The sequence below is a fragment of the Corvus cornix genome, chromosome 1A, assembly GCF_000738735.6.
Source record: "Corvus cornix cornix isolate S_Up_H32 chromosome 1A, ASM73873v5, whole genome shotgun sequence".
NCBI lineage: Eukaryota > Metazoa > Chordata > Aves > Passeriformes > Corvidae > Corvus > Corvus cornix.
In genome coordinates this window covers 3,111,162-3,255,340 of record NC_047057.1, presented here as the reverse complement: position 1 = coordinate 3,255,340, position 144,179 = coordinate 3,111,162, and the positions used below count along the sequence as shown (strand labels likewise).

Sequence of the window (144,179 nt, the reverse complement as noted above, 5' to 3'; positions counted from 1 at the left end):
TCTGTGATCTCTATGCCCATGCTGGGAGGTGAGGATGAACTGTGAAAAGCCTTGAAAAAGACCCCACAGTTGAGGGGAGGGAAAGGGCAGGTCAGCTCCTCACACTGGCTCCATCACTTGGTCCCCAGAATGTCCCAAGAAGATAAAGTGACACTGCTTTGAGCTCAGAGAGGAACAAGGACTGCCTCAACCTCAGAAGATCTTTGCCCTGTTTTTTTGGGGGGGATTTGGTGGGGCTGGCTGACGAGGGTCCCAACAGACCCTACTGCTGCAAATATCCTTCCAGCAGAATCTGCCTGCATTGAACTCAGAATGCAACTGAGTGAAGCAAGCCTGGAATCTCCAATTTTCTCTTTTGTGCAGCAGTGCTCAAATTGAAATTCTGCTTTGAGGGAGCCTGTCCTGAAGGAAAACTGTTCTGTGGTCGATGTGCAGACTTGTACAAGGAAAGAATTAAAGTATTGCTTTTCTTCTGTCACAAAAATGTCCATGGGGAGTTTTCCATGGAAAATAGCAGTAAGTGAACTCTAGGGAGTAAAATACTGAATTCAATGGGCCAGAGTATGTCATGAAAACCAGAGTTTTCATCGAGATATTAGATGTGGTGATAGGACTCGAACCCTCTTTTCAGTTTGTTAACCAATTCAGGATAATTTTGAATCAGATTGAGGGGAGTCACATGAGGAATTTGTTAAATGGCTCAAAACTGCTGACATAGCTACACAAACAAGAAGGCTGGTTGGATTTCAGAAGGATTAAATTATCTTTATTTATCTCCTGCCTCCCCAGGAAGGAAACATTTTGGTTCTGCCGCCTTCTCTTGCTCATTCACATGGTCCACTCTTTACTGGAGGGACCTACCTGTTATTTTTGGGTGTAGTTTAGTACCCACCACCTAAAGGACCTCAATCTTTCTCTTTTAAAATGTAATTCCCCCATGACAAGGACACTCCCTGACTCTCAACATGACAGGCAGGATTTTACCACCTTGGGAGTGAAGGAGCAAGGACAGGACAGGCTCTTCCACTCAGGGAAGTAGGAGGAGATAAAAGTAGAAATACAGACCCAGGACGAGTCCTAAAGAAATGGGTGGCTTCTCTCCCTGTCCCTGGTGATGGGCACGATGCTTGTTACTGGGGGTGGCCACACTTCAGCAGTGGTCACCAGCCCAAAAGTCCTGGTTGTGCCTTCAGCAGTGACTGGTTCCTACCTGCTTCATCCTAAACAAGTCCTTTTGTTGCTTCTGGTTGTCTTTATTTCTGTTGGAGCTGGAAATACACAAATGGGACTCTATCACATCCACTGGGAACATCCTGTGGGGGTAGGGCATAGCTGAAGGCAATTCAGGTACTCAAAGGATGGTCCAGACACATGAAAATAATTCCACACATATGTTTTCTCATATGTGAGACTCCTTCCTCTTCTCTCTCTGCTCTGGTTTGAATAAGAAGAACTTGCTGCACAGGCACCCCAGGGGGTTGATGTATTCCACAACCGATGGAAAGCAATGCCAGAATCTTCCCAACAAATGCTTTTTCCTGCACATGCAGCTCTTTCTTCCAGCAACCGGTTGCAAATAGGCTTTATTGCTCAATGGCTGGCTCAAGTAGACATTTAACAGGCTTTAATTCTTCATCAGGCTTCAGATTTTCCACCCAGGAAATCTTCCTCCTTTTTAGCGCCTCTCTTTTCTTTCCCTTTGTTAAAAGTGGGACATGACAGCCTGCAGGGTGATGTCTATTGTTGTGAGTTGAAAGATCTAGCACACTCCAGAGTCTGAGAGCATGAATGAATTATTAACATCCTTCCCCACTGCTATGGGTAATGTATGCAGCACTTGAAAAGCCTTTTCTTCCCGCTTAAGGCTGCGTAGATGTTTAGCAGCTATTCAGAACAGCCTGGCAGATGCTGTGTTAATATTGCTCAACCAGGGCTTGACAGGAGTGAACTTTGGATCCTTCCAGTTGAACAGGAGAAGGACCATGGCCCAGGAGTAGAAGCAGCAGCATTCCAGCAGTAATTAAACAGCTTGTCCCAACAGCCATGCTAGCTGGTGTGAGAGGAGGAAGGGTTGCACTGTCCAGTTTTCAACCATGGCTGCTGCTGTCTAACTTCTTTCAGATGACCAGGACAGGTTAACTAAGCACAGTCACCTGTAAATCACACTGTGGTCAAGCAGGTGCTAATTCACAGAATCACAGAATCATGGAATGGTTTGGGTTGGAAAGGACCTTAAAGATCATTTTGTTCCACGGGCAGGGACACCTTCCACTATCCCAGGTTGCTCCAAGCCTCGTCCAACCTGGCCTTGAACACATCCAGGGGTGTGACATCCACAGCTTCTCTGGGCAACCTGTGCCAGGGCCTCACCACCCTCTTAATAAAGAACTTCTTCCTCCTATCTAACCTAAATCTATCCTTCTTCAGTTTAAAGCCATTCCCTCTTGTCCAGTCACCACATGCCTCTGTGAAAAGTCCCTCTCCTGCCTTCTTGTAAGCCTCCTTTAGGTACTGGAAGGCTAATTAGCTCCCAAAAATGTTTTACGTCATTCTCCAGTTTTATCTGCCCCTCTCTGCTGAGTTTATGGGGTCTCATTTTCACAGCCTGTCTCCTCCTCCTTAGTGACCTTCTTGTACTACATTCCCAGCTCCTGCTCTGCTTCGACTGTGGTTGTCCCCTGTGATTCTCCTCTGGTGAGCAGCCCTGCCTGTGGAGGTGGTGATTCCAGGGAGCCTGAGCTGGGAACTGTTCCTGGAAGCAGTGGGATGAAAGCCACCAGACTTGTGGGTTGGTTGATGCCCCTTCCATCAGGCTGCCATGCACACTTGCAAGGTTGTCACGTCTCACTTGTTGAGGATAGAGGATTCCAAACACACCTAGAGCACTTTCTAGCACAATTTTTGGAACCACAACATGGCAATTGTCTCATACATGAAGAAAGGAGAAGGTTGAAAAGTTTGTATTGCAAGGGATGAACACAAGTGTTACCCTGTTCATAGCAAAAGAAAATACCACAAGAAAAAGTGTCCCATGGGTTCCTCGTTCCTGAATTTCTAGGTAAGCATGACATATAACAAAGTAGCAATCATGATCTCTTCAGGAACAATTATTCTGAATAAAAAAGTCTAATTTCTTACAGTTTTGTGTCATTGGGCTCACCTTCTCTCTTCCACAGTCAGCCCAGTTTACTGTCCATTCCTCTATAAGCCTCATTTTGCAAAAATTTCTTGCTTACCCTCTGCTACCTTCATTTTCTTCCTGCGTCACATTTTTGTTCTGAAATGCCTCAGCTCTCCTCATGTCCATGAGCTATTTGGTCTTGGGTTGTGGAGAGTGAGTGTGATGCTCAGGGGTTGCAATCACAGCAGAAAATCCAAAGTGCTTGTGTTCTTCTCTGCCCCCAACTATGAACACCTGCAGGGCTGCTTGGTAGAACCTCTGAGGCTGCTGTCCTGGGGTTAAGCTCTGTTCCACGTTGCTGGTGGTCCCAGATGTTACCAGGGAGATCTGGCAGCAGATGTGTGCTCTGACAGGTACTCTGTGCTCTCAACCACATTTCTGTCAGAGAGAGATTAAAGGATTTGAATGCCCCCAGTTTGTCTCTCTGTGAGAGATGCTGTTAGCTGACCTGCTGGACCAGAAAGTTTTGTTCCTCAGACCTTCAACACTTCACTTAGCTGCCTGGTCAGAAACATTTCTGCTCCCTGGGCTTTCCTTGTAAATGTGGGAAACATTTAAACAGTTTGCTGAGAGAAGAGGCTGGGAATAGGAAAAGAAGGAATCACAACCCAGAAACATCTACATTTTTTTCATGCTGTTTTTCATGCTGAAAACCAAATCAGCTCTGCAGCAGCTGAGTGTTGACTTGGTCTGTGATTTCACCTTGAGTGCTGAATTTTTCAAGGCCCCATGAGGGTTTAAACCACCAGGCTGAAAACTCTTGTGGTAGTGAAGGAGGATAGCGTCAGACAGTGGCTGAGCAGGTGATATCTAGAAGGTTTCTTATGCTCATGGTGCCATGAAACAGGGTCCTGTCTGCACTGCAGTGCCCTGAACTCCCTTCCTATGGCACAACCTTAAAAATCCAGTGGTTTTGGTCACAGACACGTGGGTCAGGATGAGACTTAGTGCTGGGGACAGGAGGTGACAGAGGAGGAGACCAGCAAGGTTGACACAAGAGCTGTGACACTCTCCATGTTTCCTGCTCACAGGTGGGAGAATTACTGAGAGTCTCCCTCAACAAAACAAAATTGGTCTCTCCAGTGCTTGCTCATGGCCAAGCAGGCAACCCCAACACAGATATTCTCACACAGAGACAGAATTGTTCTTGTCCCTTCCAATGTCCATGAAGGTGCAGCTCCTTTGTGCTGCAGGAGGGTGACACCAGGTGTCACCACCTTCATTGTGTGGGACAGTCTGGAGACACAAAGAGCTGGTGAGTGGGGACCCTGATAAACCCCACTTTGGGGAGCCTCTTCACACTGTGGAGATTTGGACTCCCAGCCTCACTGTGGTGCCTTGTAGATAGCAGTGCCAAAATGTTTCCTTCTCTTTCTAAAGAGAATGTAAAGTACACAGGAAAATAGGGGTTTTGCTCTTCAAACATGCTCAGCCTTAAATCCTTGTTGGAGTCTCACAAATTCTCCTTCTCCATGCCCTGTGGACTTAAGGCTAATAACACATACGAGCACTTTGTTAATAAACATCTCACCCATACTTCAAAAAGCAGTCAAGTTTTCTGAAGAAATTTGGATTTTTTGTTCTGCTTCATGTCAAATTAAAGCATTTGGTGGACACAGCTGCTTCAAGAAGGATCTGTCAGAGTGCACAGGCTGTATGAGATGGAGCAGCATGAAGCTGTGTGAGATCAGAGTAAAGATCTGCTTAGCCAAGTTCTGCCTCCTGCAATGTCCAACAGAAAATGTATAAAGAAGACCAAGAACACCCTGACAACCTGCAGCTCTCAGCCTTCAGCAGCTACCAAGATGATTTTATAATTCCTTAATTATGTTTTCTTCCCAGAATATGTTCTATCACTTTTTGAAGCCTTCTAGGTGTTCTCATGCCCTTGTCTTTCAGCAAAGGGTTTCACAGCTGTACTTCACCCTGCTACAAGAAATATGTCTTGTTTTTCCTGAACTAATCAGACAGTTGGCAATGCTGTTTGGTGTTCCCTTGGGGTTTAGTGTTAGATACAAGCTCCTGTATTCATTTGTATCAGATGCCCTCTCAGCTACCTTTTTTCAGACAAAAAAGATCCTAGAGTTTGTAATTCTTAATCGCTGAGAAATAATTCTGTGTTTCAGCATTTTGTCACTCTGCCAGTGTTTCCAGTCCCAGGATATTGTGCTCTCAGGTGGGGAGACAGGACAGCAACAATAAATAGCAACAGCTGAAGGCCATGGAAAGATTTAAGTAGTAGTGTAATGATCATTTCTGTTATCGTTCTGTTGCCAAAGGCTGCATAACAGAACACAAATGGCATTTTCTTGATCATGAAATTTTGTCTTAGGACAATTAAAACCCCAAAATTACTCTCACATCCATCATGGACCTTACAGAAATGCCACAATTAGTGAGCAGGAGTTGTGGTTGCCCATGAATCTCACTGGTCTATTTGAGAGTCCTCAGCAACCCCAGATGGTTCATTCTCTGCCACAGCAAGAATTCTGGATGAATGGAAGTCCTCAGGCCAGTGCAGCTCTGGAGTCTGTCTTCCCTCCCTCCCAAAGCTAGTAAAAAAATCTCTTTTTAATTAAAAAAAAAAAAAAGACATTTTTAATTAAAAAGCAAACATCAGGACAGCATGCAGAAGAGAGTAGAACTAGAAATCCAGACGACACATTTCAATACCTGGACACAGAAACACACAAGACAGTAATGGCATGACTCTTTATTTCGTAAATATTGAGGGCCTCATATTTTTCAGGCAGTCCCATACTGTCTCTTTTGTCTGAAACATCTACCTTGTGTCTCATCAGCTAAAATGGCTTCATTTTCAGAGACACTGGGGGTAGAACTCATCCCACCTAACATCATCTCTGTAGGTGTTAGTCACCCTTTCCGCACTTACGATTGAAGAAAAATATGGTCATTTTTAAGACATGATTCATCTGACCTGATTTCCATATCTATGACTGCCTGAGTTGAATGTGTTCTGGAAGGGCCTGTTTCCCTCAAGGTAAAAACCCTAAACTGCAGTTTAGGGTTGGCACTTGCATTCCAAATTTGAACATCTGCATCTCTCATGGTTCCAAAAAGAGATGCATCATCTCCTTTTGCTCTCTGCATTACATCCATTTCCTATTCCAGGTGGTTTGATCTTTTTTCACCAATATTTCTATGTGAGGGAAACAGTCTTCCCTGAAGCAAAAAAACCCCCAATGCACAGTCACATTCCCTCAGTGCTAATGTATGTTTTATGTCAGGCAGTAAAACTCTCGTGTGTCACTGTTTACACATCAGCACGGCGTACAGGATTAGGCTGTAAAAGGAACGTGCTGATTTCGGTTCCTTTTGCCAAGAGGGGTAAATTGCTCCATATGTCAAGTGGCAGTGAAATCTTGGTGTAGAGCATTAGTGGGACTATCCTTTAATACCTGTGGGCCGTGGCCAGGAGAGGATAAACATTTGTTTCTTGATCGTCAGGCAACAGCTGGGAATTAACAGAATTAATAGTGCTCAGAGAAAGAAATATTAAAGGAAATCACAGGGATAAAATGGAAACAGGGATTTTAGTGGTATTTTCAGCTGATTTTTTTTTTTTTTTGGTGGTAGGATATACAATCCAGAACAAATCCAAGCAGGAGGTGACATCAATCCCTCCCTGAGCCAGCCTGGAGCCACTGGCTCTTATCCACTGTCATTTATAATTGGTCTAATTCTGAGCCAGGACTAGTTAGGAGTGACTCAGACCCTCTCAGTACAAGGGTCTTTTAATAATTGTGAGCTACTGAGAGAAAAATGGATGCATTACTCAGAGAATTGGGATAAACTACCACACATATGCTGTGGTAGAAAATAAGATAAAAGTACAACTTAAACAATCACAGGTCCAACATGTGGTTCTGGCTCCAGCATCACTGATATTCATGTTTGAAATTGTCCTTTTCCAATCTGCTGAAGCTAGATGTCCACATCTCAGACTTATTTCCACTAGCCATTGGTTATCCAACAGTTATAACATTTCTTCTTGAAATCTAGGAATAACTCTGGGAGCCCCAGCTGTTAGGAAGGCTCATCCACAAAATGATATAAATATGATATCCTAAAGGACAAAAAGCTTTGGAACAAAGTGTTCCTCTTGTCCCTCAGGAAAATCAGTCTTTTAAGTGAAAGCAAGCCACACACATTATTAGCACTCCTTTAAAGGAAAATAAACCTGGTGTGTTTTGGAGAAAATTAGGGACACCTAGGGAAGAACATGTTCTCTTTTTCTCACTCTGAAGAGGAGGCAACTTCAGGTTTTGATAGGACAATTTTTTGACCTGTGAAATGCAGCACATCAGATCTGGGGTACAGCTTTCCCTATCAAGTTCTCACTTTATCGGGTGATCACTAATATTCCATAGGTTTGTTTAGATTGTAATTAAATGTATGGCAATATAAGGGGCACAACACCTTTAAACTTATCACTGGCCTTGTCTGAAGTTCAGGGCTCTCTAGTTCATGTTATCTACTTTTGCTTTCATTTATAAAAGAAAACGTGACTGTGCACCAAGGAATTTACCTATGCCGTCTTGATACAACACCTATTCTTTTTGCTGCAACAGTGAGTGCCTGCAACAGAGTTGAATAGATGGAGAAAATGATGGAGAAAAATCAGGAAGGTTGTCTTAAGTGTTAGGTTAGGAGAAAAACTCTGCTAGTGCTCAGTTGAGCTGCACACTCCACTGTGCACTTCAAGCCTCTGTTCCTTTGGAGACATCACCCAGGGACGTTGCAAGTACCAGCTTAGGCAAGACAGAGGTGACCTGTGTGAGGGCAAAAGGAGATGATTCACTGAATCATGTTCTAAGAATGGGAATCTTGTATCCTGACAGCCAGAGATGTGGCTCAGACCACCACCCACCTCCCTGCAGACCTTCATCACCTCCTCAAGTACTTTTGGTCTGAGGCTGGATCTGCTTTCCCTGTTCACATCCTGCACCAATCAATCCACATCCCACTCCAATATCAACCCAAGTAAGCAGCCCCTGGGGCCAAAACTGCTTTAGATAAATTGATTCCTGATGCACCTTTTCTCTGCTCTTCTCTTTGTGCCTCTCTGGCATCTCTGAGAATACAAATGCTTCCATTTGCCATGATCCTTTCATCTTTCAGCAGGTGAGGCCCTGCCATTACAACCCTCTGCATGTTGTGTAATTATTGTAACATCTCCCTTCGGGCTCTATAGCTGTCATTTGATTTGGTTTTTGTCACGGGTCTTTTAAAGAATGGCTGTATCCTTCACACATAACATATGTTAATTTATTTCCGCAAACCTCCAAGTGTCTCTCCTCAGCTTGACAGAGACTTGATCAGATTCTGTGTGCTTTTGCACATATTACTCTCTTTTAACTGCTGACCAGATGGAAGAGTCGATCCCATGCTTGATCATATTTTTCTTTATAATTTAGTCTTATCAACAGATCCAACACATGTGTTTAACCTACACACATGAATCATCATGGGTTCTGCAGACATGTCTGTAATCATAAGATTAACCTTTAACAATTAGTAGTTTTCCTATAAAATTTTATTTGTAGGAAGAAGAAATTCCTCTCTCCCATCTCTAAGCTATCTCAGTGTGCTTTTACAGGATATTTAAGTTTCCACTGGCTTCAGTAAGTGTCTAACCCTTTCAGCTGTGGCTATCAGCTGTCTGATGCAGCCACACCTGGAACATCTGTAAGCAAAACACACTCAATTCCTACATTATCTTCTACCATGAATGTTCCTGAAGAGCTTCATATCTTTGAGAAATGCTCATTTCACTTACACTGCCTTGACAATGATTAACCTACTATACTCTGACCACAATACCAGTGACTTAAAAGTTGTATGATATTCCTTTATCTGTGTTTGACCCTATTTGTTACTAAGGTGACAAATCCATCACAGGATTTATGCTGTTCTGACCTGTACACTCAAGTTATTGACCTGTGGGGAGAAATTGTTCCTATGTTCTGAGCTGTTGTGGCCATTCAATTTTATATAACATTTTCTATTCAAGCAGCTGTTGCCAAAGAACAACCTGGATTAGTTCCCTGGTAGAAGAAAAATAAAAGGAACAGAACTAATACCCTCCAGCCATCACTGCTCAGCACCATGACATTGTGACAATCACAGCTCGGTAAAAAATTATACAAAGCTAAACCAGCTGGTGGTTTGGATGTCTGGTATCATTTCCACCTAAGGAAAATAGAGGAATTTGCAAAGTGACTCAGTGACTCACAGGGTCAATAACAGTCCAACCACTAAAAAGCTGATGTTCCTGCACTAATGGGCAGAATGGATTTGCTGTTTTGATGTCCTGCACTGCCAGTGACACCGCCCAGCATGACAAATACTCATAACTCAGGTGCATCTGCCTTCAGCTCCACGATGTCCAGGCACACTCCATGAGGAATGGGGAAATGCAACAGGAATTTACAAAATGATCCCTGCTGAATCTTCAGGCCCCCAAAAGGGCTGAAGCAAACTGGTTCCTTAACTTTTCTCACTGATGTGAATGGGTGAGGTGGCAGCACTGAGGGTTTTCATGATCTGTTCAGCTGCAGAACAAAAATTTTGGCGGCTTCCTGTAAAGGAACCGTCTGCTGAGACAGAACACAACAATCCGTGCCCACTTCAAACGCTGCCCGCTCCCTCCTCAGCTTTTGTTCCAGGCACCCAACAGTAAGTCAGGTGGAAATCTTTTTTGGTTTTTTTAAGTGCTAATTTTATTTTCATTGACATATTTAGGAGACAACCTTGCTGCATATTTGTGATCTCAACCAGTTATCACCATGTGCTGTCGAAAGAAAACTTGGAGGATAGGAGTTGTCCTTTCCTCTGTCTCCTGAGTCATGTAGAGTCCCAATAACGGAGCTGATTACAGGAAATAACTTTAAAAATACCCTAGAAAACCAAGACAACACAAACCCAAGGAATTATTAAGGTTGGAAAAGCCCTCTTAGGTCATCAAGTCCAACCATTAACCCAGCACTGCCAAGGCCATCACTAAGCAGTGGTGCCAAGTGACGCCCCAAGTGCCCCATGTCCTTTGAACACTTCCAGGAATGTCGATTCACAGAATCACAGAATCACAGAATCACAGAATAACGAGGTTGGAAGAGACCTCCAAGATCATCGAGTCCAGCCCATGCCCTAACACCTCAACTAGACTATGGCACCAAGTGCCATGTCCAGTCTTTTTATAACACATCCAGAGATGGTGATTCTACCACCTCCCTGGGCAGACCATTCCCGTACTTTATTATTCTTTCCATGAAAAACTTTTTCCTAATATCAAACCTATACCTTCCTTGATGCAGGTTGAGACAGTGTCTTCTTGTTCTGTCAGTTGCTGCCTGGTGGAAGAGACCAACAATTCTTCCCTGGGCAGAGTGTTCCAGTGCTTGACCACCACTTTTTGATGAAAGCTAAACCTTTTGATGAATCTAAATCTTTCCTGGCTCAACTTGAGGCCATTTCTTCTCGTCTTGTCCTTTGTTCCCTGGAAGCAGAGCCTGACCCCCACCTGGCTGTCCCCTCCTGTCAGGGACTTGTGCAGAGCCACAAGGTCCCCCCTGAGCCTCCTTTGCTTCAGGCTGAGCCCCTTTCCCAGCTCCCTCAGCTGCTCCTGGTACTCCAGACCCTTCCCTAACTCGGTTCCTTTTCTGGACTTGCTCCAGCACCTCAGTGTCTTTTTTGTAGTGGGGGGCCCAGAGCTGAACTGAACTTACAATCCTGTACCTGTAGCAGCGAGATAAATAGGTCAGGGCACCTCCTCTGCCCATTGGCATGGCCTGTCTGGTGTTTAAACTAAGCACACCCTTCATGTGCTGGGACACCATGGGGAAGGTCTGTTTGGGATGGTGAAGGAGCTCTGCACAGAGCTGGCAGTTAGGGACCACGGAGGGAAGGCTGTTCCTCTAGTCCGTGTGCTGAAATAATTACAGAAAGCTCATGCCTGTGTAATGTAAATTGATTGTGTGCCAGACCATGCTTATTTATCTCACCCTGCTTCGGTTTCACACATTAAAAAAAAGAAAAAAAAAGAAAGACCAAACACTCCTTTTTCTTAAAGGCACTGACAGAAAGTCTGATTTTTGGGGAGCTGCTTTTCTCCTGCTGTCTGTCCTGCTCCTGCTGTGGGCTGCACATCAGGGGGGAGAGACCCCTGAAACCTCCAAAGGTGGGAAAGTTTGCAAGTGTCCTTCTTCAGGAGGCAAAGAACTGCATGTGAGTGTTACATTTTTCCACCTCAAACCAGCCCTCGGTGGGCCCAGCAGATAAAGCTCCACCGCAAGCTACGGTGCAGCTCATGTGACAATTTTTTCTGCTGAAGACTTGAAGGCAAACGTTTGACACATGTCTGGTGTTCTAACCACAGAAACAATATCTCCTTCCTTTGGGCTCGTGGGGAGGCAGAAGCTGGAGAGTTTCTCACTCTTCCCTCAACTCCCCTGAATCATTCACTCTCAGAGATACCCAAGCAAGAGGAAAAGATACGCAAGAAGAAACCTCAGGAGCAGTTAGTTTGTGGTCTCCCATCCCAATCAGTCCCAGCTAAGTTTTGGGGCCTTGATCCATGGGACTCTGCAGTTTTCCCACGTGCAGAAGTCCAAAGTCCCAGTCAATCCACGGTATGGATCTATCTGCTGGTTTCCATCTTCCCCCTCATGCCTTCACCCCAGGGAACAGTAATGCAGTGCAGGAGAAGCTGTTGGGGTCTGACAGGTGAATCATCATAAACAGGGTCAAAGAAAAACAATAAAAATGTGTTCCCATACTTCTTTTCTTTTGTTTTTACTTGCCACAGGAAATAGGCATCAAAGGGCTGCTCTGAGGCAGCAGAGTGAAAGCAGAGCTGCTCTCATAACAAAGGCCCTTTGTGATTCACGATCTTCTGCTTTTCCTAGAAGGAAAGTCAAATATTATGGTTCTTGTTTATGAGGAAGTTAAAGAGGAACCACCCTAATGGAAGCCTGGTCAGAGTATTTGAACCCTGTGGAAAAATCTGTGACTCAGAGACTTCATGCCCAAATTTGCCATGGTCATGCCATGCTACCAGCTCTTGCATAGTCCCTGCACAAAGACATCAGATCACATAATCACAGAATATCCTGATTTTGAAGGGACACACAAGATATTTCACTTGGTTCTGGGAACCATACTCCCAAGGGAGTCTTGAAGAGTAAAAAATGGGAGATCATCATCTCAGGAGAGGCACTGTCCCTGGACCAGGTCCCTCCAGACCTTTGCAGCCTCCAAGCCAGGTGGTACCAGCTCAGATTCATGATGAGTGGGACAAGAAGTGGTGACTGAGACTGGTGGGGTGAGTTAGCAAAAGACATGGAGATGGGCTCTGGCTGATGTGTGGGGGTGTGTGAGGAAGGTAACAAAAGGAAAAATTGGGGTGGCCAGAAGTGCACAGCAACCTGGGCAGAATTCAACAAAGAAAAAAGAGGAGTAAAAATGTTAAGATTTTGTATTTCTGCTTCTCTAAAAATGAAGTGTTGGGGTTTTGAGCAGCCTGTTTGCCCTGAGAAGTGGAGTTAACTGTGAACAAAAACCGACAGGGGTTTAAATACAAGGGAAATAAAAGAAACCACTGAACCTGGCGAGGAACAAAACATTTCAACCTGACTTTGAGAGACCTTCTCTGGGCTGCTTTGTTGATTTCCAGAGAACTCCCCTCAACATCTTCTTTCTCTGAAATCATCTCTCACTTCCCTCCTGTATTTTTATTTTATTAATTTCATCTACTGAGCCCAGAAGTTTATGACTGCCCTGGTTCTGCCCACTTCTTTATTTGAACTCCTTTTCTTTGCTGCTGGAGGGGCAGCTGGGAGGTAAAACCCTTTCTGCACCTCTTCAAAAGACAGTTCAGTACATATTCCTTTCCCAGGTCCATATGTCCATAACGCCAACAGAAGAATGGCAAGAGCACCAACAGTCAATGCCAACAGAAGGCAGAACTTGAAAGGATGGGAAATATTCATTGGCTGTTGGGGTTTGGTTCAGCAGCTCAGTGAGGCTCTGGAGTCACTGGTCTTTCACGTCTCCTGTGCAGTAACTGCACTGTTGGTGGTGGTGATATTGGTAAGTACTTGTATTGCAGGAGGCCAATGCCTGTAGTTCTCCCCTTGGGATGTGGTAAATATTGAAAAGGTGTCTGGTATGCAAAAAGAGACCAGAAGGAAAATCCATGGAAAGGTACTGAATATAAAGCCACAGCTACAGAAGGCCTGTGAACAGCAAGTCTTGCTCTGCCTTACTGTTGGTTTGATTTGAGCTCTTGTTCTTATGCAAACTCTTAGGAGTATTTATGGGCACCTCATCCATGTTGATGGCACTGGGAGCCCCTCTCTACATCCTCAGCTGGTCATGGGGATTCATGGTGTCAAGTTCTGGCTGTGTCTCCCAGATTTTCCTTAATGTGTCGTAACCAAATTTTCAAGGGTTAATTCTCAATCTGCCAATACTTTTCTCTTTCTGATGTTTTAGTTCCTGATTACCATCACACTCTGAGCTCCTATCAAGGGATCTACCCTCCCACAAAGCAAGGATTTTTCTTCAATCTTAGATCAGTTGTAAAGTCTTCTATGTCTTCAGCTTCTTTTGATAATAGCTGGTTTAAAAGATCACTCTCACATGTCTTGGTGTGGAGTGCAATGCTCCTTCCATCCCTGATACACACTTTTGTTAACTTCCTCTGCTTGAATTAGCTGAAAAACATTAAAAGCATGAAGTGTTTCACAACCAGCTGCTTTCAGAAATGTTTTCCTTTCGTGGCGTGCTTAATTTGGTGATGCAAAATGAAGCAGTCACTCTCCTCTCTCCCTAAAGATGCAGTTAGTGTTTCTATCCAGACTCATCTTCCAGGCAGTGCATTATTCCTTTCCATTACTTTAGTTTACTCCTTACACCATTAAATGTTCACTAATCACTCCCAAGGGCTGTGCTACTTTCTCCAGGGTCTGAGTTTCAGTTATTTCTCACTGTGGAACCAGGGTGTTCGTGGGGATTACTGTTCACTATCCTGTTACCATACATCAGCTGCTTCTGATCGATTGCTTGTGTTTCTGTGTTTTCCAGCTCATGGGAGCTTGCCAAACCAGAGTTTTCCAAATGCAAGGCTCTTTGTTCCCTTTATTTAGAGCTACCTGAAGTGTCTTGCTCATACCTGGTGGTTTTCAGTAACTGTGATGTGGCTACATCTCCATGTTCATCCAGGAATATTGCTGGGAAAAACATGTAAAACTCGCTTGGTGTATTGATTGGCTCATTACTGTCTTGTGAAATGAGATTCATGACCTGACTTCTGCTGCTGTGTTCAATGCACGTGTACACGAGACTGCTGCTGGAATAATGTTTGAGCTGCCTGCCAGCCCTGTCAGACAATAAATCAAGGCCAGAAGAGATCTCAAAAGTTTGAAAAGCTGAGAAGAGTTTCATTCCTTCATTCCCAGTTCCTCAATCCCTGCAGAGTCAATCTTCACAAGGATTCTCCTCCAGCACATCTCCCAAGATCTGATAAGCTGCCAGTGTTATGGGAAGCTTCATTTTTGGGTGCTCAGTGAATAATTTTAAGAAAGCCTCATTTTCATGGGTTGGCACTCAGCCTTTTTTGAAGTTTGTCCCTATCATACACTCACAAAAATCCATCAGCAGCTTCAAAGTATCTCTGAAAGTCCTGTCCTAAGAGGACAGCTCAGGTTCCTACTTTTTGCCTTGACTTCCAGGATTGGAACTCTGGTTCTCCAGACATGTTTAGCAAGAATTAGTTTGACTCCAAGTGACATTTCATGGTCAATCTACTTCAATGTCAATCTAAGTGTGACCTCAGTGCTGGTGACCATGTCTGCTAAATGCTGCCACTTCCTCTCTAGTGCCCATCTTTCTGAAACAGAGCATCACTCGTCATAATAAGATCAAAAAGGAGAAACTCTCCCTCATTGTCAGGAGAGAAACTTTTTAAAGTTCAGAAAGCAAATGAGTCATTTACATACTGCAGCAGATTTTTCATGCAGTGCTCCTTTGTCCCATTTAACTTTAGACAAGTTAAATATTACCAGTTTTAGGATTTTGTACTCAGGATTAATTGCTCACAAGCTAACAGCAAAATTTTGTTATGTTAATTGTAATTAAAGCTTTTCTTAATTCGACATCCAGATGTACAGACAGTCTGCAAACATCTTTCATTTTCTGTGGTGTTGTTTGGTCTGTAACTCGGATACATAATTTCCATTAAATGTGACGTGGGTTGAAACCTTATGTAGCCCACTGAAACCCACTGTGGTTCCCATCTACAGTAATTGCTCATATTTGTGCTGTGCACAAATATTTACAGAAAAATATAAATCCAAACTCAGAGGTGGTGTGAGTGTGTTCAGAGAAATCGCAGAATCACGGTAAATTAGGATCTGAAGAGATCATCTTTTCCATCACCTGTCCCAGAGTGGGATCAACCCTACCTGTTACAGTTCTCTATAGCACAGAATCACAGAATGGGTTGGGCTGGGAGGAACCTTAAAGACCCTCCAGTCCCACTTCCTGCCATGGGCAGGGACACCTTCCACTATCCCAGGCTGCTCCAAGCCCTGTCCAACCTGGCCTTGGACACTTCCAGGTATGGGACATCCACAGCTTCTCTGGGCAACCTGTGCCAGGGCCTCACCACCCTCTTAATAAAGAACTTCTTCCTCCTATCTAATCTAAATCTATCCTTCTTCAGTTTAAAGCCATTCCCCCTTGTCCTATCACTGCCTGAACTTGCTTAGTTCTTCACTGAACTCTCCCAGAAGTTTTTGTGCACATGCAAGTTCACCCAACTTGTTCTTCAAACCTCAAGTGATGGTGCATCTCCAACAAACCTGGTTAGATTGCCTTGGTCACCTCTGATGAAACAGCCCCAATGTGTGCCCTAATCCCCCCTTGCTGGGATTTAAACACATTACAGCCAGTCCTGTTCCTGTCATTGGAGCCAGTGAATGCACATCACAGAGAATGCCCTTAGGTGTTTTAGGGTAATAATTGCCTTTAGTGTGGATCCTTTTTTACAAAGGAAGAATATGTAATAAGACACCATTTTTCCCCTTAAGCATTTGCTGTCAAAGAGAGACAGAAAGTGATGCTGTGACAGCAAGGTGGTGTGTAATGCATTACCCCATATCACTTCTTATTTAATTAATAGCTTCGTCCTGCAAACATTTGCACAGTTTTATTCCAGTAAGCTTGTGGACACATAAATATTGGCAACATTCATTCAAAGAAACATCTTTCTTCCTTTTTTAAGGTTATGTGCTGTTCATGGGCTTCAGGCCTGATTTATAAGTCCAAACAGCTGAAGTCTGAATTGATCCTCATATTTCTGTAGAAATGTGCTGGAAAACAGTCTCTCCTTGAATTATTGCATTAAAAAAAAAAAAAAGGGAGAAGAATATCCACATTTATACAAAACCTTACATGAATAATAGGTTACCAGGATGTGCCATTATCCAGTCAATTTTAGAGATTGCATCATCTGTTTTATTTTGGCATGTCATGCTGTCAAACAGTCTTCAAATTTTCACATTCAAGATCTACCTCAAATATAAATTCTCTTTAAGTGGTGCATTTCAAGAGTCTGTAAAAAAAAAACCCCAGGAGTCAATGTGTTTTTAGTGCAATTCAAGAGAAAGTACATATCCATACACATGGAAACACACATATATATGTATATGCATAGAAATGTGTGTATATATGTTTAATTTATGCAGTTTGAAATCCAGATTTTGACATAAAAACTGAATTCACTGTTTTTCTCTTTGTATTGGAAAAGATGAGTCAGTCATTAACCCAGCGCTTGGGTCTGAATCTCTTCTCCCCAAATCTGGCACAAACAGAAGTAACACAAATGAATTATTTGGAGTTACACCAACATGAAAGTATGGCAATAGAGAAAAGAATAATAATTCTCTGTGCATGAAGCTGAAGAGGTTTATTTTAGTTTCATTTATTCCCAGGCTTTTCAGCTGGGAGCAGTATTTTTTTTTTAAACTTCATATGGTGTAACTTGAGGCTGCTGTAAAAACTCCTTTATTCTTTTAAATATTCTTTCTTCTTCCTTTGTAGCGTCTGTAACCCTTGACTCTCTCATGGAAAATGTGTCCCTCAAAGACTCCTCACAAGAGGGATGCATTTGAGGTTGGTTTCATCTTGATTGCATTTTGCAGGACAGGATATATAAGCAACATTGACCTAATCCTGTGACCTGAGGCATGAAAAAACAAATAAATTAAAGGGAAAGATTTCCATGGGCTGTTTGCCCATGGGGTCAGTTGTAAGGACTTGATGGCCCCACATCCTGCAGGACCTGGGAGCAATATCTACATGGCTTTTGCATAAGACCAGGTCTGATTTACCCAGTTTGGATTCAATGCACCCAGTGCAGATATCCAGAGCTCAGCTCACTCAGCACCCTGCTGTTACCTGCTCCATCAGCAATTCCCAGAACTACCAATGTCACCTTCCTCCAGTTACACCCCAGCTTTGTTTAAGGCCACTCCTGCAACTTCAGGCCAAATGTCTTGTCCTCAGCAGACACAGAGAAGAGATACATCTCTTTCTTTGCTTCTATTGACTAATTTGAAAGAACTTGGTGTATTCGGTTTTGCTGCTCACTTCTCTTGACCTGAACATCCTCGACGGCTTCCATCTATTTCCAAGGCCATGTTCCCTACACCCTGATCCCTGTTGCCATCTTCTGGCATCCTCAAAAAACACACTGGAGCCCACCTGGCACTCACTGCAATCAAAGGGAAGATGACACCTAGGTGGTCCAGCCTTTTAATACAAGTTTCCCAGTCTGCATTAAAACAGCAGTTTTTCCTTTCCATGGAGCATTTCCTTTTCCTTTCCTCAGTGGGATTTGTCCATTGCATCCAGCCTGGCTGGATTTTTACTGTTTGAGCCACGAACTAAGATTGGGTTGAAAGTGCTTCCCTAATATTTTGCTTTCCTCTTCTGTTCCTGACCCCTTTGTTTATTTTGCTTAATCTAATATCTCAGGATGATTCAGGAACTCACAGGAACCCAAGGGAATTCCAGCCACCAAGTCTGATCTGTTGCAGCAGCCCTGGAAGCAGCACAGAGCACCAAGCTGAGTGTTGTGCTGTGTTCCAGATCCTGCCCTCTCTTCCTTCCTGTTGCTCTGTTTCTACCAGGTATTCCCATCCCTGGAGCAGAGTTGGTGGAATGAATGGAGGACTGGTCCTTATCCTGTGAAATCATCCTCTGCAGTGATGTCATCTATTCTAGAAATCTCTGTAGTGAAAGCTGTGGGGTAGGGTGGTAAAACCAGATGGAATTTTTAACTTTTGAAAGGTTTATAATTGTAGAATCACAGAATGGTTTGGGACCTATAAAGAGCATTTATTTCCAAGCCCCTGCCATGGGCAGGGACACCTTCCACTAGACCAGGTTGCTTCAAGCTGTTTTGATATAGCATACAATAATAACTCATCCCAAATATCAGAAAAAAGGCAAAGTGGAATCTCATTACCAAAGAATGTGCACTCTAAGCAGATTCATACACTGTGGATCTTTTTTTATTATTTGCTGTATTTCAAAATACCATTAATTCTATTTGTTTATCATCCAACATGACATACTTAGAGTATGACATGCGTTTATCTCATCACCACTTAATACTCAACAATGCAGATCCACAGCTCCAAATTAGTCAGCACCAGGATGCCACTATGACAGTGTTAGAGGTGCAAAGTGGAATTAACAGAGTAAAATCAGTACAAATTTTCAAATGGACACACATTTTTGATGCAGGTAATCTTCTCTGACAGAGTAAATCCATGAGAAGAGGCCAATGGCAAAACAAAATACATCAACCTGTCAATGAAAGACATTCACCATTGCAGCAGCCTGTATTGACAACAGTATGAGGTTAATTAGCTCAGTAGCCAACAGCATTGCACAGCTTTTAACCTTTGCATTGAGCTTCTTTTCTCTGTAAAAAAAAAAAAAAAAAAGGAAAAAGAAACACTGGGGAAAGATGTCAAATCTTGTATGACTCCAGCTAGCAACTGGAATATAGATAAGTTTGTACTCACAAAAACCATTCTTAAAAGGATTTTAAGTTGGGCTTCCGTGTTGGTGTGGTTTAACCTGGCAGGCAGCTGAGCAGAGCTGCTCACTCACCCTCAGAGGGATGAAGTAGAGAATCAGAGAAAAGGTAAAATTAATGGTTAAGATAAAGGCAGTTTAATAGGACAGAAAAGGGACAAAAAAATAATAATAGTAATGATTATAAGAGAATATACAAAATGAGTGATGCACATTACAATTGTCACCTCATACTCACCGATGCCCAGCAAGTGTCAGAGCAGCAGCTGCCACCTCTGGACAACTCCCCCCAGTTTTCCCGTTCAGAGAGATGCTGTATGGTCTGGAATATCCCTTTGGCCAGCTCGGGTCACCTTTTCTGTCTGCATCCCCTCCCACTTCCTTGTGCCCCCCAGGCTCCTCACTACCAGGACAGTATGAGAAGCTGAGAAGACCTGAGACTCAGCCACAACTAAAACATCAGTGTGTTATTAACTCATCTTAAATCCAGAATCCAGCCTTGTACCAGCCACTAGAAAGAAAAATAATTCTATCCCACCCAAACCCAAGAAATACATCCACAACTCGGTGTTTTTTTCACCTCTTTAAATCCAGCAATATCCATTGCTCTAATAAAAACATTACCTCTCTCTACAAACCTTGTGTTACTGATATCCTCAGGACATCAGGGCTACAGAAACACTTTTAGTGAGAAGTCAAATGAATAATACATTAAGGAGAATTTCTCTGTAAATATGTCTTTCAGGTCTTGTGTTTACTCACTCGTAAAAAAACATGAAAAAGAGAGCTTTGCTTTACAGCTCGAGAAAGGTGCAGAGAAAGATGACAAAGATGATAAAAAAAAATAACCTTGGACTCAATTCCAGACTGAGGAGGTGGCTGAGGAGTACAAGAAGGGCCTATCACACTTCTATCCCTCTCCTAAATGTTTTTCCCTTGTTTGACATCAGACTGAGACACTGCAAGGAACACGTCCAGAGCATTCTCCTGGCTCTGCAGATGTCATAAAAATGAAAGGGGGACAGGGAATAAGCTCAACAATGGGCTGCTGCTTGCCAGCTTCATGCCCACCAATAATATATCCTCATGCCACATCCCAAGGGACAAATCACTCGCTGACAGGTTCCTGCTGCGGAGCACAAGTCTATAGGGCTCCACTGCAGCCTTATTGTTGTGATCTTGGCCTGAAAACAAGACCCTAAAGGGACATCTCAGAACCACAGGAACATAAGACATGTCATGGAGAAGTGATCACCACAGAAAAGAGCCAGGACCAAGTGCAAGGTAGCATGGACATAGCCAGGAACATTCCCAGGACAGGAAAACAGTGCCTGGTTTGATTAGGTATTAATAAAATTTTTTAAGTGTTTCTCCACAGAGTAACAACCTCAGCTGTTTTCTGGGAGAGACAAGATTCTGTTCAAGAAAAACCCTTGGTGAGGCCCATCTACAGCAGAAAATACCTTTATTCCCCTACCTGCGGTCTGAAGACTCTCTCAGGTGCTGAAGCTGACTCCCAGGTCCTTCTTCCAAGCCACTGCTATTTTTTAAATGTTACTCTCCTGTGTTTCCAGCCACTTCTACATGTGGTACATTTTGGCCATGCAAACATTTTGCTTCCACAAGACAGACCCATGGTTCTGGGCAGCTGTTTGTTATTTCAGCCTCACAAGGGGATCTGTAATACTGCAGCAATGGAAACAATTCATTATCACAATTAAATCAGTGTTTCATTTCTCAGTTTAATCTGATTTTTCCTGGCCTGCAAAGGCACCTCTGGGATTTATTTCAGTGTTGGACATGGCTGAGGAACGTATCTTTGCTGTGTCCATGACTTACAGGGCAATAATTCCTCTGGAGCATGTGCTTGGAGCCATGCCTCAGCCTCATTCCATATAAAAATGGGGCTGGTGGAGTAAGGGATACATCTTTTGTGTATCTCTTGCTCCACACCTTTGGGTCAGTTTGAAGATCACACTGAGGGCTCTAAGAATTTCACATTTCACAGAAAGACACAGACAGTGGAAGATGGGGACCCATCCCCACCTACAAAGGTTGTAGTTGCAAACACAACCCTTACCAGACCTTGGAGAACCCACACAGGCAACATCTCTGTGCTGCTCCTTGCACCCTGCAAGTGGGTGAAAGAAACAAGTTCCCTACGGCAAATCCACAGGTAATCCATGGAATGACTTCTTTCCTCCTTGAACTGTCAGCCCTGAAATAACCTGGCCCACCAATGCATTCTGCTTCTGTGGGAAAGAGGGAAATGGGAAAAGGAGAAACTGAGGCAGGGATTGTGCTTTGTGCTGTTGAAGGTAAGAAGACCCCAGATTTCCTGAGCTGGGTGCTTTATCCCTCACATCATCCCACTGTGCAACACCTTAAGGTGTACAATTGCCATCTCTGCTTTCATGGGACTGTGGTGCAGGGGGTGGTTGCAGAGAACAGCCCCAAAAACCCCTTTTGGCAGCTCTCGTGTTGTCTGCCAGCACCTGGACAGCCCACAGCTTCCCCTCTCTGAGACAACTCCCCCACCAATATCAAATATTCATTTCCTCGAGTGGGGTGGAGGCCAGTTAATTTTTGTGGAGAGGAGGAAGGCAGTGCTTGGCTAGAATGTGGGAGGAGGCCAATCATGAAAGATCATGGTAGGAAGTGTGGGTGAAAACCCAGAAGAAGACAGGATGTCATCTTCACCAGACATGGGTAAGAGCTTTCTTTGGATGTCAAAGAATTGGTCAATGAGTTTTTTGCCTTCCAGGAAAATTGTGCTGCAGGATTTAGGTTTATACCCAAGAAAGCAGACTTATTTCTAACTGCAGGTGTAAGACTGGAAGGTGTGAGGGACATATAAACCAAAGCCATATCCTGAATATTCCTAGAGCATCAGGGAGCCTCTGTGTGAGGGAGTTTGTGCCATTCCCTTCCAAGACTCTGAAAATGAATGATGACAGGTTAGAATCAAAGTGTGGGGAAACACCTGGAGCTGATCATTTCAATGGAGAACATGGATCATGCTTTGACTGCCTTCTTTATTTCCATATTTCAGTGGAGGGCTCCTAAAGGAATCATTAATAATTTGAATTCTCATGAGAAAGAGGCAAGGCTTTTTTCACTGACCTAAACTTAGATGCCTGGAACCATCTGAGGACAGCTGAGACATTCAGGTGAGGCTGGCTACATAGGATCTGTGCCTTTCTGCAGATGTGGCACTCAGGTAAATCTAAAATTGCACCAGACACCTAAACAGAACAGTCTGGCATCCTCAAAGTCCAAGTCCCACAAAATCATCTCCATTTTCTGCCGAGAATGTGACATTTCATGCAATGCAGCAAGTGCTGAGCCTCTAAATGCCGAGGAAAGTTAAAGAGCAGTCTGGCACTTCACAGCCAGCCAGCAAATCCCTAAAGCAAAGTATTTTACCAACTTTTATTTTAAGCTTTCCTTTAGCAAACATTGCATGTCTGAATACAAATTATCACAAAGATCAAGATGTTCGGGTCTGAAAATACCTCAAAACAACTGTCTGCTTTAACCTTTGCATATTTTACATATTTTTTCCTGATAATCAGATTCCACCCACTAAAGGATTTCAGAAGCACCGGAAGGCAATGCTTCTATAGCGGGTATTTTTTGGAACATAATATCTTGTACAAAATGTAGCTGGGAATTATTAGATAGCATCCTGAAATAAATGTTCCTCATTAGACCTATGCAAATTCAGAGGATCATACCATTTTTAAACAAGATGATGTATGCAAATAACATCTGTCTCATTTCTAGAAAATGGCCCCAAGCTTAAAAATTTGAGTCTGGATCTAGATCTTACACCTCGTGAACTGTCAAGGGCTCCAGGCTTGGGATCTTGCTGAATAAAAGAAAAAAGAAACAGAAATAATATTAACACAGAGGTCCCAGAACTCAAGGTCTCTGATGAGCTCAGCAAGCAAGGCAGGTGTGGAGTCACAGTTACCAGATAAATTCAGCCATCAGGAGTTCATTCATTGAGTCTTTCTCAGCTGCAAGAATTAATTGCAGATGTGCTGTACCCTTCTGCTGGGTCTTTCACCATGTAAGTGACATTTCTGTCCCAGTACACCAGACAGATTCACCAGAGATGAGGTGATACATGGTGAGGACAACTAGAGGTGGATGGCCACATCTTCCCAGGAATGGATTTACCTGGAAAATTCACAGCACTCCAAATCCCTCTCTTTTCTCCTCCCATCAGAATGAAAAATAAAAACCACACAGAAGGTGAGGAGGTAAACCTGTTGTTTGTGGTGTTGGCTTGGTACCCATGGAGGTGAGGTCCAGCCTGGAGCCTGGAGCCTTCGAGAAAGGTATGGAATAGGAAAGGATGGCAAAAAAGACCTCAGAAGCTAAGAAAGCATCACCTACAAGGAAAAGTAGAATGAGTTGGAGCAATTTAGTGTTAAAACAAGACGAATTCAGTGCAGGCAAGAGGGTGTCCATCTTTAAGAGTTACTAACACCTAATGAACTAAAAAGAATTATAATAAGCCAAAGACACACATTTCCATTGATACTTTCAGCCTCCAGGAACTTGCAATTCCAGGATTTCCCAAACCAGAGAGAGTCTACTGGAATTTAATAACCCTCAATGGATTTTTATCTGTGCATTTGTCTAAGTGCTTTTTGAACCTGCCTAAGCTTTCAGTGGTCACAACATCCTCCAGTGAAAGGTTTCATAACTTAATTACAGGCCTTGCATGCTGCATGAAGAACTGCATTGGCACCTTTGTCTGAACCTATTTCTTTCATATACTTTGATGGTAATTTGATGTTCTTGTGCTAGAAAAGACGGTGGGCAATCATCTCTTATGTGTTGTCTCAGTGTCACTCATGGTTTTTAGAGGTCTGCATCACAGGATAAGAAGTCAGAGGCTTATCATGATGGATTTGGATTGCATGTCAATGAAAAATTGTCTTTCTAGTGGTAAAGAGAATGAGATGGTGAAATAGATCGTATGGTAGGAGGATTAAACTTGATTGCATGTGTCAAGAAGGCAGACAATCAATGCTGTTCATGGTGCAGTTTATCCCATTCTGAAGTAAATGTCCACATTCAGTCAATTAAATTGCACTTTAAATTCCACTGACTATTGACTGGGTCTCCAGTGACAACCATGGAGCTCCAGCAGCCTCCCTATGGAAGATTACTTATGTGAGAGGAGAAGAGTACCACCCATTCGAGTCCACCCAGGCAAAGCAGGACTGACAAACTTTCATCTTTAGCAAAACTGTGAAATTATTGGAAACTACAAAAATGCCATGAGGATGATTTGAGTCACTGCTACAAAGACTTGCTTTTCCTGTGTATTCTTTAATGCCAAGCTCACAGCGCCAGTTCAGCTCCCAGATATTTTGACTTTGCAAATTGCACAGAGTTGCAGAAAACGGTGGCTGAGCCCTGCCAGGTCATGGAGTGGAAGTGAAGCCAAGACACTGAACTGTGGCAGGAAAAGATGGAATCACTTGAGTTCCTTGTTCTCAGCAAAACCTGTAACAGGTATTTTTCCCATTGGGAGTCAGGTGCTGTGGCTCTGCCCACCAGGATTCTCCTTCCTTTCCCAAATCTCCAGAGCTGAGGCATCCACAGCTGACTGTCCCTCAAAGGGGCAGGCACTGACTCTGGGTGGGCTTAGCTCACCCAAAGTTATTTCCATGGTGGAAATGACTAAAAGATTACCTTGACTTTGACAGGCACCACCATCTCAGCCGTGACACAGCTGTGGAGCTCAGCACCAAGGACTGACCTGGGTTCTACAGCCCACATCCACAAGAGTATTCTAAATCAGAGCTACACTCACAGCAGCACAAAGGTGAAGCCTCAACAGCTCTGTGTCCAAGGTCCCTCATGGAGCTGATTCCTCAGTCAGTGTCATCTACTGTGGCTAATTCCATGCCAGCTGGTTAATTCACCACTTTTCCACTCCTTCCAGGTGCATTTCATTATGCTTACATCTAACTAGCCAGATCTAAAGAAATGCTAATTTTATTTTTCTTTTTATGGTGAATAATGGCCGCTCTTAAATCTATGTACCATACCATAATAATGACAATGAATTTGCACAGGCCGTTTAAAAGCCATTGTATTGAGCTCAGCACAAGCCCAATTGACATGCAGGAGCCTTTTATAACCCATACTCTCTGCACTATCATCAATTATCTCCTAATTAAACAACAAAATTCCCTTGAAATGCCCTGCTTAGACATCATTACTAAACATTTTCCATCACTTAGTGGATTAATGTGTCTAATTAAATAACTTGCACCGTGGAGGCAGGATCGTGGCATGATACTTGAAATGAGGTGTGCAAACCTCTATAAATTGTTCGAAGTCAAAACCTGCTTGGCTTGTATTGACAGAAAGGATTACTTTAAAAATCAATAGCTTCATTCTGGTTTTTTTTTTCCCATCTGGGTGAATAAAAACAAAGAAGCTGCCGACAAACTCCAGTGACAAATTGCCATTGGAAATGTTGGCTTTTCCACGCTCAGAGGAGAGACAGCTCATTTGTTCAATGTCTTCAGGGGTGGGAGTCTGAGGATTTTACAGCAAGGGTTTGATCAAAAGTTTTCCAATGAATTTTCCATCAGTGATGAAATCTGAATCCTTGAGCTTCACGTACGCACCTTCAGGGATGTCACTCCATACTGGAGCCTAACTTAATCTGTAATAGGGAATTCCTGCACTGTTCATATGGTACTGTGCAGAACAGAAAGAACTTGGGGATGATCTTCTCCTGGGAGTGACCAAACCCAGGCTACTACTGCTGTGATTGCAGGAATATTTCTACATCCAATCTACTTCCAGGAAGCTTGGGGGCTTGCAGGTCCAGCTTCAGCAGCTGCCAGCTTTCCAGTTAGTGATGCAGACTGTCAAAAAGCTCTTTCAGGATGAGATTCCCCTTTGGAGCTTGGGACTATACACATGTTCCAGTGACCCTGATGACAATGGTGACCCTCAAATCCATGACAGCAAAAGGCAAACCTAAATCACTATTCTTCTACACTAGGAAGCAATAAACCAACAGCCTGTCAGTGAAAAAAAAATCTGAGAAAAACCTGATTAGGTGGTAAGGTATTTTCGTGTCCTGAGCTGTGCCTGAGGATGTGCAGAGAGTTCAGATTTGTATTCAGATAAAGTGTTCACAGTGAAACTGAAACTCCCTGCATGGTAACTACTTCTGGCTAATGTCAAGGATGTTGCCTGAATTATTATAAACTCTGAGGCACCTACCAGAAGCAAGTGTGTCCCAGATGATCGTTGGTTGGATGGGGCTCTGTGCAACCTGGCCTAGGGGAAGGTGTTCCTGCCCAAAGCAGGAAGTTGGAAATAGATGATCATTAAGGTGCCTTCCCACCCAAAGCATTCTGTGATTATGTTGTTGGGTGGCACTCCAAAAATTCTGAGGAAATGGCTTACACACTCTCCACCAGGAGGCAGACATTAAAGCCCTTTTAATTTGCAGCTGATGACCTTGAATTTTCACTTCACCTGCCACGCTGGGTTGATCAACAGCTCCTCTGTTCTTCTCTTTCTGCTAAATTGGGCGCAGAAGGATTCAAAGTGAAAGTCACACACACACGCACACATATGAAAATGATCCCTTTGGTTTTCCTGTGGTCTGCAGATTGATCACTGAACTGGTTTGGAAAATCGATTGGCACATGAATGCACCTCTGGCAGGTTGGATGGAGATTTCCTGGTTATCCCTCTCCATTCTGCTGTGGTTTTCAGTGTGCTCACTGCCCTAGGATGCCACCCCCTACCCTCAGGCCAAGGTGGTCATAAGTCACATGAATTAGAATCAAACCTACTCATCTCCAAACAAGCACTTCCTGCCTTCCCTGCAGCCTCGAATGTGTCATCATCTTCTGCTTATTATAGTGCCCAGTGCTCGGTCACAAGTGATCACTTCCCCTTTCTCCCCTTGCACTGCTCACAAAGAGAAAACCAGGCCCTGCCCAGAAGGGACAAACTGGTCACAGGGAGGTTGCATTTTATTTGGGCAAGGAGTACAAGCTCTTGCTATCGGGCTTAGTAGAGAAGCCTGATGAAAAGCAGGCAAACAAACCTGTGCAATAATAAATGTGATGCCTCAGGGTTTAGGCTGGAGGAGGGAGGTGACATCTAGGCTGTGGCTGCTGAAAGGCATGGCAGTGTAAGTAAGTGGCACAACTCCTCCAGCATGTAGGTGACAGCCCTCTGTTTAGTCAGCTGGAGAGACAGTGCCACCTCTACTGCAAGAGAAAATGGTGTGAAAGAGAGCTGGAGAGGGACTTTTTACAAGGGCTTGTAGTGATAGAACAAGGGACAATGGCTTTGACCTGAAAGAGGGGAGATTTAGATCAGGTATTAGGAAGAAATTCTTTACTGTGAGGGTGGTAAGGCCCTGGCACAGGTTCTCAGAGAAGCTGTGGCTGCTCCTGGATCCCTGGAAGTGTCCAAGGCCAGGCTGGACGGGGCTTGGAGCAACCTGGGATAGCGGAAGGTGTCCCTGCCCATGGTGGAGGGGTTGAAACAGAATGGTGTTTAAGGTCCCTTCCAACCCAAGCCATTCTATGTTTGGGGACACTGGGGTTGGTTAGACAGGAGCAGCCACCTTCTCCACAGCCCCACAGTCCTCAGCAGGAACAGCAAAAGCAAAATTACATCATTTCTGTTCAAGTGGGAAAGAAACAGCTGTGCAGCTCCAGCCTGGAATAGAGCTGTAGCTGTTGGTTCTCTCCACCTCCTGCTCCACATCTTCTAGATTATCTCCTCAAAAGCAGACTCTCACCTTCTGAAATGTCCCCTACCTCATCTCGAGCAGCACATGGCTGTGCCCACCTCTGCATTTTTTCTCATTTTCCCTTGTGTCCATCTGTCTCCTCAGCTGAGGGACTGGAGCTGACTCAGACACTGTACTAAGGCACTGGATTAAAGGTTCAAGCATGGAAGAGTCAGTCCATCAACTTCCACAATTCTTTCACATTAGAGATGGGGAAATGTCTGTACAGGAATAACAGCCTGGAACAGCTTCCATGGCTCCGTTATGTCACTGGCATGGCACAGCACGTCCCCCTGGCTTCCAATATCTGGGCAAATGCATTGAGAACATTTGCAAAATTAATAGCGAGAGTGGTGGGGAATACAAACAAACACATGCATAAATACTCACATGGGCAGATGGGACACAAGACTGTTCTGTTCCTGCAATTCTCTTCTATCATCTGGGCATCTCTTTTTATATCTCTAACTTGTTGTCACCTCCTGCTCGCCCTGCTGCTGCAGGTGACAAGGCCCTCTCCTTGGTTTCGGATGGAGACACCAGTGGTCATACCCTGGGGTGTCTGGAGGTGTATATTTGTAGGATCTTCTGATATCCTATGTAGATTATGCCCCTGTTACATCTCTGCATCTAAACATTTCTGCAGAGTGCATATGGATGTGGCTTGGCAGTGTTAGGTTTACAGTTGGACTCGATGATCTAAAAAGTGTTTCTCCAACCTAAGTGACTCTATGTATGAATATGGATTTGCATGCATAAATATCTTGGGTTTGTTATTTGTATGCCTCTAGATTAATGCACCATGGTTTCAATATTCAGTTTTCTGGCTCTTAAAAAGCATATTTTTTACTCTTAAATTAAGTTCTTAACCTTAACTCCTAAACTAAGCTCTTACTCTTAAATTAACCTCTAACTCTCCCAGCAAACCTCACAGACCAGTCCATGTAGCTTTTTGTTCTAGCACATTCCTCTGTCCCCAGACTCAAACAGAACAACCCTTTTTACTGACAATGAACTAAACTCACACAAGTATTCCTCTTGATCCAGACTTCTGAAATTATTGGAGATGTTCCTGCTGTGGTTTAAATGATCACAAACCTCCTCAAGTCAATGAAGTTTTACTGATTTACAAAGAGCTGCCTCTTTGACTTCACCATCTCGAGAAGTTGGATCTGGATTAGACTGGCAGTTCTTCATGGAAGTGAAGTTCTACATGAATTTCAGAAGGCAAAGACATGATTCCTAAAGGGAATATATACTGCCAGTTGTTATTTAGTATTCGTATTTCACCAGCACCTTGGTGAAAAGCTCTCATGCTAGGATGTGTCCAGACCTGTAGAAGTGAAAATTGCTGTTCCAAAGAGCTCAAAGATCCAAATCAAAAAGAACTGGGGGAAGAAAGGCACACCACTGGAATGAAATTACAAAAATAGATGCAGTCTTCATATCCAGTGCTAAGTGTAGTGACATTACAAAAAGTCAGGGCCCCATGCACCTCACGACCTTCCAATTGCCATACAGAGCTGATTCCCCATTACTGAACGTGCAATGGCCTAAGAGATAACATGAATTAGGAGTCTGTGCAGTGACATTTTTAAACATTCACTGACTTTTAGGGAAAGCCCACAATGAATATTAAACAAGCCCCTGCCTTTCCTAGGGTTGGTGGGTAAGACCTGACTTTCTCAGTTATGTGCGGTGACCTTTAAAAATCATTTGTGTCGCTGCACTATTCCCTTCTTCCCCTGGTTCTGCAGCCTTTTACACTGGGACTTCAAGAGAATTAAGTCTCTTCTGTTCCTAATAAATGGAGCCCTGCATTCCCTCACCTGGAAAAGGACTTTTGACAAACGCTACTGTGCACAGAAGAGTGCTTAGAAATTGTAAGAGCATTTGAGTGCAAAGCAGAGGCACCAATGAAAAGAATTGCTGGTTTCAATTGTTACATTTAGTGCTACAGCACCCTGATGCCTTACACAACACTCAGATTAAGTCTAAATTTGCAAGGCTGTACTGGAAGATAAAAGACAAAGCCTTCTTATCACCAAAGTCCCACTTGAGCCTTCAAAATAGACTTCAGGTACAACTGGAGTGCTACACTCAACTCCTGCGTAGGGGACTCTCCATAATACAGTCATTTAATTTCAGGGCATGTTTGAGCTTTTTCTTATGCATCCTAAAGGAAATCATAGGATCAACCACTTGGGATCAGAATGCAGAAAACAGATTGTAGTTTTGTTTTTCCTCTCCATCTTTTGTTTCTCCTCTCATTAGTAGGCACTGCCAAGCAGGCTTCCAGCCACCTAATCCTCTCTGAGAGCTCTCTCTAAGAATCAGACAAAGCCGGAGGTAAAAAATGATTCATTCACGGTTGTGTTTGTCATTGTCTGGAAAGCAAAGTGTTCAAATCCTCCAGAGACAAAACAGCCTGAGCTGACACTGTGATGACCTACTTTTAATAAAGGAATTGTTCAGAACTGTGGTTTTGGGGTAAATGTGTGAGGCCCCTAGAGCACTGCTAGGAGATATCCTACAGGAAGGATACTCTGGGGTCTTTTCACCCTTCAGATCCTGACCTTCTCCAGAAAGAGATGGGACTAGATCATGCAGTGGTACCATGGCTTTCATTTGTTACCAACATACAACAAGAGCACTGAGGAACAGAAAATCATTAAGGCTGGAAAACACCCCCAAGATCACCAAGTCCAGCTTTCAATGAAGTAGCCCAGGATTTATTTCATGCCAGGGGTCAATTTGCAGCCAGTTGTTAGGTTATCCCAAAGTTGCATTTTCATTGCTGCAGTGACAAGGACAGTAAACAAAGATTGTGATCCAGTGCACAGATAACAACGATCAAGCAGCCCTTCCTCCACATCTGTACTATCACAGAGCAGCTCCCTGAGCAGCTACAAGAGCTCGTTTCAGCTGAGCTCAGGTATTTCCTCACTGTACTGAGGGCAGCAGCAGCACCGGCATTCCCGAAACCAACCCGAGTGAGGCGACATCCTCTGCGTTCACACCTGCCCACGGCAGCGTCCCCGCTGTGTGCTGCCCCAAACTCTCACCTCCTGCATGGGAGCTCTGCCTCTGCCTCCCTCACAGCCCTCTCCTCTTCCCACAGCTTAGACAGGGTACTGAAGGGCACCTACAGCAATACTCTATCCTTAATTTCTTACCCTTTTCTCTCCCCCTGGTCTCCTAACAGGAGTGTGACGTTTTCAGTGCTTCTGTCCACCTTGCCATACCCGTTGACCACAGTGGACACGAAGCTGAGTTATGTTTCAAAGGGGTTGATGGAGTGGCCTTCAGCCATAGGAAAATACTAAGTGAGAACCACAGCCATGAAATGCCTGGAGATCTCCCTTTTATTTTTACCTTTGCTGAAATCCCATTTCTACTCCAGCTAGCAATGCTGCAGACACTTGGGCACCTAGGTGGGTTATAATCAGTTGACTGTGGCCAGTGACAGAGTGAGAGGATCATTGCTTACTTTAACTTCAGGTACCTTCTTAAAGCTGGAATTGCTCAGGACATTGCCCCAAGTATCTTCTCCTGATTCTGGTTGAGAGCTCTGGAGCATCTGCCTCTCCTGGCTGCCAGAGCTGGCCTGAGGGCACTTGGTTTTCAGAGGGAAGGTGACACATTTGACACCATCTTATTTTGTTCTTTTCCATTCTGCTGAAAATTGAGTCAGTTTTGTCTCTTTCTGTGCATCCCAAAGCTGAGGTCATTGAAGGAAAAAGTATCCCAGATGCCCAGTCTTCCAGGGAACTGAGGGAACTGTGGAAAATCATCGTTTGGAGAATTTTATGGCCATAATAGAAAGGATCACAGAACCACAGAATCACAGAATTAATTAGGTTGTAAAAGACCTCTGAGATCATCAAGTCCAACCTACGACCAATCACCACCTTGTCAACACAGAACCACAGAATCAATTAATGCAGAGTCACAGAATCAATTAAAATGTGTGACAATGATGAGACAGTGGTTCCCTTAACCAGACCCTGACATGTTTCTACCAGCCAGCCCTGATGGTAAATGCACTCACATCAGACATTTTCATAGCGCCAAGAAAACATTCTGACCTTTCACCTTAACCACTAAGAGAAAGCAAGCCAGCAAACCCACTCCTCACCCAAAATATTCACCACACAGAGGTCAGGTCTGAAATGTTACCGTCAGCAGCCTCTGCTCACCCTGACTTACGTTAACTCTGCAGCAGAGAAGGACGATTTCTGGGAAACTTAGAAGGAGCACACCGCAGCACCCAACTGAATAACCCAACATTAGCAAAATTTCTCTGGGAAACAACACTGTCTGGCAGTGCCCTTGTTTCTTGTGAACAGGGCACTTCACAAGAATTATTAAGCAAGCTCATGTGAGAAACACAGAGAGAATTCAGAGAAATAAAACAAGCACCTTCACAGATCAGCTTTGGCTCTCACCTGCCCATGGGGGGTTACAGAGGAGGGGTAAAACTCACAGAAAGGGCTGGGGTTTGGGTGGCTGGTCCCAGCTGAGGGGTGGCACTGGCAAAGCAAGCACAGGGGGCAGATCAGTGCTCATTTTGCAGCACCGAGAAGGGGCCAGCATGGCCTCAGCACACAGAGGAGCAGTGGGATGGGAGTGGAGCAAGGGGCTGCTCAGCACCCTGTGCTGGGCTGGGGGGAGGCAGAATGGGCTGAGTCAGTGTTAGTGCCTTCCATACTCCGTCTCAGTTTCACAGACCCATTTCCTAAACTACTGATGGCTTCTCCAAAGCCTTTCTTGGAAAAAACACTACTGAGAGTGTGAAGATCTCTAATGAGCACCTGATATCATGAAGGGGTCATTTTGGTGCTTCCATCTTCACCAGTGCTGGGTGCACATCTACCAGCCCCTACTACATCTCCTCAAGCTTTTCCCATGCTAAATCAGCTCTTCCTTTGCTTAAATCTTCACCACCTGCAGCAGTTTCCCTCATTCCTTGTGCAGAGGGTAGTGAGGCCCTGGCACAGGTTGCCCAGAGAAGCTGTGGCTGCCCCGTCCCTGAAAGCGTTCGAGGCCAGTTTCAATGGGGCCTGGAGCAATCTGGGGCAGTGGAAGGTGTCCCTGCCCATGGAAGAGGGGTTGGAATGATCTTTAAGGTCCTTTCCAACCCAAACTATTCTGGGAATCTATCATTAACTTATGCTCTGCCTCAAGAAAGACTCCCCAGTGGGACAAGTCTTCACCTTTTTCCTGTCAGGCCTGAACTATCAGTTCTCTCCACATGCCTTACAGAGATGTCCAAGTGCAAAAGACACCTGGAAATAAGATGTCCTGGGACTCATAACACGGGGATGTGTGACTGATTACACAAGAGCCAGACATTGCCCTTCTGTTTCCCCAGGCTTCTCTCCCATGCCTGTTAAAGAGGGAAGGTTGATCCTTTTCAGGGCACAGTAAGGATAAATGCATTAAAAACCAGGAGATATGAATATAGTGGATGTGAAAACCTTTGGTCCTGCCTTAAACAACTGCTTCTGTCTGGCTTTCCCCATCCAGACTACTTGCTATTAGAAGTTGGTCTCTTTTAGGACCCAGCACGAGGGGTTTCTGTATTGGACATGCAGCACTTCTGAATTATGAGTGATAAACTGCTTTGATTTACTGCAGTGTATACCCCAGAATCAAAGTTATCAGGCAAAACCTCTCACCTCCTCACCCTTACATGAAATGGCAGACTTTTAAGATTCAAATTTGGTGTCTTATTGCTCTTTCTGGCAAACTATTTTACCTGTGTGCCTGCTGAAATTGTAAAATGAAAAACATTTTTGGATTCCTGGGAGGAGTTTTCAAATTTGCTGTGAGTGCACTACATCAAATTCAAGAACCAGATTTTAGTTTGAAGGATGTGACTTTGTCTCCAAGAACCTCTGCAAGCATTAGCAGCATCTTCCAGCCATGATGCTCCTTTCAGATTTCAGTTGTGCTGCAGCTTTAATCTTGGTACACACCTCAGCCCGGGGAGGATACCATGGTGTGAGTTGTCAGCAGAAAGGATCAAAATTCAGACACCCAAATCTAAAAGTGAAGATTTAAGATAATTAAAAAAAACCCCACCAGCCTCACAGTCATCTTGCCTTTAGAGTATCCTCTAGAGGGGTAAAAAGCATAACCTCAAAGATAAATGTGAGCATACTGGAAAACTTGCTGATCTCTTAACCTCTGTGACCTCCCTGGGCAATGTCTTCTACTGATTCCAAATGAAACTAAAAAGTCTTTTAACTGGCAAGACAGGGGATGTGTAAATACAGAACAAAAAGAACCCAATATCATTCAGGTGGACTCTCCATCCTTGGAGACATTCAGAAGCTGCCTGGACACGGTCCTGGGCAGTCAGGTCTATGTGGCCCTGCTTGACCAAAGAGGCTGGACAAGGTGACTTCCAGAGGTCCCTTCCAACCTCAAACATTCTGTGACTCTGTGATTTCTAAGCTGATTTTTGTCCGCTGATTTTGCTTCTGATTCCCCTGTGTAATTAGTTAACATTATCAAAAGAGACAGGAATGGTCCTGTAACCCTCCAACCAAGCACTTTGTCTCCAAGCGTGGTCAAGAGTAATGTCCAGTCCAAGCCTGGAGCTGGCTTTCCATGATCCCCATTTCAGGGAGGATTATTAGGGATGGTGTTTCAGTGCAGAAGTCAGTGGGGGGGATATTGCTTTCACACAGCAATGGGAGTCTGTTTCCAGGACAGGAGAGGAGCTTTCAGTCACAAGTGACTTTGCATTTTCCCAGCAGTTTCAAAGCACCTCACCTCTCGTGTAGTGTCAGCTGGAGCATGTGCTCACACACCATGAACTTTTTGGGAGGTTTTCACCCACTCCCACCTCTCCACCCCTTTCCCCCCACCACTCTGATCACTCAGCCCTTCATGTGGCTGTTTCCTGTGAAGATGATGCCTCTTACAGGCAAAGGGCAACCCCTTTCTTTAGTTTTCTTTAGTTTTCTTTTGTTTTTGTTTTTTTTTTCCTTTTTCAGTTTTGCTTTGCTTGTGTTTCTTACGTCCAGGCTGTTGTGCTGCTCTGGCTGAGAACGCGATGAGGCGATGGGTTGAGTCAGCAAAGTGAGGAAGCCACAGCCTGGAGTGGGGAGGCAGGAGACAGGCAGGAGTGAGGCAAAGTGTGGGAACCAGCAGGTGAAGGCAGGCAGAGGCTTTGCCTCCCTCAACCTGTGCCTTAAAATGCATTTTATACACCTGCTTAAATTGATTATTCTGAGTGCTGCTGACAAACCTTAGTATTGAGCCCAAAATGACAGAGAAAAAGCTTTGAAACTTTATAAAATCACAGCTGAGCAAACTTCATGGGCTGGGAACACATTTAGCACCATATGCTCAGTTGATCCTTGGCATGAGACTAACAACTGTTGAAGGATATTTTAACACCACCAGCGATAGGACCAGCACCACAATTGATTTATTTCTCTCTACAGCTTGAAAGGGACAACACATTTTTCCAGGAGATATCTCAAGGAGTTCCAAGGAAGTAAAGTCAGGCTGGACCCCATAGAAAGATTTACTCAATGTTTTCTGGTGAAGCCTGGGAGATGGGCATTGTCACAGGGCATTTTGCAAGCAGTGTAATTTGCTCACTGCATTTCCTGTCCTCTTCTGGGGAGGCCGGGGAACTCCCAAGCTGGAAGTGTGTAACCTCCAGCTGGACAGATACCTCGTGGGAACGGGGGTTTTGGGAAGTGCTGGACCCACTGTATGGTAAAAGGGATGAAGTGACCTCTCTGCTCCTTTCTAAGCCCTTTTTTAGACTGCTAGAAGAGACCAAAATGTAAAATAAACCTCATGGTAACATGCAGTGCACACTTGGGGCAGAAATAGAATCTTTGAGGCAGAAAAGAAAAAAAAAAAAAACAAAAATACCAAAAACCCGAAAATAACCTGATATATTTTCTTCTTTATTTTTCAAATGCATTAATTAATTCATTTCAATGAATTCAAAGCACCAAGAGGAATATTATATCTGTTTTCACAGCAGTTATTAAATATGTTCCCTTGTTACTTCCCCCACCTCCTCCTCTAAATTAACAACAAATTACAAACAACTACCCTTAAAAACAAACAACAGAGACAAAATATTTTGAGAATGAAACTCTTCAGAAAGACCCACTGCCCAGGAGAAATGCTCAATCAGTTTTGGATTTTTTTTTCTTTTTTCTTACTGAAAATGTGGGTGGTTTTCAAATACAGGAAAGAAAACACGATGGCTTGTGGTGATATTTTCCACCAGAAAGATGCAGCTTTAAGGGCTTTTGGTTTCCAGATACCTCCACCCACAGGAGTGGCCTCGTCTGTTGTAGAAGGCAACGCCTGAATGGTTGTACCAGTCAAGTTAAATGACAATAACAATGCACTGCAGTTGATGCGTGTTTCAGTGGAAGCTCTGTGTCAGCTGGGTAATTATCCTGAGTCCGGGTAATTAATATGGCAGCTGCCTCCCAGACCAGAGCTTTTAAATATGATAAAAAGCTGCTGTGGGGGAAAAAAAAAAAAAAGAAGTGGTAAGAAGTGGAAAATCTGTTCTCTGTATCCCTGGTGGACAGGATGGAGTTGAAGATGTCCCTCCTCATTGCAGGGGGTGTGGACTTGATGGCCTCTAAAGATCCTTTCCAATCCAAACCATCCTGTGGTTCTGTGATCCCATAACAAGACGTGGGCTTAAATCCCAGCAAGGAAGGTTTAGGTTACGCATGAAGGTCAGTGAAGGAAAACGTTGGGACAGGCTGTGACAGGCAGGTGGGGAACTGTCACCAGAGGCCTGGAGTGACAAGACGGGTGAATGTCCCTTCAGAAAGGGCTCGTGTTGATTTATTTTCCCTTGCAGCAAGGGTTGGAATTCTTGGCTTGTCTTGCCAACAGTTTTCCCTGATCTGAGATCTTGTAGTTGCACAGTCAAACGTTTTGCTGGATGCAGGCTCAAACCTTCTTCTGCCAGATTGGAGGTAAGTGGCCTAGTGCGCTGTTTTGTGTGTGATACATGGAAACTAATCCTGACCCTAAATATTTGCACATCCGCAAAATTCCCATAGGCAAAGTGATCCTCACATACACCTGCTGTGTCATGCTCTGTCCCCCAGGTCACAGGATCACAGAATCCTAGGATGGTTTGGGTCAGAGGGGACCTCTAAAATCATTTCATTCCAACCCTCTGTGTTGCTGCCTGCCCATGTCACCCCTGCCATGAGCAGGGACACCTTCCACTAGACTAGGTTACTCAAAGCCATATCCAACCTGGCCTTGAACACTTCCAGGGATGGGATCTGATCTATGTGGGGGAGGCAATGGGGTCAGGCAATGGGGACAGACCATGGGGCTGCATCCCAGCCAGGGGTATGCCACTACAATGCCCAAAGATTGCACCCATCCTAAATGCAGGTGCATATGGTCCCCCAAGCATCAGGTTCCTGTGTAAATTTTAGCAACAGCATCAGCAACCAGTAAAGCTGAAAACTTAAGCTTGGGATGGGAATACATTGGGTTTTAATTATCTTCAGCTCACCTTGACTTGGGGTGGAAGAACCTATTCTGTATGCCTGTGGTATCAACAGCCCGGTATAATGGACTCTGAGGCAGACAGGGAGGGTGGATGTGTAAGTTAATGGGGTGTGAGCAATTAAAATGCAAAATCATCTGCCTCATGAAATGTCTTTTTCTCTCCTGCCAGTGACAGGAATAGGTATTAAAATTAGCTCTAATTGCCCCAGAAAATAGGAAAGAACCACTCTTTGAAAGCAATTAATTTCTCCCAATTTCCAAAGTCCCAGCTGCCTTTCCCTTTGCCTTGCCTTCTTTTTCTTTATTTTGATGCATACATTACATTTTAGAGATCAGCATCAAGGCGAAAATAATCACAATAATATTCAATGAACTATCCCAGCCTGCTCAAAGTGAACACTTACAGGCCCTAAAATTTCTAAACACCTCATTTGGGTGATCTCAAATAAGACATCTTTCACAGATCTGGCAGGTGTCCTGTTCTATACATTGACCTTTCAGGGAAACACTATTTTAAATTCTTCACTGGAGCTTTTGGAGGCAGAGAAGGTGGCTGAACATGGCCTCGTGTTTTCTGGGGTACACCAGAGGGGTAAACAACATCTTTAGGTCTCCTTACTACAGCTGCAATCATATTGGTTTGTTTGTCAGCGAAGCCCACGAGTCTCACAGAGCTGCTGTGGCCCTGGAGGATGGGGGATTTCCTCTGTCTTCTTCAGAATCCCTTGCCATTTCTGGAGTTTCCTTTCCTTCTCGTGGTTCCTCTCCCATGTTCCCATGTTCCCATGGGCCAGTTTCCTGCTCCAGATCCACCTGTGCATGACTGCCACCATCACACCTTGTCTGACAGCATGGGAAGAAACCATGATTCCTGGGGAGCTGAGATCTCCCAGGAAATACCCAGGGGAAAACTCACTTTTGATACCCTCAGCCCCTGAAAGGGGAGCACCAAACATTGTCCTTCTTCCACACAACAGCCTGGTCCGAGGTTTCAAACACCTATGTCCAAGAACGTAACACAATGGGAGAGATGAATGAGGAAAGGATTGCTCTGCTGACATTCCTTCTGCAACCCCCGGCAACCCCCCCTGCCAGCCACGACAACAACGCTCTGCAGCCTGGAAAAAAATCAGGTTGTCCTATCTCATTATTCTGGGAGAGAGTTTCACTGCAGCCACTTGTTTGCCTGTCTGCAACAGGGACCCCGTGCAACAGCCCTAAGGCAGGGTCCTGCGCAGGAAGGACACGATGCTCAGCTCTCAGCAGCTCCAACCCCCGGGGTCGGGATGTGTGGGGGCAAACACGAGAGGACACCCGGGGGCGGGGAGGGGGACGCGGCGGGGCGCGGAGCGGGGTGGTGCCGAGGACGAGGAGAAGGAGGAGGAGGAAGAGGCGGCGAGGGCAGCCCCGGCGGTGGCTGCGGACGGCCCGGAGTGCGCTGCTTCCCTGCGGGGGCGGCGGGAGCGCCGAGCCGGGCTGGGCTGTGCCGAGCCGGGCTGCGCCGGGCGGAGCTCAGCAGAGCCGGGCGGGACCGGGCTCCAACCAAGCCGAGCTCAGCTGAACCAGGCTGCGCCAAGCCGAGCTGAACTGAGCCGAACGGGACTGATCCGAGCCGACCAGAGCTGAGCCGAAAGCGGCTGATCCGAGCTGATCCGAGCCGAGCCGCGCTGCGGTGCTCGGGCAGCAGGTACCGCCGGCGGAGCGGGATGCGCGGGGGATGCGCGGGGGATGCGCGGGGGATGCGCGGGCAGGGCCGGGCTGGGTGTCCCGCTGCAGGGCGATGTGCCGGGGGCGAGTGGGACCCCCGGAGGGAGAACCTGTGCAGCAGCACCGGGCAAGTTGAGGGCACTGCTCGGTGCTGTGGGTGTTTCACCGTCCCTGGCTCCGCTGCAGCCACCGGCTCTGCTGTTACGGGGTTTTAAAGCTGACAAATTGACATTTGTCCAGAGAGTTGTGTTTCATGATTTTATGGGGGTCTTTTCCGTAAATAAGAGACTAAATTGTTTTCAGCTTCTACACCTGATGTCTCAAACCAGTGTTTGTGGTTTCGCCATCACATTTTCCTGCCTTTAAAAAAGAGTGTTGTTTTCTCCCGTGTCTCTTCATACAGAAGAGAAAAGGGGAAAGTGAGAAACACAATGAAAACCGACTACAAACGGTTTTAGTCAACACAGTGAACAAACTGGGGAAAATAGAGAGGGAAAATCCTTTCCCCTGCTGGGCTCAGCGATGTTTTGTAGGTGTTTCATGGTTACAGCAGTGTGGGATAAGACAGCCAGACAGAAGTCTAGTTTTAGACGCGATGTTGTATCTCAGCAGCTGGGTATATCACTTTTGGGTCGAGTTTGTAATGTTCTAGAAACAAGAGCTGCGATAAGTTTGAGAGCAGATTTGGGCACTTAAAGAGGAATGAACGGCCTCCATCCCTCCTCCGCTCCGCCGTGTTCGAGCTGCATTTCCTTTCGGAAGAGGGGACTCGAAGCCCCAGCCTGGCTGAGTTCCCTGCGCGCACGTTGAACGCGAATGGAGTTAAACTCTTGGGTGTAATCGGATCCTTTTTAATTGCAACTACATGGCAAGTAACCAACTTCTCAGCTGTACTTTAATCTCCAGTAGTGTGATACTTTTCAGATGGGGAAAGCTTTTTAAAAGCCTTTTTTTTTTTTTTTTTAATTTCCACCCATGAAAGAACAGTAGCAAAAAAACCCCCCGACTTCAGCAGCTGAAAGCCACTCAATTGAGTCATGCTAACAGCAGATTATTTAGTAGGGTTACTAGGGCAGGAAGAGATAAAGTTTCACTGAACTTGTTATTAAAAAAAAAAGGCGGGGGGAGCAGCAGAACTATTTGAAGTGAAAAGGACAATGTTTGAACTTTAGTATTTTTGAACAGCCCAGTCCTTGAGGCCCTGGATGTGCAGTTTTTGTATTTCTTTTTTATCCTTCTTTTTAATTGAAGAAAGGACTTCACATCCCTGTTGAGGCCACCAGGCACTGTGAGTTTCTGGGGAATGTGCTTTAGGAGCAGAGTTGAGGACCCAGCAAGGAGCACCTGCTCCAAGGAGGTTCTTGTCCCACCTGGTTGTGGTGGAGCAGGGCTGCATTCAGCTGGAAGTATCAGATGGCCTCCTAAAATGCTGCCTTCCTGGAGTTCACCAAGGAGCTGCCATTGCCTGAACTCCTGGCAGCAGAGTTGAATCTGAATCCCAATGTTGTTGCTTCTGTCTCTTTTTTGCTGTCTCAGCTGGGCATGAGACTTTGGTGTCTGCCAGCATTTACTTGCCAAGGCTCCCTGAGCCCTGCTGGATCCCTCATTTTCCTCACATGACTCTTTAGCCAACCCCTGTGAGGACACGTGGTGAATTAAGCAAGTGATGCTCAGCCTGTGCAAAGGTTTTAGCCTGGAAAGACTCCCTGCCTTAAGATGATGCCAGCTTCACTGGCACAGGCAATGCAGAGTTTAGTTAGAGTTTCTCCTTGCTTTTACACGTGTTCTGTGATTGCTTATTTTTAAAGCCCTATTGAAGATTCAGATCTCCCTTCTGAACCTCCACCCAGAAGCTCAGCTGTCCCCTGTGTCCAGGCTGGTTTGGTACTCAGGCTGCTACACTGGGGAAACCTTTTCAGGTTTTTTTTTTTTTTTTACACCCCTAGGAGAGCTGTGAGGGTTATTACACTGCCAGGGTAAAGCTAAATAAGGTCTTTTTTTCTGACTCAAGTGTGTTTCCTTTCAAAGAAAGTCACTTCGTTGACTCTCAGAGCTTGTCAGAGAAGCAGCATGTGGCTCAGTATCCCATCAGAGGTAGAGAGCTAAAAGGAAAGAGGGAGAGACAAGGAAGGAGGGATGGAGGGAACAAGAGAAGCAGCTTAGCTTTCCCAGCATGCCAAGTTTTATTTTTCTTCCTTGGGATCTTTTCCAGGTTAGTCCCAGTTTATCCTCCCACTTTATTCTGAAGGAAAAGATACGGTGAATGTAATTTCTGAAGGCAACTTTTTTTGGTTTCTTTTTGCATTATCTGAGTTTAATTACAAAGAGCTCAGCAGCAGCCTGGGAGGGGGTGAAGTATGAAGCACCTTCCAGGACTTTGTCAGGAGGGCTCTTCTGCTCTTGGCTTTTTTAATGCATATGTTTGTGGATCCAAGTTAAAACACTTGGCTACAAGTTCTGCTGTTGCTTCCCATTTTGCTGAAGCCAGGATTTGTGTAAACAGAGTGTTGTTCTTTGCCTGAGCTTCGAAAAATTGACTCCTAAAATAGAAAAGGAAGAGAAAGTCAATACAGGAGTACGAACATCCAAAACCTGTATGTGTGAAATGATGTAAAGGATTAATCAGAGCCTTGACCCTGTAGTCCCAGGTAGCTGCAGCTTTGCACAGTTCCCTCACAGGGTTGCTCACGTGCCTGTTCTCACACAGAAACGTTGGTGATTGACACTGGAAGCAGCCTGCAAACACTCACTGACAGTTTGTTTCCATCCCGTGCTGTTGTTCTCTGTTTGCCTCCACGCCTTGCATCCAGCTCCTGGTTGGGAGGAAAACATTGGCAAAGGCAGCCTAAACTGCAAACCCTTCTCTGTAGCCAATTGCACAGTGTTTTTATTGTATCATGGCTTGTTTGTGTCAATTTTGTGATTTATCTGCATCGTTGCTGCTTTGTGTTAATATTGTTATTTATCAGGCCTGTTGGAGATTTTTCATCTCACCACCAGCCAGATCACATCCAGTAGCAGAGATAACATTTATTAACTGTGATGGTGAGAGTGGAAGGGACCCAAATTACTTTTCAAATCACACCCAGCTGTCTTAGCAATGGATAATTCCTCTGGTTTGTATCATGCCTTTTAGTAACACCATTGCTTCGGAACAGTTTGCTGGGGCAGAATGGTGCCACCTCTTTTGGGGATATTTTTATTTCCACCTATGTGTAAGAACATGTGCTGAGTTTTCTCCTTCTGGGCAGAGATGCTGAGTGGAATAAGTGTACAGTTTTAAAGGATGCACCCAGGGTGAGACGAAAAGAAAATGGTGCAGCTTTTACAAAACTGTGCCCCATCTCTGTCACCCCAGTGCCACGTGTAGTGAGGATGTAGGGCTCAATTATCTCTCCAGTGAATTCCTTCGTATTTATCTGAGCCATGAAGACTCATGAGATGTACAGGGGATAAGCTCAACATGACATCTTTCTGTTTTGTTTCCTTTTTAAATGGTCATTTCTACCTCACATTTGACCCATTTTGGGCTGGATTGCTTCTCAGTAATCAACTGCCTCAATTGTTATGGCATTTAATGTGCTTGGCATTCATTGTGAAACAGTGTATCCTCTTTTCCTTATCATCCCACTTATCTGCAGGAAATACAAAATAGTCAGAGCATGTGCATAGGAAATACCACCCCTGAAAGACAAAAGCAATTTCCCATTAGTAAACAAGTGAGGACAGGTAGGTGATGAATCTTGGGGCCATCCATGTATCATATTCAGCCTGATTCTGCTAGAATCATAGATCACAGAATGGTTTGGGTTGGAAGTGACCTTAAAGATCATCCAGTTCCACCCCCCTGCCATGGGCAGGGACACCTTCCACTGTCCCAGGGTGTTCCAAGCACCATCCAACCTGGCCTTGAACGCTGCCAAGGTTTTTTAATGAGAAATCTGCATTCATTTACTAAAGTATCACCTCCTGGCATAGACAAGGCATCCACAGTGATGAAAAAAAATCAGTTTTCATCCAGGCTTACCAGACCATGGACAACTAAGGGAAAGTAGTTGATGTGACGTCTACAGGAGAAAGTTGGAACATCTTCCATGATATGTAAAGGAATCCAAAAATGACATTAAAAAACTTTTGCACCTATCAGGATGTAATTATCAGCAAACATGTCAGTGGGAGGACTCTCTCCATAATTACAACTGCCCTGACGTGAGCTGGGGATGAGAAACACATGAATCCATAAAAATAAGTTGACCCTATGACATGCATATTCTTATATACAACGTTTATGAGTGAAAGCAAATGTAGCAAAGCCATGGCACATATGGAAGTAGAAAAGGTGAAAGAAGGAGATGGAAAGAAGAAGGAGGTATTGCAGCCTTGTGTGTAGCAAGATTCCAGCTCTTCCTGGGCACACTGACCTGTTTCCTGGTAAGGTGTTAAAACAGCAGGATCTGAGCTGGGAGCATCAGGGTTACAGACTAAGATGGCTTTAGAGTACCAGAGAAATGAAGGTGATTTCCTTTCCAAAACACAGAAGATGGTCAGGGTTTTTAAGTTCTTTCATGGAAATATTTTGGTCCACAACAAAGATGTTTTGATTCTGAGCACTGTTATTGTGTCTTGTAGGAGTTTAGTTAAAGATGATACGTGCATTTCCATTCAGTTATTTCCTGGGGTTTCCAAGCTGCAAAATTAATTCTTCATGTGGTGCAGAAAGGTGTTGGCTCCATCCCCAGTGTCCAAGGCAGTAGTGTTCATCTGCAGATAAATCTGGTTGGCAGAAAGAATGAAGATATGTGAGAACCTTATTGATGAGTTGTTGTGATTGGTCAGCTTTATCAAAACATTTCAGACCCTACAGCAAAACCCATCACTTCTCCTCAGAAAATATGCATATTTTTTAATTGAAAAAATGATTCTTTATCAGATGTATTTACCAGAATTTTCTATGGCAACAAAAAGTACTTCTCATCACCTGCTGCCCATGGGTTTTATCATTTAGAAAGGCAGGAAAATGATGTTTGAAACTGGTTTGAAAAGGTCATCCCAGACACTGGTAGTAACATGGGAGAGGGTGTGAGTGTGCCTGCAGAAGCAGATCCCTGAGCTGAGGAGGTGGATTAGACCTCAGACTAATCAGGACTACAATCTGAGTCAGGAAAACACCTGAGGAGAAAAAAAACTGAGAAAAAGGTGCTGGTAACAGTGAGGCGGGTACAAGCTAGACAGGTCTATGGTGAGAAGAGGTGAGAAGGGTGTGTGGGGCTGGGGACAGCTAGTACAGGCCTCCCTCCTGCAGAAGGGTGAAGGTTTAAGGTATAGATTCAGCTGTGTTTCTGTCTAACACACTGTATTGAAGGGCTCTGGTGCTGAAGTTACAGTGATGAAGCAGTGGGGAATCAGTGCAATGTACAGGAGCAACCTGGTCTAGTGGAAAGTGTCCCTGCCCATGACAAATGATCTTTAAGATCCTTTCCAACCCAAACCATTCTATGATTCTGTGAAGTATGAGGCATTTGGAAGATCCAGGAAGAGTACAACAGACAGCCTAAACCCCAAACAATAGTCTAAATCAAGCACAGATTCCTCTTCTGCCATCTCACTGGGATATTTTATTGCACAGCAGCCACCCACCCAGGCCAGGAAGTGCAATTCCTGCTTCAAATGTCATGGCACCACATGTTTCTGGAAAAGCAAAAAAACCCAGTGCATCCCAAAAAGCAGAAGGGCTGTCACGCCGCTGTAAATGCACCCAGTTGCTGAGAGTGTGGGTTTAGTGTAGCTCATCTCAGGGATGTGTGAAAGAGGATTCTCAAAGCAGACTGGTTGTAGGGCTTTGGCTGAGTTGTTTTGTGAAGTTATTCTGGGTTTTTTTGTGAGTAAAGAACCCTTCTGACAAATGTACCCCTAGCTTTGGACTGACAGCAAGGTGTTTCTTGGGTTTAGTAGGGGAATATTTTATCTCTGTCTGTCCTCAATGATGCAGTAGCTCATCACTTTGTGCCCAATTCTTTCCTTGGGATCAAACACACAACAGCAGTTCCTCATTTGGGCTAAATGCCTCTGTTTGAGAGGCCAGATTTAATCTGCCCAGATATGTGGCCTTAATTTTATTTTTTAACTAAAAAAAAAAAAAAGTTCCCAAAAACGTAAAAGAGAGAATTGCTAGAGGGTGGCAGTAGGATTGTCATAGAATCATTGAATCACAAAATGATTTGGGTTAAAGACTGTTCCAACTCCCCTGCCATGGTCAGGGACACCTTCCACTAGACAAGGTTGCTCAGATCCTGGCCTTGAACACTTCCAGAGGTGGGGAAGGAGATCACACACACTCACATAAAGCTGGAGTGACTTTCCTGAACCATACAGGCATGTTTCAGCTTTGCCTTGGTCCAAGTGAAGTCCTAATTCAGCTTGGTCTTGTTACGACCCCATGATTTTGTAAATAGCAGTTAACAATCCCCAGGGATTCTCAGGCACACCACAGTCAGCAGCAGGATGTCACATTCCCAAAGGGGCCAAGCTCTGGGGTCACCTGGTGCCATAAATCCCCAGGAACCTGACTCCAGATTTTGTTGGGAGCAGAAGCTTAACTTGATTTTGTTTCAAAACTAAACTAACACGTGATTAATTTTTCAGTTGGATCCAAGTGTTTTCTTCTGAGGAGGTTTTTGATGTGATCATTTCACTTTGCTGTGGAATATCTGTGTGCTGGTGAGGCTGCTCCTCTTTCTCACCTAATTCACCAGCAAAAGTCAGGGCAAGCTGGGGTGGGAGGAGAATTTGAGCAAGAGAGGAGGCATTTTGGGGCTGATATGTCAAGAACAGAAAGAACAGAAAGAACAGCTGAGGCTTATGGAGATCTGCTCTGACTTGTGAATGGGATTTGGACAAGGTCATACCCTACTTATCCGTGGAAAACAGAGGGACAAGCGCAGTTGTGGGAGTCACTGTTGCTTATCTTGAAGCACTGTGCACGTGCTGAGAGCTGAATTTACTCAGATTTTCCCCTCCCACCCTTACAGTAACAGTTTGCTATTTATGTTTTGATTTACAGCACAGGTGAAATAGTAAAGAACGTGCATCCTCCAGCTTCCGTTTTCAGCTCCCCTGTCCCTCCTCCCCCTCATGCCAGGGGAGGGTGTCAGGACAACTACAGACATTGTTATTAAAACAATTAAAACATTGTTTAAGTAAATAAAGAACTCCTGAAAACATTTCTTTTTCTCCTTGTCCCCCCAAACAATGCAAGGTGATTCTCTGCAATGTATTTTGTAGTGAAATTGGAAAGGATGGTGCTTTTACCAAATCTCTTCATTAGAAAATTCAATTATATGGACTCTGACAGTTTTTCCAATTCCTAGTCATTAACATTGTCTTTCTGCCTTATTTATAGACCAGATTCAAACCTCAAGGAAAGTAAATAAAGGTTTCAATGCATTTTGATTCAGTCTGTTGTACTTTGGCAGAGCTGTAAACCCTCCTGTCCTCAGCTTATTTCTCTCTATCTGCAATACCTGTGTTAGCTCATGGGGGTTTCAATGCAGAAAAAACACCCATAAGCTGATCTCTGAATTTACTCAGCTTCTGGCAGGTGAGACCCCCCATGTGGGAGCCATCCCCTCTTGCCTCAGAAGCTGGGATGCCAGACAGACACCTCCACCTGAACCAGGCCTGGCTTCCCTCAGCCCTGGGGGGAAAGAGGCATTTGAGGCCACCAGGCATTTGACCCATTTTAGTCAGCAACATGGGCATAATGGAAATTGAAAACCCAGCAGGTTTCTTTCTTTCTGCTGTGTGTGAAGAGAGCCTGGGGTGAATAGTCCACATGCAAATGTGTATGGAGGAGGTAGGAGAGTGAATTTCTGATGCTGGGTGTCAGGGATTGGTTTCTTTGGGTGGAGAGGAGAGGGAAGGGACCTTCAGTGTGTCACAGTTTGGGATTTTGTGAGTGTACCTGGACACCAAAGGGTGTGGCTGAATCTTTCTCTGGCCTGTGGTGTGTGCAGGAGGAGGGACAGCACATTCCCTGTGCTCTGCACTGCTTAGCTGAGCTGGGACAGCGATGCTGAGGTGAAGCAGATTTTTGTCTGCATGTTCATGATTTAGCTTTTCTCACAGTGGGAAGATGAACTCATGAAGGTTTGCTTAAGCAGCCATATGGTGATATCAAAAAAACCAAACCAAAAAACCAGAAACTAAATTAGAAACTAAAACAGCAACAAAACATCCCCAAAACCTGATTTTCAGCACTTTGGGCAAAAATTAATTTTCTCTGTGTTTTATATTTCATTTTTCCACCCACTGTGTGTCCTATATCCCTCCCAGTCAGGGAGATAACTAAGGGCAGAAGCACAGAAAGAAACTGGTGGATAAATGATAAAGTTGATGTGAGTTCAATGGTGAGTGGAGTGGAAAGATATGGAGAGGTGGAAAGTCTCCCAGGAACTGATCTGGAGCTCTGACACTGAGAACAGGACACCAGGCTATAAATGGGAAGAGGACTTTCAGCCTAACTGGAGCCAGACCTTCTTTATTTAAGTAGAAATGCAGTTTTAAATTGAATATGACTGAAGAAGAGGAAATTATATATCAGAGTTTATTACAGGCGGTGGCTGGAGTCCAGAGGCACTGGGAGTGGGAAGGACATGGAAGCTGGAGTTGGGATGGTGTTGACAAGAGATGGCACAGATGTGGCACCTGAGATTGAAGGAAACAAACAAACAAACAAAAAAAAAAATTGGGGGTGATTGTGGTGGAGCCATGGCAACAAAAATTGATGGAGCAGAGAGTGAAGGCAGAAATTGTAGATCTGCCAGCACCTGCTTTGCAAACGAAATATTTCCAATTTTAGTATATATTTATGTAATTAACAGAATAAACAGGAAGCTGCAAAGGTGTGGGAAAAGCTGAATTACCTGCGATATTCCTGGTGCTGTTCATTGTAAAATGTGAGCTGGGTCAGGTGCTCACAGGGGCAGAGATTCCTGCAGACTTCCTGGGAGGATTTCAGGCAAGGAGGAGGCAGCTGAGGGCTGTGGACCAGAGCTGGGCTCGTGGTGTTGGGGTGCCTAAAATGAATTCTCTGGATGGTCAGACATCTTTTTGCAGTTCCTTTCTGCTGAGCCTGAGAGGAAACATCCAGTGCAGAGGAGTGAGGAGAAAACACTGATTCTCTTTAAATAATGGCGCAAGATCTGGAGAAACGTGGGACAATCCTAGATCAAAACTAGTTTCCTAAAATACATAGAATCATAGAATAGTTTGGGTTGGAAGGGACCTTAAGGATCATCTCATTCCCACCTCCTGCCATGGGAAGGGACACCTTCCACTATCCCAGGTTGCTCAGTGCCCCATCCAGCCTGGCCTACATCTCCAAAGTCCATTTTGTCACATGGAAATTAGGTGTGCATGTCCAGTGTGGACTCCAGTTATGATCTGAGGTTTCTGAGGTAAATTTGCCCACTTTTTTGAGGAGTGGTAACACCAAGCACACAAGAAGCTTCACTGCTGACAGATGGCCAGACAGATACCACAAGGATGATGTGTAGACACAGTCTGCTGGGTGGCAGAGGGGTGACTGAAATGCTCTTTTCCAGCCCAACATTTCTGTAATCCAGGGTCCAAATACCCTGAGCAGATTTCTGGATTAAACAAAGACATTAAATACCTCTACTGCTGAATGAGGTTCATCACAGCATGAAACTGTGCCTGCAGAAGGAGGGATGTTCATAAGGCTGTACCCCTCCATGGGATTTTTCTTTCTTTTTAAGAGAAAGAAAGTAAAAAAATACGTGCAGATGCTGGCACTGGCAGGAAGTCAGTGCATTAAAAAACATCCTGGTACAAGACGATGAAGTATTTAAGGAACACTTCACCTGTGTCATTAAAAAAAGCACCAAAAACACCCAAAAAGCCATAGCAAGAAATCTATGAACCAGTGCCAAAATCATGCAGAAATACAGAAATTGCTGTGCTAATGAATAAGAGGAAAAAGGAGAGGACATATTGTAGCTACATCTCAGTTCAAGATACTTTTATTTCCCTTGTTACATCGAAAATCTCTTGAAAGAATTTTGTGTTCAGTGTTTGATAAACAGGGCGCTGCCACCTCTAGCTTGGTCTGTGTTTGTTAGGAGACAAAACCTGAAAATACAATATTAAAAATTATAAATAAGTACAGTAGGGATAAATACTTCAGAAACATTTCTTTTTAACTTGTGTGGCCCAGATCTTACAGAAATGAAGGAAAATAACCAGAAGCTTTCCAGGAAAATAAGGAAGCAAAATTGACAAGTTTCTCTTAATACGCTGGACCCCAAAAATGCAGAAAAAAAGAGAAAAGTTTTACAAAGGAGAGTAAACTGAATAGTTGGGCATTTTTTTAACAGTACAAGTGAGAAAAATTGTTTTGTTTCAGGACCATACATGACAAAAATTCATTAAATGTGAGGAAAAAAAGGGGTTTGGCCTGGCTTCAGGGACAGGGCCTGGAGGGTTGTAATCAAAATAAAGATTTGGTGGGTCTGCTCTCCTTCTCTTTGCATTTTGCAAGGCAGATAAATTCATGTTGTCTGCAGGAAAACAAAAGGCATGTCTGAGAGAGATTCTTCTCTTTTTTGTAAGAATTTGTATCCTCCTTGATGAGCAAATTAAAAACTGCTCAGTGGTGTTCCTGTGCATTGGACCTTTTTTCCATTTCTAAGCAAATTCCAGAGTGGATGGTTTTGGTGTGAAGTCCTCACCCAGCTGTTTGTCACTGTCTTTCCAAGCTGTGATCACTGTTAGACACGAATGCATCTGCTCCTGAGCCAAACCCTAAAATCTGGGTCCTTTTCACTGGATATCTGAACATCAGTGGTAGGACTGACCTTGGCCATCTTTGTGTAACCACAGGACCGAAACAGCAGCTCCAGGATGGGTTTGGCTTTATTTAAAATATTCTATTTAGGATGGGAAGATGCACCCCTACAAATGTTTATATCTCCGTGCTGGGTGTTCTGGGAGCTGGGGTGGCAGCCCATATGTGCAGTGCAGTTGTCTCTGTACATCCATGTGAATCCACCCTTAATCTCTTCCCAGGCAGCCAGGCTAGGATTTCCCAGCCTCTTTGTCCCAGCCAAAGTGCAGTTGCTGCATGCCACCCCCACACATCATCATCATCATTCCTGCTTGGGACAGGCCCTCGCATCCCTGCCAGGTCAGTCAGACCAGGGGGTGGATGCAGCTGCAAACTCGCTGGTCAAGCAGAGAAAATAGAGGTTTCTTTTAGACAAATTTGCTCTAAAGAGACATCAGGCTGTGCTGGAAGAGATTGGGAAGTTGCAGTGTGACATGGGGTGAAAAGCTGAACCATATCCTTGGGCACAGCCTGTGTTTATGTCATGTTGAAGGAATTTTTATGAGGAGACCTAAGGGGATAGCAAAGCACAATTTCTCTGTTTTTAAGGCCCAGCTATACATGTGTCTGCCAGAAAGGTTGAGGATTCCATCCTAGAGTCCACGGATGAATGTAGTGACCACTGGCATTCGCAACAGCTCTTTCCTGCAATTCCCCAGTGGGATGGACACCAACCCTTCCACAGCTGTAAATCTGTTCACCTGTATTCACTCCACTGCAGTTTAATCATGTTTAAGATCTGAAAATAGACCTGATGCTCTGGCCTTGCCTTGTGCCTCACAAATGCAACAGAAGAAACCCCTGAGCTCAGCAGAGTCCAGATAGAATTTGTAGGGTATATATAGGAGAAAGGTCTTGTTATCAATACACACCACTTGTTCCAAACACAGCTTCACAAGACATCCCAGGGGGTTTTTTAAGAGAAACACCCATCCCTGTGCCTCCTAGAAAAGCCTGAAAGCCTCATTTCCAGAGGGCAAAGTAATGCTTTGCCCAGCCCTCTGTGTCTGCAAGTGATGGGAAAGGGTCTGTGTGGGAAGCGTCACCTCACTTTTGAAATCATGTGGTTCCAGGAAGTTCTGGGAGGCTCTTTAGTTGCATGGAGTCTGGTATTGTCCCAGTCCCATCAGAGACTACTGGTCCTGGCTTGCCTCCCCCTCTCCCTTCTCCACCTTTGTGAGGTGTTGAGGATGGGGTGGCTGACTATGGAGAGAGTGAAAATTAAATGGCTCTGCAAATTCCCCTCTTTTTCCTCCTCTGATCCACATCCTTGTCAAAGGAAAGTGAGATATGCTGGGTGGCACCCAGAGAGGTTCTGAACTTCCTCCTTCATGAGCAGGCTGGTTTGAGCTCCTTTGAAATAACAGCTGATATGGGCACCCAAAATGAGTCACTCAGGGGAGTTATTTACATCCCCATTCCCTCCTGTTTGGTCTGTAGGATATGAGGAGTCCAGGAACAGAGAGAGGGACTTCAGCCATCACTGCTGGTGTTCAGTGTTGCTCCTGAAATCTGCAGGAAGGCCTTGAGGTGTGTTATGCTCATGTGCATGTCTCCACCAGCCTTACAAACAGAACTCTGCAGGGTCAGGACCTGCCTCTTTTGCTGGGAGATGCCTTGGAAAGGGGGTGAAAGAAAGTTCATACCCTCCAGCTATAACTCCTGGATCCTTTCCCTCTCAGTGATACTGATCTGAAGATTATGAACTCGTTTTGCAAGCACAGTTTTGCCTCAAAAAAAGAGAGAGAGCTGGAAATGTTCCCTCTGACCTCGAGAAAATGAGAGTTTGATGACATTAGGAAAGCAGCATCTCAAACTCAGAAATCTTTCCCTTTTCATTTGGCCCTTGTTCAGTAAATTGCCATCTTTACTGTGTCCTACATGCATCCATTTTCAGTCAGTGAGAGGCAAAAGCACAAATCCCACCACAGGCAGCTGTCCTCCACCCAGATCTTCCGCTGACTGGGACCAGGAGCTCATTTCTTCCTCTCTACTTAACCACAATTGATTAAGGATGTTAAGGAGCTTATTACTTCCTAATATCATCTGAGAATGATTTCCATATGTTGCATTATTCTCCAGAGTGGGCAGAGCTCTCCTGTTCCAGCAAAGTGGGGTGCAGCATTGCTGAACCCCAATTGCACCGTATTTAATGTTTCTCTGGAGGAGAGGTTGCAGGTGGCCTCTTACAGAAAGCTGCTTTTCATCCTTGGTTTTCAGATACCTCACAGTATCCTTTCCACTGGGAAATTAAGCAGACAGTCTCCATATCCACTGCAGCCGTTTCTGGTGTTAAATTAAACTGCTGCTATTACAGCGAGCCGTGCTGGAGCTGAGTTGTGTTGTTCCTTAATTGGTTATGGCCGTGGATGCCTGCCAAGTAGCAGTTTGCTGGATATCTGACCTGGAAAACAGATGTTTGGGCCAAAGCCAAGGTGGTTTCAGGAAAGACAGTGGGAGAGAAGCAGGAAACCAGTTATCTGTCTGATTTATTAGGCAGGGTAAAGAAAACCACCCCAGGGCAGAGTGCTCACATGAGGCTGGTACAGCAGTAAACTCTGGTTTTAGCAAGCTCGAGCCAGCCTTTGCAAGGCTTATAAGGGCAGCTGTTGGTTTACCAGTGCTGACTCTCAGTGTGCCAAACCTATGTGCTTTGCAGCTGGTGGAAAATTCTCACCTGTTTGCTGGAGGCTGCAGAGCATCTCCTGCCATAAACTGGTTTATGTGAAGTCCCAGTACAAGTCTTTTAGATTTGATACATTGAAGGGATCTATTGAAGTTTTAATGGCTTGAGGAATCTGGTCAAAACCAGCTCTTAGAGTGAAGGTGCTTCATGTGAACAGATCATACCCAGGTATTCCCGTTTGCTCTCGAAGGAGGGAAATCTTGCATTGGTGTTTCTAGCTCAGGATCTGAGGGTGCCAATTTCCCTCTGTTCCTCTCTCAGGAGCCCAGGTGACTGCCTGGGGATGCAGATGCTGTAGACATCTGGGTCTTGGTGAGATCTACCCCACTGTGTCTTCACAGAACCACAGGCTGCTTGAGCTTTGGAGTGACCTCTTCTTGTCCCCCTCTCCTGTCCAAGCAGGGACACCAGAAGCTGCCCTGGATCATGCCCAGATGGCTTTTGAATATCTTCAAAAATGAAGACTCCACGTCATCTGTGGACCTGATCAGGAAGTGCTTGATTGCACAGAGCCAAAATGAAGCGTTGCACTGGAGGGGAGGGAGGGAACATCCAGCATTTAAGATGAAGGAAAGTTTTAAATGTCACTGTTCAGGGAGCTGATCCACAGACCTGAACTGATGTCTTGTAGCACATCCAAGCAGTGATTTCTGGAGCAGTGATATGAGTATTTAGCAGGACAAGAGGCTTTCACAGTTCTAACTATGTTGTGAATTCATTGATTTAATTGAAGTGTGATGAATTCTAGCCCTAATTTTATTTCTTTTGTACCTGAGTCAATAGTGTCACCACATTTTATTGCTGAGGAGCCATCAAAAGAACTTTGGATTCTTTTAGCAACACTTGTGTTCTTAGATGCCCAACATATTGATTATAATTATGACAGCCACTCTGAGCTTTTAAAGGTGAATTTTGAAAGTCCTGGTAAGGGAATGCTTAACCCCTTGCACTTCCTCCTGCTCCTGCCTGTGGAACAACAGGATCCTAAAGCAAAAAGTGTAGGAACTGGGGAATTGGAAGAGGATCATAATCTTCTCTTGTCCAGCAGTGACCAAAATTGGTGGAGTATGGTAGAGGCAGAGAGGACATTTCTGTTCACACACACAGGTACAATGAAGATATTTTAGTTGTTGGCTTTAGTCTTTGGCCATCTTTAGCTTTCCACACTGATGCTACAGAACATACAACTCCTTGGATTTCTCTTCTGCTGCCGGAGACCCTTTGATTTGTTTTTCCTTTTGTCTTTAGACTAAGTAAGCTTCTTATTTTTTGAAACAAAGAAAATGTCTAAATAATAATAAATGTCTGCATCACACAGAGAGGGGAAAAATATGTCTATACTTTCTTTTTTTTTTCTGATGAAGAGATTTTTCCCTTCTTGATCAGGTTTCTCTGCTTCTCACAGTTGAGGCAGACATTTTAGCCTTTTCTTGCCATGGAGCACTCATAAACCACTCACCGTATTTCTCTGCAGTGCCACAGGTCTACCTGTGTTTGAGGATCTATCTAAATGCAAATGGCTCTCCAAAGCAGCTTTGTCAGGCACTTGGCTAATGTGAAACATCCTTCAAGATGCTGCCCTCATCCAGGGGAGACCAAGATCATCCTAATCTCCTATACCCAGCCCCAAGCGGTGCTTTGCCTTCCCCATCAGCTTCTGGAAATTTGCAGAAGTGCTGATGTTTTCCTAGTGGAGGGCAATGCCACATGCAGAGGTCCATGACCTGTGCATTCCTAGGGATACACAATGGACATGAGCCACAGGATATTTTTCTCTTTCTCTGCCCCATCCGTCCAAGTTGGTTTATGACTTTTTGCTGTTTTCCTGAAAACTCAGCCCAGTTGTTGGCTAACACACCCAGGAGCTCAAATGGGAACAAGAGTCTTCAGATACTGTTTATTGTATAAACAGGCCTTATATAGGGTAGCAAATTCAGGGAAACCTCCTGGGAAGGCAAAATCTCTGTCAGAGAACATGGACAGTTGTCTTCATGAGCCATCTGTGTCGGAAAGTGTTGGAATGTGAGTGCTCAGTGCTTGTGAATACTCAGCCAGAAGAGTTGGTGTTCCAGTCCCAGCAATAACTGCATCTGTTTGTCTTTGTTTTATAAAACAGGAGGAAGGAGAAGATCCCATCAGATCCAGGATACAAGTGGAACAGCAACCTGCTGTGACCTGGCCATGCACTGATTGGAAGTTGTTCTGGGTTTTGTAGTGGCCCCAAACTTTTGTACAAGGGGCTGATGGAAACTCATCCCTCCACACTGCTGGGGAAGAGAGAAGACACTCAAGCAAAGGGCTACATCTTGGCTCCTCAAGATTTCCTCTCCCCTTGATGGTTTTGCCTCCTGTCTCCTCAAACAGAAAGGCAGGTTTTGAAGTGAGCCCGGCCAGAGGAGCAGTTACCCTCATTCTTTCAGCTGAGAAAGTCCTTTCCATGTTGTCCACAACTGTGATGAAAAGAGAAGCTCCTCGCTGAGACTGAACTTATCCGTCAGAAAAGTACCATTTACAGGTAAGAAAATGCTGTTCCCAGCAAAGAACCTGGAACATCTTCCATGTGAGGCCAGAGAAGCGTCCCTTCAGAGAGATCATTTTTGTGTGTAAAATGCAGAAGAGACTTGGCTGCATCCCACACCACGAGTCATTCAGCCTTTTGCTGTTGTGCTTGAACAGTGTGTCATTGTCAATATATTTGACAGATAACAGCTGGTGATAGCACTGATGTCCTTTAACTCTGGTGGTCCAAGGCAGACATCTGCAGCCGAGTTCAAAGTGCCTCTTGCTCCCCATCGACAGGAAGAGAAGCCAGGAATGACAAGCTCAGATGATGAGACAAAAGTTGGGTAGTAAATCTCAGTTTTGGGCCCAGATGGTGCAATGATGGGCACTAGCTACTGCAGTTAATAATTTCTGGTTTCACTAAATCTTCTCTCTGAAGGCTTTGAAAGACCTTGCAGAGAAAATTCTGTAGTGTTTAAACCCAAAGGTTTTGCAGTGTTTCCTGGCATCTTCATTTTATTTGTTTCTCTTTTCTGCTGCTTAAAATAATCCCAAGGTGCTGTTTTTTCTGGTGGGGTATTTTGTTTCACTGTCTATACAGTGTGGTTCATAGGAGCTGAACTTTCTCTTTATAGCTTGTGAATATTGTTCAGCACCCAGGAATGCCCGAGAACCTTTCCATGCTGTATATAAATAGTGCACAGCTATTTCACAGTTTCATGTTCAGCTTGCAGGCTTCCAACAGTATTCCCAAACCCCTCTCTATTCCTGTAGCATTCAGGTTCTTTATGTGACTCGACACAAATTACAGCAGAGGTTTATCCCAAGCCAAGAAAGCTCTGATTTGACTCCTGTGCATTGTCATCCTCGTTCCCGACGGTCAGCGTGAAGTCATCAGTGCTCAGAGCTGCTCTTGTGGGTTTTTCCAGCCCTGTGATGAGTTCAGCTCCGTGGTTAAGGCAACAGCTGAGTTTCACTACCTTGGGCACATCCAGCAGCGCTGGGTCAGTCCGTGGAAGGAAGTCAGAGAGGCTCCAGCTGGATGGATAACTAGCGGCCGGCGTCCCGCTGTCCGACAGAGATAAGGGGCTGGTTAAAACCAGGAGAATTTTTAGACTCTCTCCCAAGTGTCGCCTGTCTTTTGTTTGGCACAGGACTTGTCATGTCTCCCTTCCTGCGTATTGGTTTGTCCAACTATGACAGTGGCCCTTACCTGCCATCCCAGGGGGAGGTGATTAACCCCTACTGTGCTGTGATGGTTAAAGAAGCCGTGGAGTCAGGTAAGTGGGGATGGGTTGAATGTGGATGGGGGCTTTTATAAGTCATGTCTATGCTTTTCTGTGTCATTTCATGTGTGTAGGTAACATGCTGGTAAACCACAGAATGAACCATGAAATAGGTTGGCTCGGAAGGGACCTCAAAGATCATCCAGTTCCAACCCCACTTTATAAGGGTTCGTGAAGTCCTTTTTGTGTTCCAGCACAGTGCAAGTTTGGGTTTGGCGTGGTCTGCAAGGCAATCTGATTTTAAGAGAATGCCCAACAAATCCATGTCTTCAGTTTGAGTTTATTATCAGCTACATTACAAGCCCCAGCATGTGACAAGGCAGATGAGCTGAGCTGTATTTGGTTTCACCCTTCCACAAGCAGTTGTTGGTTTGTCAGTGGGACTCCAGACAGGTGAAATCTGAGTGTCCTAAAATATTCTGGCAGGGCCATCTTTGTTAATCACATTTTTCGTGGGGGAGAACTGACAGGCCCAGCCACCTCCATAATTTAAAAAAAAAGGCACTAAAACAGTCCAGTCTTTGCAGGGAGAGTTAATTTCTCTGTGTAATTGCTGTGCTGTGTAAAAAGTTTGAAAATGAAACCTCCTGAGAAGCTGCTTGCTGTGTCTGGATCTATGGATTGTTTCACATTTTTCCCGATTCTCATCAGGACACTGATGAGTCCTCCTTCAGAAAACATTTATTATATGTCTTATGCATGAAAATAAATCCATTGAAAGGGTGGAAAGTTCCCCAGTTGTGCTTTTGAAGAATCATGAAGAGCAAGACCTTCGGTGTTAGGGAATTACTCATATTGGCTGATGTTTAGCTTAAATCTTTGATAAATTTCTAATTTTCCTGCTGTGATTCTTTGAAAAATAAAATCCACTCAGAAATCCCTATTTATTGAGAATCTCTATGACTCTAATCCCCAGAGAATGTTAAAGTAGTTTAAAAAAATTAGAATTTTAAAATAGTTCAGTATTTCACTGGGGTTCATTTTTTGTTTAAGAGTCAGCATTTATCACAGTGAACTTTGTCTTGCCTTAGATGATACTTAAAATAATAATGGAAGATGTGGTGAATAGTAAATTCAAAAGGAAAGAAAATACTACATGACAAGATATCCCAAAGATCTCACTTTTATCAGAAAATACGTTCTATTTTAGCTCTGTGCAGAGCTTGGCTGTTTGCTTTAATGAGGCTTTTGAAAGCCGTAACTCAAATTGAAATCTGTGTCAGTTCGAAAGTGAATAAAATCAATTTGGTCAGAACAGACCTATATTTATTTGTCTGACACAGAGCTGAAAGTGTTTTTTGGTATCCAACAAACACAAAAGTACTTTCTAAGGGATATAATTTTTGTGCTCCTCAGAGTCAAGGATCATAATTATTATAATAATTAGAATTATTTTAATTATTACTCTAATAATTGTAATTATTGTAATTATCATTATAATAAATTCTCTACCAAGAAGAAATTAAAAATTGTGTTTGATGGAACCTTTCTCCATTAGCGAGGACTGAACATAGGAAAAGTGACATTCTGCTATTAGGAGATTTCTGTTTGCTGGGATGTAATTTCATCTGCTTACTGTTAAGAGCGTGGTGGGACAACCAGAGGGACACATCAGTGAAACTCTTGGGACAGGTTCACCTCAGACTCCCCTCCGAGGGTGGGCTGAAACACCCTTGGGAGGTGTTAATCTGCTGCTGCTGGAGGGTGTTTAAATGTGTGGATGGCCAACTTTACCTTAAGGGGACTCAGGAAAGTGAGGCCACCACAGGATCCATCTGCCCTATAATTCCTGGATGTTGATGTCTGAGCAATCCCAGCCTGAGGAACACATCCATGATGAGTGTGGTGAATCACACCCTGGAAAAGCCCCGTGCTCTCCCCTGACCAGACAGACCACCCAGAGGTCCATGTCTGACGTATGAGCCTGACTGTAAATGCCAGGAATGCTCTCAACATGACCGTTCCAAGGAGCTGTCATGCTCTAACAGGCTTCAAGAAGGCAAAAGGTCTCCAGACAAACATTAGCTGAACATATTTGAGGTAGAATCATGGAATCATTAAGGTTGGGAAAGACCTCTAAGACCATCAAGTCCAGCTGTTAATCCAACACTGCCAGTTCCACCACTAAACTGTGTCTTATCCCTGCTTCATGATTTTATTTTTTGGTCATAGTTTGTTCTCCAACTCCCTGATTTGACAAAGCACTTGCTACTCAGTTGTAATGGGATTTAAAAAAAAAAAAAAATATATATATATATACTGGTTCTTTGATATGCAAATTTTGGCTAAAATTTTAGCATGACCAAGAAGTAGGAGTGGATCAGCTGCACAGCTGATGTGAGATGCAAATCATCCTGACCACCAGCCTTTTGCTCTGACACTTGGCCATTAAAATGTTTTTCAGGGCAAAAATGATTACTGAGCATGGCAGGACAAGTCTAAGTGTCCATGGCCAGGTTGGATGGGACTTGGAGCAACCTGGTTTGGTGGAAGGTGTCCCTGCCATGGCAGGAGGATGGAACTGGATGGTTTTTAAAGTCTCTTCCAACCTAAACCAAGCTGTGGTTCTATGTTTAGCATTGGCAAAGTGTGGGGATTTTTGGTTTTGGATTTTTTTTGCTTGGTTGGGTGTGTTTTTGCAAACAGAACAGTGGTAGATGATAAATGTGTTTGGTTTCCAAAAACAGGGAGTTTGACTTTGGGTTCATGCCAAAGGCTGTCTCTTGTTGACCAGACATAACGAAAAAGTCATTGGGACAGAGGTTCCCAGGGATCTGGGAGTGATGAGCATCATCTGTGGACACAGGGATGTCACAGCAAGATCACCCCAAAGAATTTCAGAAGTTCTGGATAGATCTTGGGCAGCCTTTTAGATTTTTCCACTTGCTTATTTTGTAAAAGGGACCCTGGCACATCATAATACAATCTTTAAAAAAAACAACCCGAAACAAATAAAAAACAAACCACACCTCCATACAGTTGGAAGTGTTACAGCAATTTATAATTGATGACAAAATATTTCAGACATTATATGTGCCTCTCAGATATAAAAAGAGTCTGCCCTTTAAAAGTGACTTCTGCCTTCACAAGCCACCTGGCCAGGTGCCATTTTGCCACCTGCCTTGGTGACATTTGCTTCATGGAAGGTCCTGCTCTGTGTTTGAACTCAGCAAAGCCTCCAGGAAAAGCACTCCCAGCTACAGTGGAAGCTGCTCCCTGGGAAAGACAGTTGCTATTTCATTTTTCAGGAGCCCGGGGTTAGATTAATCTCTGGCAGAATTCCACAGCCATCAGCGGGGATGCAGCAGGGGTGATTGTCTGATCCCATATATCGGGCAGTTCATTCACATTGCAGGGTTTGTTTATTTAAGCCTGGTGTTCTGGAGTGCAATGCAAACGAAAGCACTTGTTTTGCAAGTGCTGTGCTTCACATCTGTGGTTTTTTCACTGATGCAGCAAAGAAATAATGGTCCCTTACTGAGACTTCTGTTTTCTGGGATGCTGGGAAGTTTATGTCTCATTTTTGTCTCTGATTTTTTGTGCTTTTTGTTGAAAGAGTGTGTTGGATATATATTTGCAAGCTTGATGGGAATGAATTAAGTCTGAAGACAATGAGCTCAGTATAGGATTGCCTCAATCTGCCTATGTGAAAACTCAGCCTCATGACAGAGGTGGATTCACCTTAGACTGAGGTGCTCTGAGCTTTGGGGAAATCGAATTTGTGCCTAAAATTTAGCTGCACAACTGCTTATCACACCAGGCAGGAGGTTGAGAAGTTGTTTTGCGCTGCAGGAATGATCTGGGAATCAGATCATTTGTCCCAGGGAAATAGTGGAGGCACCATCCCTGAAAGTGTTCAAAACCTGAGTAGATGTGGCACTAGATGATGTGGTTTAGTGGACAAGGTGGGTTTTGGGTGAAGATTGGACTTGGTGATCTCGGAGGTCTTTTCCAACTTTAATGATTCAACAATCTCCGCTCAATTTGTGATGCAGACCAGTGCTGATGGTCAGAGCTTAAATCGAGTTTACATGATGGGACCAAGTGCAGAACTGCTTTGTGAGAGCCAGGTGTGGTGTCATGGGGTGGAATTTCAGCCAGTCAGTGCTGATTGCAGGATGCTGTCCTCAGGAAGCTGTACCTCAAATCAGTCTAGTGAGTGTAGCTTATGTAGAAGCTCTGGCAGCCATTTCTCCATGTACAGAGTGGTCAAGGGAGATTTTTGGTATAATCTCACGGCCCTGATATTTGTTCTTTCCTCAGTAAACATTCTCTCATTTCCTGAGGTGAGTATCACATAATCGGGAATCATTGTTGCCTTTCTTTTCCTTCTCTCCTGTTTTCCATAACATTGGAGCGTATTTGCCAGTTTTAATCTATCCTGAAGGTGTGGCACAAGCCTCAGATATCCTGGAGTTCCTGCCTGTGTAAATCAAAGCTGAGCAGAGGGAAGAAACCTGAATTAGTCCTCTCATATAGGGAAAAATATTCTTCAGCACGTCACCTTCCAGGCTATCAGCTGCATATTCTTTTCCAGCTGTGTGAGAGGAGGGAAATGCTGGGATTACTGGACATAGGAGCAGGGTCTTTAGACGGGGGTCACAGGTCTCCTGCTTTTTTTCTCTTATTCCTTCAGCTTCAGCATTTGATGGGTTGAACATTTGCAGAGGGTAATTGTGATATAGAATTTACCTTGAGTAAGCATCCAATACTTTTATGGGGCTGTATGGAGTAAAACTGGCTCTGTGAGATAAATAAATCTGGCTGAGACTCTTTTCAGAGAGACCCAATTAGAGAGAACCCTCTGCAAGCCTCAGAGATGCCCATTCTTTTACCCATCAACATTTTAAGATGCTGTGAGGGAAGAGGAATTAAAGCATCAGGGGAAGTTTGCTTCGTTGAAAACTCTACATCCCTGTGGGGTGGTTGCAGGTCTGCAAGACAGTTCATGTTTTAACACCCCTTAGTTGGCTACTGGGCTGGGCACGTGCTCCAGCAGAACCTTAATCCCAAAGTGCACCCAGCTTTTTGGGGGTCTGAAGCAAACCTGTCTCATTTTGCAGTGCCCTGGGACAGAGGATGAACAAGGTGGCTGTCTGGGATGAGATTCACCTGATTAGAAGTGCATATTTATGGTGTTGGAGTCTGCATTAGAGATCTCTTCTACGGAGCTGACGGAGTCTAGGGTGGAAATTACATTTTTTTAGGGTAGATGTCTGTACTTGGTAACATGAACTGTCCTCACTGCATGGATTTGTATTCTCCCTCTTGACAGAGAATGGCCAAGTGTATGTGCAGAAGAAGCCCACCATGTATCCACCCTGGAACAGCACTTTTGATGCCCACATCAACAACGGCCGGGTCATGCACATCGTGGTCAAGGACAAAAGCGCCGAAATGGTCTCAGAGACCACGGTGGAGCTCAAGGTGCTGGCAGAGAGGTGCAAAAAGAGCAATGGGAAGACAGAGATATGGGTGAGCATCGCTGTCCTCTCCTGCAGGATGTGCTGGGGAGCTGCTGCAGGGTAAGGGGATGCCTTGTGTCCGTGCCAGGCTGTGGCTGTCACCAGCAGGACAGCAGGGACTGGCTGCCACCCAAGGAATAATGTTTTGAGACTACTTGGGTGTGACTTGAGGGAGAGACTTGTCAGAAGAGAAGAGCTTGGCACTTTTATTTTACCTGCTGCTGCTGTGATGAAATGTGCCCTGCGCTAGTGAGGATCCTGCTTCAGGTGAGCTGTGCCCACAAATTAATCTTTGCTGAGGAGACCCACTGGGAACAAGTGGTAGTATGAGTGGCTGAACATGAGTTATTTTATTCTCTCTGGGGAAACAGCTTTAAAAATTTAATCTAATGTCAAGTAGCTGATTCACAGCTGCCTGAGTTCAGTTATGTCAGAGCAACTCCTTAAAAATCACTGAAGTTACGGTGGAGTAAATTTGAACAGTCTTCACAAGAGTGCTAAACGTAAGGTTGTGTTGCCTGGCAGTCCAAGCAAGAAAGATCTTGACAGAAGTCTTTAAAATGTAGTATCCAGTTTATACGTAGTCCAGTGGATTCAGATTTCCAAAAGCACTTACGGATAACGAGTCAGGTAGGTGGGAATTGCCAAGTCCAGTGGGAAGGCCCCTAAAAAAATGCCTGAGTAAGCTTGTAGCATCCCTCACGTTGACTGTAAAGAAGTTAGACTTGCAGAACTGAGTGTCTAAAAGATTTCAGCATCAGCTGTCTGAAGCTGGCTGGGTTTTCTGAAGTGCTCCCACTTTCCTCTTGCAGGGTCCGTTGGGAACAAGTTTTCTCTATAGATAGTACTGGTGCTAATCTGGTGTCTCAAAACTGCCTACATCTTCTGTGGTTTAATCACATTCATCTCTCCTATCATGCTGCTCTGCTTGTTTGATATGAGGTGATCAACCCTCCTCTCTCTGCAGTTGCTCCTACCCTGCCTTGTTGCCTCACATGGGTATGAGCAACCCAAAAATCAGCATTCATTGCTGTTCATCAGTTCCCACTGGGAAAAGGAGATCGCTTGAAAGTCATCTGAAATGATTTTTCCTTCTCTGAGTGACTATTTAATGGACTTTTTTTCTTGTTTTTCACTTATCTCAACCAGCTAGAACTGAAACCTCAAGGGCGAATGCTGATGAATGCAAGATACTTCCTGGAAATAAGTGGCAAGTGATTGTGTTTGTTAATTTATAGCTGTGATTTCTGGGCTGTGGGGAAGATGTGGTGTCTTCACTAAAAGCAGTGCCTATGTTATTACTGACTGATCCATAACAACAGACATAACTATTTGAAACAAAAACTCCAGAAAAGTCATTTTTATTGTGTGGTGGGGATGAAGACTGACTATTCTTCTGTGATTTGCAAGGCCGAGTTTTGGCTGGTTTACCACTAAATGGCAGATATTCCCATTATGCTAAACAAGACAGAACAGATACATAAGAAGCTGGCTTCCTCTGAAATCACTGTACTTTATGTACTACAAGAAATACACTGAGGAGCTGGAGTGAGTCCAGGGAAGGGAACAGAGCTGGGAAGGGGCTGGAGTGGCTGAGGGAGCTGGGAAAGGGGCTCAGCCTGGAGCAAAGGAGGCTCCGGGGGGACCTTGTGGCTCTGCACAAGTCCCTGACAGGAGGGGGCAGCCGGGGGGGGTCCGGGCTCTGCTCCCAGGGAACAGGGACAGGAGAGAGGGAATGGCCTCAGGCTGGGCCAGGGGAGGCTCAGGGTGGATATTAGGGAAAATTTCTCATGGAAAGGGCTGCATTTTGCTTTGTTGAAGAAATGGATTGAATCCAAATGCTTGCTCTTATTCTCCCATTTTCATTGCCAAAATTCTCATACCCTCAGGTGGAGGGTGAAGCTGTGAGGTGCAGATATCTGGAAGGATCTTCCATTTAGAGAAACAGAGAAGCACTGAAAGCAGCCATGGCCATGCTGATATTTTCTGAACCGTCCCTCCCTTTAATATAGACTGGACTGCTGTTGTCTACTTGTGTGTTATAAGGTGTCAGAGAGGCCAAAGTATGGAAAATTCAAGTTGTGCTTCTATTGCAAATACCGAGATCAGCATCAGATCACACAGAGGGCCAGTTGCCACAGATTACTTTTGTGACTTGCTGTGCAATGCAGGAGTGAAACAAAGCAGAGATTGATTTCCTGTGTGAATCTCAGATTTGTAGGCACAAGCGTGTCTAGAAGTGCAGGAGTTCATGTGAAGTCAGAAGTGGTTTGTTTGCTGTTCCAAAAAGCTTAAAGGTGAGCTGTGAATAACAGCAAGGGCACAGCAAACAGCAAAGCAAGTGTTGGCATGGGAAAATAACAGGAAGAATATCCTAGAGACCTCAATATCTGCTTATTGACACACATGTATATGGACACAGAAAGGATTCTGTTAAATACCCATATATATATGTATGTATACACGTGTGTTTGTGTCCACATATCAGTAATTATTAATTTTTATGTAATTTCACCTTTTTTAGGCATGCTTCTTCGGTGCCATACAAAGTTAAAGTTTAATGTTTAAACTATCTCTCCTTGGGAAATTTTTGTTCTACATTTCAAAAACAGCACTATGAATAGCCAAGAGAGCTCAGAGTCCCAAGTCTAAAGACATTTTAGTGTAGGAATGGTGGATAAAAACCATCCAAATGAGACTTGTGTGGGTTTCATAACATTATATTTCTTTAAGTAGTCATTCCCATGAGTGAATCATCAGCTTCAGTCACGTAGTGTTTGGGCAACTGCATTTTTTCAAGGCACCTGATCAGGACAGGGTATGCTTAAATATCTTTCCTCTCCTACCAGATGCAAAGGACCTGGCTGACTGTGAGACTGAAGGCTTCTTCTCCTTGCACCAGCGCAGGGGAGCCATCAAACAGGCCAAAATCCACAATGTCAAGTGTCACGAGTTCACAGCCACCTTCTTTCCACAACCCACCTTCTGCTCTGTGTGTCACGAGTTTGTATGGTAAATGAAAATGGATCCATGCTGCTTCTCCTTTTAACCCTAGGAACCAGTTCTAGTGTCAGTGTGGCACTTGGGAACATGGTTTAGTGTTGGACTTGGCAGATCTGGGTTAATGGTTGGACTTGATTTTTTCCAACCTAAAGATTCTGTAATTCCCTGATGAATATCTGTGCTCCTGCTGTAGGACCCCTGACACCTTATGTGCAGAGTTATTGCACCAATTCAAGGATGTGGTTTGCAGCTGTAATTCCAACTGTGAAAATTCCCATCATTTTTTAATTTATTATTTACAAGTATTTTTGGGTTTGGCCAAATGCACAGGCATTTCTCATCGGTCCAGTTTGCTGTTTGGATATTGTGAAACTCAGAATGTGAATGTGTGCTGAAAAGGCTGTGAGAACAGAGAATCACTCCACCATTAGACTGAATGAAGATAATGAAATTAAATAAGCTCTGCAAAGAACGATAAAAAGCAGAGCAATTTTATTCTCTTTCCTTAGTAAATGCTGATCTCCTTTCTTCTGCTGAGGCATTCAGACAACTCAGAATTAACCACTTCTCTGTTTATTTCAGGGGTCTGAATAAACAAGGCTATCAATGCAGACGTAAGAAACTTTTTTTTATTTTCTTATTGTCATTATTTACTTAATCTTTTCTTAAGGAATTTCTTTATTAACATCCTGACACCTTTACTGTTGCAGAATGTAACGCTGCCATTCATAAGAAGTGCATTGATAAAGTAATAGCCAAGTGTACAGGATCAGCAATCAATAGCAGGGAAACAATGGTAGGTGCTATTACTATTACTATTATTATTATTACTATTGTTATTGTTATTATTAATTATTATTCTCTTTTTTAGAAATATTCAGTGCCACTCAGATCTCTCCTACATCACTGCAAAGCAACTTCTGATGAAGCAAAAGGTCCTGCTGAACTAAGGACTTTGTGATCTGATCTGTGCCCTTTGCTTTTTATGTTCCCAGTGGTTTCATTACCTCCTACTTAAGAATTAATCAAATGCAGCTGCAGAATAAGCAGTTGCTGAATCAGAATTGACATTTTTCTAATGCATAAAGTATAACTCAGAAGGAAGTCATGGACATGAGGTGGAGATTTTCTGGAGAAAACTCTTCCCTATCCAATGTCAGGCCAGATATCAGGCTGAATTTTCAGATTCGTGCTGGAACGTCCCATTCTGTGTTATCTGAAGCAGTCAGTGGGAGGTCTGACATCTCCACTATTATTTGCTTTATTTTTCTCATATCAGTTTATTCTAAACTTTGCTTTTTGGTAGGCAAAACCAGAACTTAAATTCCTGATAGTACTATTCTGTTTCCCTTGTGTCCTACAACTTCTGTTTACTCTCAGTCCCACCCTGGCTCCTGTTGTCCTTCTACTACTTTTAAGAGATGAGATTCCTCTCACTTCTCTTCTGACATCTCCAGGGTAGATGTAACCAACTTTGTCATCACCTTTCGTACTAAAAGAATTAAAACAGGCTCTTCCAAGGAGTGATTCATGATAACAAGTGTACCCATCCTTTGCAAGATGAGGTGAATAATTTTTAAAAGTACCAATGTTTTCCCAGTGAGTGTTAGGGGAGCCTGAGTATGGAAATGAGGCACAAGCAGTTCTTTGGTCAAGGCCAGGGATGAAATGACCCGATTCCGTCTGAATTGCAGTTATTATGTATCAAAATTTGGGTTTGTGTGCCTGATAGACAGTTTCTGCTTGGCAGTCATACCCAAGGAAAAGAGGGCAGTACACAACCCAGCTTCTGTAGTACACGTTTGGTTTTCCATGCGGAGCTGAGGTGGGAATGACGAGTGGATTTTCAGCCTGGCTTTTGTCTTGCAGTTCCACAAGGAGAGGTTCAAGATTGACATGCCCCACCGCTTCAAGGTCTACAACTACAAGAGCCCCACCTTCTGTGAGCACTGTGGCACTCTCCTCTGGGGCCTGGCACGGCAGGGGCTGAAGTGTGATGGTGAGTCCCTGGTAAAGGTGGCACCAGCTGAGCACAGGAGGGGTCACTGTCTTTGGAGGGTGGCAGTCTGAAAATCCAAATCTCAATCTCATTTATCACCCTTCTTTGCAAAGCCAGTATAAGATGGCATCCAGGAGGGTGAAGGAATGGTCTACAGGACTATCCTTCAATGAAAATCATTCTTCAAGAATGAGGACAACTGTCCATGTACAGAGAGATATTTGATCCAGAAGGAGGATGAGTTGCTTTCCAAAGAGGCAAAGAACATCACAGTGACAATGTTATCTTCCCAAATCACCCCCAGTATCAATTTGCAAGCTCTATTTCCACTATCAGACCCAAGACACTTCACTGTCTTCCCAATCCTACACCAATGGGAGGATCCTGTTCTGTGATTACACTTTGAGTTAACAGACTGTAGAGTTTTGGTAGCCTGTACCTGCAAAGGCTGATGGATGCGGAAATGCAACCTCTGGCCAGAAGGAAATACAAAAATAGTCTCCACAGAGAACAAAAAAATGACCTGAATGCCATCTCAAGAGACATTTGAACTCTTTAAGTGGCTAAATTCTGCCCCTGGCCAACATCAGTGCATGTTCCTGCCCAACCCTTTACAGTCTTTGTTGTCCTGACACCTCCTGTTCTTTCTTTCAGCGTGTGGCATGAACGTCCACCACAAGTGCCAGACAAAAGTAGCAAATCTTTGTGGAGTTAACCAGAAACTAATGGCTGAAGCTCTGGCAATGATAGAGAGCACTCAGCAGGTAAATAGTTCAAGCATTTTGAAATGCTCGTCTCATAAGCAAAGACCTCTTCTAGATCTTGGCTTTTATGAGCCACACTCAAGAAGCCACAGTGTTGTTCATGAGCTTGGCACATGACTTTTGGCTCAAAAGTTTCCTGTTTTCTGTACCCCAGGCTCGCTGCCAGCGTGACAGTGAACAGATCTCCAGGGATGGACCTCTGGAAATTGGCTTCCCTGTTCCTGTGAAGGATGTGACACCACTTCAGGCCTTGCCAGCATCTACAACAGGAAAAAAAGGTAATTCCTCCTGGTGATATGGGGCAGCAGCTTTGTTGTTGTTTGGTTTGTGCGTGGTTAGTTGGAGGTGGCACAAGTGGGGAATTTATTTTCTAGTGAATTGTTCATGAAAGCCCCCCAGCCAAGAGCAAGACAGACCCTTTCTGATCCCAGGATATCCGTGACTCTTCCCAGCCACATCCCTTGGACATGGCAGAGACCCTGGATCCCAGCCTGGTTCCTTCTCTAGAGACCTACACTTCCCCCATGCCATCCCAGCCTCTGGTGACATGATACACCAACCACCACTCCTTCAGTCGACCCCTGAAAACTCCTCTGACCTTGTGCTTGAGCACATCTCATCCCTCCACCAGCAATAATGTGCTTATGCCGTGCTTGGGCCTCATAGATTTAAAAATCTGAGTACTTTACAGAGAAACCAAGCTCTAAATGGGATAGTTGGAATCCTTCTGATCGCCATGGCCAATTCTCTTCCTGATTTCATATTTTTGGGTGGAAGTTGACTTTCAGTAGCTTTGAAAACCATTGGTAGATCCCCACTTCACTCACCCAGGAGCTGATCCAGGTGTCACAGCTGTCTATGCTACAAGAACAAATGTTTAGGAGGGTAAATGAGAGCCTGTGCCCTTTGGCCCCCAAGGAGAAATGAATGATGTCCCCATCTGTGCTTATTTTTGTTCTGTCCTACAAGTAGAACTGGCTATGCTGATGTGAATCAGTAAAGCCCCAGCTGGTTTCACATCTGTTTCACATGTGGGTCTGTTTGTCTGCTGAGTAGTGTTCTTGCAGTTCATGCTTTTAGAACAGCTACAGCAATGGGATAAATCCAGCAAGGGACAAAATCTCTTACAAGTTCTTATAAATCCAGTTAGTAGAGTATTGAAAAAACTCTGAGTGATTCCACTCCAGGCTGGCTGGAATGGTTGATCTGGACTGCTTCACATCCAGAGCAGGAACACAACATGAAAATACCATCCCACCTTTTCATGTGGCTTTGCCTAGGGTTTTGAAAAGAAAGACCTTGAAAAAATTGAACCATATCATAATGGCAAGCAGCAAGAAGGGCTGGAGAAGACAGGTGGCCAGAAATTAAGGGTTTGGTGCCACAAAACAGAAAGAGAGATGAAGGGGTTTGTAAAATGGTTTCTAAACAAGAAAAAAAGTCACTGAAGAAGATGGAATTTCCACTGGAGTAAAGTCTTCTCTGGAGAGAAAGCAATGTGGGAGCAGAGCCAATCTACTTAGACATGGCCACCATGCTTCTATTTGTTTGAAATACCCTTTTAAACCTCTAAACACAATACCTGTGAGTGTTCTGGGGATTTTCTGCTCCTGACCAGGAGTTTATTTGAGTGCTTTGATGCGTGTTGCAGAGCCACAAGGCATCTCCTGGGAGACTCCGGTGGAGGGCACGGTGAAGGGGGGGTCTCTCATAGAGTCTGACTTGGGAGAAGAGTCCCAGGAACAGCAAGAGCACCAAGTGCAGTTAAAACTGACCATCGAAGACTTTGTCCTACACAAGATGCTGGGGAAGGGCAGTTTTGGCAAGGTAAGTGTTGGGACTCAGACACCTCTGTGTGCATTTGCATGTTGCTTTGTGTGGCACTAAATAACATGTGGTTTGAAGAGACACGTGGGAGAAAACATGGAACCATTTAAGCTGGAAAAGACCTCTAAGGTTACTGCATCCACCTGCTAACCCAGAACTGCCAAGGCCATCACTAAACCATGTCCCCACTTGCCACATCTGCATGTTTTTTGAACACTTTCAGGGATGGTGACTCTACCAGTCTCCTAGGCAGCTTCTTCCAATGCCTGACCACTCTTTCAGTGAAGAATCTTTTTCTAATATCCCATCTCAACCTCCCCTGGAACAACTTGAGGTTGTTTCCTCTTGTCCTGTTGTTTGTTCCCTTGGAGCAGAGCCTGACCCCTACCTGGCTGTCCCCTCCTGTCAGGGAGTTGTGCAGAGCCACAACGTCCCCCCTGAGCCTCCTTTTCCCCAGGCCGAGCCCTCCCACCTTCCTTAGCCCCTCCTGGTGCTCCAGCCCCTTCCCCAGCTCTGTTCTCTTCCCTGGACACTCACCAGCCCCTCAATGTCTTTTTTTAGTGATGGACCCAAAACTGAATACAGGATTTGAGGTGTGGCCTCACCAGTGCCCAGTACAGGTCACTGCCCTGGCCCTGCTGCCAGGGCTGTGATGGCTGATAAATCTCCAAGTTTTCAAAGAATCCTTGCTCTGGCATGGCTGAATCCTGAACTTCATCTTCTCCTTGCCTTGTCCTTCTCTCTGTCCCATTAGTTGCTGTCTCATGACTGCCCATGAGAGGACAGGAATGCCCCAGATAGGGCTTCAACTTCCCCTTCTCCACAGGTTGATGGGTCCTGGGCCTCCACAGAGAGCTGGTGGGACAGGTCTCTGTGCTGTCCCTCTTCATAGGGAGGTGGAAGCATGAGCTGAGAAGCTGAGTGTGGATCACCTCTGCTCTCCAGAGCAGCAGGTCCCCAGCTGGGAACAGGAACTTCTCTTTCCCAGCTCTGATCTGTGCTGGAGCATGAAGCAAATTTTGCAACAGCCAAGAATTTGTGCTTTTGAAACAAGAACCACCTGTTTTCAGTGGATTAATTAATCCTGATGATCTGTGGATTGTTTCTCCTCATTGCAGATCCACTTGCACTTCCCCTGGAAGGGGACTCATATTACTCAGTGCCAGCACAAAGCTGCATGAAGGAATTTCAGAGGGACTCACCATTGTATTTTCACAGCCAATAAGGAGGATTATCATTATGGATCACACTGCTCACATCCCACATCTTTCCAAGGGGGAAACTGTGCCTTGACAAAGGGCTGCTTTTTGCCTGCTAAATGATCTGGAGCAATTGCTGCAGCCAGTTCTTAAAGTGGTCAAAAATTTTGCTGTGTTCATTTTTCATGAAAATCATAGTCATAGAATGGTTTGTCTTGGAAGGGACCTTAAAGATCACCTAGTTCCAACTCAGGGATATTTTCCACTAGAAAGTGTTGTGTCTACCTGTCATGTCCACAGTTTGCATGGGAACCAGAGCTGAGGCATCTCATGCTAAGCCAGAATACCCCAAAACCCACATTCCAGATCCTGGACTCAAGTGCATAGATATCACAGAAACATTTTTATTGGAAGGAAGGGACCTCTGGAGGTCTTCTAATCTAAACCATTCCTCAAAATAGGTCTAATGTGATGAGGTTGCTCAGGTGTTTGAATGGCTCCACTGAAGCAGATTCTGTGCCTTATTTTAGCCCTCATGCTGACATGGATTCTCCAAGCCTGCAAGCTTCTACATCTCTCTGAAGTGCACACTGCGGGTGTGGAGAGGATGGGGCATCTTGTGTCTTTCTGCAACAAAAAGTCACCCACAAGCTTCCTGTGTTGGTGTCACTCCTGGAGCCCTCATTTGCTTGGAGCGAGATTCACTTCCCCACAGAGGGGACAGGGTGTGCAGATCTCAGTGCCTGAGGGGTCTCTCCAGCTCTGCGTGGTCCTGGGAGGTTGGGAGCCAGATCCATGAGGATGTGTCCCACCACCACCTCTGCATGGGGTCTGGCATTGCCTACCTGCTCCTTGGAAGTCACGGCACAGGTCACAAATGTAGCACATTCCCCAGTTTCCCCAGGAGAGCAGTGCCCAGCACAAAAACAAGAGTAAAAAGGGTGCCTGCAGCATCAGCACAGTGAGCATTTCTGGTCATTCAGTGCAGAGACAGAGGGAGGCTCTAGGCTCTACTCTCTGTCTGGTGCTACAAAATGAAATGCAGCAGTAGCCAAAAGGGTAAATAAAACTTTTGTCAGGGCTAAAACATGTCAGAGCTCACTCAGTAAATAGTGTCTGGTAAAGAACTTCAAAGACCTCTTTGATGAATCTTACACATTTAGTCAGTCTATAGAAACAGGGTCAACAGGCTGTTAGTGTGATGATCAGGACTGTCACTGCCTTCCAGCAGGGACTTCTTTGCTCTGTGGTCTCTACAAAACCTTTCTCTTCTGCTCCAGGCCTCATTTCCCCTGCCTATAAAAACAGACAGAGGTTGTAACTCCTCTGGGATGTGTTTTCCCATTCTCAGAGAAGAACTTCTGCAAAAGCATGGGGAACTCACCCTGTTTGCTCAGACCTGCTGACTGGGAGGAAGGAGAGAAAGGCATCTGATATAAAAACTGGTCTAACTACTGGTGGACATAATTTTCCAGCTGCTGAGGATCTGGTGCAGGGTATTTGCATTTCAAATGCTGACAAAGCAATATTCTGTGTTTTGTTATTTGAAGTTAGAAAACAGGAAATGTATCTCGGGAGCATTTGCATGAGGATGGTTTCTGTTATCAGAGGTGTTGGCTCTCTGGCTTGTCCTGTCCATCTGGGCATGTAGGACCCTCCTCCTGCAATTGCCAAGAACTTCTCATCCTTCCCCAGGGCTCAACTTCAGAAAACTATTCTGGGTGTGGGGAGCAAACTCAAAGCCTACAAAGTCTTTAATGGCAGAATGGGGCCTTAGACATTAAGGTTTTTAAAGTGTACCCCAGTGAATTCCCAGGAGCTCAGCTCCCACCCTCACATGGCTGTTCTCAGAGGAGATAATCCCTCTTTCTGAGCAGCTGTTTCCACCTTAGGTGTTCCTGGCCGAGCTGAAGAGCACAGACCAGTATTTTGCTGTGAAAGCCCTGAAGAAGGACGTGGTGCTGATGGATGATGATGTTGAGTGTACGATGGTGGAGAAGAGAGTCCTCTCCTTGGCTTGGGAACACCCATTCCTGACTCATGTCTTCTGCACGTTCCAGACCAAGGTAAGACAAGGATATTCCACTTTCTTCCACAGTCTGAGAATGCTTTACTGAAATACGGATGCTTGGTGAAGGGCTTCAGCCTTCTGGGGTGTACTTTGGACAGGAAGTGGTGCCAAGGGAAGGTTAAGCACTTGGGAAGTGGCTCTAGAAATTTAATCTGCTTTCTCCACATTAATCTGGAGGTGGGATGGTGTATTTGAGTATTATGGCATCCCAGGCTCATTGAGGTAAAATCTGCTCTTAAAATCTGCATCCTGGTACCCTGGGCCAAGGATGTGCAAAGGCTACACCTGCAGCCAGGGTAAGGATGTGCCCACACTGATGTGTTATCTGAACCTCTCAGACCATGAAGCATTGTGCTGCAGCTAGCCTGGATCAAAGCCAGCTTGAGAATCTCTGGGTTTGGAGGACAAACATGCTATCACTCACTTCTTTGCCCCCAGTTACTGTTAAATGGCATCAGGCACTGGTGGTTCTGCAGTTCAGAGGGGCAGCATCACCTGAAATCTCATTTGTGACTCCAAATCAAAACTGAAGTGACATTTAAGTAATACACATATTTTCATGGCCCTACATGCCAACATCCACCAGCTGCTTAGCTTTCCAGAGCTTTTCCTACAGCCACAACCATTAGTCTTAACACCAAAGAACACACAAGGTGTAGAAAGAAACAATGGAAGTTTGAGAGTTTGTCTCATCTGTCCAACCTACTCAAACAACTCCTGAGAGATGATTGATATCTCTTATCTCCAATTCAGAGCAGCACTGCCTTGTGGATGCTTGTTCAGGGCTTTTTTTAGGATGCTCCCAGTCCCTGCTCAGCCTCAGGATTTAGTGGCACAAGCCACTGCTCAGTGTGAAGTAAGGACCTGCTCAGTGAGAGACTCTTGTGCAGGGTCAGGAGAAACAAATATAACCCCTGTGGTATATCCCAATCATCTGTGGGATATGGCACCTGTTTAAAGATAGGTTAAATTTACACCAGGGAACATCTGGGAGCTGCCTTAGGTGAGGTGACACTGAGCCCAGGCATTCATGTTTAACTCCTTTGGTACTGACAGTGAGGATAGTGTGTCCTGGGAATGGATCCTTGACTGGCAAGGAAAGGAATTAACTCCCTACTTGAGAGCAGCTGGTTTTCAGAGAAAAATACAAATGCCGCAACTCCAAAAGCAAAGACAATCAAGATTTAATTGAAGAGATAAAACGCTCACAGTAGTCACAGCTCTATGAGGGGGCCTTTACTCCAGGGAATGCTGCGTGTATCTCCAGAGGGATGCTGACTGAGGCCAGCAGCTGAACCATGCTGTCTGTGCTCCAGCCTGGTCCAGCCTGGTCTGGAAGCTGTAGGTCAGGTTCAGGATGGACACAGCAGGGACACTCTGCAGCTCTGGGTTCAGGCAGTGCAGGCCTGCAAGTGTCCACTTCCCTTATGAGACCATGGCAAAAAGAGGAGAGACCAAATGGAGTCGTGTCAGGATCCAGGTGGGGTTTACTGACCGTTTAAGGGTGTGCTTCCAGCCTGGAAGCCATGGAAAACCTGAAGGATGGAAAAGCAATGAGTGACTGAAAAATTCATAGTGCCAGGCTCAAAAACCCTGTCAATTTATTTCTACACTTACGGGCAGCAGCACAGGATTGCCATCCTGTCATGGAGAAAGAATCTCCATCCATCTCATCCCAAGCCCTCACTGCCACTTAAAGCTGTGTGATCTCCCCATCTTTCCCCCAAGTTCACAAAAAGAGTAGCCGGAATGGGGCTGCCAAGACCAAAGCTGCTCTGGGCTCTGATTGATTTTCAGCTCCTGTTTTTTCTCCTCTGACCTTTGCAAGCCAGCAGCGATCACTCAATGCATGAAAGCCACCCAGAGCAGGGGGGCTGTGAGAAGCCTTGGATGGTCTTTCGTGGCTCAAAGGACAGCGTGGTTCAGTCAGAATGTCTTCTGTAGCAATCATTTTAGGATCATGGAATAGTTTGGGTTGGAAGGGACCTTAAAGATCATCTATTTCCAACCCCCCTGCCATGGGCAGACGCCACAGCACCGCTGTGTAGAGTCCCTCTATGGATTTTATTATTGAAAATATGACATTTTTTTGTTTTTTTAAAGTTTCACTGGATAGACAAGTAGGTTCAAACAGAAACATATGTGCCAATGCCTTTCTGAATCCTTCATGCTTTGGCTTACCTGAGCTGCTCCAGGTGCTGAGTGTCTCTGCAAAGGACAGTAAAAACAGGAATATTCCTACACCAAAACAAGGACCTCAGTAGTCCACATGTTTCCAGAAGGGGAAAACAAAAAAAGCCCTGTAATCTGTTGACAGTTGCCTGAGCTCTGGGATGAGATTCTTCCTCACCTCCACCCAGGTAATGAGTGCTCAGTTGTGTAAAGCTGGACAGGTTTTAATTGGTACCAGGCACTTAAAGCTTCTCTTCACTCCTGTGGGGTCTGAATGATCAGTGTTTTCAAAACTCAGAATACCTTTCTTGTTTTACTGCATGAGAATAAATGCAAGCCCATGGTGTTTGGTTTTTTTTTGTCTAATCTCTTTTTGAATTTGACTGTTTTATTTTACTGAAGTCATCTCTGTATCCAGATACTCAGCTGACACAATTACATAGTGTGAATTTTAACAACAAGCTCAGAGAAATATTCTGCTGCATTAGATTTGAAGGGATGCTGTTATGTTAAAGAGGAGGAAAAACATGTTTATAATTCTGTGAGATCCTAAAATCAGTAATGCCCAAACAGTGACTAGCACCCCAGTGCTTATGTTTTATTCTTTTTTGCATTTCACTGATCTTCTGCCATAAAAATAGGCTTTCCCTTTCTGAAAGTCACTTTTATTTCTAACTGCTTCTTTACATCATTGACCAAGTTTTATTAACACCCTTTACCTAAATGCAAATTAAATCTTGAGGCATTTTGACTTGTAGCACAAAATAGCACCAGAGGAGACTATCTCAGCCCAAAAGAGAAGTAATTGTTACTGCAGTTTAAAAGAAAATATTACAGAAATGTTTATTTTCTGCTTTACTGTTGTATTGTATGTTTTCTCCTGATGGTGAGCCCTTTTCACATGCTCTGTTACCTTCATGGGCTTAATACTGACTGAAAAATCTCATACACTGGCAGGAAGGAGAAAAGAATTGTAAAACGGGAGTGTGGTCCTAATTTGAAAATTCTCAGGCTCTGTTTTCCATGAGTATTTTCAGATTTCTCATCAAAATATCTCCTCAGAGGTTACTTCAGTTCCTGAAATAATTTTTTTTTTCCAAGTGCAATTTCAGGTTTTTTCTCTCTCTGACTGGCTGTTGAGGGGCAGGGCTGATTTCTTTGCCCTGGACTGGAGCATGGGGTTGGCACATGGGCATTTCACACCTTTAGGATGCTCAGCTCTACTGCCTGTTTGTGCCATGGACCTACTGAACACCCCTAGCTCCATTCTCCCCCTTTTTTGGGGGTGATACATCAGCTTGAAAACATCTGTCCATCCTCATAATATTTTGAGCTTGGAAAAAATCTGATTCAAGGCCAAATTTGAACCAGCTGATGGGAAAGTTGAGGAAAGCTTTGAGGATTTTGCCTCTTGCAGCCAACAGGCAGGAAAACTGGCAAAGCCTTGTTCAATCCTGGCCAAAATTTCAACGTGGTTTAGCAGAAATAGCAGCATCTCAGCAGAGCTTTGGGATTTCTACAAGGTTGTGCCAGAGAAGGTGTGAGCAGATGTAATTATAATATCAAGTATATGAAGTTTTTGCAAGACTCTTCTAGATGGTGTCAGCCCATGTGGTGTGAACAGGGGAAAGGCATTGGCCAGGAAAACAGGAGGACAGCTCACAACTGGATTGGGGTTTTTTAAGTGATAGATGATTGCCATATTCAATGCACATATTGTCATTGCCTTCCCATTGTCCAGCCTGAGGAAAATCAGCCCAAAATGCATTCAGCTTTGCCTGAGATTTCTAAAAATCTGCAGTCTAGCTGCACTTTATCCTGAAAAAAAAAAACCATTTCTTAAAATGAAAACATTAAAATTTTTTGCCTGTTTTTCAGCTGCTAAAATATTTATGTTTCACGAACTTGTCTATTTTTTGTTTAGTTTTTGGTCTGGTGATTTTTATTTTATTTTTAATCCACAAACCTTCAGACAAATCTTTTTCTAGACTTGAGAAAATTAGTCCCTCTCCAAGATTGTGTTGGACTCTGATAGGGAAAACCACTTCCTCTTGCAAGACATGGGCTGATAGTACCTCAGTTTATCAGTGAGTGATGGACTCCATCTGCTCTGAGTGTGAGCAAAGGTCTTGGGATCTTAGAGCTTGACTGGAAGGAGCTATTGCCAGCCAAGTCTGCACCTTTATCTCTGCATATGTGTTTTATTTCTGTGTATAAATATATTGCCATGCTTTGTACCAAGCAGATGGGCACACCATGCTGAGCATCCCAAATGAGCATCTTAACATGCAGTTAAAAATGCTGACAGTGGAAAGATTAGAATGAGGAATAAATAGTGAGATCAGGGGCTGGACAGGATTATTGGGCAGCTGTAAGAAATGCTGCCATCTCCAGAAGATAGGCAGATATTACACAAGAGGGGGGAAAAAAGTCTTTAAACCAGAGAACAAAATTAAACCTGTGATTGCTCTGGTGCAAATTCCAGTGCAGGTGAACGCCTGTAGTCACCTCCTAGCAAGGAGTAACCCTGTGTTAACTGTTCCTCATGGCAGTAGACACAGTGAGGACTGCATTGCCCTCTTTCCTACTGGATGGGATGCTCTGATGGGATTGCAACACTGAGTGATGTGGTGAAAAAGGCTGAGATGCTTTTGGCTGTCAACTATCTCATGAAATAAAGTAGATCCGAAGTGTGGATCAGCACCCAGACTGTGCTGAGCTGCATGAAAAGGTGAGACAAGAGTCAGCTGCAGGAATTGGATCAGGTCCAGCCTTTCTCTTTTGGCCAGGGACAGCATAATTCAGCGGGAATGCAGCAGGATTAGGTCACTTAATCTGGAGCCTTCTCCACGTGGAGCCATTCGTTAGGGTAACTGCTCTAAACACAGGTAAAGCCTGTCCTGCAGCATTAATTATTCTGACATTCATCCTCCTGGAAGCCCTGGGAAGAAGAATTTTTTCTTCTCAGTAAATGGTGTTAAATCGCCTATTTGTATGTATGCAAGCGCTTTCAAAATGCAAAGAAAACAAAATCTGAAAATCTCTGCAGAAAAGTGCTCTGGAGGGCTTCCAGCTGGTTAAAGGATTTTAAGAGCCTATTAAAGGATGTACCTTCAAAAGATCAATTTAAATGCTTTATACTCATTGTTTATAAAGTTGAAAGCATCTCTGATAGTGACTATTCATTCTCACAGCAGTCGAAGCAGAGCAGGAGCAGGTTGGTTTAACTCCATCCCTGCCGTGTCCTGGACAGGCAGAGGGAGCAGGTGGCTCTGTGGGGAGGAGTCAGCTCAGCGCAGGCACTGAGGGATTGAAAGGGCAGGAAATTGAGTTCTTGCAGTAATCCAGGCTTTCAGCACCTGGCAGGACTGGCTCGACTTGGGAACTGGGTTGTTTTGTGTGCAGGAACTGTGTTATTTTGTGCAGGACACACAGCTGCCGTGTCGGTGTGTTGTCCATCGTGTTGAAGGGCTCTGTCTGCTGTAGGAGCAGCACTTCACCCTCCCACAGGAGGGTTTGTCCTGTTCCCTGTGCTGCAATGGAGAAAGCCCCTGGAAGATGGCCTAGAAGTAGGGAATGGCTGATACATGGATGTTCTCAAGACAACCGGTTCCAGCTACGTCAGGAAGTGTTTGGACAACACTCTCCAGCACATGGTGTGATTCTCAGGGGTGCCCTGTGCAGGGCCAAGAGTTGGACTTTGATGATCCTTGTTGGTCCCTTCCAACTCAATTTTTCTATAATTTTATAACTACCCTGGTGCAGTAAGTGCCTTTTCAGTTCTTCTTGAGCTTTGTGGTTGTAAAAGGCTGTCCCGAGCTCTGCCATGAGACCAAACTATTTCTGTTCTGTCACGTGAGTCCGGAATCATGACCAGAAGTTTGTCTTGAGCATTTGCTCTCCAGGAATGCTCCCATGGGTGGTCAGCAAGTTGTCTGTCACCTGTCTGCAAGGCAGAGGGGCAGGGCACTCTTTCCAAGCCTCCTGCAGAGCTCTGTGAGTCTCACCACTGAGGAACAACATTCCTGCTTGTTTGCTTGACATCCACTGGCAGGACCATTGCAGGGGATAAGGGCATGGCAGAGTCTTGAGAATGAGAGAATCACAGAATGGTTTGGGTTAGAAGGGACCTTTAAAGGTCATCTAGTCCAACTGCCCTGCGGTGAGCAGGGACATTTTCAAGTAGATAACACCCCCTTAACCCCCCTTGCCTGGTCCAAGTGCTGACAGACTCCAGAGCCTCTCAGCAGCAGGCATGAGCCATCAGTTAACTTTCCCAGGACAAGAGGAAGTGAAGTTGGAGCCTGTCTGCAAGAACATTCTCTAACCCTTTGACCTCTAGCACTCTCTTGAATTTTTGGTGGTTTCTAGAATGGGTTTTGCCACTTCCCATTTTTAATGTGTTCTGTTGCTCTGTGGATCTCAGGTTTAGGAATCTGACTCCAGTAACTTGTTGCACTTTGCTTGCTTACACCTCACTACTTAAAATGACGTAGGGCTTATCTCAACCAATTTTCCTCCGCGAGCTATTCCAGACATCTGCACTTCTCAAGAAGCAAGAGGAGCTTCCAAACCCCTGAGGAGGAAGGCCAGAGTGATTCTGTCTGTCTTTTCAGTAGTGTTTATGTACCACTCTATAGCGCCTGATATATCATAAACTTCAGCACGAAACATGCCTAAGTAAAGTTTGTATTCTCCAGCTTCATAACTTAAGGCAGCTGAGCAACAGGGTTTGTATATTTGGATGTAAATTAATCTGAGGGGTTGTCCCACCTTTTCTTCCCTCCAGGATGCTGCCAAAGTCCCCAACTGGAAGTCAGAGTCCCTGGTTCAGTTAAACAGGTGCATCAGATGGTTGCTCAAATCCATGAGCAAGCAGAGTGTGACTGCTCATTCTGCTGAATAAACATGGATTTCAAGTTACAGTTAGAGATGTGTGATAAGGTGTAGCCAAAATCAGTGGACTTTATAGGGAGACTGAGAGATTTTCTCCTTCCCAGCCCACTAAAGCTGAGCCTGGCTCATTTCAAGACCCATGAGGTTTCTTCAGTCCCAGCAGGACACATGTGGTTGCGGGTGTGTTGCTGGCTAAACCCCATCACCTCCCTGTGTACCTTCCCAAAGGGCATCTGTTCAAGTATTTTCCTGAATGGGCTCCTGAGCTCACGTTGCTTCCAATATTTTTACATTTCTTCACTAAATTGCCCATCTTCCTTTGGCCTTTTTACTTGCTGGAACTCATTTACATGCACAGCCCCCTGCAGATGCAAGGACTTCAAACTGAGAACCTGAACCCATTTGTTTTAGTGATGGAATTTGTATTCTTTCCCCAGGAGGCCAGATCTGGCTTTGAGCTTGTTGGATGACAGGTGGGGTTTCCAGTGAGTCCATTTAAATAAGAGTGCTGTAATTAAGAGGATCTGGCTAAAGAAATTGCACAAATTAGAGCAGACAGCTGTTGTTTGAAAGGCACAAGCACTTTTGTGTTTTTTTTAACATAGACAGCTCTTGGCTTGCTGCCAGAGACACTTACATTAGATCTTATGGATAAAAAGTCTTCAACTGTTAAAAATATAAGTGAAAATAACTCTATTTCCCCCCCAGAAAAAATGTAATGGGAAATAGGCAACAGGGAAAGGAAGATATTCCTAAACTTTTTAGCACAGCCTAAAGATGACTGACTTCAGGTGTGTACAGAACAGAGAGAGGCTTTCGAAGGGAAAAAAATACTGCGCCCATTTTATTTTATTCCTTCATTTATGCACAGAAGGTGAGATTCCCAAAACAGAAGTTTAAACTGGGAGCATAACTCAGTGTTCAGATCCTCTTCCTCCAGAAAAAGGTGTCCTTTCTGCTTTGTGGAGACAATTCAGCATGGAAGGGATCAATCAATCAAACCAGCTTCTGCAGGCTTCTGGTGGTGAAGTTTTGGCTGATGAAGCTGTGAGAGAATCAGTGTCATGTACATGAGCAACCTGGTCTAGTGGGAGGTGTCCCTGCCCATGGTAGGAGGTTGGAACTGGGTGGTCTTTAAAGTCCCTTCCAACCCAAATCATACTGTGATCCCATGATTCTGTATCAAGGATTGGAAAGGAAACCTCAGTGATCTCTTCTGCTATTACAGAGAAAGATTCCATCATTTCTATGTACCATGAGGAGAGTTTTTCACTGCCCTGGTTGAACAGTTGATGGTTGCATGCAACCGGGGACAAGGACTGGACTTTTTTCCAGGCTTCTCTGACGTGCAAGTGCTCAGTGTGTATCCAGAAATATGATTAATTCATTACTTTTCCTACCAGCAAGTTACACAGAGCAGCTCTCAAGCTAAAATCAGGCATGTGCTTAAAACAAATTGCTGTGTCTGGCCAGTGTCTCTGATAACTTGTAAAGGTCAGGCCCATGTGCCTCCACGGAAGATGTGCAGGAATGCAGCTGACACCAGCTTGATGTCACACCACTGGATGGATAATGTACTGGAATGGGGACCAGAGGAGACTTACAATTGATTTTTGCCTTTTCCACTAGTCCCCCTGAGAAGCTTGTCCATCTGTCCTTCTGCTATACAGGCACTGTAGAGTTACTGACACCTTTCTGTGAGCCTGGAGCTCTGCTGGTAAAAATCCACAGCCCCAGCTGGCTATTAAGTGGCTCTGCAATATTTGCTAATGGTGTTTATACAAATCAGAGCAGGGAGGGTGGGTATGGGCTTAAGGAACCAAGAGGAGAAATGAGGAATCTAAAAAAGAAGCTGCTTTCTTTCCAAAACCCTCACAGTAATACTTTCATTCCTCTTTTTGGGTGCTTTCTGAGCAGTTTGATTTTTTTTTTTTAAATATATATAAACTTTTACCTTGCTCTTCACCTCCCCTTATCTATTCTCACTTTATCTCATTCTCTAGGAAAACCTGTTTTTTGTGATGGAATACCTCAATGGAGGAGACCTCATGTTCCATATCCAGAGCTGCCATAAGTTCGACCTTCCCAGAGCAACGTAAGATGTTTATCACTGCCTTTGGGCCTGCAGGGTGCACACGAGAGAGAAGCAAACTGGGAACTTGATTTTATTCCCAGCTCTGCTACTGCCTTGCAGAGGAAACCTTGGGCAGATTATTTAACCTCTCTTCACCTTGCCCAGCTGCAAACTGGGGATGATGCTTGTGCTGGAAGCTAAGTCACTGTCAATCCCAGCTCTCTCCAAACTCAACAAAGACACGCAGGTCATCCCCCTGCCTCAATGAAGGACTAGGAGTGAGTCACTTCCCATCCTCTTTTCCCTCCCACAGAAGACTTTTAGGCTCCATCCACACAGTTGGTTTCACTCAGACATGACCTTGCTTCTTTACAACACTCTGTAGGCTCCAGGCTGCAGGACCTGCTTAACCTGAGGTTCCCAGCCCAGTGGTCAGGGGTGAAGCTGTTGTTTGTTAGAAGTAATGGGATTTTCCCTTTTTTCCCCTTTAAAGTTCAATGGGGTGGGGGGAAAACCTATCAAAAGCACAAAAGGTAAATTTAAACAAAAAATTAATACACCAAAGGAGAATTAAAAATGTATTTAGCTTTGATTAAAGTAAATAGAAGAATTAGAATAAATGAAAGGTGCCTTTAATCCTTCTGCAAGCAAAAGGTGTTTTGAAAGTCAATATTGAAACTACTATAGGAATTACTTTTTATTTAATAATTTAATAAAAAAATCCCCACACTGTCATTTTAATCAGTGATGATTTTTTTCAAAAGCATTTGAATGTCCAGAATTAAGGGTCAATGCATTGAAGACTGAGGGAGCACAGCTGTGCCACATTGGAGGGGGTATGATCCTCTGGTTTCATTCCCTCCTGGGAGAGCACTTTCATTCTTCACACTGAAACTGCCTCTTGGCAGCAGGATGTAGTGGTGTCCTTTGGGGAAAAATGTGCTGAGAACAAAGACTTCAAGCTCAAAACAGCTCCAGAGAAAGGCCCATATTATGGATAAGCTTTCAAAATTAGAGAAAATTTCTTCACTGAAAGTGTGGTCAGGCATTGCAACAGGCTGTTCAGGGAGGTGGTGGAATCACTGTCCCTGTAAGTGTTCAAGAAATGTGGATGTGGCACTTGGGGCATGGTTTAGTGGTGGGTTTGGTGCTGCTGGGTTAATGATTGGACTCAATGATCACAAAGGTGTTTTCCAACCTAAACGATTCCAGAATTCTTGGATTCTATGAAAAGCAGGTCATAAATCTGAGCAGGGAAGAGGACAGTTTGACAAGCCAGGGAGTCTGTCTGTGCTCCCCATCCCAGACTCCCACCTGCTTTTGGGAATCTCACATCACCCACCAGTAAAACACAGTCACCCCAAGCCTTCTGGAGACACTCCAGACATTTTGGGAACCTAATGCAATTTTGGCTCTTGTGGAGACATATTTTCCATCTTTTTGGGTCCAGTTGAAAGCGCCTTTGGGAAGCTCCTGTTCTAATTTGTTCCTTCTGCTGTTCAGGTTTTATGCTGCTGAAATCATTTGTGGGCTCCAGTTCCTCCATTCCAAGGGCATAATATACAGGTAATTTTACTGTAATTTAGTGTAATTAATATGCTAAATGCTAAACTTTTTCTGCTTTTCCCTGCAAGCACTGATGGCAACAGAGAGGCTGTTTCTTGGCTGTGCTTACTGGCATTGAATTTCTCTGCCCATTTCCCTTTCACAGAGTTTGGGTGTTTTAATTTGAAAAGATAGTATAGAGAAGGCAGTTTTGATCCTTCTTTCAGAACTCTGTCCTATTTCAGTTAACATTAAAACAAACCCTTGGATGCATTTACACAGAGTCATTCACACAGCACCCAGTATAGGCAACCTGTTTAAGCTTTCAACATATCAAGGTGTATAAGGTCAAGTTAGACACGAGAAATTTGGTACATCTGCTGTGCTGGTTACCTTGGGACAGTGGTGACAAGCTCAAGCCATGTAATAACAGCAGGGAGACAGTGATATATCTTAATTTTGGATTATTAACAGCTCTACTGTGCACAGTTCAATGGGGAGATGGGATTCGCCTCACCATCGTGAATCTGTCTGTCAAGTTCTTCTTGTAGTAAGCAGAAAGCAGAGGGCATTTTTATGTTCATCAAACCTGTGTTAAAATGTTTATGGGAAGTACCCATTTCTACCAGAAATTAGGCCACAGTCTGATTTCCCATGGCTGAAAGGAGGAACTGAATTTCTGGGGAGCTCTGGTCAAGCTCACCTTCATGGCAAAATTCAGTTACTACACTGCAGCCTTCTTTAAAAGCAGGAAACAAATAACTTGTCACAAACAAATGAGAAAGATCCCTACAGCAAACAATGTTTGCTGAACCCAAAATGAGCTTATTTCAGTGTTTGTCATGTAGTGTGAACATTAGAGCAAATGCTGAAAGTGGATGGCTTGCTCACAATCCATTCTCCCTTTAAAGCATGAGCTTTGATTCCTATTAGTACTCATGTGGGAGCCATTCATAGTCTTTATTGACCGATGATGGTGACTGCATAAACATGCGATCAATATCAGTGGCATTAAGCTAAGATGATCTCTGGTGCCTCAGCAAATTTCTGGTTCTAATTACTATTCTTGATGAGTGAAAGGAAAAATTTTCTGAAGTGCCCAAATCACTTGGCCATGTCTGTTGTTTTTAGTCCATCTTCTCAGAAAATCTGATTTAAAATATCTGCAGGACATGATGAGTTTATGGCAGGACTGCTAATGCTGACATTTTATTTATAATTCACAATTTTACTTGGAATCACTGCGCCAGTGCTGTGTTGGGGTTTGGGACCCATTTCCTCCTGAAAGGAGAGGGGTGTTTAGAGTCTGGAGCCTTGGGAATTGAGGGAAAACTGGGACATCTGGGCATTGGGTAGCATGTGTATAGGAAAAAGTATCTCATTCCCAGGAGCTGGTGATACTGCTCTGGGTATCAAGTGTTGAGAGAAAATGTTTAACCAGCCCTACTCTCTTTTCCCTTTTTCACTGAAGACAATGACAACGAGGTCAGCTGAGAACACAGAGTCATCAGTATCTCTGTCAGAGCAAACTAAGCACTTTGGAAAGTGAATAGAAATCATTTTTGAAACTACATCTCTTGTGATGTTGTAAGAATAATGAATCCAGCTGTTCTGTCTCATGCACCCACGTTTGGAAATGTTGGCTTAAATTTTAACGAATGAGCCGAGGCGTTTTTTGGCAGAAACTCCAGTCCCTGGAGCCAATGAGTTTGAGACTCATCAAAATAATGAAAGAGAACTGTAGGTGATGGGTTTCTTTGTTTTGCTTCGATCTATCGGGTGAATAAAAGCAGTGCTGGCAGCCTGAGATTGATCTCAATGTTGTAACTAAAATAAGTCATTCCAGCTGGAAATTGTGACAATATGAGTGTCTGCCACTTGGAAGGCAAATGTCTCGGTTTTCTCTGTATTTCTCTTTGATTGATGACTCCCATTTTGTTTTGGGCCATGTTCTTGCAGCAGTGAACAGTTGCCCTACAGCAACAATTTAGTGTGTAAACAGTACAATGTCCCCCACACTGTTGAGGACCAGCCCAAGCAAGACAAGGAGCTTTGCACAGAGGGAGGCTGAAGAATCATCTTTCCTGCAATTGCAGGCCATCATCTCAGGAGCATCAAGCATTAGAAATTACCTTCTTTGAGGAACATTTCTGAAAAGAGACCCACGTTGTAAAGCAGTCGTCAGCAGGAGGGTGGCTGTGCAGCAGCCTCATGGTTAGGCTTCTTGCCTGAGGTGTGGAAAATCATATAATCACAGATTCACAGAGTGGTTTGGGTTGGAAGGAACCTTAAAGACCACCTAGTTCCAGCCCCCTCACCATGGGCAGGAATGCCACCCACTGGATCAGGCCCCATCCAACTTGGCCTTTTTGGCCAAAATATGTGTAGGCCGTGAATTAGCAGAGGTTGAAAAAGAACGGTTACACCCTCAGCTGTGGGTACAAGCAAATGTGTCTGGGTGCTTTGGAACTGAAAAGGAACAGTGATTGATAGCACAAGCCAGGCAGTGCAGGAATGTGTGTGCTCACAGACCAGGTCACCCAAATTCTACCCACATCCCCGATTAAGTTCAGCATCACTGATCCAAATGTCTACCTGAGTCATTGTCTCAATGAAAAACAAAACTTTTAGGTAAGATTTAAGAAAATTAACATAGAAACCATGCCAGTCTTCCTTTCTTTCTACCTTTTCTTCTTTACGAGCTTTTCTCTCCTTTCGTAGTTAGTTCCCACTTCAGGACCTCCTGGTTCTCCATCAATGGTCATGAGTCATCAGCTCATTTACTTTTATTTCCTTCTCTGTGCTTTTCTGTTTTCTTCCTCTCTCTGGGCTCTTTGCTTCCTGGAGTAGCTCAAAAGCTGAGACCCTGATCAGACAACAGCCTGGCAGCTGAGTGTGAAAGGCTTTGTAAATCCCGGGTTTCAGATGGTGCAGCCCAGCAGTGGTGGGGGTTCTGCTGATGTCTGGGATTATTCTAACCCTCTGCAGAGCTTGTGGGTCCTTACCTCATGCAACATTTGTAGAGCCTGCTCTAGGAGGGAGATCTGGCAGCAGCTTCAGAGAGAATATTGAGATTTCCAGGGGAGGAGAGAGTGAGAATTACCTGGTCACTGCTTGCTCTCGTTCTCCGGGCTGTCTTAGGGCTGAAGCACAAGTTGGCACAAAGTCCATCTTAGCTTCACTATTCTGCATCCTTGAAGGAAACAGCTTTTAGAAGCTGTCTTGGGTGATGTGATCCCTGAAAGCGTTCGAGTCCAGGCTGGATGTGGCTTGGAGCAGCCTGGTCTAGTGGGAGGTGTCCCTGCCCATGGGAGGGGATTGGAACTGGGTGATCTTTAAGGTCCCTTCCAAGTCAAACCATTCTGTGATTCCATGATTCTGTGTCTTCTCCAAGAGATAAATCAGTGCTGGGACAAGAGAAATGAGGAAGAGAGATACTGAAGCCCAAGAGAGCAGTTCCTCATTCATCCCTCAGCCTTCCTTTGTATTTCCAGCATGTAGGCCCTGCGCAGGGGCAGAGAACAAGTTAATAAGTGTAACCTGCTGAGGTAACTTGTGTGCTTCTGGAACACTTTAAAGAAGGGGGTTTCCTTGTCTTCCTCCACAGAGACTTGAAGCTGGACAACGTCCTCCTGGACAATGAGGGGCACATCAAAATTGCTGATTTTGGGATGTGCAAAGAAAACATGTTTGGTGATGCGAAGACAAGCACTTTTTGTGGCACTCCTGACTATATTGCCCCTGAGGTAGGTGTGGGGCACAGGGAGATCAGCAAGTGCTGGGGGACAGGAAATATGTCTTAAGACATGACTGTTGTGCAGTGGTAGAGGCTGCAAAGGGTAGTAACCTGGCTTGGAGCAGTTCCAGGCCAGGAACTGGATTTCATCTTGACTCAGAGTCTGTGTTGCTGTCTGGCATTGCTTATTTTTGTGGCTAATTCATTGTTTTTGTGCGAATGACTCTGGGAAACAAGTGGAGCTTGGCTTAAACCAAGAAGCAGAATGCTTAATGGAAATTCAGTTTGGGCCACGGCAGAAGAAACTCCAAGAGGTCCTACAATTCAGGGACTGACACAGCACGAGGAATGCTGACTGTGCCCTTCCCTTATTTCTTTCAATTTTTAACCAGAGAGAAATTTGTTCTTTTTCTTTTTCCCCTAGAAAACGTAGGTGTTTTGAACTAGATCCCTCCAGAAAAGAGAAAGTTTCCTTAACCTGATGACTTCACACAATGATAAATCTTACTGTGGAGAGGCTTTGACTAATTAGGTGGCCAAAGAAAATGTTTCTTAGCTCAGAGAAAAACCTACAAGTCATCCATGCATCATGTCTGACATTGGTCTGATATCCATTTATTTACCTTTCAAGATCCCATTTTGTAATTTTAGTGTTTTCATGATGGATATTGGTGCTTTCCAAAGAGCTGTCAAAGCCTTCAGGGTTTTATTTTTCCTCTACTATAATTCATTGGTCCTTCACTGTGCACTAAGGGCTCTATTCTGGCCAAGGTTACACCACTGCTGGCTCAAGGGTCTCTTCAAATCAGTTGGATTTCTATTGCCTAAGAATGGGTGTAAGTGTACTCTGCAATCAAGCTAATTGTCTTTTATTCCACTTCAACATGCCTTTATTTAAGAAAAAAAATGCTATTTTTTGCTCATAAAAAAAAAAAGATAGCTAAGTGTTGATCCTTTATCTGTGATTTTATTTTATAGAAAAGAGAAAAAGTAAAATAGCTCAGAGTTTTACTTCTGCACCGTATTTATTTTAGGGATTCAACGAGTGCATATAAAACCTTTTACCTCTAAATTGAAAGCACTTCTAGAGTTTATGGATTGTCTCTCCTGCCACAGGCAGGAGCACTGGACTCTGTCAGTATTTCACTGCAGCTGCTACCACTGTTCTTTGTTACAGACCCAGCAACTTGGCCACAGCCGTGCAAATAAGGGGTTTTGGGGTCAGTAGACAAGCAACTTTTTTTCATTTCAAAAAATACCTGACAAAAAAAAAAGACAGCCTGAAATTAAATTGCTGAGTTTATTTTTTTCCCAGAGAATTTCAAACAAAATAAACCTTTTTCTTTCTGACTGCCATAAAACACTTTAATTTCAATTTCCAGATATTTTAGAGTTTAAAAGATAAAGCCTTGTAAAAATAATTTCCCTTTTCAGAAGGAAAGGTTGGGATGATTTTGTCTGTAAGTGATTCAGAAAAAATATACTAAGGGGTCTTGCTGATTTTTTTTGGTTTTTGGCTCTGAGTGGAACTCATTGCATATATTACATCATATATTCAAATTTCTTTTTTGTCCTTTTTGCATCTCCTCTTTTGGAGACAGATGTAGTATAAAGCATCCCATTGCAACCAAGCTGTGGGCTCAAAAGTAAAGATTGTGCCTTTAAATGAAATTTTCCCCTCTACAGCTCTAAAATTCTGATGAGAATCCTACACAAAACAGTGATCATATGAACCTTTAGATATCTGCAATATAAAAATCTATATATGAGCAAGTTTTTGAGGCTCTTTGAGAACCAAAGGAGACAAACAGGGGTTGTATTTTACAGCAGGTAGATATTTATCTGGATGTTTAAAATTGGGCTTATTCCCTTCCTTGGCTATAAAAGGAGCTAGTGATAACTGGTTCAGCTTTAGGTATCTCCACAACAGATATCCGAAGGCAGGTGAGATTAATTTTGCTTCTCCAGAAGGGAAGTTTGAGAACTTGGTGATGGTCCTTTAGACTCTGGCAAGCTTGTCACTCCAGCTGGATGTCACTTTATAGGTGACACTGAAAGGCACAAACCAAGGGACTGACTGAGGGCAAATTCCTGTTCCTCTACCTAAAACTCAGCTGGTCTCAAGAGGACAGATCAGCAACCTCTTTCATGTCTTTCCTGGGGAAGATTTTTCTGGGGTAGAGTCACAACATTTTAACTGAGTGATGGTCCTAAAGTACCCTTATGCTTTTTTTTTTGTAGTTCTAAAACTCAGCTTGTATGACTTCAATCAATCCCAAAACACTAATACCTAGCCTTTCGTCTTCTTGGGCTTCACAAGCCTGAAGTGAACCCTTAGAGAGCAGGCTAAAGACAACTTGTCTCACCTTTTATATTTGAGAACTCTCCAGTAGCCAAGGATTTGTTCATGTAACTTAAGAGTTACATGCAGCCCGTTGTCTGTAGTGCCAGGGACTGTTTTGGCACCCAGGTGTGGCTGTGCCTCGTCACTCCAGGAGCCACAAGCCCCTCACCACTGGCAGATTTCTGGCTCCTGCTGCAGGCAGAGGGAAGCACCTCTGCTATCCCACTCTGCAGAGCAGCTTTTGCAAGGCCATGGTCTGGCCACCCGTCTGAAGTTGAAAAACTCATGTCAGACATTTTACTTCTGCCATTTTTGCTCCTCTTTCTGGGCAGATACTGCTGGGGCAGAAGTACAACACCTCTGTTGACTGGTGGTCCTTTGGTGTCCTTCTGTATGAGATGCTCATTGGCCAATCCCCTTTCCATGGCCAAGATGAGGAGGAGCTTTTCCAGTCCATCCGTATGGATAACCCCTTCTACCCTCGCTGGCTGGACAAGGATGCAAAGGACATCTTGGTGAAGGTAAGAATCACCATCCATCAAACGAAAGTCTTTCTGCCAGAATTATTGTCTTCAATTTTTTTTATCTTCAGCTGTTGTAGAGAGAAACAGATTTAGTGTCCTAGGACCAGGGAGAGTCACTGTCTTTTCTGCGGGCATCAAACTTCACATGACCTATGTCATGAGGAGATTTGTGTGTCTTCCTTCTCCTGAGTTGTGATGGTGGCTCCTCAGAGGGCACCAGACACCAGCAGAGATCAGTTTATTTGCAGAGCACTCCCTAAGGTGCCAGGCATGTTACCTCCTGGAAAAGATACTTCAAACTAAGGGCTTTGATTGAAGCAGATTGAGATGTTGAACATCTCTTTTTGGGGCACCCACTGCCATCTTTCTGCACAAACAGCCTGTATTTCTGTCAGGATTAGAGATAATTATCATCTTTACATCAATCAATAAGCTTCCTTGTTTAGGAAAAAAAATCCCAACATTTTCTCCATTATGGGTTCTTCTCATGGCACTGACTCTACATAATTACACATTCCACCCTGCTTAATGCCTGCATTATCAGCAGAGAGTTTAACCTATGGAATCAACATTCCAGCTTTTTGTAAGAGAGCCTGAGAGGAGACTGGGAGCAAGAGGGAACATCCGCCAGCACGCCTTTTTCCGGGAAATCAACTGGGAAGCTTTGGAAGAGAGAAGGATGGAGCCTCCTTTCAAACCGAGAGTGGTAAGGATGGATCTTCTTTCAATTCCACGCATCTCAGGTCTTCTAAACTGTGCATTTCTGCTGGTTGCCTGACCTGATCTTCACAACTACTCCTTTGTGGTGGCTGCAAGCCCAGGTTTGGCACGCCTACACCTGAGAAACCATAAATTTCTCATCTCTTTCTCAGTTACTGCAGCAGAGTAACACTTTCCCTTCACCACATAACTGCAGCCCCTTCTGAAAGGATTATCTTTCATTGCACTGCAGAAGGTAAAACAGTTCAGGAACCGGGTGTTTGGCTAAATCAGAATCATTCTGACTATTAATAACAGTCTAATTAAATTATTATACTCCTATTAATAGCAATAATAGAATTTAATTTGACAAGCACATCATACTTTTATTTTACAGCCTTTCACAAGTGTTATTCAGTTGATGGGTTCAGTCTGCCATGTTACAAAGCTGTAACATCCCTGCCTGGCAGAATTCCTGGATCACAAGCTCAGTGCCTCCTTTATAATATTTATATTTACTGGCTCCCATCTAAAGGTTGAGCTGAGCCCGTAGGAAGCAGCCTGATAGGGCCAGTACCATTGTAATGAAGATCTGACTATTAGTGGTTTGACATCAGTTTTTTTTTCCTTTTCTTGAAGAAATCTCCAAGTGACTGTAGCAACTTCGACAAGGAATTCCTAAATGAAAAACCCAGACTCTCCTGTGCCGACAGAGCACTGATTAACAGCATGGACCAAAATATGTTCAGCAACTTCTCTTTTGTGAACCCTAAAATGGAGAAGATATTTTCCTGAGATCTGCCTTACTGAAGGAATTCTCTGTAATGGTTTGAGTAGCACTTTGTCAGCTGAAGACTGTGCATGGTTATTTTTATCAAGAACCCTCCAGAAAAAAGCACCTCAGTGAAAGTTTGTACCATGCCTGGAGGCTTCTGAGTTATTCCAGTCCGTAGCAGATGCCAGCCCACTCTTCACTGATGATAAAGTTTCTTTGTGGTATCTTTTGGTGTCTCTTCTCTCTCTTCCCAATGTTCTTGAAGTTGAGAGCATTTGAAAATGAGGAGGTGCCAAAACCTGTTCCCCACTACTTGTACACGCAGCCAACAGGTTTCTCTGTAAGGAAAAACAAGTATATTTGAGCTTCTGGTGATTTCAGTGCCCATTTCTGCAACTCTGACTCAGACCCACCTTCTTCTGAAGGAAAAGTGATTTGCTCAAGGCCTGAGAATATCAGGGAAGACTCAGATTGGATGCTTTGGTAACCTCCTCTCGTCCATATGCAGAATTGCCCATGTGTGCAGTTTTGAAGCAGAAATTTGCTCCCTACACCTTTTAAAAATACTGTTCACAGGTGTTAAGTCTCAATTTTTCTCCATGGGACAAAGAGACTTTCAGGTGCCCATTCCACCATCTGTACATCTCAACGGATCGTTACCAAAGGAAGTGCCAAGATCAGTACAGAAAAACAGTGGTTTACACTTAGTGCCTGAGCAGGGAGGATGGGAAGTTGCAGAATGCTTCGAGAACCCTGTTCTAAAGCTTTAAGTGTCCTCTCACACACCAAACTCAGGGCAAGGTCTGGATGGGGCTTTCTGACGTGTTAACCTAAAACCACATGAGAAAAGTGCAGCATGTTTCCTCAAACCATTGTTTAAGCATTGTAAAAGTCACAGAATTGGGGTATTTCACTTGAAAGGTAATAACTGGTCCTGCAAAGGCTGGTTTACTTTCTGTTTCTCTAAATGATGTGCCAGCTCTTTGGTACAGGTCAACGAGCTGCACACGATGGTCACAGGGCAGGAGGCACATCAGGTGAGGGTGGCCCTCACCTTCACCTTGTGACATTTTTCTGTGTGTTCTACCCCTTTGCAGCCTGTGGGAATGTAGGTGGGTTTGAAAAAAGTCTTTTCTGTGATCCTTTCATCATGGGATCTTTTTAAATAAAGGTGCACTCTCTTCTGAGGTTGGAGATTTGTGAAACCACCCAGTTACTCCTTGTCGCTGAGACACCTGTTAAAAGCTGGGTCAAAATCAAGTCAGAGCCTAAAAAGAAGATTTTGTAACAACTTAGGCTTAGGAAGCTGCTCAAGTTGGTGTTGGGGTCTATTTGAAGAACATACATTTGGAGCTTTGTTGCATCAACCTCATGTCCATGAAGAAGAAAAGCTCTAGAAGGTGAGTTATCCCAAATTCAGGTTCCCTTCAGAGGTGCCTTCCTGGCTCTGCTGGTCTGGGCTGTCAATTTGGACCTCCCAACAGGATGTATGCAGCCTTGAAGGCAGCACTGGGATATCACTGGCAGTGACTGCAGGCACAGAATCCAGCAGGAACAAGAGCTGAAGCGTGTGAGGTGGACAAGAAGAGCAGAACACCCTGAGAAAGGTTTCAGTCCAGTGACTCTGATGAAATCCTTGTTTGTGCTGTATGAAACGCAGGAGGGGGCATCTGTGCTCGTAGTTTGTGGAGCTGGTCATCGTGTTTAATTAGAACAGTTAACATGAATTTTTTAAATGCCAGTGCTGTTTGTACAGTTTAATAAAATGTTGTGTATAAATGGGAAATAGGCATTGAAGTGATTAAATAGGGACAAAGAGCAGAGGTGCTTAGAAAAGCCATTAAAATCACTCTGTGCTGTCTGGGGAACGTTCCCCAGGGGAATTTCAGCCCATAAATACACAGCAGCAGCAAGCACTTGAATAACTGTAACTACTCCACAGGGCAATAGTTAAACCAAGGATTTGGTGCTGTGCAAAGGTATCCAAGAAGAAAGTGAAATGTTCCTTTTCACTGCCAAAAAGTGACACGGCACTGAATGGGGTCGGGTATCTCAGAGGGGTTGCAGAGGAGATGTGCAGAGGTTGTTACTAAAAGTGAGTGATTCGGGACATCTTCCTTTGACACCCGAATGAGGCTGGGTCATCCAAGTCCTGCGAGGGCCTGAGTGTGTCCATGACTCTGGTGGAGTCTGGCTGGCCTGATCCAGACTAGGATTGCATTTCTGAGCATTTGAAGACTGGCAGTATCCCTAAATGATGGTGAGGGATGTTCTCTTTGCAGCAGCACAACAGTTTGGGCTTGAAGCCAATGCAGGGACAACCCAAGAGCATAGACTAAGGAAGGAGGGTGCTGGTTCACCTCTTGTGGTTAAGTCACTGAAGAGGAACAGGCTTTAACACCTCTCTGATCAGAGGCCAGGCTCTCTGCACTCCTACTGTGGTTCTATACAGCCACACGTAAGAGTGCCTTGTGAAGGAACCCGTTGAGTAACTGCTAGAGCAGGCATAGCGTTAGGATTAGTGTGAAGCTTGTGATGCAAACCACAAGAAGAAGCACCTGCTTCTCTTTGCAAGGCGTCTTCAGCTTAAAAACCCAATAAACCCATTGAGGATGGGGGCAGGGACATGGGGAGAGGTGGATACGAGCCACCACGAACGTGTTCACTGTGTGTCCCACTGTGTGAGCAGCCTCCCAGCTGTGCCTGTGGGGTGTGAAGAGTGACGTGGGAAGCAGCAAACGCTTTCCTGTGGTGACAGTGATTGAGAGATAACAGCCAGGGAGGGCTGAAAGCCAAACACCCACGCAGAAATGAGCAGGAGCCCAGGTACTCACCAAGATGCTCCTTTGCCCTGGCTGAACATGGCACCTCCATTCCCATCTTCTTTCCCTTTTTTCTCTCCCCTCCTCCGTAAAAATGTTCATTTTATGGCATAGTAGATGGGGCTTGCCAGGTTTGGTGATTCATTTCCTGACAGCTCAATCCTGTTCTGGAGCCCAGTGGGATCACAGCACTACTGCAGGACCATGGCACCAGCAAACATCAGGGTCTGACCTCCAGCACCACCTGTTTCAACTCAAGCTTTGGGAGTCCCCAAAGCACCCAAATGCTCCTTACTTGGTCTTGCTGCCACACCTGATGGATATATGAATTCCTACTTGTTGGCATCCACCAAATCAGGATGAGTGGGAGTCACCTGTAAATGACAGCCCTAATTTCAGGACTCCTGCAAAGACTTCCAAGAGGAGGTGGGTTGGTCTCACAGCTCCTCAGCGTTCAGAAGACAAAACCAAGCTCTGTCCTACACCCCACCATGCTCCTTGCAGCCTGTGCTGAAAGGAAAGACAACTTTGCCCAGTGGTTACAAGACATTCTTGCAGTGCAGAGGTGTCACCAAAAGTCCCTGTCCGACAACACAACTCCAAAGAGTGGGTCCTGGGAGTCGAAATGCTCTTCCCTTTGTAATTATATTTGTACCTCACCTATCTAAAACCCAAGAGAGAGATCCCAGCTGGGACCTAACGTGGTCTCTCACTCCAGGGATACCACATCACCTGCAGCCACCAGATCATCATCAATGATGTGTCTTGTGGTGTGAAGCCAGCGGAGGTCTCAGTGCAGGCCTCAGGAAGCTTTTCTACCTTCCTTGCTTACACAGAAGTTTTATCTCTGGTACATCACAGCAGCCAAGGCAGCACATGCAGAGCTGGTGAAGTACAGGAAATAAGTGTATTTTTGGCTCTTCTGTAACTGGCACTGGGTGCAGCTCAGTGACTGCACGCACTGTAATGAGGTCCATTCCGCTGTTGGTGACAGCCACCTTGGAGTCCTTTATCTCTTACATCCCCTCAATGTTTATGTATGCAAAGATAGAATTAAAAATAGATGAGAAGTGAAACAAAGAAAAAACCGGCATCGAGTCGTGGAAGGTGAAGCAAGAGCAGAAAAGGCAAGTAAGGAAGAAAAGAGGGATATAGGTTGGTGTAGTATTATGTAACACTTCCCTTCATCCATTGGTTTCAATTAGAGCTCTGCTGTTTTCCTTCAAAGCCACTCATACCATCCTAGAGTTGCTTTTGTAGCCAAAGCACAGAACTTTTGGAGATTTCAGAGAATGGGACAGGCTGAGACCAGAATAGCTCTGATCTGGCCTCCCAGGTAGCACAGAGATGCCACTCCTGCTCTGGCATCTCCCTTAGAAATCAGGATATTTCTGCTTTGAATCTGGATTCAGGTCCCAATAAAATATTTTAATTAGGTTGTCTATAGCAGAGGAATGCAGTTTAACTGCTCACTTTTAGTCAGGTAGCATCTCTGAGACACCCTGGGTTATCCTGAAGGACTTCTGCTGAATATGGTTCTCTCCTATAACCTGCGACTTATCCCACCCCCAACAGCCATGGACACCTCTCTGTAAGCAGCAGAATCAGGCCTGGAGTTCACCCTCCAGCAGGCACCTGCACTCAGCCAGTCAAGTCTGGTAGGAAGAAACATCAAAAATTAGTTATCAACGTGATTTCTGCAGTTGCTGAAGAAACTTCATGAAGGAAATCCTCCATCCTCCTGGTACATCCTCATTAAGGGGGACCAGGGGACACTGCATTCCTATTTTCACTGGCAAGCATATTCCCTTCTCCCATAATAAAGCAATGACAATGAGAGAGACACAAAGCTCAGCATTTACGATCTTTTGAGAACTGTCTTTGCTCTTGAGGGGAAACACTTTTAAGCTAAAAGAAGGTAGGTCTAGATCAGATGTTAGGAAGAATTTTATTTTTTTTAATCAGAGGGTGGTGAGGCCCTGGCAGAGATTGCCCAGAGAAGCTGTGGCTGCCCCATCCCTGGAAGTGTCCAAGGTCAGGTTGGATGGGGCTTGGAGCAACCTGGGATAGTGGAAGGTAGAATAGCAAGGGGTGGAATGAAATTGGCTTTAAGGTCCTTTCCAAACCAAACCATTCTGTGATTCTGTGATCCAGTCACAGGAGATCACCATAGGAGAGACTCAGTTAAGACAAAGCTTAAAGGCATCAGCTCTTTCTCATTCTGCATTTTCACATGTTAAATCAAAACAAAACCCCTTAATCTCTGTTCCAGGAGTCAACTGGATTCTGCCTGTCTGGGACCCAGTGATCACTCAACTCATGCTGCTCCTCTGCCTAAATAAAAACCTGCCAGTGCACAGCAGCTGGGGAGGTGAATCATTATTTTAATAATCACCTAGAGGAAAACATGCTGCTTGAGTAGAGAGAAAATAAAAATTAAGTATCACATTTAATTTATGATGTGGCCTTTTATTTTAAAGGAACATAAACCGAAAATATTCAGACATCAAAGGAAGAATCTCAGCTTTCACTTCTAAATTCTATTTTATTATTGTTGTTAGCCTCCCAGTAGCAAAGGAAATGAGTTCTCCGGTAATCATTTCCATTTAATTTTCTGCTCCCTTCTGTTGATAGCATCATGTGTAACCTTTTTTCTAACAGTTACTTTAAATTGTGTATTTTGATATTCCATTCAGCTGGTGGAGAAAGAAAAATCACTTCTAAAAAAGCCATTTTATCTCTGCTGTTCATGAGCTCAGCAGGATAATGTGATATCTCAGTGAGCATATTTATTTTAAGTTATTGGTATTTTCCACCAGGGTGAAATTGTTCAAGATATAACCTCTCATTGCCTCCCCTCTTCCTGCCCAAAAAATGTCATGGGGCCAAAGCAGTGGAGAAAAAGGGACAAAATAATCCACCCAGCAAATCAACCCAGTTCTGGTCATTCTGGACAGAATGAAAAGAGTGAAAAAACCTGACGAAATGGGGGAGATGGAGCACACAATTATCATAGGGATAATAAATCTCTGGGCACAGTGGCATTTTTGAGATAGTGGGGCAGAAGCCAGCAGTGACACCAAGTGACCTTTCTTGTAAAGGTGTTAAAGCTTAATAATGTGGTTTGGTTCTTCAGGAGATCCAGTGACACTGGAATTCAGGTGGGAAGAGTTGTTTCTTTGTGCTGGGCTGTCTCTACACCGAATCACAGACTTGCTTCTCTTTCTTTGGGTGTACTGAAAAGAAATGAATAAATAGAAAGCCTCCACAAAAGACCAAAGCAGCTTTGGCTGAAAAAACCAGCCAAAAGCAGGGCTTGAACCTTCTGAAATGAGGACTAAGTGCCTTAATATTTCAATTAAAAGCCTGGTTGAGAATCAGCAACAATTTCACAGACTTATGTGGAGCAACCACTGAAGGGAGACAGCTGTATCAGCTCAAGCCACTGCTTTTAGCAGCTGCAGCCACCTTGCAGCACTTCCCATGTTCCAAATGGAGAGTCTCCAATGGAGCTCTGGGGAAATGTGATGGGGTTTTTTATTAGCACAGGAGCATATGGGAGATTAAGATCTCATGCTTCCAAAGTCTTCCAAAATTTTATGTCTAGACATAGCTGAGAAGGTGACTAGGAAAATTCAGGGCTGGGGCTGCAGAGGGCCACTGCAGGAGAAAATGTGCATTTCTTCTTGGTATAAAATAAAGATTGGTGGCTGTGGAGTCACTGTCTGAAATGCACATTTCCTCCTTGCCACCAGTGCTCAGCCAAACACTCACTCTGAAGAGCGGTGAAACTCTGACCAAGCTCTTCGTTTTCCCAAGAAATAACTCAGCACTCCAGTGGAGGCAGCTTTCTACCATGCCCTACCACAGGTGTAGCTCAGTGTCCCTGGCGCAATGCCTGATATACACTAGGGAATCAGCCCCAAACATCTGCCTGTTCATTTGATTAGAGATTTTTGATTAATCTTGGGCTGCTTCTGCTACAGAGGAGAGGTCTGGAAAGTGTTTTTATTTGAGTGTGGCTCTGCAGACAACATAAACCTTGCTTAATATGGTAAGGATCCCTTTTTTTCATGGTCTGTAGACCTGAGTTTAATTTTAAGTTTGGAATCTATTTTCCATGATAGGACAAGCCTTATTTCTTTCATCTGACTTTAGCTATAGGGATCATGGAATCATAGGATGGTTTAGGCTGAAAAAGACCTCTAATGCCATGGACTCCAGCCATTAATCCAGCACTGCCAGGTATTCCAAGGGTCCAGCTCAACAAGACAGGGAGGTTCCCCACACGATCAGCAGAGGCACATAGAGAGGGAGGTTGATCCCATCCCAAACAGGGGATCAACAGACAAGTCCAGTGAAACACTCTCCAGCTGCCTGTAAGATCAACACCAGGACTGAGCCGATATTGTGTCAGTGACACATTTGCAGCCCAGGTAACATTAAAATGCTGTAGAAATTAGGTCTGTGATTTATACCTGTCGTAGAGTGTGTATAGTGTAGGTGTTCGTACCTGAATAAGCACAACCTCAGCTCCCTCTACAGTCACTAAGGACTAATTATTACTGTCAGAGAAACTTATAACCCTCTTATGGCCTGCCCCTGGAGTGCTAAGTATTTATTACCTCGATAGCAAGCACCAAAAATGCTGTGAAGTAAACCCAGTTGTGATTTCTATGATATCCTGGCTAAGTTCCTGGTGATAACACCAACAGGCTGAAAATATTACCCTGATCCCTCACTTCCTAGATCTGCCATCTCCGAATAAGGAGAAATCAGCCCATCCTGAGGTGACCTCATCCAAAAAATTCAGAGTTATTATTCCAGATTCACACCACTGTAAAACATTCCAGGTATCTCCTGAGTCCTTAACAATGGCAGGGCAGCAACAGGCTGAGACCTCTTCCCTTTGGCTCACCCCTCTGCTCTTCTGCATCTGCAGATGTTCATCCTCCTCTCACCTTTCAGCCTATAGAGGAGGGATTTCATCTCTCCAGAATTATTTCAGAAGTTATTTTGTGCCAGTCGTGCACTTGGAAATGCCCAGGTGAAGCCTCTGGCTCTGCTCCAGGGCAAAGAAAAAAAAAAATCCAGAAGCCTCAATAAATTAACTTTAAATAAAATTCATTCAAGTAGCTGTAATGAGTATCAAAATATTCTTCCTGTGAGTGAAAGAAATCAGTTTTATCTGCCCTGAATCCTTCCTTCAATGCTCTCAGCAATGTCCTTAGCAAGTTGAGGATTTGGATCCACAATTCCTGCATGTCTGGCTGTCTTTGGACATGGAGATTTAGTTCATCCCAGTCTCTCTCTGGGTCTTTTTCTCTCATTCACTCACTGTGTTTAAATTATTCCTTCCTTTTTACTCACTCAGCAGAGAATTGAAATTTGCTGATGTCAGGATCTCGGAACAGATGGGAGAGCAGTATTGATTAGGCAGTTGAGAGTAGGACATAAATAGCTTGTTAAAAGTAAATAATAATAGTTTAAATGCTGTGTACAAACCTTTATAAAACCTAGTGAAGCAAATCGAATAATACTCCCAGAAATCCATCCAAGTTTTTTAGCAAGGTGATGAAATTCAAGAGCCTTTTCCACTTACTTATGTTAGTGCTGATGTAAGAGCTGATTGAATCAACAGTCTGGAACTGCCAGAGATGAGCCTGCCTTCAGCATCCCAGCCAAATGAGATGTTTGCAGCTGATGTGTGAAAGGGAAAAGAGAATTGATGAGGGAGAGAGAGCAGGAGGACAGGAGCTGCAGAGTGCGAGCCAGTTTTGTTTGGAGTGGGGAGGGAAATTTATTGTTCATCATAAATTCAGAGTCTGGGCCCAAACTTACTGCTGTGTGTGACATCCAAATTGGGGTCTAAGGCAGGGCATGGTATAAAGCCATGGATGAGATGCATCCTTATTGATTTGGTTTAGGTTTGATATGTACAAAGCCCTTCAGAATTGAGAGCTTTGTGAAGTCCATGCTTAAAATCCATCTGTTCCTCCAGCCACAAACCACACAGTACCCAGCTGGTTGCGACTCCCAATTATCATGGTAGATATAAAAAAACAGATTAAAATTCTAAGGTTATGTATCAAAGAGGAGATCTGGAGAAATAAAATTCATTTTGAGCTTGGGCTGCTATTATCCCTCGTGCAAATGCCATGTTTTCCTGATCCATGTCTCTGCTGATCAACCAGAATCAGGACAAAGTCTGCAGCAGAGACTGAGTCACTGCAGGAGAAGTGTTCAAAGTTATAATAATAGCTCAAGATGAGGAACCGGATATTTTTACAAAATAAAAAAGGGAGGAGAAGGGAGGAAATAAAAGGTCTTGCAAGTTATTTGTTAGGGAGAAAACAGGATTTTCCTATGGACCCATTCCCTGTTGTTGTCACATTGACCTATTTCACCCAAGGAGGTGCACAAGGACATGGTGCACCCACACTGATGGCAGGGCTGGCCCTGTCCCCTGGAATGCTGGAGATGACTCCTCTGGAAGGACATTGCTTCCCTCAAGTGTTCATCAGTGCTGCTGCACAAGAAAATGCTGGAATCTCACTGCCTTCATCTCCTGAGCACTGAATTTCACCTGTCATGTGGGGTTGGGCACCATGAAATGTCTCCCTGCTTTCACCATGAAATGTCTCCCTGCTTTCACCATGAAATGTCTCCCTGCTTTCACCATGAAACGTCTCCCTGCTTTCTTCCTACCCTGGTGCAATGAGCCAGGAGGAAACTCTCTCCTTTGCACCTCTGGCTTGTTCAAGGTTTTCAGTGACTGATTTCAGAAAAATTGGAATGCCCTGAACAGATGCCCTTGGGATGTTTTCAGGTGAAACTTCTCACAGATTCGAGGCGCTTTGGAAAAATCCTCATTTAAAGAAAAAGTGAGAGATCCCAAAGACTTTTAAGGCAGATTCTACCTCACAATGAAGAGATAAATTAAATATCTGGCCCCAGGACTTTCAGCAGAAGCGACAGCCCAGGAATCTGAGATATGGGCCCACTGGAATACACAGCACTGCAGGGAAGCAAAAATTCTTACACAGCCTCATAACCAAGAAGACAAATCAATTAAAGATTTTGAAACAAACTGCCTGCAATGAATAATTAACTAGAGGAAATCGCTGCTGAAGGATAATGTGGAGTTTAACAGCACACCAAATGTTTTAGTCATTTTTATCAAAAACATTTGTGGAATGGGAAAATATATGATAAGAAAACTCATAGCTGGGTCAGATCAATAGAACTCATGTTACACAATCATCTTCCCAACCACAGTGAGACGTCCTTGTGCAGGGAAAATCTAAAAAAAGAGGGGTCCTCCTAATTTTCCCTCTCTTTCAGCTCCTAACTTAATGTAGAGAAGGAATAGAATATCAACAGAAAGGATAATTTTGTGGCAATGGCAATACAGAGAGATTTGGGTATATTCCTATTTTCCAGATTTGCCTTTAGCAAAGGGCAAATTTTACCTCTGCATGCTTCTTTTCCTATGAAAAAGAGATTACCAGTCTTCCTTAAAAACCAGGTGTGGTTAGTACAGAGTCAAAGCACTTTGGAGATTATCTGCTGATATGATTATGAAAAACACAGATATTAGATAAAAAGACCAATAAAGGAAAAGTTGTTTAAGTTGTGTTACTCCTGGTTCACATCAAAAAAAGAAGAAAATTCCCACAGAGAAGAATTTTCCTTATGAGCAGAAGGTTGCTGTGTAACAACACTAAGGCATCACAGCAACATTAAAGAGAATTGCTGCTATAAACAACTTATTTGATGTATCGAGAATATTTTGTTTGTTTGCCTTAATTATTCACAAACAGGTGGTATTTTTACTAATTTGTTCTCTGTTCAAAATAGTTCGTTTAAACATATTTTTATCTCTCTGATAGCGCATCAGTCGTGTTCTCATTATTCCTTCCTGGCTATTTGTGTCACTGTTGGATATTAAATCACACATCAGAAATTACGATTTTGCCACTACAGCATCAGCTGCCTCTCAAAAATAAAAAAAAAAGGAAAAAAAAAGGCCTTTCCTTTTTTTGTTGGCAAATTATCTGCAAAAAGCTCAGCATTGTTTGAATAATAAAAAAGCTTTTACAGATGGCCGCAAAAGTGTTTGAAAGGAGTGTATTCTCATGAATATTTATTCTCACCAATTCTCCTGACAACTTAACTTCCTGCAGACATTCTTACAAGTAAACATTCAAACAGTCTCCAAAAAGCAAATAAAAAGGTTTTGCATATAAACACAAGAAAACTCACAAATTCTTTATTTTGCAGCGTATCTTGAAATCTCACCCAGAAGAAAAGCCCTCTTGTGTTCAGTTCTGTAGATGCACAGATGAGAAATTACCTCCTTAGTGGAGAGTTTGGTCAAAGTGCGCAAAAAAAAAATCGATCCAATACTGTCCTCATTTTCCAGACATGGAGCTGATGCTGGCCACAGAGGAGACTTGCTCTAAATCAGAGAGCAAAGAGAAGAATCACAAAATTAGCCTCTGGTCTCCCTGAATACCCATCCTTGCACATAGATCTCAATGCTTTTTGCCAGGTAGTGATTTAGGGATTTTTTATTGTATGGATTTTTGGCCTTTTGCTCTTTGATAACTCCAAACAATGTGCTACCCTATAAAGAGTTCCCTATGTAAAATCTTAGAGTCATGTTGGAAAGGACCTTAAATACCATTTTGTTTCACTCTCTGCACCTTCCACCAGTCCAGATTGATCCAAGCTCCATCCAACCTGGCCTTGGACACTTCCAGGGATGGGGCAGTCACAGCTTCTCTGGGCAACCTGTGCCAGGGCCTCAGCACGCTCACAGGGTAGAATTTCTTTCCAATATCTAATGTAAACCTGCTCTCTTTCAGTTTAAAGCCATTCCATCTTGTGCTGTCCCTCCATCCCCTGTCCCAAGTCTCTCTCCAGCTCTCCAAGAGCCCCTTTAGGCCCTGGACAGGGCTGTGAGCTCTCCCTGGAGCCTTGTCTTCTCCAGGTGAACACCCCCAGCTCTCCCAGCCTGGTTCCAGAGCAGAGGGGCTCCAGCCCTTGGAGCATCTTCATGACCTTCTCTGGACTCACTCTGGCAGCTCCATGTCCTTCCTGTGCTGGGGACTCCAGAGCTGGAGGTAGCACTGAGGGTGGGGTCTCACCAGAGCAGAGAAGAGCAGAGGGGCAGAATTCCCACCCCTGGCCTGCTGGTCACACTTGAGATGCAGGCCAGGATGTGGCTGAGCTTTCAGGCTGTGAGAGAGCATTGCCCAGACCTTCTGAGCCTCTCATCCACCAACAACCCAAGTCCTTCTCCTCAGGGCTGCTCTCAATCCATTCTCCCCCCAGCCTGTGTTTGTGGTTGGGATTGCCTCAACCCAGGTGCAGGACCTTGCACTTGGCCTTTTTGAACTTCACAAGGTTTGCACAGACCCACCTCTCCAGCCTGTCCTGGTGCCCCTGGACCACATCCCCTATATAAGGACTTTGTAGTTAGTGTAGTACCCTCCACATCCTAGCAGAGGCAAGAACTGAAATTATCCACTTTAATGAGCATGGACTCTTTTGCCTCAGCCAAATTCTGCATCCATTGCATGATTTTTGAAACAAAGGCAGAATCTTTTCACCGATTGCCATAGTGAGTAGCATTTGAATGGCACAGCAGCACGTCGGGTGCAAGGCACAGAGGCTGGAGGTATGGAGGGTGACGTATTCAGCTGGGATACTTTTCCCCACATGGTTCTTTTACAGGAATTGAATTGTTGCAGATTATGCATGGCTGAAAGAAAACTGTATATTCTGTGGTGTTTAAAGATGTCACACTCATCGCAGAGCTTTTGCAAACCAGTGAGTCAGCAGGAGGAACACAATGCTGGTTCCAGCTATTAGGCAGTTATTTAAAACAAAACAAACAGAAACAAAAAAAAAAAAGCCACTTGTGAATTCAACAGATGCAGTGAATTCCCTGCTTTGCAAAGGCTAAAGTGTTTGCACAGAGGAAAGGGGCACTTTTATTAACATAAAGGTCACTGCAGTTCAATTCTTCATTCGAAAGAATTATTCAGTATTTCCTTTTAATCTCGTTAAGTGTGGATGTCTGTAAATAAATTCTGAAGATGCATAGAAAATCAGACTAGCAAAAAGCATGTGCAGTGGTGGAAAAGAAACAGAACTGACAGCTTTTGGGTTCACAAGGAGCACAGCCAGATTTTAGCTCAAGGAAGGAATCACACAAGAGCTCAAAATGCCATCCGACTTCTTCAACCCTTCTCATACATGTCTTGCCTTCCCCATGCACGGCTGGCTTGTTACAGATGTGTTTCCAGCAGTGCTTAGAAAATGGAAGCACAAAAGCCATCACTGAACCCTCTAGATATCCAGGCCCCAGCTAGAATAGGATCAGATTTCCTCAGGACGGGATTAGACAGCCCAAGTTCTCCCAAGACATGTGTTCTGTGTTTCCCAGCGATATTTCAAAGCCTTCAGAGATGCTGTCTACTTACAAAGACTGGTTTCATGTAATTAGGTGTCATTTCAATATCAACTGTAACTCACTGCTTTACATTTTCGGAATATTGAGATGCTTAACTTCCTTTAAGAAGCTGGAAACCTGAACTCACCATAGATGACATGGTAGAGTGTAACTACACCAAGCTCTCTGGCACAGATCTACCCTCTCCCTGTCTGTACCTCTATAAAAACTCAGGGGAGACTTGGATGGACTCTCTAGACATAACTGGAACTTAAGAAATAATGTTTTTCATTTTTCCATGCATAGTAATTAATATATGCAAAGACAGAAGCTCCAGAGCTGTACATCCAGCGTCTGGATGTTGGAGCACTGGAGCCAGCTAAAAATTCAAAATAGTGGGAAAAAAAAAAAAAATCACAGCATCTTCTGATTAAGAATTGTCTGTGCACAGACTTAATTTTTACCAACTCATTTGTCAGTCACAGCTATTTGAGGAGTGCTTTGAGCAGCCATCTCATCACTGATCTTTGTAGCTTATTCTTTTGTAACATCTGTCTTTATTTGCATTTAATTAGCCTGGTTGGGTGGTGGTCTCACTGTAGATCTTCCCCTTTGTTTGCTGTTTATGAGTCCATAACGCTCTTCACTTTTAGGCCGCCCTATTTAGTCAAAACCTGGAACTAACATCTCTTCTGGTTAAAGGGGACACTCTATTTCCAGGAATAACTACATGTTTTGTTTTCATCTAATGAATTCCTGGTGTTTAGTTACTAAAACCCTTTGGTTTTATCTGCAGCCCTGCCTGAGCACAGAGATAAATCTAAATCCAAGACTCACGTCCACTGTAAGCTTCTCCTGGTGGATCGTGATTTAGGCTTAGTACTTTGGTCTGTGGATTTTGTCCCTCCTAAACTGGTTCTCCTCAGATTGAGAACAGGGTGAAATAAATTTTTAAAAAGTATAAAACAAGCCAAAACTGCAGAGAATATCTCACTGCCAGTCTGAGCTTGTTAGCAAAGGAACGCCTTGCAGAAAACTTCTTATGAACTTTTTAGGTCTTGCGTGCCAGAGAAATATCCTATTTTCTCAGAACCCCTCTTCCTTGTAACTACAGCAGCTTATTCCCATGGCAATGGCACCAGCCTTTTCTTTTTTTTTATAGTTCACAGAATTTTTTTTTTCTCTGAAACAGAAAACCACATTGCAAGTTGATCACCCTTGTGTATACTTGAGTCAGATTCAAAAATAAAGAAGAGACAAGTTCAAACGCAAACAATGGCATGAAAGAAGGCTCCCCAAGACAGAGCTGGCTCATAATCAACCAATTTCCAGTAAAATTTCAGAAAAAGGCTTCAAGGGGACTACTGTCAGCCATATTTGGTGCTACTGTACTGGCTCTAAATAGTTCTCTCCTTAAACCCTTTGCATAGCAAAGGGTAGAACCAGCAATACCCGTCTGTAGTCAACTTTTTCTCCTCAAAATAGTCGTGTCAGTGCCCTCCTGACAAAGGAAAGAAGGAATAACAGAGAGTTAACTCTGACTCCAGAACAGCAGCCTGATCCTGAGCCTAACATCAATCACCTGGATAATTACCTTTCTCCTAAAGGTAAACACGAACTCAATCAACATGGCTATCTGATACCTCCAGTAAGTGATTATGGCCACCTAAAACACAAGTCTACAGATTCTGCCATCCTGTACATTCAAGAGGAAAAAGCAATTAAAGTTCAGGCACCTGAGCTGAATTTAGGACCTAACCTAGACTTAAGAACTCAGCAGACTTAACATAATTCAGTGCAGTAGAAGTATCACACCAGACACTGCATTGAAACCAATTTGAGTAAAGGTAGAATTTCAGTCTTCATTTTCTTCCTCCTTTTCTAGTTAAATAAGACTTAACAATCCTGTTCTCTGATTTCTTTTCTGCTTATCGTTTTCCTTGTGCTCTGTCCAACTTCTGGATCTACTGAAAACAAAATTAATAAACAGAAAAAGGAGAGTGCCTACAAGGAAAGTCACCATGGTCAGGGCTCTTCCTACGGCCCTGAGGTCCCAGACAACAACCTGTTCATCTCCATCAAGTGCAACTTTTTCTCCTCCAAGAAAGATCCCATCAAAACTGACTTTTGAACTGCCCTTTGACCCATGCTAAGTTTTGGATGGTGAAAGTCATCTGGAAGAACCTCAGCCAGCGAGAGTTTGATTTTTTGGGGTTTTTTTTAAGTCACTCTGGTAACTGAACCTTTTCAATCCAGGCCTTGTGCAATTTCTTGCTATGGACACAGCCAGACAGATGTGATTAAAATGTGCCCATTCATGGCAAGTCAAGAACCATGTCTGTACTGCCAGATTACTCCATATCTCTGCTTTTGACCTATCAGAGCCGGAGAGGAGAGGAGGAGAGGAGAGGAGAGGAGAGGAGAGGAGAGGAGAGGAGAGGAGAGGAGAGGAGAGGAGAGGAGAGGAGAGGTTTTCTGAAAGAAGCTGATCCTTCCCAAACTGCTCTAAAGTGGAGGACAGCACGAGCTACACAGGGAGCACATGGCCAGTAATCTGAAATACCTTCTTTCCCTCTTTTCCCTTGTTCTTGGAATCAGCAGATGGGGATTTTTCTTCAGATTCGAATCCCCTTGAATTCCCTTGAATTATTTGTAATTCTTCCACAAGCAACACTTCTCTGTCACAAACTCAGTCTGACTCTAAGTGGAGACCACACTAATTGGGATCTGACTCCCTTGAGTTGAAAATAGCTCTAAGATCATGACCTTCTGCTAGAGCTTTTTAGCAAAGCTTTTTCCTGAGAAAACAAGGAATTAAAGAAGACATTTTGTAGCTCTGGGTGACCAAGCCTGCTGATTTGTGCCCATCCTTGTGAGACCGTGAGCCCCATCAAGGTCACTCGCAGCATTTTTATTGTGCCCACCTGGGTGAGTGTTGCACTTAGAGCACATTTCCAGCATGCCTGTTTGATTCTTGTAAATTTGAAATCTGCTCTCCAAATGAGTTGCTTTAATTAGCTGTTGGAGTGGAGTTTTCTGCCAGCAAACTCATTTGCTAAAATATGCATAGAAGGTAAATGCAGAAGAATATCTATCAGTTGTGAGCGTGTCTGGAAATTAGAGTGACTACCCACTGCACTGATTTGACAGTAATTGCTATGATGTATTAAATCTGGGGCATTTTTATGCCTGGAACCATGATTCCTGAGTGCTGAAGTTGTCTGAGTCTGTTCTATACATCCACTTCACTTGTACAGCTGCTGAATCCAGTTGAGGTCGGGTATGAAAGGAAGTCATTTTTATCTGACAGCCATTTGTTGGTAACAATAAAATCAGCTGGCAACCACAGCTCATTTCCTGCTGCTGAGAGGCCTCACCAACAATTCCCAACCCTCTCATGATTCCCTGCAGAGAAGCCTGAGGGTGGATGAGGGAGGTTGGTCTCATCTCGGATCCACAGGGTGGGAATCATGCACCATCCCAGGCCCCCTCTGAGCTCAGAGGGACAAAAAGCTGCCACCCCTGCTCAGGGCAGCAGAACAGGGCACTCATACCCCTCTGAACTGTTTTCTGATTAAATGGTTCGACTCAGTGAGGTCTTGTTCAGCCTAAATGATTCTATGATTCTATGATGATGCACTCAGGGAGGGCCACAATTGACTTTTTTCTCTCTGAACCTCCTCTGTGCTGCTTGTGCAAGAGCTGCATGGCTGGGAAATATGACAATTTATATCACATCTTGTATCTTTCCAAATTCCTTTATCCCTCTCCTTGTCTCCATGTCATTAAACACAGTGACCAAACCCTGTGGCTGGAAAGGAAAGGGGAGGCTTTTCCAAAAGCTCTCCAGCTGTATGATCTTTTCCCACGCTGGCATGGCCTGGTGGCCAATAGGGCAGGAAATGCCAGTGCAAAACCTTCGTCCCACTCATGGTATCTGTTTGCATCTTCCTTGTCCCTGTATCAACCTCTCCTCTCCTGTGTTCTGTCTGGATTATAAAACTTCCCATCTTCCCAGTGCAGTGGGTTTAAAACCATTCACACTAATGAGTGAAATAATTGTGGCAGGGGATGCTCCCATGTACTGGGACCACCTTGAACATCATGCCTTGACTCTGTGGTACTGTGAACAAACTGCCAGCTGGTCCCTGGACTGGACTAATTGCCAGATGTGTGAATGGTTTGGAGGTAACTTAGTAGAAATAAGCCAAATTTCTGCCAGAGGATGTTCTAATATTTCACAAACATTGGCAGTGGCAAAAAATATTTCCAGCACCCTTGACCAGTTTTGTCTGCATAATTATACACGGGGTGTATACCTGTACTGGTGTAGTTATACCAGGGAGACCTGGTCCACAGTGGGAATTCCTAATTATCCCTCAAAGCAGATCACATAAACGAGTAAATGGTGGTTAATCTCACCCCTGCTTCAAAACCATGGCCTCTGATCTCACAGTTTTCACAAGAGCAGTTATGACACACATGTATTTTGCAACCAGCAGCAAATCTGTCACTGCTTCAAATCTGGCCAAATCTGCCTGGTTTCTCTTGAGAATGTCTAGTGCAGGTCTAGGTCAGAAACTGGGCACTGAGGTGACAGCATGGCAGGAGTTGCACAGAATGACAAATACAAATGGTGCTGTGAGCAACTTTGTTGTACACGTAGGTTGACTGGGCAGGATTTCACCTGGCAGTGCCCCGCTTTTTGAAAACAGGCTGAAGCTGTCTTTCATAGTTTCAAGAGCTCTTTCTGGGAGGGAATTGCTGGTTGGATTTAATAACATGATAATCAAGTCCAGATATAGCCCAACAGACTAGATAATGCAAAGTTTCTATGCACTGAAACTTTACAGGGTGGGAAAAATAATCAGATGTCTGGTTTTAAAGGGTGGTTGTAGTGACTTGCCAGACCATTTATGACAGGAATGAGCACAAAGCTGGAGCACCTCTTGGGATACGAGTGGCACACACCTTTAATGTGCAAAAAAAAATTAAAATACTACCCAGAGACACTGGGTGGGATGGAGATCAAGCCTGGTCTAGACTTTTTGCCTCTGTCTTGTGTTGATCCAGAGTTTGCCAATAGTTATTATTTTTCTCAGGAAAGCTGCCAAAGAGATAGAGAATCTCTTCAGTGAAGAAAAAAAGCCTCTGTCCCTTCTCCAGAAGTGAACACAAGATGGTGCTGCCACCCACCAACTGCCGGCCTTGCTTGTAGCTTTACACTGCTTCCAATTATTGGGATTTAAAATGAGAGCTATTAGAAATGCCTGAGAATGGTCACGTAGAAATTTGGACTTCTCCCCCAAAAATTGTGGTGGGATCAATAACCCAGATGAAGTACATCTAAACCCAGCACGTGCCTCAAATCACACCAGAGGAGGTTAAGATAGGATATTAGAAAAAATTCCTTCCCTGAAAGGCTTGCCAAGCATTGGAATGAGTTGCTCAGGGCAGTGGTGGAGTCACCATCCCTGAAGGGATTTAAAAGATGTGTAGATGCAGCACTTAGGGACATGGATTAGAGTCAGACTTGGCAGTGCTGAGTTAATGGTTGGATTTGATGACGTTAAAGATCTTTTCCAAACTAAATGTTGCTCTGATTCTATGAAAATCCTCATTAGTCCAGGCAGAAAGTGCCAGATGGCAAATGCAACACAAGCTGAGCAAAAACTAGCAACAAAAAAATGCACTATCCGAGATTATACTGTAACCAAATTCAGAGCTGCTCTGTCTGGAGTGTTCCCACCCCAGTCAGCATTTGGGAAAGACTTCTCAGTCTGTGGATACATTGAAAATTCCCAGCTCTTTGCACCTCTCTAAGGAAAAGCTCTGACTGATGTGTGTGAGACTTGAGCCACTGGACAACACTGAGCCTACATCAAAAAGAACCCGGGGAAAAGAGGCATCATCTACCAGGGAGATGGAGCAGATGGCAACTCACTGATCCCAGAGCCGTGTGATTTTGTGAGGCTTACTCCAAAAAAGATGTGCTAGACTAACAAATTTTAATGAAAATGAGGAAACCAATTCCTCATAAAGTCAAAATCCTTCCTCACTTGGCTTCTGTGGTTAAACCCTGTAGGCACGTGACTGAGACATTTATGAACCACTTGTTTATATTCATTGCTCTTGTGCTGGGCTTTTTGTGCCCAGTGATTGTCTCCCCTTCATTAGAGGCTCCCATAGAGATTCTTCTTTCCAGCCAGCCCCTTGCTTGCAAAATCCATGGGCATGCCAATTCCTGGGAGACATCTCCCTCGCTGCTGACTGTGATTGGAACCAGCCAAGTGGTTCAGTGGTTCTTGGTAGGACCCACAGCACTGGGTAAGTCTCTTTCCAAAGGAAATGAGGCTAAAGGGGGATTTCTTTCCTCATCGGGGAGACTTTCCCACACATTAAAAAACATAATGCAGATGTTCTTTCCATGAGGAGGGAGAGCTGCTCTGTGATTTTGGACTCTGAGTGACTCTACTGCATTAGCCCTGTCCCACCCCTCATTTTTTGGCTTCCCTGTCTGGAGCAGATAATTTAGATCTCTGTCTTTCCCATCTTCGTGGTGCTGTGGCAGGACCAGGGGCTATGGTTTGTACAGATGTGGCTTTAACATTTTCACAGTTTGTTCTTTTTTTCCCATCAAAACCCGAATTGTTTCCCCCTCACACATGCCCATGCCACTGGATCTTGGAATATTCTGAATATCCTGAGCTGGAAGGAACCCACAAGGACCACCGAAATCCAGCTCCAGCAGAGGTGTCTCGAGTTGCCATCCTGGGAGCATCCAAATTGCAACCCATGTGGGTGTCAGTGACACAGGGAAAACCCACAAGCTGTTACTGATATTTCTAACCCTGAACCAAACCAACCTTCTCCTCTCAGACCCCTCAAACTGGTTTGAAGCCATTCCTAGAAGTCTCCAGGTTTCCTCCTAAAAGGCATGGACATGTATTACCAAAAGCCAATCCTCCCCTGGAAGTGGCTGTAAATTTTCAGCCTGTAATTTTTCAGTCTGGGCTCTGAGATTCACCTGCAATTTGACAGCATTGATGGCTGGGTGGTTAAAGGTGAATAAACTGAGCAGTAGAAAATTGCAGGATGGCTCAGATGTTCACCAATTCAGTGGGTGGGCCTTGAATCCTGTGGTCAAATCCTCATCCTTCTTCAGATCCCCACTTAGCCATCCCTTCCCTGCAATTACCTCGATCTTTGTAGTAACCAATCTGTTTCTTTGTGCTGGTTTATCTTCAGGATCACTTTTTTGGAAAGACTTGCCCCTCCTGGAAAGGCCTTTCTGCTGTCACACGAGCATCCTCCTTTCTGTCCCTATTTCTGGGCCAGCCTATACTTCTAAAATAAATGGCATATGAGTGGGGATGTGTCAGTTTTCTCTTTTTTCATTTTGCCTCTGAACCACGAGTTCTTTTACTCAGAGTTTGGATTAAAACGCAGAAGACGCCAGGCTTTTCTTATCATTGATGTTTATAATTTTCTTATCTATAGCACAGCTGCACAGGATGTGCTTCTTAGTTAACAAGGTGGAAAATGGCCTCTAACTTCCAAGTTCTAACTTCCAAGGCCATTTAAAGGCCAAATCAACCAATTATGAAATGAAGTAATATGTTTTTATTTATGATCCATTACCTATTTATTCATGACCCGCAGTGTGGGTTTTTTGACCCAATACCAGAACAGCCAGATTTGTGAAGAAGGAGAAAAGATGAAGGAACAAATCCACACCCAAAATCCTCCATATCATTACACATATATATTTTATTATATCCCAGAAACCTAAATTCTCTAAACCCAGGGTTCCAACAGGGATGTGGTGGGGAAAGTCACTCACAGGCAGACTCACACACAGCTCACTAGTCCAAAACTCTGGATTGTTTTTAAGACACATGGATGGTTCCAGAAAGGGAAAATACTGGATGGGATGGAAACCAGTGCAAAGTAAGTGGGAAAGTACTCACGTGAACTTTCAGTTGCCAAAAAGCAATTCCAGGCAAACAGCCTGGATTCCTCTCAACACCACAATTGTACATCATGTCCTACCACTATGTCCAACCCTACCCAGTGAGGAGGATGAGCAGACTACAAGCCCAGAGGAATTATCCAGTGATCCTATGAAACAGAGCTAAATCAGGGAAGCTCACAACATGTCTGAGCAGGGAAAAGTGAGTATCAGCTCAAAGAGAGTTGGATATCAGGCTCAGGGATCCAGGACACACCTAGGCCTGCAAGGATGTACACACAGCTCAGGTTCTACCTGTTGGAGTGGAGACAGAGAGCAACAGGCATTGTCCAGGAGGAGAAAACATGGATTGTCAGGAATTCAGGTCCTTACAGCTGCTCATTTAATCTGTTTATCACCAGAGGCTAAGCAGGAACATGTTGTCCGGACCATATCAGTGGCCAGAAAAATGGGTGGAGGCATCTTTCTTCAAAGGCCAAGCACTTCTGTGCTCCCTGTCATCAGGTACCCCACACCTGGGAACACTGCCAGCAGCAAAATGATGCACCTCACAAGTCCCCTTGATTCCTAAAGGAGGGCACAGAATGCTGGCCTTGCACTGATATGGACATTTTCTGTTCAGGACCATGCCAAGAACTGTCAAACTCATTCATCAGCTGCCTCTGTACAAATGGCAGCAGCATTCACTGGCCAGAAGCTTGGCAGGGCTTCAGAGCACTGACCTAGAAGTTAAAGGCTCTTTGTTTATCACTAATCCCTGGAGCTATGCAGTCCCAAAGCCATTCCCTTTCTGCGCAGCACAAGACCAGCTTTCACAGCCCTAGCCTGAGCCCAGTGAAGTCAACAGAAAGGCTGTCATTGTCTCTGGTGACCAAAGCACTGTCCCTGGATTCTGCAAAATGAGACTGGCTCCTGCTTTTGTTGAAGTCAATATAAGTATTACCAGTGGGCACTGCTGAATCCAAACAGGGCCCCGGCGCGTGTCCCTCAGAAGTCTGAAATCCATGATCGCCTTTTTCTGAGCATTTCAGAGAATGCAGGATAAAGGGTTAGATTTTCAGCAGGTTTTTAATATTTTTAGGTGTCTTTTATTCCCAGCAGGACTTCTTACAACCACACTTGGATCATGTACTCCTTTCTCCTACTCCCACATAACCCTTTTTGAAAGCATAGCATCTCCTAGAAGCTCTTCTGGTGTGATGTGAAACCACTGCCTGGGTATAGTAACACCTTTTCTAGTGAAAAACTGAGCTGGGAAATGGGAGACCAGGCAAATAAGCATCAGCTAATTGTTTGAAACCATCCAAGAATCTGTTTTTGTGGTAGAAGCAAAATGCCTGGGTTATATCCCGGAGCAAGGCCCCTCCTGGACTGCTGGGATCTCCTCTGCTCTCAGTGTCTTTGTGTCATTAATAACATCACTGGTATTGTTTGGTCCTTGATAAAAACTATAAAGATTCTCAGATTTGGGGGGAAAAAAAAATTCAAACATGAAGCCATGAAATCCTGAGCCAGGGATCCAAGAGGAGGATGAGTTGCCTTCTGGAACTGTCATCTTCTCCATATTGACCACAAGGAGAACCAAACTACGTATTTTGCACTACGACCTTGCCCTTTCATTGACAGAACCCAGAGGAAAACTGACCCACAGAAAGCAAACCCATCCCACTGACCATGGCCAACACAAGGTTAAGACACAGTGTTTCAGGCCAAATTTTTCAGAGCCTTCCTCAATTTTGGATAATTATTGCCGGTAAAATGGCTTTTGTAGGTCTAAGCACCCAAAAAGTCTTCATATTGTTATTTTCTACGTTAAAAGAATTGTTTTCATTGGAATTTTGAATGTTCAGAAATGACAATTTGCTTCTTATCGATTAAGGTTATTTTTATTCAGAAAAAGGCTGAGTGGGACATTTCTATGCTGAGTTCACTTGGTTTAATGCACCAGCAGAAGGGACCAAGACAGATGCTGGTGGAGGACTGAAATTTCCCTTTATGGCAGTAGATGGAGCTACATCCTCAAAAATATTCTTTTCCAGACAGGAGAACCCAGAAAAGGGGTTGTCCTGATCACATCTCCCAAAACTTCATCCAGGGGGGGACTGGGACAAAAGAGATGAATAAGCAGGGGCAGAAAGAATGAAGAAATTTCCAGGACTGGGATCATTACCCACTTCCCCAAGGGTTTCATTTACCAGACATTTACAATGGGAGCTGTAACCCCCCTTCACTCCATCCACTGTAAAGTGTTTTAGTTTTAGAAGCAAAATTCCCTGTGTTACATCCCTGAGCAAGACTTCTTCTGGACTGCTGGAAATTCCTCTGCTCTCTGTGTGTCATTAATAACATTAATAACATTAATAACAAGAAGAAGAAGAAGAAGATGATGAAGATGATGAAGATGATGAAGATGAAGATGAAGATGATGATGATGATGGTGAAGAAGAAGAACCAAGGCCAAAGAACTCATTTGTTGCACATCCAGGTGTTTGAATTCCTCCACAGCCTGGCTGCAGTCAATCCTCGGACCACCAGTCTTCTTCCAGAGTTGTTTTATTGTCTCCTGTTCAATGGAAGAGCTGAGATTCTTCATTAAATTCCAGGGATTCATCATTTAATTGCCTATTAAATTACTTTATTAGCCTATATCTTCAATGTCCAGATCTGGAAGACCCTCCTTCTCCTGCCAGGGACCCTGAGCTCTTGGCTTCTTCTCCTTTCCCATGCAATGGTTTAAGTCCTGAAGATCTTTTTAGTTTATAAGGATTAAAACCTCCTCTGGCATGTGTTCGTGCTTCATCTTCAGGACTCCATAAATTCCTTCAGCATTACCCTCCAGACCTGCTCCTCCCAAGTTTTCATCTATTCTCTCCAGAAGAAGAACAGAGAGAGACTCCTTCCTCTCCCCCACACCGACAGAAGCCATAATTTTGAATATTATTTCCTTGAAGTGGTCGAAAACTGAATAATTGTGTAAGCACAACACCTTATTATTTATGGGCAGGCAAATCACAGAAAGACATTTTAATAATACCGTGTTTATCATCCCAAAAACCTCGGCAACGTTTCCACAAGACTGAGCAGCTGCAGCCCAGAGCCTTCAGGTTCTTGGGAAAGGCATCCACGAAAATGTAAATCCATCTCAGCCTCTAGCAGAGCCTAAGCTGGGTGGGGCAGGAGGGAAAGTTTGTTTATTATTTCTAAATCCATTTTATTCTAACCAGGGCTAAACAAACTGTTCCTGGATGGCAGAGCCTGCCTGGATTTGTTGTTTGGAAGCTCATGGTCGGATTTTCAATACCTGTGAGCTTCCAGTGGGGCTTTCCCTCTACCTCAGGTTCTAATTTGAATTCTTTGGTGCCTTGTACGGAATGATTTCATGGCATAGACCTTCCTTCAGTGGGGGAATTGCTACATTCTCTGTCTTCCTTTGGGCTACCTTCTTTCATTAAACTCCTTGGAATCAGTACATTTGAAGCCTTTTTCTCTCTGCCAGGTTCAGTTTAAACAGTCTGTAGCATCCCAAAGCTATTGGGGTGGAAGGACTCACCTCAGCTGTCCAGCATCCTCACAGCTAGAAATCGGGAAAGGAGCTGGAAAAATGTGAGATTTTGACAGGCTTCAAAAATGAGGCAGTTCCCATGAATGTGTCAGTGTCACCAGCCTCACAGATTCCAGGAAAAAAAATTAGATTTCCTGAGATAAAAGCTGCTGTTGCCTGAGCGTCTGCTTCAGCTTGCATACCTGAGATGCTTCTGTTTTGTGCACAGGGAGACCCTGGCAGACTGAATTGCCCTTCTCTGGTGTATTCCTCCCTCTCTCCCCTTACCCCTGCCAAGAAAGCAGGAGTGAAGTGACCACTCCCTGGTAATCAACCCACATCTCTTCATTTAAAGGCAGCATCAGGCTTCTGTAGCTTTTGATCTGACCTGCAACATGTTGGGACTGGGCAGAGGGAACTGAGCTTCGCTGCACTCATGGGGAAAGCTGGCAGACATGTGCTTTGCTCTGTTGGCAGATGAGTAGGGCCAGGGTCCGAGCATGGAGACAACTTTGAAGGAGCTACAAGTCTGCAAAACACTCAGGCATGTCCAGCTGGGAGGCTTTTCAGTGCCCTCCAGCGAGGTTTTGGATGCTGCTGGGGAGAGGAGCCAGGTAAGAGAGGGAAAGCGCTGGTGTTTTTCAATCATTCCACCCACCACGGAGCGAGGCAAGCGCCAGGAACACATTTCATAACATCTCTGATGTTTTCCCCTCTGCAAGAAAGAGCTCTCAGTTGTGGTTCTCACACTCAGATAAGATCACAGGGTGCAGGGGCAGAGGGGGGGCACTGACTGGAACTATTGTAACTCGCACCGAAGCTCCTCGGTCTCAGGTAGGAGCCACATGAGAGAAACATGTGCCATGGGAATTCAGGCAGGAGGGGCACTGGGGCTGGATCTTGTTTATTGTTCTTGCCTGTGCCCGGCCTGGAAGGTGAGGGGGAACTCTGGAGGACACCATGTACCCTGCTCCCTTCCTGTGTCCACCCAAAGGCAATTTATTCTCAAGCTGAGCCATGGCCCCAAAGCAAAATAAATTCCCATGTTGGGCTCCACACACAGAGTACACTGCAGCTAAGGAAACCTTCAGTGCAAAATGCTTCCCATACAGGAAATGTTGATGGAAAATGATGGACAAGGGCTTGTCCCACATTATTGGCATTCCTGGCTGTAGCAGGGGGTTTCTTCTGCCCCTAGGAGGGGTTTCTATAAGGTTCACACTCTTGTCTTACCTTCAACTCTCCCTTTTGGGTTTCCCCACCTATGTGGCTTGTGCCCACAAAGCTCCCTCTGTCCTGGAAGGACTCTGGATAGTTTAAGAAGGTCATGAGAAGGACTGGGAAGGATCCCTGGCTGTGGGGATGGGCTGTGTGCCCCATAACTCTGGTTCCCCTCTTTCCCAGGCCTGGGTCTCATGCTCTTGGTGTCACACTGAACCCCATGTCCCAACAGGAAACTAAGGTATGTTGGTGGTGACCAGGGCTTCAAGCAAACCACAAATGGTACTGAACACCATTCTGTGTCTACAGGACCTGGGTCTTACTCATGTTGGATCAGGTCAGTGCCTTAATATCTTCTGGAAATAAACACAAACTGCAGAAATTCATAAAACTAATTGAAAATGGAGCACTGGCAGAGAGGATTTCCCCACTCAAACTCACTTTGTCTCTTGAAAATATTCCTTGGGGATGTTCAAAATCTCTTTTTTTTTTTCCTCTTGGATTTAGAGGAAGAGGGAACAGGCAAGAGAACTGGAGATATTTATCCCTAATTATCTAAGCAGAAGAATGAAGATTAACCTCTTGCTGTCGTAATCTGAAGAGAGGGACAAGAATCTGTCTGTCCTGTACATTTTTCAAAGTAATGCAATGGAGGTGGTTTGCTCCTGTCACCTCCTTACCTGTGATGAGCTCATCAAACCAACCCCTCACAGATGTCTTCTGCATAAAAACCACCAGGGTTAGACACCCTCCACAGCCAGTGAAACACTCCTAGCACACAATATCTCTGCTACACATCTGTGTTTGGAAAACTGAATCGAACATCATGATCAATAATCTGGGCAGTGACATAACTCACTCTGTGTCAGGCACCTTCATGTGACTGGTTGGATCCCTGCCCAGATTCTGTTGTCTATTTTAACTAAATCTCCTTTGGGCTCCTAAATCACAAGGAGACACCTCTGGATGCCTGCACTGGGTGCCTGTATCACTAAGAAGAATCTGATCCCCGAGTTGGCTTTGTGAGGTGGAAAGAACAGCATGGAACACTTCTGTGGTCTCTGAGCTCCACAGAAAGGAAGGAAAAAAAGGTAAATGGAAATTTCTCCTGCCTTGCCATTGGCCCTGGGATTTGCAGGTCCCTCAGTGTTCTGTGGACACAACAGGTGGGCTCATCACCACTGTGAAAATAGAAGTTGTTTTTAAACCAGATTAGATGATCTTTAGGGTAGGTTGTGTTATGCTATTCCAACATGACTGTGCAACAGCCCAGTGTTCCTCCTTCTTTGAAACGGCAGCACCAAGGAAAATACATTTATATTCTCCTACTTGGAAATGTGTGGAGCTTAAATCTGGAGAGGTGAAACTACATAGAATCACTGAATGTCCTGAGCTGGAAGGGACCCACAAAGACCATTGAGTGCAGCTCCTGGCCCTGCACAGGACAGCTGCAAGAACGACCCCCTGTGCCTGAGAACAGAGCTGCACTTTTCCCAAGGGACATCCAGTTAGTCAGAAATGGTCACTTGGTTTCTACGCAGGCAGTGAGGACAAGGCAGATGCTCCAGGCACCCCAGACTGTGGATAACTGTGAAAACTGCTGTCAGGTCTGCTGGCACATCACACCATAACTTGTATCTGAAGAACAAGGACCTGCATTTGATTCCTAGCTGCACACCCTGTCCTGGGCTGATCTTCTTCACCAGAAAAATGTTTGCAGGCTGCTGGGTTTCGGTATGTTCAAGTGGAAGAGCTACACTGCACCAGCCCTTGGGCACCAGCTATTGAAAAGCAGCCCTTCTGTTTATCTGATCCAGCTTTTACCAAGACTGCAACCCTCCTTCTCAACAGGATGGAATTTGCTGGCACTACTGCCAGCCTATTCCATCTTTTCAATAATTGCCATGCCCGTGCAGCATTCCAGGGTGTTGGCAGATGCTCTTCAGAGTAGGAGGGCATTGCTCTGCATGCCTTTGCTTTCATTAAAAAAATTCCCCAGAATTATTATATTATCTCCTATTCCCAAAACATGACTGGAGAGAGTTATTTAGGGTGAGCTGTATTACAGTGTTCTGCCCCAAAGAACTAACCACTGCTGAATTGTTCATGATTCGTTTATTGGGAATATTGCAGTCAGAGATCCCTGTCTCCCTACATGCTAGTCAACTAGAAAGAAAACACTTGAAACACATATATCCATCACCTAAAGCATGTACAGCCTGAAAAAAGATGAAATAAAAAAGAGAGGAAAGAAAACAGTGTGTAAAAGTTCAAAATTATTTGCTTACAAAAGACTTGGGGCAAGTACAGAGAAATTCAAGGGCAAAACTGATGGTTTTACTTGTATTTTCTCAACCCAAAACTTTAGGAATTGGTTTTCAGGGCAGGTCTTTAGCAAGAGGGAGTGGGACAAAGTACAAGTATTGTTTAGGTTTTGTGACTCTTTTGAACTTTCAAACTTAGAACAAAGTGTAGCCGGATATTTTTTGAAATTGGGGGTATCACGAAATATTCCTCCATGCAATTTAAGACATTGTTTGTACAAGCTAGATGCCCTGATTGATTTCTTTGACTTTGTAACTGAATGCAAGTCTGTGTTATGCAAGCTTTAATTATTCTTATTTGGAAACAATTTTCTCTTTTACTTTCAGGGTTCTTCGGGGAATAGGAGGCAGCTCAAAACAGCAGGGTTTGCCAAAGCCAAAGCTAAGAAAATCTTCCAAAAAGTTTCACTCTGTTCTAAGTCTGTGTAGCAATTCTGATAAACTTTAATTTTGGCAGAAAAATGAGTCTTCTCCTAATCTTCTCTTGGGTATCAAATATTATCCCAGCACCATTGCTTCAAAGTAAAGCTTTCTGGGTATTTAGTACACATGAACACTTCAGGATCCAACAGTTTCAAGAGAATAACATCAAGTTCACTGAGATTGGAGAAGCAAACATATTAACCTCAGGGTTTACACATTTCACAAGAAAAATAAAGAAGTGAAAAATGTCCGGCTGGCTGGAAATTCAACCGGAGTTGAATCCTAGTTTAAGCCTCTGCACCAAGGACTTGCCTACACTGGAATTCTAGTTGAAATACCATTCTGCTATAGCCACACTGATTTTGGTATATGAAGCACTTCTGTATACGTCAGCAACATTTATTCTAAATGCCATGAAGACGTTTCCCTGAGATAGTAGAATCATGAGTATTTAATCTTTCCACTTTGAGCTGTGCCATTCAGCAGAATATGAACATCCTACAGCTCTGGGACAGGTTAGCCTTCAAGATCAATAGATAGAGAGATGATATTTTTAATTTGAAGGTTTCACTCCAGATTCTTCTTCAGACCCAAATGAATATGGTGACAGGCAATAGTTTTATTTTTTGTACAAGATGAAGCTAAACTCGGCTGAGCTTTCAGGTTGTTTCCTTGTTGGGTTTTTGGTTTACTTTTTTTTCTATTATGAAATTCATAGAATCACAGAATGGCCTGGGTTGGAAGGGATCTTAAAGTTCATCTATCCCAAACCCCTTTCCATAGTCTGAAGCACGTACACAGCCTTGCAATCGGTCCCATCCCTCAAGCACTCTACTCCTAATGGCATGAAAGCAATTTTCTGAGGAAAGCTATGGCAAATGGGAGCACTGGGAATGTCCTAAAGGTTAATCAGCTTGCTTTATGTCAACCTCCATCTTGTCCACCAGGTCCCTGTTGCACATCTGGGCATTGTGCCTGGAGGATCTGTCTCTACACCATTGCTGGGGGAGTGATGCCTCCCCGTATGGACTGGGACAGACTTAACCTGCTGTGGAACATGATGTGTGATGGTGTCTGGACATCCTGACAAGGTGGTGCAGTTGGGTTCTTCCTTTCTTTCCCATTTTCACAGGAAACAGCAAAAATATCAACCTCTCTTTATCCAAATTTTGGACATTTCCTATCACTACATGTTCCAGGTGACTGGGCACACCCAGCCAAGAAAAACAGGGAGCAACCTGGCCTAGAGGAAAGTGTTCTTGCCCATGGCAGGGGGTTGGAACTAGATGATATTTAAGGTCCCTTTCAAACCAAACCATTCTATGAGCCTATGATAGTTTGATTCTATGATTCTATGATCAGGGTCAGCTGTTCCAAAGCTCGTTTCATCCAAGCTGCTCCTTGCAGCCCCATCCCACACACCCACTCTGTGCTTTGCAAAGGACACTACATTCATCCCCTTCATGCCCCTGCCCACCCACAGCTGCAGCACCAGGAAATTTTGGACCAGACCAAGGAGGGACAGCCACCTCCATGTTGTCCCGTGCCAGGCAGCCTTTCCCAACCTTTCACAAGGTTTTTCTGAGATTATGAGCTTTTCCAGACCAGACAGTCCCGTCTCATGCCTTGAGGGTCTGGAGCACATGTCTTATGAGAAGCAGCTGAGGGAACTGGGGTTGTTTAGTCTGGAGAAAAGGAGGCTCAGGAGGGACTTTATCACTCCCTACAAGTACCTGAAAGGAGGTTGTAGACAAGTGGGGGTCAGGCTTTTTTCACAAGTAACAAATAATACGTCAGGAGGAAACAGCTTCAAGTTGTGCCAGGTTGGGTTTATACTGGATATTAGGGAAAACTTCTTCACCAAAAGGGTTGCCAAGCACTGGAACAGGTTTCCCAGGGAAGTGGTGGAGTCATCATCTCTAGAGGGATTTAAAAGATGTAGCACTTGGGGATATGGTTTAGTGTTGGGTTAATGGTTGGACTTAATGATATAAGAGGTCTTCTCCAATCTTAATTATTCTGTGATTCTATGAGCACATCCCCCCCCACAGAGCTGTCAGCTTAGGAACAACTCCAACCCTCCACCCTTACCCCTCTGCTTCCCCTGGAAAATGACATCACTCCAGACAATTTACTGCTAATCAATAGGGTTTAACAGAGGCAGATACAGCCCCGAAAGAAGCCGCTGATGCAGCTGTATCCCGCCAGGAGCGACCGCCTCCATGTGAATGGAAGCATGGTCTGCCTTTGTTGGCATTTTCTGCTTTGTCTCTCACCAGCATTTGCATCTCCTAATTAAATAAGTATGGGCAACTGTATAAATATATATATAGCATTGCATTAAAGCCCTGGGATCTGTCTGACAGCCCAGCATGATGCAGCAGCATTAGCAATGTTTGCTGTAGCGTTTCAAATGACCTCATTTGGAGGGGAATTGCAGCCAGGCTGTGCGTGCTCTAACCCAGACAGTTGCAGGCACATGGGTTTTAGTAGAAATACATCCACTGAATTTCGTTTGGCTGTCCTTTTCTTTGTAAAGGCCATGAGTGCTCTTAGTGAAGTTAATCTGTGCCTGCACGACTGTGGATTACATTCTGATATGTTCCATCAGATAAGTGAGCTGTCAAGCTGTGATGGCAAGCTGTTGGAAGCTGACAGATGATTGATCCTTGGGAAAGTGCAATTTGCCCTCCTCACGCACCAGGACTAGGTCTTCAGCTTCTTCTCCCCCAAAATGTCTTTCTCCTCCACACACAGGGTGAGCAGCTCTTCAAGGATGGGTCAGTGTTCTGCTGGGGAAGGAAGAACTGTGATGAAGTAAAAGTGACAGGAGCTTTGGAGGGTGACTTGCTTTGGAGGGTGACCTCCCCCTGCTAGTCTTACCTTTGAGGAGGATGATCTAATCAGTTCTACAAGGTCTTATGTATTATTTCCATATTGCCTTTTTCTAAGCAACCAGTGCAACTCCAGGCTCATTTACACACAGATCACTTTAGTGCAGGGCAGTGTCATGTGCAGCCCAGGCTGGAAATGCTTTTCCACTGACATCAAGAGTTGAATTTGGTCCAGAGGTGACTTTGCAATCTCAGGAGTCATCTCTCTTCTCCACTGAACGTGGCCTCCACTGCTCACTGAGCAGCGTGATCTGTGTCAGCTATTGCTCAGCAGAAAAGAAAAAGGGAAGGGATGATTTCGATTTCTTGGGTTACCTGCAAGCTGGTTCTTAGAGCATCAGTGAGGGTGACAATTAACCCTACCCTCCCACCTGCCAGTGTTTAAATATGTTTTTTAGTCTTACAAGCAGGAAGCAGGATGATAAGTTAGATTATCTCATCATTATCTGCAGGAAGGAGGCCAGCTGGGCCAGCACAACTCTACTTAGCATGACAGCCGGTATATAAATAGAATCAGAACTTACAGATGGTGACCAAGGTTAAAGGAATAACTAGTGTATAAATATACTGTGATCATGCTCAGATTCTGCCTGTATTTCCTTTACAGGGGGCTGAGCACGACAAGCACTCATAAATGATCTTGCTACGAGCACTGGGGGATCTCTGAAGGCACCACAGGCAGACAGGAGAGGGCTGGGCGCCTGCCAGCTGGGCAGGGTGGGTCTGTGCTCCCCATCAGCTCCCCAGGCAATGATGGAAATCAGCTTCTCCCTCCCCCTGACCTGGAACAGATGCAGCACAGGACTGTCATGAGGACCAATTAGTTAATAAGATGCCAATGTCCCCCAGGCAGGCAGAAACATGGAACGACGCAGGGATGCACTGTCTGTCGAGGCAGGAATGCTGGCGTGGATCTGGAGGGTTTTCTCTGGGTTCATACTTCAATGAAAGCCAAACTAAAGTGTCTTCTAGAGTTCCCAGCACCATTCACACAGCACAGGAACCTGCTTGGATAACTGGCACTGCTGAGGGGACCAAGAGGGATGGAAAGGGAGGCTCAGGCTGCTCCCTGCCAAGGAGCAGACCTTGCTCCGCCACACTCAGCTGGCAAATGCAGGGAGTAAGGTTCAAAACTCTCCCTATTGGCTTCAAGAGGCTTTTAGGCAGGTGAGCAAGGTGCCAAAGAGCTCAGCCTAGCCCACAATCTGCATAGGCACTGTGCCTTGGGAAGCCGAGGATCATGTTTTCTCTTCCAAAATCCATGGGCACTAAGTGCTTGTTGCCACAGAGGCTTTGAGTTTGCACATTTCCTGAGAAACCTCTCTGCCTTAGCAGTGACCTGCAGCCGATGAGAACAGCCTTAGCTTTTGATGGTGATTTTCCATCCTTTACTTCCCTCCCCGCCAAAAAAATTATGTAACCCCATCCATTTTTAGAAACGCAGACCCAGGGCTCGGCAGATCAGGATAATATTGATCATTTCAGCCTTCATGAATTCAGAAAGCCAAACCCTCCACAGAGCAGAACAGGGCGGGGAAGTGAGAACAGAGCGCTTAAGAGGCATGGGCAGCATTTCTACATTGCAGCATGTGCCCTGGTGGAACAGAGGATGTTTTATCCTGCTTGCACAGCATCTTCTGACCTGCTTTTGACCCAAGAAGCATTTGCATTCATAAACACTGGAGCTGTACCCCTGGGAGGTGAGGGAAGAAGAGGGAAGGAAAAGAGTGGGTTTATCAAATCTGGGATCGCTGCAGGGCTTGGAAAGAAAACTTCTTCCTCTCTCTTCCAGCCCAACTGTAAACCATACTGCATCCAAGAGGGCTTGTTTATTAGCCCTTGGATTGGAGAGTTTTTGCCAAGACAGCTCCCCAGTCAGTGACCTTTGGTTGAGAGCAGAGAAAAGAGATTCACGAGATCATCCTGCTCTCCTCCATGCCTCCAGGAAGGTGTTGACTGAATAACTTAATTCTGGAAGACTTTACTCAGTGCTGCTGTTATTTTGGGCAGAAAAAGGCCTGAGAAGGTTGTATATCAGAAACTACTCACCTCTCCACTTTGCCATGTGAGAACCCAGAGAGACGGGGGAGAAATTTGGGGACAGCTCAAGGTGGGTGGTGAAGAAGGACATTGGAAGAATGGGAATGAAAGTCAGCATGTAACTGGAAAGATCAGGGTACCACAGACATCCAGGCCCTTCTTCACATTTGGAATGTGGAATGAAGCACAATTCTTGTTCTCCAAAAAGACAAGCAAAACTGGAAGAGATACAGAGAGGAGCAATAGGAGGGCTGAGATACAGATCTGACCTTGAATTTCAAGGAATCAAGCATTTCAGCTAGAAATGGGGTGTTGCAAGTGGAATAAAATGCCTGAAAGAGCTGTTAGATAAAAAATCAGAGTGAACACCAACCCCACCTCCAGCTCCTGAGCCTTGGCTGTGCCGCTGTGTTTGTCAGAGCTGGCAGTCCCCAATCCATGCGTCCTGACAAGTGTTTTTTCTTCACAAGGGATTGCACTTGCTAAATCAGGCAGGCATAGCTGAAAGATAATGATTTTCTCCTGTTGAAAATTATTTTATGCCTGCAAGAGCAGCCAAGGCACGCTATGGAAAACCAACCAGAAAGCCTTAAGGATGCACCTAAATTATATCTATTCACAAATTTAAGATCTTTAGGAACTTGCCCTTGCTGAAGAGGCTCTGTGGCTTTTGTTTAGGGTTTTATTTAAGATAAGGCAGCTCAGTGGAGAGCAGAGATCTAAGTTCAATTCCCTACATTCTTTGCTGGTTATTTCCTCTGGGATCTTCATTACATCTCTCTGTGCACTTCAATTTTCCCAGAAATAACTCTACCTACCTGCCTGAAGAGTGGGGGGAGATACAATAAAGGCTGTAAAGAGCTGAGATAATGTTGTAACAGGAGCTGTAAAAATACCTACAGAAAATAGAAATCCCTTTATATCACCACTGCAGCTGATATGTGATGCAGCTTGTGGGAAAGACACATGACTGCTGGAGTGTCTCAGGCTCACTGGGAGAATCCAGTTACACTCAGCACTAAAATCATATTGTGTTGTTCCCCAGCCTCTGACAGAGCAGCCAAATGTTTACACACAACTTCCACTTTCACTTCAGACACTGTCTGAAGGCTCACCCCGTGCCTGGGGAAGCAGCTCACGTCTGAACACACTGTCCTTTGTTTTGTTGCTGGTGGTGATTTTAGGGGACTTTTGAGGGTTTATAAAAAAGAGGGAAGGAGTCTTCTTATACAGGCAGTGATAAGAAAGAAAGGAACAAATTTAAACTAAAAGAGTAGAGATTTAGGTTAGAAATTATGAAGAAATTGTTGCCTGTGAGGGTGCTGAGGCCCTGGCACAGGTTGCCCAGAGAAGCTGTGGCTGCCCCATCCCTGGAAGTGTCCAAGGCCAGGTGGGACAGGGTTTGGATCAATCTATCCATGGCAGGAGGGTTGGAACTTGATGGTCTTTAAGGTCTCTTCCAGCCCAAACCATTCAATGATTTTATCACTTTTTTTCTTTTAGGTAACCACATTGCAAAGTGAATTTTGCTTACACAAAAGAAAGTCATAAGCATGAGGGTGAGGGAAAACCTGATATATCATCACCAAAATATTTTCATCCCCTCTTTGAAGCTCTCACTGAGGTGATGGGCTCCATGCAAGGACACATTCCTCAGTGCCAGATTGTGTGTTGGGAACATGGAAAGGAGTAAGAGACACAATCCTGTTGCACTTACAGGCATTTCATCTTATCAGAATTTGATTTTTTGCCCTCCAAGGAGTTTTGTGCACAAGTAATTTACTACGAGGGAATGTGCCACAAAGCCTAGTTGCAAAAGGGCACAGTCCCAAGCCAGACAGAACCCCAAAACCACCACCAGCAGAGTCACAGTTCTCCCCTCGGAGCTGTATGTCACCTGAGGTAGAGGAGAGGACGGTGCAGCCTTGGGGACAGCCACTAGATGGGGGCACGAACACACACGTCCATAGGCCCCCAGCTGAACCCCAGAGCACCAACACCAGGAGGTGACACATCACCGACCTTCCCTGCCCCTGGGCACGGACCAGGAGTCTCCAGGGAAGTGGATCTGCTACCCACCAAATTCACTGGAGGGAGCCATGCATGCATCCACTCACAGTCCCTCCACTGGGGTAATAAGACCTGACTTATTGATGGCTTTGGGGAGCTCAGGCTGGGCCATGAGCACCAGCTGGACAGCCCATGTGGCTTGCACTCGAGATCATTATGGAGCCACAGAACTTTGGTCTCAGAATCTGCTCCAAAAGGTCTCTTCGTTCCGTACTTCCAGCCAGCCGATTCTCCCTCACACTACAAAAAGGTGCCTGCCCACTTCTCTGGAGACCTCAGGCCTTCCAGACCATCACTGGAAACAGCCTGTGGGTGCTCTCTGCTGCCTGCCTTTTGACGAGGTGTCCCACAAATTGGCTCTGACTGAAGACAGCGCTGCTTTCATGGAGCCTGGAGGGATCGGAGCACGTGAAACCTCCTCCCGACCCCAACACATCCGATGCGTTCTCTTGGTGAAGGACCAAGTTCAAGAGGCTGCCAAACACATCAACCCTGGAGCCTGAGCAAATGTGTCATGAACTGCAGCTTATACATTCACAGATACATTCCCTCCTCCAAAAGGAGCCACGGAGGGAGGGGGAATTTGCATCCCACTGGGAATGCTAAGCCCTGTTTGTCTGACCAGCTTTGCAGAAACATACAGAGGCCTAAACAATTTTCTCTAATGATGCGTCATCAATTAAGCAGTTTTATGAGGGAAGAAGGTTTGGCTGATGCACAGTCCTGATGACATATCCATGGAAAGGCTTCTTGAGCAGGTGCCACTTCATACCTATCCTTCAGATGATGAATAAGCCAGTGAAACTGGGAGCCACTTGGCTTCTTGACCCAATGATAACGCAAAACAGTGGAGAGTAGGTCCCTCCTTGTGTTCTCAAGGATGTTCATAGCAGTTTTCCCAGGAGCCCTCAAATGGGAGCCTACACAGCCAGCCTGTCTCCTGACATAGCTTTTCTCACCCCCAAAATAGAAAGGTCCCCATCATTTCTTGTGTCCCTGCTGACTGACACTGGTCTAGCAGGTTTTCCCTCTGCTTTGAGGCAGAGAATCCCTGCCATTCACTATGAAAACCTCTGGGAATTTAGTAGTGTATGGCAAGATCATATGTCACACACATCCCTATTCAGCCTCCAGCACCTCATGGTTACCACAGTTTAGAAGCACTTGATTTGAGATTTGGGAGTTGGAAATAATTCTGTCCAGACACTTCCCAGCCAGCCTGACCCTTGATAGCCTCTGCCAGCCGAGGAAACAGAGAGTTGTTCAGATGATATTGTTTTCTCCCTGTAACTGAGGCTCCTTGTTCAATGCAAGAGGAAAATAGCTCATTGTCAACACTGTCTTTGCCACTGACATGTGACCAAAATATCAATTTCTCCTTTTTGCTAAGGCCCAGTTGCTCCTTTGCTGGTAGAAGGGAAATCCCTGGAAACAGAGAGCAAAGTCAACAACACGCAGGCTGTACCCCATGAGTCAGCATGGCAAAGTTCTCCTCATTCCCCCTCTGCCAGCCCAAAGCTGCTGGGAAGACGTTGTTGTTGTTGTTGTTGTTGTTGTTCTTCTTCTTCTTCTTCCTCTTGGGTGGATTTTGGGTTTTTTTATCTCAGCATTTTCTGGAGTAGGGCGCCTGACCCCGACTTCTGCAGTTACGCTTGTGGCGTCTTCACGTGCAAGCACTGAGCAGCTCTGGGTCTACTTAGCATCTGAATTCGAAGAAAAAGCTCTTTTCAGCCCTACATGGCAAAGCACCAAGGAGTCTCAGTTCTGCAAGGTGTTACATTTTACTTCGGGGTGAACTTAGAAGCAACTTCTCCTCCAAGATCTTCTCTGGCCTTGAAACGCCCTTTTCTCTTTGTCCTGGTTTTTTTTTCTCTTTTGTATTGAGACACAATCTTTACTGTGGCAATGACAGCTGAGGATGTCAGCTTCTGTTGAAATGTTGGCTTCACTCCCCTTCTTGAGGGATTCAAAGGTCTCAGCTCTGCATGCTTGGAAAGCCTTTTACCAATAACTGGGCACTCCAGGAGGGCTGGCTGGGCTTTGTGCCCTGAGATGGACAAAGATTTTCTCCTTGATCCAAGGACTTCCAGGAGAGTGTAATGGTCTTGTTTGGCCAAGGTCACCAGCCTCTTTATTCTCTTGTTTACAGGCTGGCAGATGGAAAATGCTGATTCAGCAGGCATGGGAAAAAATATCAACAGGGAAAAATTGCACGAGGGGTATCCTGGCTACACTTCTGCCACTTATTTCTCCTTTTTTTTTTCATCCTGATTTCCTTGTTTCCTGCACCCAACAGATACATTTGACAAAGTCAAAGTTTTCAAATCCAGGGATGCTCCACTTTGTCAATTTTAAACACTTCCTATCCCAAACCACAAAGGGGGTTGGTAACTTTGCCCAGAGACAAACTCAAACAGAGACAGTATTTCTCAGAAATTTGAGCAAAGTTGTAATGCAACCAAACAGAGAAAAAAAATAAGCGACAGTGGCTTCTGTGAAGGTTTTTGTACTCTGAGGCTTTTGGGGAGGGAGTTTCTCTTGATCCTCTCAGGCTGGACAGAGAGGGTAGTGATTAAAAAGAGAGGCTGTATCCACACTCCTCCTGCAAGTCCAGAGCTGATTTTCATAGATCCATTTTGTCCTCCAGCTCTAGCTCTCGGTGTCCCAGTGACCCACTCCTGCCCCTGCCTCTTGCTGACTGCCCATCTTGGCTTGTTGCTCGTATTCATATCCAAAAACAACTCAGTGTGAGCTGTCACATGCTCAGGGAAATTGTCCATCTGAAAGACTTCATTAAACATTTCTGGTAAAATGTGTGTGTCACTAAATGGCTTTAAGATGAGAATTCCAAATGAGTCTATGTCTTTCATCGGATCTGTGCTCCTAGAGTAGGCATAACAATTTTTTCTCACATAAATAACCTCAGATATTTAGGCTGGAAGTGAGATTCAAGGAGCTCAGTCAGGTCAGGGGGGATTTGGATAACCTCCTCTCTTCAAGTTTTGAAAAAATAGGTCTTTGATAGAAGCAGCACAGCCAGAGCATGAGCTGCAGGAGACCTTCAGAGTGGACTTGACATTTTACTTCTCTATGCTTCTGTTTTACCCTCTGTAAAATGAGGACCTGGTTCTTCACCTCTTGCTTTGTAAAGATCTTTGAGCTCAAGAGCTGAAGCTTCTACATAAAACCTTGACGACCTTATTATTTACCTGCACAAACAAGGGAACTTGGTCTTGCAAAGACATCATTTGTTTTTAAGTCATTCCCCAGCTCTTCAGGAAAACAGGCTGTGAACAGGCACAGAATTAGTCACACAAGGAAATCAAGCTGTTGGGCAAGTTTTGCTTTTTTTTATCTCCACCTGCTACCCAAGCTTCAGGTGTTTCTTTTAGGGAAACATTGTCAGCCACTATTGCTGCTGTTAGAGAATCATGGAATCATTAACGTTGGAAAAGAACTCTACACAGTGCGTGAGAGACTGTGAGAGCTGCCTTGCTTTTGTTTCAAAACATAATGAAATTGAGTTTCCAATGCTCATTGTTTCAGGCCAAAAAGAAAAAAGGAAAACACTCCAGAAAATACTCTGAAATAGCTGACATCCTTTTGGATATTACTCGAGGCAGCAAAGGTGCCTTGTGTGTGCATGAAATGTTTATCTTTGCATTACTTTCTTTCTATTGCTTTATAACCACACATTTCCTTTGCCTCCTCCTCTTGCCGTGTCCTTGGATGCCTGTGCTGGGCATGCACCTTCTGCATGGCTGCTGCCTGCACAATTGGGCAATTAAACTGAGATTGTCTTCTGCCACCCGTGGCATTTGGAGCCACAGAACCGTGCTGCAGGATTTTGAGAAAGCAAAGGGCAAAGATCTCACATTACACTAAGGCAGAGCTTTATGGGCTCATTAGAAAATTGCTTGTTATTAATCCTGCTGGGAGTAAAACTGGCCTGGTGTAAAACAGCCCAGCAACAGCCCTTCCAACCCATCATGTTGATTTATTCCAGTGTGCTGTCTGGGACAAACTCAATCATGGTCAGCATTGCTGGACCTTTAGATAACAGGTGCCAATCTGCCATGTGTGAAACATCATCAGCTTGAAACCTGAGATTTAACTGAAGCAAGAAAAATCAGCCTGAAGCTGAAACCACTTGAATTACCAAATCTAATTTGAGGGGGAGCAGGCAGCAAGGAAGATGACAGGGGATGCAATGCTCCATGGCACTTCTTCAGAAGCTTTTTCACACCCATATGAATATTTGTCAAACCAGACCATAAATCAGACCCTGCTAAAAATTTTTATCTGCTTTTGGCTTCAGGCATCTGCTAGAAAGGACCCCTTGAGTCTATGCTATGCACATCTTGTGAAATTCGCAGTGGTTTTATTCAGAATTAGGCAACAATACACAATTCATCCTTTTTGTGTGTGTGTGTGTGTATGTGTGTGTGTGTTATCAGCCTGCAAGAAGGAGAATAAATTAACAAAACACTGTGAGATCATTCATTGCACCCTCATTCACTAAAAAAATGTATCACTGCAGCCTGACCCAGCCAGGGGACTTCAGCACAGCTGTGTGACAGCCACTCTAGGTCACTGGCAGAGTGCAGAGCTGGAGGGCAAAGGCAGGAGGGGATTTCATCCCGTGTAGCCCAGGGCAGGTATTGCAGAGCCACCACCCCTGCGAGCGGAGACGCTCCCGCCGGAGCACACTCGGGGCTGTTGACTTTGCTGCAGACAGTCAGGCTGGGGCAGACTCAGACAGCAACAAACCCTTTATGAAAGCAGCTGGGAAAGAGAATCAAAGACATCCAGTAACTGCCAGTTCCTGCTAGACAAATTTAACCTGTTCTGCATTCCCAAACAACCAGTTTTCCTGATTGGCACCTGCCCACTTCTTGCCTTGGCTCAGTTAAACCCCTAAATTCAATGTCCCCAGAAACATGAAGCCACAAAGCATTTCCAGGGTCCATCCCATAGTCTTCCCATAATCCAATCCCCACCTTAAGTTTCTACAGCATCTTTTTAAAAGCTGGTGTGTTTAAAAGCAGGATCAATTTCCCCACTCCCCAGGCTAGCTGAGAAGCTGTCACAGAAGTCTCTGTCCTGGTGAATAGGACATGTCCTTGGCCCTAAGGATACGGATCTTTTATGGGTAAAAGAGCACCTGGGAGAAGATAGGGACAAAAGTCCCACGTTGCTTGTTTTCTTCAAGCCATGATGGCTACAGAAACCATGAGCCAGGGTGGCCCCAGCTGCAGGTGACATCAGTGAGTCAGAAGGATTGGAGAAGACAGTAGGAAATTAAATCGGAGCAGAGCTGAGGGAAGAGGCAGGGCCGCCTTCAGCCTTGGAGACCATCTGCTTGGCCCTTTAACGTCTTTCACAGTGCTGTGGATGTAAATATTGGCTCTCAGGAGGACAAAACATGACACAGTGTATTCTGAGCTGGGGTAACTCAGTGAGTGCAGAACCAGCATATGGGTGGACAGAAGGTGACATCCCAGACAAAGCCTGGCACTCCCCCTGAGCTCCCCTGGGAGGGACGTGGGCCTGCATTAGGAGTGACAACATGTTTGTGCCCATCTGCTGCAGAGGGCACCATGCCACTTCACAGCTAAATTTCACCAAGGGATGCTGGATTGGGGCAGCAACTTGCTCAGCCCTGCCAGGGTTTCTGTCCCATGGGCAGGTGGTGACCTCTGAGCAGGTAGCAAACCAAGCAAAACCAAGGGAGAAGTGTGGTGGGATTGGCCAATGCAGTCACAGAGAGATGCTAGAGGACAACCTCTCCCTGGGGACAACAGTGCCTGTTTCCCTCAGCCTTTGTGAGGGATCCCAAACCCAGGTTTGTACATGGATTTTTGCCTGAGCAGTGCCAAGAGCCTGGAAATGTTCTCCCACCTTATCTGTGTTGGTTATAGTTTATGTCTCCCATTTTATTACATCCGAAGAAGCTCTTTGCCACTAGGGCCACTAAGAGAATCCACAAGCCCTTCTGTATTCACTGTCTACACTCTGCTGAGGAAAAGTTGTCATCAGTGCTGAAAGGTGTAGAACTGATGTTCTTCTGTGCTGGGTCCTCATTTTAAGTTTCAGTGCAGTGCCTCCTCCTCCTTAAAAAGGCCTTCCCTCGATGAGATGAGACATGAGATGAGATGAGATGAGATGAGATGAGATGAGATGAGATGAGATGAGATGAGACGAGACGAGATATGCTGGATGCTTCTTTCTGGGGTCACACCAGACATCAGTCTGCAGGAACTGCTTATATCAAACACAAGTTTTATTAGGAATCCAGTGCTTTGAAGCTAAATCTACTGCACCAGGGGCTTAAAATATTATCCTGACTTTAAAGATTGATCAGAAATGAAATATATTACCAGATATTTAACCACTATCAGATATATTTTTATATATACACCCATGCAGAGTGTGTGTGTGTGTAAATGTCTGTCTATTTGTCTATCTATCTATCTATCTATCTACCTATTTATATATCTATATATCTCTCTATATATGTATGCGTGTCCATGGACATCTCGCTGGTTTTCAGGAGATTTGACTTATTTATATCAAGGAGACTCTGACTGGGATTTACCCTAACACTTTGCCTAAAAGCCTTTAGGGGATTTCTACATTCATCTTCTCATTCCTGCACAACATGTAGATACCAAAAAAATGGGGGTTTGTAGTTGTATCTACCTAAGAGATGCCACATGCTGAAAAGCAATTTTCTGAAAAGCTCACACTGTGATCTCAGGTGTATTAACTCTGATAATTACAAAGAAGACTCGATGCTCTTGGAGGTCCTTTCCAACCTTAGTGATTCTATAATTCCAGGAGAGGACCCCTGGCCATATCACAGAAATCCAGGTATGTCCTGGTCATTTTGGCCCAGGAAAGGTCAGCATGGATGTGCCCCTCAAGGACAGCAAGGTCCCCCTGCTTGTGGGATCTCCACCTCCAGAGGACTCCCAGGACAGCCACGCTCACACTCTTGGAGAGGACTTTTGATTGGAATTATTTACCTTTCCCTCTTTCTTTCCAGTAAAACTGGGAGACTCAGCTGGCTGTCTGACAGCCACAGGAGGGCTTCGTTTAAACGCACTGGAATTAATTTGTCTGATTGGTGTGAGCTGTGTTAATGGCCAGGGCAGGAGGCAGCCAGTTTTTTGGATGTTTTTTGGATATTTTTTGGCTCTGGGAGAGGTTAAGTGAGGACAGTGCTGAGAGCTGCATTGAGATTTGGCAGCCCCAAAGGGGAAGTCTGTCTCAGAGAGCAACCGCCTGTTTTTCAGCTGAAAATACATTTCCTCAGCTGTCTCTAAAAGTAAAGGTTAAGCTTAATTTAAAGCGGAGCTTTAGCAGCCTGAAAAATAAAAGTAGCAGGAAAAAAACTTGTTTCTTTGTTCTGACACTCTTAATGTCTGTTTCCTCTATCTTTGTCTTCTCTTCTGTCATTGTAACCACTCCCCATCTTGCCCAAAGAGAGATTTTTTTCAGTCTCAGCAAACCAGCCATCCAGCACTTCCAGCTACAGGGAAGAGCTTCCATGTTTCCTCTCTAAATCCAGGAAAACAATTCACCTGAATACCCCTTGAGCTTCTCTGTTACACCTGACACCAGTTTCTTATGCAGAGCAATAACCATCCCCATCTGATTGGGTTGTTGTGGAAAAAACAATGGAAATGCAAAAATATATGTGGGAATCACAGCTTGTGGTAGCTGGAAACTTGTCAGCAGTGGTGATAAACAAGAGTTGAGCTGGGATAATTTAAAATTTTGTGGTTTACTAGGGGAATGAAAGGCAAGGCAAGTGATCTGCTTGCATAGAGTCACACCTGTGCCAAAGCATGGAGCTGAATCCATCTGGAGAGGCCAGGAAAAGGGGAAAGAGAGGGATGAGTGAGGAAAGGAGATTTTTGTTTGACCTTATGCTGAAGTATATAACATCAGGCACTGTCAGATCCAGGATAAGATACAAAAGGAAGATAAATCCAGCAGCCTTTGATGGGGCCTGCACTGTTATGGACACAATCAGTACCATCAAACACCTCACAGCATAGATAAGACCAGGAAAAGAGGTTTTTTCAAGGAATTTCCTAATGCAGAAAATCTGACAGCAAGAATAAAATAACCACATACAAGCACACACACAAAAAAATGTAAAAATCTTAGAACTTGATGTTTCCCCCCTCCCTGTATAAATAGGTACAGTAAATCTGACAGAGCAGGGACAAATGAGGGATCTTGCCACTGTTGGTCTGATCACTCAGCTCTGCAATTATTGAGTGTAACTTGGACTCAGGGTGGATGAGATGCAGGACGACAACTGACCTTTGAGATCCAAGAACGCAGCCCTGGATCTCATAAAACCCTGAGTTTGCCACTCAGCAGTGATTATTCACAGACACAAAGGCTGGAGCCTGAAGGGGGTCGTTGTGGCTATCTCATCAGTGACTCAGCTCTGCTGTCCTGATTGAGCTGGACACTTTGTAGGAAAATATCCTGCTTGGTTTAAGGTGTGGGGATGGGGCTCAACAGCTCAAACACAGTCAACTGTACCAACATCTGAGCCAGTTGTTTCCAATGTCAGTGAAGAGAAACTGTTTGGACTGAGGGTTGTTGAATCTAAATAGGGCAAATGAATCACACTTCCAAGTGTCTGATGTCTTCCAGGGATGAAGAAGGAAGCTGTCAGTGGTTAGCTTGAGGTGATGTCTGCACAGCAGACACTGAAAGTGCAATTTAACACTAAACACTGTTGTCTGGGGATAACAAGTCAAGCAAATGTTGTCCCCCTCCAGTGTCACGCATCATTCCTGGATGTGTGTGGTTTCCTGGGGTTGCAGGAGAGTCAAGTGTTCACCATGAGTGGATCCCTGGAAGGAAACACAGGTGGGAAGTGCACAGCTGGGTTTTAGGCTTTGCCCTCTTGGTTTCCCACAGCTCCACAGATTTTGGAAGGCAGGTCCAACTTGCCTCCAGCCAGCTCCCCACAACCCTTGGCTTCGCTCACTCAGGACAGCAGGTAAGGACACAGCCTTCCCAATGTGAGTAAAACCAACAGGCATGGTCAGCATTGGCTTCTCAGTGAAGATCCCTCTTCTTGGGATGGGACGTGAACCACGTGGATGCAGTGGAATTAGGAGAGAAGGAAAAGAAAACCTCTGTCCCTTTACTTCAGCTTTTGTGGTGCCAAATTCTTTCTCACCTCCTGGGAAGGGGAATACACCATGTTAGGGGTCAGGAGAAGCCTTCAAATCTCTTCTCTGGTCCTTCCATGCCTGGGAAGAGAGAACTTTCCTCTTCTAGCCTATAGGTTCAACTGCAATGCCAAGGAATGCTGATCTAAGACCTCGCTGCAGGATTGAAAACACAGGATGAAATCATTTGGTTTCTGACAGGTGTGAAGGCCAGGTTAGATTATCATGATGCTCCTTTCTGGCAGATAGTTGTGACTATTTGAAAACCAGCATTCCAAAAAGGGTCAGAGAGCCCACACTGATGGGTTGGTCTTTCAGTGCTGAAGTGCAAAGGCATGTGTGAGCCTGAGCTATTTCACCTGACATCCAGAATATCAGTCGTAGCAACAAAAAACAAACCACTGCTTTCCCTTGATCCAAGTGAAGTGACTGTATTCACAGCATCGTGCCCAGATCCTGCTCAATGATTTTAGGCACTGAAAATGCTTGAATTGATAAGGGAGACAATAAATCCTGGCAGTCACGGGTGTGTTGGATGTGGCCAATAAACTGACAGAGGGCAGGCTTGGATTAGGTATTAGGAAGAAATTCTACAGTGTGAGGGTGGTGAGGCCCTTGCACAGGTTTTCCAAAGAACCTGGGGTTGCCTCAACCCTGCAAGTGTTCAAGGCCAGGTTGGACAGGGCTTGAAGCAACCTGGGATAGTGGAAGGTGTCCCTGCCCATGGCAGGGGGTATGAAACAAAATTGTTTTTGAGGTCCCTTCCAACCCAAACCATTCTGTGATTCTGTCATTCCTTTTGCCTTGCAGCAAGGCCAAGGCACTCCAGTGCCATAACACCACAGGGAATTCATGTCTGTGAGTCCTGGGAAGGCATCAGTCCTCTCCATCCAGCCCAGAGCAGGGTCTGTGTGACAATGCCATGCTGTCAGTGTGAGCTACACCAGCCACAGTGGGGCAGAAGAGATGAAAACTTCATTAGCATTGTCCATCCCTCTTCATCTGTGCAGTAAATCCTATTCAAAACAGTGTAGGGAGAGAAGTTGCTTTGTCTATTTCTTCCTTCAGTCTCTTAGACTCTCCCTCCTCACTGCTGTCCTTGGCCCTCCACATTCCCACCCATCTAGGAGGTTGTTGAGGACGTTTTATTTCTCCTAATTGCATTCCAGGTTGTGAGTGAGGCTGGCAGTCCGTTCTTCTTCCTGGATAAAGAGGCTTTTTAATTTTTTTTTTTTTTTTAATTTCCATTAATTTCTCTTGAATGCTCATGAAACCAAGCGTGGCTGAGAAATCCCATCACTCCATCAGCCTGAGGATTTTCTACCCATTTCTGTGCATTAGGTTAATGGAAAATACAGTCTCTGTATGGCTGGAGGTTTATATAATTTGCCTGCAAGTCTGAATTCCCACATGTACGCACAGTTTTACTCTTTTCCCTCGGGGAAAATGAAAACAAACCGCTTCATTTCTGCTTAAGATCACTTGAATCCATTTGTTTTGTTTTGTTAAGCAGAAACCAAGCATTTTGCTTGGGTCATGCTGACCTCATGTTCCGCCTATTTTCATTACACAGGGTCTTCATAAAAGTGTTTTCCAGTGTCTTAGACCTTTTTCATCAGCTGGGAGGCAACATTCCAGCATAGACAACATTTTCCTTGGTATGCCCTAGACCTTGACTTGCACCGTGTCCGTGTTCATCCAGTAAAGGGGGGAATGCAGTGTCTAGCTGGGGGTAGAGGGGAGCCTGATACCATTAAACCCAAACACAGATGGTCTCTGACAGCTCAGAAAGATTCAGGTTAATTGTTATGGAAAAAATGAAATAAAACAACAACAACCCACAACAAAAACTAATAATTAAAAAAAAAAAAATCAAGAAACAAACCAAACCCAAACAAACTGAAACATTATTAAATCCAGGAATTTGAAAATATTTCCTTTGGACTAGAAATACCAAAATAAAGTCTTTCCAGAGACGTGTTTAAAGGGAGGGACAGCTGTTCTGGAAGTGAGAATATTTCAGACTGGTTTTGACTAACTTGGGAAGAAAATAAGGGCATTTTTCTGGGCCTGCAGCTCTTTTTTTGACTGGCTGTAACACAGTCCCACATTCAGCATCTCCAGACCTCCTGGGAGCTGGGCAATCCACATCTTTCGTGAGAAACACGGTTTGCCCAGGCTCTTTGGAGGTTGGCTCCTGTCCTGGTGGGTGCAAGAGATGGAGCAAGTTTGAGGAAAGCGCTGCAAGAAAAATGGGGAAAGAGGATCTGTGGAGAGCTTGTAGAGCCAAAAGAGGAAATCATGAGAGTGGACTTCTCCTTGTCTAAAAGGGGAAGGCACAAGTTGAAATTAGAGCACTCAGCTGAAGCCTGTACCTAGGACACATTCCCTTTCCAGGATCATATGAGAGGCATGAGTCACACGCTGTCCCCATCCCTACCTTGGAGGGATGAAGTGCAGCATCGCAGTTTGCAGTGCACTCGACTGGAAATGATCTCTTTGGGACAAAAGGCCTTGTTGGAAGCGGCTGCCATTTCCAAATGCCAGCATTTGGGAGCGTGCAAAGAATGACAGTCACAGGAACTGGGATTTGAACAGGAAAAGCAGTGCCAAGTGCTATATTTGGGCATGATTATTGCTGTGTTTGTTATTATTATTATCACCACTCAAATTGTAGTTCTGGTTGGAGACCGTGCTTGAGATCAGATCTCCTTTTAGCAAGGGCTGTCTGCAAATATTGTGAGAGACGGTCCCTTCTCCCAGGGCAAAAATAAACAAAAATGGTAAAAAATAGTCCTTTCCAGTAACAGCAAGGTTGCCCTGTGTGTACAAGGAGAGGGGACTTCAGGAAATGCAAGAAAGTTCTGATAAGTGCAGCCCAAATTATCTATCTGAGAGATAACTCCTCTTATCAAGGAGTTTTATCTCCTAGTAGATAAGAAAGAGTGAAGCATTGCCATCTCCTTCTGAGGCACAGGGAGATGAAGTAACTCACCCCAAAACCTACCAGAAGATCTCCCTAAGCTCAGCCTTCCTAGTTCAGAGGAGCAGAAACCTGGTTTCTTCTAAACTGGAGTTTGGGGATGGGAGGTTTTGATTACAGGTGTCACTGCCTGGACCACCTGACCCAGGAGAACCCACCTCTTAAAGTCAAGCTTCCGAGGAGACTCACTAAGGGAATCTGGTTGGGCTGGTCTCCTTGGGGATTCCATGCCAATCACAGCCCAGCTGGTGTTTTTAGGGATTACTTTAAAGCAGGCATTTGTTTTCTAAGGCACCAGAGTGTTGGGGTGTATGGGAGACCTACAGTGCCTAAGGTGACAAAGGGACAGGGCTCAACTGAGTAAAGATAAGCATGGTGTGTCATTCTTTCCACCCCACACTTTCCCAGAAGGTTCCAGTTGCTGCTCCCCAAGGCGTGGATATCTCACAGACCTCTGTCATATCTGCCTGCCTCATGTGGGGACATCTCAAGTGACAAGAGACACCTCTGTTTAAGCAGCAGATCCTTCTCTATGTGCAGGCGTCCCCCAACGGGCCTGTGGCTCCACCAAGCACTTGGAGCTGCCAAGAGTCAGGTGAGATGTTCTGACGTACCTGAAGCATCAAAGCAGCACAAATACATAAGACATAAGACCTGTGGAAAATAATTCCCCTTCAGAGTGGCAGGTGGAAGGTGGGAGGTAGTGTAGAGCTTCACATATGGTACAGGACACCTCTGTTGGGAAGTGGAATCATGTCCCTAACCTCTGAGAGAAATCCCATCCATCCAGTGCATCCCATCTCTGTTGGGTCATAAAAATCCCTCATCATCTTTCTTATGAGCTCCTCTGTTCTTGTGACTGTCTTCCAGCAGCATCCCAAATGACTTTCCAAAGGAAAAGGATCTGTTCCACGGGTGAGGGAAGTGTGGCACAGGGAGGTGACCTGAGATGCCTGGGGTCATCCAGAAGGCAGAGCTGGGAAAAAAGCCCAGTTCTCTTGGCCATCAATCCAGGCCCTCTAACCATGAGGCGTAGCTCTTTATCCTAGCCTCTGATCCTCAGATCCAGCACAGGAGTTAGTGCACTCCAGCTGCTGGCTGAAGGCTCCTTTTTTCCCGTAACCAGAGGTTGCAAATAATGAAGTTTCCAACATTCAGTTTATCCAAGCCCCTAAGCCTCACTCCTGCAGTGACTAGAGGACAGATGTCCATCTCATTTACATTTTGGGACCCTCAGAGGAAGGTTTGAAGCACGTGACTATATCCCACTGCTTTGATGCACCCGGAATTCCCACTCTCATTTGCTGCTGGGCACTGAAAACTTGAAAATTTCCTCTGCCTGTTCCCCCTCCTGGCTCTGTGCATTGATATTCTCCACCACCCCAGTGCACTGATGTGACTCTGTGCACTGAATTTCAATTAGTGGGTAGGGGGTACAGTCCTCATGCAGAAATCCATTAGAAGCTGCTTGCTATTGAAGGGCAGTGAGCAGATAAATGTGATTGTCTATGAGTCTGAAAACAAAGGGAATGTGCTGTGATTTTACTGGAAGAAAGGTACTGTCAGTGGAAATGGTTCAATATAAAAACTACTCTCAGCTGCTGCACTGAAAAGTCTGGGAAAATTGAGATGAATAAGGAAAGCAATTTAGGTAGGAGAGGGAAAAATGGGAAAAGGGAGCTTTATTAAATTACAGCTGTAACTTTCCTTTTTTTTTTTTTTAATTCATGGGATGGTTGAGACAAAGGTCAGGAGCCTCATTCTTCAAAGCTGATGTTCAAGCCCCACGCACAGCAGTTCAGAGCAGAGGCTGCTTTTTCACACTGTGTTCCTAATGTGCCAGACATCCCTGGGGCTTCCTGGGCAGCTTCCTAAGAATTTTCTGACTGCTTTTCTCAGCTTTAGCTGGAGCAGCCACTTCCCCTGGGTGCAGGTGAGTCAGATAAAGCCTCCATAAAGACCTTCGGGTGGCTGAGTGCTAAAAGAGGGACCACACCCCGTTATCCCTGTGGATCCAGCCCTTAGAATTCCATTCTTACCACCCTTATGGTGGGGAATTCCCTTGAAGGGGACACCCAGTGTCAACCAACACAATCTCCAGCTGTCAATCCCAAAGATAGCCTTGAGATTCCATAGATCCTGGGTTGTATCTGCCAGCTCCACATGGATGTCTCATACCTGGGGCAAGTTTGAGCTCATGAATCAAGGTCCTGAAGTGGGGTGAGATTACTGCCCCATCCCTAAACATCTTTTGGCAATTCACCTGGAGTTGGTGAGTGCAAAAGTAAAGCAGAAAGCCTTGCCAGCAGCAATCCCCACAAGCTGTGCTGGCATCTTCACCCACAGGTCCTCAAAAATGTGTGATATTCATTTAATTTTAACTCTGCATAATGCATCTCAGTGATGGAAAAGCCCAATTCCCAGCCAGGGCAGGAATAAGCTATAAACTGACCCAGACTCATCTCTGCTTCACCTTCCTGTGCCCTCCAAATGTGAGATTTCAACTTTTCTGCCTTGCAGGCTCCATTTCCCAGCCTTCAAACAACAGCCATAGCACAACATATGGGTCTCTAAGTGTCACAGCTATAATTTACACTTTAATGCAACCCTCAGGGTTTTACAGAGCCACTAAATAGCAGGGATGACTCTTTCAAGCAGGGAAGTTGTCCATTGCTGGTGTTTTCTGCACTGTGTCCTTTGACTTTTTCACAGACTGGCAGGAGGGAAGTTTGTCATTCCAACATACTCTGTGCCCAAAACACACAGTTTTCTGCATGGTCCACCATGGTACCAGCACCAGTGCTTGAAACAGGAAACAAGTGAAATGAGGAAGGAATCACAGAACGAGTGTAGAGAACTGTTTTAACAAAGCACTTCCCTTCTGCCCTTTATTTCTGCTCTCACTCACAGCTGTGTGACCTCACTGCCTTGACACATCCAGATCCCACTAATCAGCTCTTCCAAGCAGATACAAAAATCCCACTTATGGTCCCTTCTGCCTTGTGGAGTTGGCTGGGACCAAATCCAGGAACCTGATGCAGTTGGTTGTTTCAATAGCACAGAGGAACCCAGCACCATTTGAGACACCCTTGGGTACCTGAAACATCTTCAAAGGACTTGCAGATGTGGTGCATCATCTCTGGGGGGTCAGGAGCAGATGAAGAAGGTGGGAAGTCCCACTTTGGAGCAAATATCTGTAAAAGTTCAGAATCCTACACTAAAATATGTAAACAGTTCTATAGTAGACACATAAGTCCTAGACATCAGAATGAAAATAGTGTGAATCCCTATTGCTCTTCCTGCAAGTTCTCCCCTATTTCTCCACCCAAAACACATCAGATGATATCCATTTTCTCCTGACTTTTAAGCTTCCATTCACCTTCTGCATCACATTCACATATTCCTTCCAATCAGGACAGGGTTACACATCTGCTCTCATTTCCTACCCTTTTCCATCCACGCAGCCTTTGCTTCAGGAATAAAGCCACTCTATGCCTCTGCCCTCACCCCAATTCCTCCTTCAGGACACCCTGTTCCCTGCCTGGCAGGCCTTCACTCAAACACCTCCTTAAAACAGACACTGGAGTGTCTGTTTTAGGATGACACATCCCATAATGGAAACAAACAAGAGGGAAAAGTTCAACAGAAACTAAATTTGGATCAGTGCACGTTGTGTCACCACTTAAAGACATGAAGACGTGGTGGGGCTGAAGGAGAGCCCAGCCTTCAGTGGGGATTTTTTTCTCTGTTTTTGCAGAGAGCATGATTTTATGGGTGCTGATTTTACTTCAAAAATCACGTGGTAAGAAATATGTGTGTCCTGCAGGCTAAATAAAAGCACTGAGAAACCCCTTGTGTGTAACTGATCCTTTTAGAAGGGCAGATGAGCAGTTGTGATCAGTCAGGTCCTGGTTTCACCTTTCCACCACGTATCGATACATGGTGTCCCACATTTTTAGGCTCTTTATTAGAGATAGAACAACCAGAAATGCTGTTGCTGTCTCCCATGGCCCTTTTTTTCAACTGGGATATAGCAATGAGAGATAAAACTGGGATTGAAGGGTGGCCAAAATATTGGAGCTACATGAAGTCATGTGGCATTAATGCACCAGAGAGCTTAATGCTAAACTTGTCCTTTAATCATTAAACATCTTGTAAATAGCATTAATCTGAGTCTCGAAGGAATTACTCTGCAAAAGGCTTTGATCCCAGCCTTTTGGGGAATAAAGCCCTTTGGGAGTGATTTTAAAATCACTTTCGTTGTATCAAATTTGGTGCATTGAAGAGAACCAGAATGTCCAGTTGTTTTCACTGTGCTTCGAAATAAGACAAAGATTTCTTCACAGTTAGCCAAAAAAGGGGAAATTGCAAACACCTGAATTCTCCTGATTTTAT

The 144,179-nt window shown here is 44.5% G+C and overlaps 1 protein-coding gene across 1 annotated transcript; it reads left to right on the top strand.

Annotated features, from left to right (window-relative positions):
* Positions 1–39,061: 39,061 nt before the first annotated feature.
* PRKCQ (protein kinase C theta) lies at positions 39,062–93,612 on the top strand. The gene is made up of 19 exons (XM_039571440.1): positions 39,062–39,336; positions 55,062–55,460; positions 56,602–56,727; positions 62,009–62,208; positions 63,348–63,408; positions 65,048–65,210; positions 65,784–65,815; positions 65,912–65,997; positions 67,071–67,200; positions 67,855–67,964; positions 68,119–68,242; positions 69,616–69,791; positions 72,883–73,056; positions 82,133–82,224; positions 83,707–83,769; positions 87,356–87,494; positions 90,161–90,349; positions 90,930–91,058; positions 91,691–93,612. Exons 3-19 carry the CDS (start codon positions 56,610–56,612, stop codon positions 91,844–91,846), a joined length of 2,142 nt encoding a protein of 713 aa, XP_039427374.1. The 5' UTR covers positions 39,062–39,336; positions 55,062–55,460; positions 56,602–56,609; the 3' UTR covers positions 91,847–93,612.
* The last annotated feature ends 50,567 nt before the right edge of the window (positions 93,613–144,179 follow it).

Bases quoted from the DNA above. Each gene is read 5' to 3' on its own strand.
- PRKCQ (XM_039571440.1), top strand. From the start codon at position 56,610: ATGTCTCCCTTCCTGCGTATTGGTTTGTCCAACTATGACAGTGGCCCT. The intron at 65,998-67,070 runs GTAGGTGCTATT...TTTGTCTTGCAG, and splicing joins TCAATAGCAGGGAAACAATG to TTCCACAAGGAGAGGTTCAA. The intron at 82,225-83,706 runs GTAAGATGTTTA...TCTGCTGTTCAG, and splicing joins TTCGACCTTCCCAGAGCAAC to GTTTTATGCTGCTGAAATCA.